Consider the following 126,773-nt stretch of genomic DNA (forward strand, 5'->3'; position numbering starts at 1 on the left):
ACACACAGAGAGAGAGAGAGAGAGAGAGAGAGAGAGAGAGAGAGAGAGAGAGAGAGAGAGAGAGAGAGAGCGCTAATAGTTTCTTTTTCTTGTTTTTCTGTTAGCTCTGTGCCTGTTTTTAAACCTGATGTTTTTAGGAGGGTGAAACACACCCATCCTGAAAGGCATGAACAAGGCTTTGAATTCTTTTTTCTGCCATCTGACAGCCAAACCGGTTTCACTTTATTTCTTTATTTCTGGATCGTTTCATCCACCGGATACAACCTTTGTCCCCAAACACCGCATTCACTTTACACAAACTTGTTGACCTCACACCCAAGTCAGCTTTTCTTGAACCTTCATCTGGACAAATAAACATTCCTTGTGATCTGCGGATATCCCGAGCGGCGTCAGGAAGGGCCCGAAAGGACCCTGCTGGCTCAGCTAGCCCACCAGCATGCGACTGATTTGGTTTCCTCTTTCTCCTCTGATTTTAAGAAGTGAGGCAAAAAAGCAATTCCTGTTAATTTCTTAGACAATGCAAGGGCTCTAGACTCCATTTCAGGAAGCCGATTTTCTGGGGGTAACAAAAAAAAGTGGGCCTTGACACCAGAAAGGAGGTTAGGGATCCCACCGTGGAGGTGGGCTCCTGGGAGGAGGAACCGCTGTGGCTGGGATGGCAGACCGAGAGGTAAACGCCAGGGCTCAGCGCCGCGGCGTGGACGCACTTGGGAGCTCAGCCTGGGGGAGTGTGACACCACGTGCTACAGAGGCGGGGACAGCACCCTCCCTCCCCTTCTTATCTCTAAAGGGTGCAGGACGGGATCCTAGAGTTTCCCAGAGAAAGGCGAGAGAGAGGGGGAGAGACGGGGCGAGAGAGAGAGAGAGAGAGAGAGAGAGAGAGAGAGAGAGAGAGAGAGAGAGAGAGAGAGAGAGAGAGAGAGAGAGAGAGAGAGAGAGAGAGAGAGAGACTGAACCTCAGAGGCCGACATAGACAGTAGAGGTGAGACGCTAGCAATTTCTCCCTAACTTTCTAAGCCCCTGGGCAGTGCAGAGAGGGTCCATTTAGACGTGAGAACTTTGGGATCCTGAAGGCGTGTTTCTCTGCAGCTCTTCGAGGAGGCTACAGTCCCGACCTTTCCACGTCTGCGGCGGGAAAATAAAACCCTAAGACAGGAAGAGGAATTGGGGTTGCACAGTCAGAGAGAATTTAGTTCCCCGAAGTGTGGCGCGGTTGGGGCTTTATATCCGGGACAAGCGAGTGTCACCACACTGTAAGCAAATCCTGGGGCCTCTGCAAACCTGGCTCCAGGCAGCTGGCCCCACGCCCGGCTCGGAGTTCGAGACTCTGGCCACTCTAGGCTCTGGGACCGGCAGGCTGCCGACCGGGTGGCCTTTATCTCTGTCCGTCTTTGTTCCTTTTATCTCAGGCTCCGCAGGAGGCCCGGAGGGGCCACGCTGCCTATCGCCTTCTGGCTGTGCTACCTATTCAATGCCCCGAAGGTCTGAGACTGCAGAGGCGCGGGGCCACCAAGGGTCTCGCTAATTGGGCCAGGCAGTGACGCGGGACCGGCGGGCCCCACCCCCACCCCAGGGGCACCGACACCCTCGCGGGTCCCTGCATCTACTTGCCCCGGAGTTGCACGATGGCTCCGGGCCGGGCAGTGGCCGGGCTGCTGCTGCTGGCGGCCACTGGCCTGGGACTCCCCGCGGAGGGACCCGAGCTCTCCTTCAGCGAGGATGTGCTGAGCGTGTTCGGCGCCAACCAGAGCCTTTCGGCCGCGCAGCTGGGGCGCCTGCTGGAACGGTTGGGGTCTGCACCCCACCAGGGAGCGCCGGAGCTGGGGCAGCTGCACTTCAACCAGGTAATGGGAGGCCCTGTAGTTCGCAGATTTTCATAGATTTCCTTCCCCAGAGCGGCCGTTTCTAGGAGGGAGAAGCGTCAGAGAAAGGATTTCGTGAAGTTTTTCAAGTTTGAGGCGGTAACTGTTAAGTGGCACTTGATTCTCACTGGTTGGCTTACCAGGGATAAGGAACCAGAGTTAGAGAGCTGGCAACCAGAATTTAAATAAGCTAAGTCACCCGGGGCTTTGTTAGTCTATAGAAAAATTGATAGAAGTCGGTGAGGGAGGAAAGTCACCCAAGATTGAGTTTTAGATAGGAATTTAAATCTTGCTGAAAGAGCCGTTTACTTAATTTACACATACAGCAGAAAGAACCTGTCACGTGCGGTTCTTATCTTCTGGGTGAGTGACCACTCCCACTTAAAAAAAAAAAAGACACCACGCTCTTGTGTGTATTGTATAAGGCGGTTTCAGCTGAAACAGCACACAGTACAGATGGGGAAACTGAGGACACCCGAGGCTCAGATCACAGAGTCGTTAGTGATTCAGTTGGTGGCAGCCTAGGATTGGAGTTAATTTCTAGTTATGTCATGTCAAGTGTTTGATTCTAACATTCATTCAAAAGTATGAAACATACGTTTCTCAGTACGTGTGTGTCTAGTCATTTACCAGTGCCTTGGATTTAAGGGCAGGCTTGAACTTTATAGAGTAAATAAAACTCACACTTGTCCCCGGGCTGGGGCTACGGCTTGGTGAGTTCTGTCTCTTAGTACTTCAAACCATTGGAGTGGGTAGTTAAGTCAATGTTTCCCTCCACCCGTTCCTGCTTACCGACTCATGTTAAACAGCAGATGGAGCAGCTCCTTATGTCTGTTTCTCATTTCGAGGCAATGGTGGTTTTCTAGTAAGGTTTCCGTGGCTAAGATGTTTTGGGAAATTCTACATTCTACAAACTCTGCTTCTGGAAACATGGCATTTTCAATGAGTTTGATCTTTGATTACAGTTAAGGAAACTTTACTCAGATAAATTCCTTGACTTTCATCAGCACTATAGTGAGGTTCCCTCTCGCCCTCCCTCCCTTCATTACTGGGGGGTTAGAGTTAGACTTACCCTCTCCTGTAAGTGCAGGTAAGTGCTCTACCACTAAGCCCCAGCCCCAGCCCCAGGCCCATGGTTTTGTTTCTCTTAGTAATGTCTTTCAGCAGCTAAAATGTACACAATTCAAGATGTGGAGTTTGTCTGATTCCGTGCCATAAGGTCTTTCTTTGACCCAGAAGGATTTTTGTGATGCCCCTATGCAGAGTTTTAAAACGTAAACTGTCTTGAGTTCCGTTTCTTGCATGTTTTTATATTTGACTTAATGTTTGAGAAATTATATGTTGTAAAGAGACTGAAATGTCCGTATATTTTACTGACATACTTTGAAATAAAACAAATACCATTGTAGGTCTTTTCTGGGCTAATCATGCTGTTTGTCTTCTTTAAAAAAAAAAAAGCTGAGCTGACTAGTTTCCAGGTAGGTGTGGTCATTTGCTTGGAATGAAGCTCTGGGACTGACTTGAGGCTCTATCTGTAACTCACATATTGTGTTGACTTAAATGATAGTCTTATCTGACTGAGTCTGGAGGTGAGTTTTAAAGGGGCCAAAGACCCCAAGCTCCCTTGCAAAGATAGTAGGTAGTATGCCTAATCTATTTAGGAAAGTTGGTTAAATTTACTAGTAATACAATGTTTATTTTGTAAGCAGGTAGGATGTCTCAATTGGTAAATTGTATCTTCATATCTTTATTCTCGGTCTCAAGTTTGCATGTATACGTTCATTATTCTCATGGAAAAGAGACAGGAGGAAGCCCATAATTACCTTGGAAACACGGAGAAGCCAAGAAAAACTCCACACTAATAAGGCTTAGCAAACATCTCTTTGCAGTTCTGTGAAGTCTTAATGAAAACAGCAATCATTGGTAAAATGATAATAAATCCAGAAGAATCTGTTAATTTCTTGTTAATTGATCGAAAGCCTTGCCAAGGCACTCTCATGGGCTCCAGCATAAAATCATCAGATTTGAATTGAAATATAGGACCCATAATGTGTTCATAGTTGAAACAATGCAACTTTAGTTCTCAGTTGGGCACAGAGTAGAACCATGTAAAGTCTGTTTGGAGAAGTTTAATTATCTGACTTTGAAAAAGTCTAAGAAAGTAGAAAAGTTTCCATGGGCCAGAAACTTCTTAATCTTCTACAAGATCTGTCAACAGAATTGTACTTTTGGATGAGAGCTTTGGTAGTGGTTGAATCAGGCTATAAGAGACTACTGAGCAAGGCAGGTTTGCTTGATAAATATAGAAGTATTTTTTTCTTTCTTTTATTTATCTTATTTTTTGAGACAGGTTTCTCTGTGTAGCCTTGGCTGTCCTGGAACTCACTATGTAGACCAGGCTGGGCCTTGAACTCAGAGATCCTTGTGACTGTGCCTCCCACGTGTTGGGGTTGAAGGCACATACTATCACCGCCCAGCTAATTTTTTAAAAATTTAAATATTTGGTATTCATAGGTACCACTACCTTGCCTCTCTGAGAAGCAGAAGTGACTTGTAGTCACAGTGGAGACAATTCAGTTCACAACTATAGGAGAACAACTCAAGCTATGTAATAAGAGGGCCTTGGTAGCCAAATGGCTTGTGGGTGCCCTTGATTGACATGGAGACTGATTTGTCCTGGAAATAATCATAACACAAAAGAAAGTGGTCAGGATATCTGGGAACGATGGGTCTACGGGACTGTCGTGCTGCCTTCTGCTTGTTCCCCTGTGGCTCTCATTTCCCTCCGTTACCTTTTCCTTCATTTCCTCTTCTCAGGAACCTCACTGTCACATTCTCTCATGTGGACACTGGTTAAACAGCTTGACAAAAGGGAAACCCTCATTTGTCAGAATGCTATGCTGAGCTCCAGGAACACCTCCGTTCACATTCCCAGGGTTCTGGAATGGGTGGGACGTGACACTGGCTTTTGTTCCGCGCTGTCCCTCATCCACCTTACACTTGGGCTTCATCCCCTCCAGCTATTTTTCTGTGTATCTAGCAGGCGCCTCCTGCAGCAGATGTTTTCCTTTCACATTCCTATTATCATCGGGTTGCCTACACTCTATTTTTAGACAATTTGAATTTATAATCAACCTTCCTAAAGCAACAGGGTATGCTTTTTTTTTGAATAACCCTCCATCAACTCTTTTTTTTTTTCACTAATGAAGTCCAAGTCTCGAGCCTGGCATTAGCAGCTCTGCGTTCCTTGTGCCAACCTTCCTCTTCAGACCTGGCACCCACTGAACTGAACTATTCACACTTTATGAATTTCTGTATGCCTTTGCTCAATATCTTCCCTGGAGCCTTCCTACCTCCAGCTAGAAAGACCAGCTTTCCCTTGAGTTATCAAAGCAAACATGTTAGAAAAGCCCAGTTCATCTTGTCCTAAATAAAAATCATGTCGTCCATGAATGATCTATTTTCTGAATCATTGTGAAATTATTATTATTATTCAGTAGATACCTCTACTGACTTCTATAAATGGAAGTGCTCATTTTAAGTACAGAGCTTAATACATCACTTTTCTAAGCAGTTCAACCCCTTTGGGATAAACTGTAAACACTATTATTATTACTATTACTATTACTATTATTATTATCATCATCATCATTATTACTTTTCTTATCTTGCTGGTGGCAGAACCCAGGGACTCTAGGGAGCTAGGTTCTGTTCAGCTCTTCATAGTCCCTAAACCTTAGGGCTTTAAGATGGCTGAACAGCCTTTTGTGCTGTGTCTTTAAAGTTATCTTTTGGCACCATATATAGCCACTCACTCATGTTGAGCTGTCTGTTTAGGCATCACATTCAGAGAAGCTTTTTTAGATCTGGCCAAGAGTTTAGGAAGAATTCCTTCTCCCATGTGCCTCTATATTAGTTAATACAAGTGCTACTATCTAGTGGTCTTGTTCCGGTTCATTTTAGCTGCCAGGTAAAAAATTAAAAATTAGAAAAAAATCTTGAGCACAGAGGATAGCAGCAGGAAAAACCTCTCACATAGCAGACAGAATCAATCAGTAAAGAAAAATGTTTATGGCAGGCATGGTGTTTAATCCCAGTATTTGGGAGGCAGATTGTTGTGAGTTTGAGGCCAGCCTGGTCTACAAAGTGAGTCCAGGAGAGTCGAGGCTACACAGAGAAACCCTGTCTCGAAAAACCAAAAACCAAAAACCAAAACCAACCAAACAAAAACCCAAAAAACTCAAACTTTTATTAGGGGTGAGGAACACTCCACAATAAGGCACACAGAGAAATACACTCTGTAAAGTAGGGTGGGATGGGGTGGGGTGGGGGGAGGGGACCTGGGAGCCACAGTCTGGCTTTGCTTTTAGAATGGGCATTTTAAGGTCCTTGAGGGTGATTTCACCCCTAATTTAGAGGTTGTCACTCTGAACAAAGACAGAGAAGTCGATAAGCCCACACGGCTTTGGGGTAAAACAATCCCGAACTTGTGACACTGGTCCACAGGCAGGGAGCCCTAAGCAATCAGACCTTTAGCCCTTTGTCTCACCTCAGGAGTATGAGGAAGAAACTATACTTCTTTGCCGTATTTACTATCTACTTGTGACTTCTCTTTTCTGTCTGTCTGCCTATCAGGGAGCTATCCTACTCCTAGTCCTTTCCAATCATAGTAAAATATGTATATAATTTTATTTGTATTATTGTGGTTTTCTCATATGGCCATATCTCGTACCAACTGTCCTCTCTGGTGAGGACTTAAGAAGCAGATGGCAAAGACCCACTCATCTCTTCAGGGGCTGCGAGAGTATCTGGTTCACACCATCTATGCATTAGACATATTTGTTTGAAATTTTGGATGCAGAGTCTCACTTCTGTTGGGCCTCAGATATTTGTGGCTCCTGCCTCACCTTCTTAAGTGTTGGGACTAGAGAGGTGCTTCTCCGTGTCCAGATTTCATTAGAATCTTTTGAATCAATGAGTGAAGGTTGTTAAAATGGGTATAAATCTGGACTTTCTTTTTTCCCCCCAAGACATGGTTTCTCTTATAGTCCTGGCTGTCCAGGACTCACTTTGTAGACCAGGCTGGCCTCGAACTCGTAGAGATCTGCTTGCACCACCATGTCTAACTACAAAGCTGGATTTTCATAGTTAGAGTTCACGGAAGTAGGCAGAACACATGTGATTGTAGTGCACGCTCAAGTGATATGTCTGATTAGAGAATACAAAGAGAAGTGAAGCAAAAGCAAACCCGCATTTCCAAAAGGTAGTGTGAGTGTGTGGCATGTTTGGTGTAGGTGAAGGTGGGGGTAGAGGTGGCAGCTGCAGGGGATTTTACAAGGTGTCATGGCCGTTTCAGTCTGGAGAGAGTGGAAGGCAATATATAGGGTTATTTAATTTACTTGCAGTGTTGGATATCAAACATGACAGATAAATGTGCTATCACTGAGCCTTGTCCCTATTTTTTTTTACTACAGTCTTTTGCCTGGAATGAGCATTTAATTATGAAGTCTTTTCCTTCAGTATCCGCTGGTCTTATGGAGCCAGAGGTCTCTAGAGGAAGAAAGATAATTCCTGGCTCATGTTAATGGATGACCAGGGCAGCAGTGTCTAGAAAAAAAAAAAAAAAAAAAAAAAAAAAAGAAAAAAGAAAAAAGAAAAAGAAAGAAAGAAAGAAAAGAAAAAGATGTGGTATGTATGTGTACTCATCACTGCATTATTGCTATGTGCGTTGTTTATTGTCACCTATCCCATATTTTTCCTGGGCTGAAGGCAATGATAGACATAGTATTGGGGGGCATTCTAGGATGCATGAACTATGGATTCCTTCTTTTCTTCTTTGGCCTTTTTGTGTTGAGATATGATCGGAGTAAGCCTGGTAGGGATGCCTTCCAACCTGCTGGTCCTCGGTTCTCATGAGACCCTGGGAGATGATGCAGAAAGCCAATGCTTGGTTTCTTGTTAAGCCTCCTAGATAAGGGCACCGTGTGGATTGACTACATCACTTTCACAATAGTTGACTGTGCACAAACTGTATCTGCAGGCTTTGGTAAAAACGAGGGACCCGCATGATTCACTCATTTGACTGTGATAACAAGAGCTTCGCTTGCCTTGGCAGCAGGGGCGAGTGGGATGCACTTAAGAAGGAAAACGCTTTTCATTCTTCCCGTATCTAACTCCCAAGTGTATGTATGTCTTTGTCCACTACCCCATGAGGCATGCGGACCCTTTTGTATAAAATGTACATAATCATAGTAGAGATTTCTACTATTTCACTATGCTATACAACCCTTTTAACTATTTTATTAGTAGTATCACATTTCGTTGTCATGACAGTCGTATGATAAAGGCACCATTATTTATTTGGCACAGAGAGGGTAAGTGCCTGGTGTAACGCCATAAGTGGTGGGATCCCTGACAGCCTTAAACACTTCTGCCGTACTGCATATGGTTTTATTATCATCTAAGAAAACATTTTACCGAGGTGGGTAAGCCATTATCTCATATTTTGAACTATGGGCAGCAGTTACTAACCATAAGTTACTTATCTGGCCCCATTGCTTAGTCACATGAAGGGAACAGTCATGCGGTCACAAGGAACTCAGTCCTTATTTTCAGAGAGAGAGAGAGAGAGAGAGAGAGAGAGAGAGAGAGAGAGAGAGAGAGAGTGTGTGTGTGTGTGTGTGTGTGTGTGTGTGTGATATTTCTTAGTTTTTCTTCTTCCCTCTTTCTTGGCCTGGAACTTGCCAAGGAGGCTAGAAAGTCTAAAGGATTTGTCTGTCTTTGTCCATCATTTCTAGCATTATAAACATGCCACCATGTCTGTTGGCTTCTTCATCTTACTTCCTCCTCCTCCTCCTTCTTCCTCTTCCTCCTCCTCCTTCCCCCTCCTCTTCCTCTTCCTCCTTTTTCTTCACATAGTTCTGGAATTGAACTTCAGTCCTTATGTTTTCCACAGCTATGTCCTCAAGTTCTTAGAGTCCTTGTCAAGTAATTAGAGAATAAGATAGAAAGATGTGAAAAGTCAGTGTGTGAGAGACAAAGCCATAGTTCTTGGTCTGTAGACGTGGATCAGCTGGTAAAGGCACTTGCCGTCAGACTAGTGGCCTGAGTCTAATCCTCTGGACTCACATGCTGGAAGGAGAGGACTGACTCCTGCAAATCGTCCTGTGAATTCCACAGGCATGTCATGGCTTCCACATGCATGCCCGTTGTGTTAAATGAAAGAAAAACTGCAGATTATCCCAGGCATGCATGGGGCTAGTGAAAAGGAGGATAAGACATGTTTGCTAATAAATAATGGGAATGTTTATCAGAGCGGGTGCAGTGGTGTACTCCTGCAATCCCAGCACTTGGGAGGCAGAGGCAGGCAGATCGTTGTGAGTTCAAGGACAGCCTGGTCTACAAAATGAGTCCAGGATAGCTAAGTCTACGCAGAGAAACCCTGTCTTGAAAAACAAAACAACAAAAAGGGAAAGTTGGGTTGAGAGTAGACAGCTGAAACTTGTTTGCGCGCGCACACACACACACACACACACACACACACACACACAACAAATAAATGATGTAATTAGAAAAGCTAGCTACAGTGCTTAAATAATCACCAGAGCAAGCATACAAGTCATACCACAAGGTCGCACACACCAGGCTGGTGTCAAAGTCCAGAGATCTGCCTGCCTCTGCCTCCCAAGTGCTGAGTTTAAAGGCATGTGCCACTATGCCCAGCTCATTAATTCTATTATATATATATATATATATATATATTTCTGCCCTCAGAGATAACACTGAGCAGCAGTTGTTTTATTCTATCACTAGATTTGAATATGAGAGAAACAGGCTATGTTGTCGGGCAGCTTACAGTGAACTTTAGAACAGTTCCATTTCCGGCAAATGCAAATGGAAATCTTCCTTTTTTTAAAATGCTTTTTTAATAATTTTATTTTATTATGTTTCTTTTTAACATATACATTTATATTATTACACATGGATAAAATAAATTACATAGAGCAGGAAGAACCACGAGACACTCAGGAATTATATAAATGTTACATTCATAGTGATTTGGCTATTTGTATTTGGCAAACTTGAAGTAACCATTTTTCCTTTCTTGTTGGGTCTAATTTTCTGAATGAAGATCAATATTTATCATATCTCATCTCCATTAACTTAAACATTTATCTTGATCTAAAAACATCTTAATCCCTAACCTACTAAGCTTAATTGAAAGACTAAACTATCTGGTCTTCAGACCCATCAGAGATTTGAGAAGGGATAAAACTTAAATACCTGAGTGAACACGGAGTGCAAGTTAGCAGCTTCCAAAATGAAAAAAATGACTGAGACAATTTACTGCCTGAAAAGTCACCCAACATTCTCTGTAACGTTGGAGCATCATCTTCAGCCTTCTGGCCCAATATCTGACAGACATATTTGCGAGGCAGGAACTATTGAGGACTTGCTTACCCTGTCTTTGGCCGTCAACTCTGCCTGCATCTAAATTTGCCCATCTTTAGGCAGAATTCTGTCTGTGGCAGAAATGAGGACATTTTGCCCAGTGGCTTGTTTGCCACATTTAAAGCCATCTCCATAAGGATGGTTCTTTGATGCTCATCATCTTCTTTGAGGTAGGCTGGGTATTGCCAGGAGTTAACTTGTGTTGTTGTGAAAGAATCTTTAGACTAATAAAAACATTTTTAAGTGCCATGTCCCATAGGTCTCTGAGGTTGGACTCAGGGACATTTCCCTCTTCCTTTATCTAGGTAAGGAGACAGGAGCTGAAAAGAAGGAAAGAGGGATATAGAAATATAGAGGGAGGCTAGAACAAAAGGTAGATTATTAAATCTACTCCTCATCTCAAGGCCTTAATTCTCACTCACAAATAAGGTTACTTTTTTTATTCAATTTTGTATTGAATTTTGTATATTGATACAAATCATGGTCATGACAAATACTAGTCTAATTTTACCACATGAGTATATATATATATATTCTAGGTCTAATAATTAGATATGACTCTATAGATGTATAAGGAAATCTTCCTTTATACCGTCCTTGGCTGCATCTTGCTGGGGCAAGTGGTTGTGCGTAGGCATTGGGGAATGAGTTGCAGCAAGGAGGGAAAGCAGTCAACAGAGCACATCCATGGAATCACGCGTGGGCATGAGAAAAGTCTGAGCTCTCGTTATGAGGACAAGGAGAGTGAAGTCCCTCCTTTGCCAGGTGTGTTCTCTCTTGGGATATCACAAATAGGTATCGCAGGTGGAAGGTTTGTAGCAGCTAGACTCTTTACACTTCATGCTGTATGTAGTCTTGTTTCCTGGCTCTTCTCATCATAAGGGACAGTGACGAGCAGGGGTTTAATTTTTCCCCGTCCTGAAACCCATTGCTTTTCCACCACGGCTACAGTTTTAGTGTGTTTCCTTTACCTTTAATCCACCTTGGACTTCTAGATCACTAATTACCTTTAGTAGTAATAGGAGTTGGTGAAAAGTAAAGAGAACGTAGAAAGGAATGGAAAACAAGGCCTGAAGTTGAGAAGAATGAGTGAATGTCGTACGCACAAAGGAAATTGGCTCCAGTGAAGGTAACTCAGTGTGGTTGGTGCTGGAGTTTGTGATTTAGTTGCATGCAAGGCAGTATTCCTCGAGGGATGCACATGTTACCGAGTGTGAAAAGTTCATCTCTGGGTCATTTACTTATTTAAAAAAAAAAATTGGAAACCCTAGACAATCTTAGGAGCTATGCCATATTCAGAGACTTTTCCCATTCCAACTCACCTAATGGCAGACTCCTGTTTGTAACTGATGCTAGTTGATTTATTCTCAGGCTATTTATCAGTTGTCTGTTTCTGTAGCCAATGAGCCTTGAGGTTTACCAAGAAATGAAACCATCACCAAGTTACGTTTGTGATGATGGGACTGGAGAGTGTGGAAACTTTCAGAATGGACCCTTGTTTAATTTGGCTTCTGTCTCTTTCCAAAGATCCTCTGTTGTTTTTCTTGGCCTGAAGTTTAAGGGGAATAAAACATCAATGGCACTAACCTGAAAAGTAGCATTATTATTATTATTATTATTATTATTAATTTTTTTTTCCGAGACAGGGTTTCTCTGTGTAGCCTTGGCTGGCCTCAAATCACAGAGATCTGCCTACCTCTGCCTCCAGAGTGCTGGGGTTAAAGGAGTGTGCCACCACACCTGGCTTGCATTATGCCTTTTTAATTTAAATATTTAATGCCTTTGCTTCGAGGTTTCTTTGTTTGTTTTTAAATATATACATAGGTAGAGAACAAAGAAAAACAAAATGCATAAAATGAATGAGCTCAGACAAAGGCCCAGGGGAAATTTTAGTTCCATGGGCCTAGTTCTGTGTAAGCCATGCTTGTCATTACTCTGCTGAGGCCTCGGATCTCTAACCATTTTAAACAGTGCCACATAATGGTTAACAGTGTGGCATCTAGAGTCAGAACCCCTCCACCCCAGACTGAAATTTAAATTCTGCCACTTAGTAACCTATTACTGTCAGGCAAATAACTTACTTCTTTAATCCTCGTTTTCTCCTTTGTCAACCCGAAAGAGTGAGCCCCTGCTCACTGGGTGGTTTGAACTGTGACAAGGACAGTGCATTTGCTACATTTCAGATACTTGAGCATTTAGTGAATGGCACGAGCTAATAGTAAGACAAATTTCCATTTTTTGTGTCACTTCATACAATCAATAGCAGCAAAAGAGGCAATGCTTAGAAAATGCTCAGTACGAGCCTGCCTCAAATCATGTGCTTTACGCATAGCTACTGCCCTCATAATACCATTAGATTATATAGTTTTATTACCTATAGCACAATTGTTATTCACTGGGGACCTGAGCCCCTAAAGGTCAATCAGTTTATAGAGAAAATTATGGCTGTGAAAAGACAGCAAGGATTAGTGAAATAGAGTTCACAAAGACTTATGCCACTTGGTGACTTTGGTGACACTGCCTTTCCTTTTGAGACAGGCTCTGAAACTCTGCCCCTATTTCTTTTCATCGAACACTAGTACCAAGTTTCTGAAGATGTCGACCTTAGGAGTAGAATCTAATGAAAGAAATAGAGTCCTTGAATACGCGTTGGGATTATCCCTTACCGTCCAGAGGACTTCTCAGACTGTATTTAGGAATAGTTCCTGCTTTATTATTTTCCTCAACTTTACCCCATGACTAAAATGTGAGTGGCTTGGGGTCCACATTGTCCTTCCGGCAATTGGTTAGGCTGCTGTTTTTAAGCTTAGATCTATTTCTAAATCTATGTTAACCTTGATATGGATTTTGCAAGCCAAAGAACCCAAGACCCTCTTAGTTCAGTTGAACCTTATTAGGTGGAAGGAAGACATGAGAATGGCCATTTTGGTCTCACTGGGAAGAGGAAAGAAAAAAAAAAAAGACATGGCTCTTCCAGGCTGTGGAAAGAGAACATTAGCTCAGGTTTCAGGCTGGACAGCAAAGTCAGTAGTTTGATTCTGAGATGGGAAACAGATCATATGCCACATTACTTAACCATGTGCTGTGTGGCATACAGACCCTCTGTTGAGGATTACATGGTGTCAGTGGTACTATATAACTGGGTTTGAGACATGATGGAATATGTTTTCTTCAAGAGCTGCGCTCCCAGGACTCAGTATATGGCATTTCACCTGCATCTCTTAGTATGAGAAGCAGTCACCGGCTCTGTTCTTGGTCATGGGACGGAGTGCCATCGAAGTAAACGTGGGCAGTGTCTTCACCGCACCAGGAAGCATTGAATTCCTATTATTCTATTAGGAACAATGGCTAATATTTGTGGAGCGCATCTTGTGTGCCAGGCATTGTGCTTGGTGCTTCCTTCTGTACCATCCCACTAGTTCTCACAGGCCTCTGGGGAGATACGACTTCCAACTTGGAATCTCAGGTTCTTTCACCTTGCTGATCTGAAGCAGATGCTGGGTTGCTTTGGCAGCTCTGCCTGAGTCCCCTGAGGTTTTGCTGCCTCCCGTGTGTGTGTGTGGGTAACTGGACCAGGAATTGCACGAGTGCCTCCTCCATTTCCTCACCTCCCAGCTGCTCCTCCTCACACACTATGGTCGGATGTCTCCCGCCACTTCCTTGATATTATTTTCTAGAAGGTCATCTGGGCCTTGATGTTGTTAAACACAATGGATGTGTCTCCTGGCTTACCTTTCTGTAGATTTTTATGATGCCCATTATAACCTTATTGAAATCCACCCTTTCCTTGCTTCAGCCATTACATTGCTGTTAGGTTCTTTTCCGTGTTTTATGACCTTTCCCTCCATCTTTCAATATCGTGGTCCTCAGAGTTCCTCAGGCCCGTTTTCTTTTGAGTCTACACATTTTCTCAGTCACTTTGACCTCCATGCAGGTACATATTTTCTATGTGCATTACCTTGGTATAGCTTTTCCTCTTGTGATTCAGCCTTGGACATGAAGGACAACTCTGCCCCATTCTCAAACTCCACACCTCTCCACTCGCCCCATGTTGAATTTCCCGACTCCATTTATCCATCAGAAATGTGAGAATCCTGTCTTCTCCCCATCAGTGTTAGGCATCACAGGTACTTCACTGAGGCAAGAACCTGGATGTTGCTCTTCTTCTGTCTCTCACCTCTTCTCTCCTTCCTTCACCATTCTTCCTCTCACAGTAACCTAAATGTCTTTTATTTGATTGCTCTAAACTTCAGTGTCCTCTTTTGTGTAATGGAGAAGGAAAACTGTAGCCACTTTATGGGATTGCAGCGGATATGAAGTCAGATATGTAGTTAGGCATGTTGTCTTGTGAGGGGCATGCTGCAAGTCACTCCTGGGATCGATGCCCTCGCGCCCACCACTTTCTCATTGTCCTTTCTGTGCTTTGCACATTGGGCAAAAGTTTTCTTTTAATAATGAACAAACCTAAAAGAATGTTTGTTTCAAATGGCTTCCCAGTTACAGTTGAGGCCATTTGAGAACTCCTTGCTTGGCATGGATGGCCCTGCAGCATCTGCACTCACAATCCTGTATCCTGACGTTAACTTTTGAAGTAATAATGTTACTTCTAGCACAACTCCCTAAGTTAGCCCAGTCAACCTAAATGGCTTATTTAATGAAAAATAAACCAATATAATTCCTTGTTTTTCCATGCAAATAAAATTTAAAAGTAACATGAAAGGAATGTATGTTAAAATGTCAACAATATGTTGTCTGAGCAGAAAGAAATAATGAGACACTGTTATATTTAATTTCTGAAGTTGCCAAGATTCTTTTCTCTTCATTTAGATGTAGATATTTTCCTCCATACTTCAAAGCTTTGTTTTTTTGAAAGACTTGAAAACGCTGGGGTCAGTGTTTGTTCATTTGAGAATTACTGAGCTGGTCCTGGGAAATTTATGTAGCATGAACAGAAAACTTAGATATTTAAAAATGATTTCCTCAGAGGTCGTGATAAAGGACTCTTAATCCACATTTTTCAGAATTCTATTCAGATGTATGTGCTGGGTTTTTGTTTGTTTGTTTCTTTTGTTTTGCTTTTTGAGACAGGGTTTCTTCTCTAGCCTTGGCTGGCCTGGACTCCCATTGTAGACCAGGCTGGCTTTGAACTCACAGAGATCAGCCTGCCTCTTGAGTGCTGGGATTATAGCTTTGCTAGTTTTTAATCTCCTTTCTTGCACCTCTTTATGTCCAAAGCCTTGGTCATGGCTGAAGAAGACATAATATTCAAGAAGTCCATCCTCTCTAGATACCTATGATCTGATTTAAAAACATATGTATTTTTGTGAATAGATAATATTATAAGAAAGTTATAAGTGCTAAACAAATAAATAGCAAGAGTAGGGGGTTCTTGAGAGGAAGGGATGAACTTGACAATGCCGAGCTCTGAAGGTGGCTTCAAATGGGACTTTGCAGAACAGAAAGCAGTTGCATAGTTTGAGATGAGAGTATCATAATTATGAGTCATAGGGGTATAAGGTCACAGTGAAGGTAAACTTTAAGGTTTATTAGAGTGTGGTTAGACTATAGAGTCTGTGGATGTTTGAAGCGGTATCCCTCAAAATGGGAAAAGGATTATCAGAGATAGGTAATTGAGGTTTTAAAAGTATTTAAACTTTTGGGAAATACATAGTTTTGAGAGTTTGCTTTTGCTACTGTATGTGTGTATGTGCTGGTGATGCTGCCAATAGAAAGTATTGAGGGGTTATAGGGCAAATAGGATAAAAGCTACAGAAGATTACATTAGGGGTTCTTAAGTCCTCTGCTATGCAGTTGTGGTGGTTTGAATAAGCGTGGCCCTCGTAGACACATATATTTGAATGGATAATCACCAGGAAGTAGCACTATTTGAAAGGATTAGAAGGATGAAGAGGTATGGTCTTGTTGGAGTAGGTATGGTCTTGTTGGAGGAAGTGTGTCACTAGGAGTGGGCTTTGAGGTTTCAAAAGCCCATCCCAGTCCATCTCTCTCTGCCTGTGAATCAGGATGTAGCTCCTGCACCGTACCTGCCATACCTGCTACCATGTTCCCCACCATGATGATAATAGACTAAATCTCCCTGAAGCTGGAAGTAAGTCTCCAATAAAATGCTTTCTTTTATAAGAGTTGCCTTGGTCATGATGTTACTTTGAATCAATAGAACATTGACTAAGATGGTGGCATATAAGCTTTTGTGTGACCTCCCCTGTGCTGGGCAATTTTATATCAATTTGATAGAAACTAGAGTCATGTAAGAGGAGGGAGCCCCAGGTGAGAAAATGCCTCCATAAGACCAGGCTGTAGGCAAGCCTGTAGAGCATTTTCTTAATTACTGATTGATGCGGGAGAGCCCAGCCTTTTTTGGGTGGTTGGTGGTCCTGCATTCTATAAGAAAGGAGGTTGACTGAGTTGATGGAGTTTGAGGCCAGTCTGGTCTACAGAGCTAATTCCAGGACAGCCAGGGCTACACAGAGAAACCCTGTCTCAGAGAAAAGGAAAGGAAAGGAAAAGAAAGGAAAGGAAAGGAAAGAAGGAAGGAAGGAAGGAAGGAAGGAAGGAAGGAAGGAAGGAAGGAAGGAGGTTGAGCAAGCCATGGGATGCAAGCCAGCAAGCAACACTCCTCCATGGTCTTTGCATCAGCTTCTGCCTTCAGATTTCTGTCCTGTTTGAATTCCTACCCTAACTTCCTTCAGTGATGGACTATGGATGCATAAGCCAAACACACCCTTTCTTCTCCAACTTGCTTTTTGCTTTAGCAATAGTAACCTAAATCAAAACAAATTGGCACCAGGAGAGAGGGGTACTGCTGTAACAGACCTGACCATCTTTGTTGCATTGGGGAGGATTGTGGAAAGACTTTGGAACTTTGGACTAGAAAAGCCATTGAGTGTTGTGAGCTCAGTGGGATGTTCTACAGGATCCTTGAAGACAAGAATGTTGAAAGCAGTGAAGACGATGAAGTTTAGAAACGAAGCAAAGACTTAACTGGGCCTCTTGTGTGAAGAATCTGTGGTGTCTGGTCAGCTAAAGATGAAGAATCAGCTGTGGTTAACAAGAGACCAGAACCACTAAAGTAAAACCTTTGTTTTGATGGGACAGTGGATGCTGGTCAGCTGGGGCTGAGAAATCAGCTGTGATTAAGAAGAGCCTAGCATCATTGAAGGGAAATCTTCTGGAAGTGTTTTTCTCGGAGTCATCGCATGCAAGCTGTGTTCAGAGGAGGCCAAGGTTATGCCTCCTGCTGGCATCCAAATATGGCCATGTGTAAGAGTCTCCCAGGTGGTACTGGTTTTGAAGGCATGAAGGGGTCATGGAGAGCAGCTGAGGCTTAGTACTGTGAGAGGCCAGGAGAGGCCATTGCTGAAGATGCAGCCTCAGTAGCAGTTGAAAGGGTAAGATTGAAGGGGTCGTGGAAAAATGTTGATGCTTTGCAACATGAAGAGAGCCTAGCAGAAGCGATTGATGAAAGTGCAAGCCCAGTTATAGTAGAAGACCCTGGCATTTCAGAGATGCCAGTACTGCGGGATGACCAGCAGTGAATTGGAGCACACTGAAGCTTAGAAGACAGGCTGTGTGCTGCAAATGCAGAGCTGGAGAAATGACCCAAGCCCCTTGAGGAGCCCAGAAGATCGTGAGTGAATCCCAAATATCAGACACTGAATTATTTGCACTCTTGGAATGTGGTTTTGCTTTGTTCAGATTGTGACTGTGCCTGGTTCTCCCCTCTTGAAGTAAGAACGTATTTAACTTATTTTGGGTTTTACAGACTTTAAATTTTTAAAAGAGTTTGGGTTTTTAAACGAGACTTTATTTTCGTTGTTGTTTTGTTTTGAGACAGGGTTTCTCTGTGTAGCCTTGGCTGTCCTGGACTCACTTTGCCACTGCCTCCTGAGTGCTGGGATTAAAGGCATGTGTGACTATAATGGGCTGTTTTGTTGTTGTTGTTTGTTTGTTTGTTTGTTTTTGTTTTTAAACAGAGACTAGACTTTTAAGTGTTTGAATTGGTAAAGATTGTGGAACTTTTAAGTTTGAAATATGTTTTGTATTTGTGATATTTATTGATCTGAGATCTGGGGGAATGAACAAAAACAAACAAACAAACAAACAAAAAAAAGGAAAGATTATATCTTAAAAAAGTGTTGTATGCCAAGTTGACAAGGGGGGTCAGTGATGCTGGCCAATTCTTTGTCAACTTGACACAGGGCTAGAGTCATCTGAAAGGAGGGAACCTCAACTGAGGAGATGCTTCCATAAGATCGGGCTGCAGGCAAGCCTGTAGAGCATTTTCTTAATTAGTGATTGATGGGTTGGGCCCAACCAATTGCAGGTGGTGCCATCCCTGGGCTGGTGGTCCTGGGTTCTGTAAGGAAGCAGGCTGAGCAAGTCATGAGGAGCAAGCCAGTAAGCAGCACCCTCCATGGCCTCTGCCTCCAGGTTCTTAACCTGTTTGAGTTTCTGTCCTATCCTCCTTCAGTGATGGACTATGAAAGCAGAAGCAGAAGCCGAATACACCCTTTCTTTCCCAACTTTCTCTTTGACTTGGTATTTCATCATAGAAACACAAGTACCTTGTTTGAAATTATGAAAGCTAAATGGACAGAAAGGAAAAAAAATCACTCATAATTTTAGCACCTAGGTAGAAACACCATCCACATATGGCGGCCTTTGTCTTTAAATTATACTTTACACACTTTGTAGTAGTGATGCTATTATCTGCACGCTGCTTCATAAGGATTTTTTTTCTAACAGTGTATAATTAAGCAAGGCATTGTTTCTCTTCTAAATAATATATTTTGGAGGAGAATTTTTCAACTGCTCTTCAGGAAGAATTGTAAGAATGTATGTATGTGTGTGATCATACATGCATGTATGTATGTGTGCATGTTTATAAGTGTCAGTGTGTCCATGTGCGATTTGTATTTATGTGAGTGTGTGTGAGTGTACTCTTGAGTGTGTGTATGTGTTATTGTTCAGAACACATGTGCACCATTCAGGCTTAAGTAAGAAGCATAAGAAAACGTGAGATGAAAATGGAAACATGAATATTAGACAAACAGCTGTCATCTGTGGCTCAGCCTCCTCCACCCAGAGCTTATTCTTCTAGGGTGTTCTTTGCCCAAACCTTCTCTTTCTGGTGATAAGAATGTGTGCAGAAATCAAGCCAAAAAAGATGGCATCAACTTTGAAGAGGCACTTAAGGTGGCCAGCTTGGAAAAGGTTGTTGATAGAGAGCCAGGAGCTAGAGTTATAGTGAAGGGGAGGGACACCAGCGTTTCTGCTAACCGAGTTAGTTCATTCCACCATTAAGCAGACAAGTCTGGTGATGGCATGTTTCCTCAGCCAGTCCTGCTTTGAATGTTGCTGTTGTGAATGCCCTACCTGTAAGCAACCAGCTCATGACACCCACCAGCGACCCTTAGAGACAAACCGGTGAACTGTTCCCTTGTTTTATGGATTAGAAAAGATCTCCCAATGGTTACATTCACACCAGGACTTCTGATGTATGTGTTTAAATGGTTGGGGTCTAAGCCAGGTGCTCCATAGGAATCTACTCTCACGTAGACTTTATTTTCTGCACTCGTCTTGCTCTAGTCACTGTTGTGAGCTTATGTTGCTTTTACATTTGGTTTCCTCATTCATTTCCTTTTTCATTTTATTCGTCACCTGCTTACCAGGAACTGTTGTGTGCCAGGCACAATAGTAGTTGTATTAGTGTTAGTAAAGAGTAAGGTAACATGAGCTCAGGAGATCTGAGCAGTTTTTTTTTTCCCATTCAAAAATCATTTTAGGTCTTCACTTTTTCCTTCTCTGGTATGATTTATGGCCCACCTTTGTTCTGGATTCACACTCATGTAGTTACACCATGGCAGTTCAGGTGCCCTGACAAGCTGGCTCTGCTGTAGGAGTTGAAAAAAAAAATCCTGTGTCTAAACAGCTGTGGAGAGTCTGTGGATCCAGGTGGTACATATTCAGTTGTTGAAAGCATGCAACCATGACAGGCCCTGCCCAGCTGTGTTAGTAGTGTGAGCCTATACTGTGACAGGGGGTTAGTTTCTGTTGTTTGAATGTAGCCTTTGTAATTTCAGTTCTTCCAGTTGAAAGATGGTGGTGATGGTGGTGGAGACATGGTAGAATTGCACTTAAGTGATCTCTTTCTCCCCTCACCTCTCACTAGGAACTAAGTAGTTTAAAGAATAATTTAACTTTATGACCTCAAAAACCAGTAGGCCCAATAAAATTGATATGATTGCAAGATCTGGGTGATTTTTATTTTTATTATTTGAAACATTTTTTGTGTTTAATGAAGACATAACAGTCGATGGCTTAGTAAAAGTAAGACATGAGAATACATGGACTTGAATTTTATCTTCATTTTGTATAAACTAATATTGAACAACTTACCTTCCCAAGATGTGAGTTCTTCATTCATATTTTTTTCCTGTTACTAGTAATTAATAAGCTATACCTTTTGCTTCTCAGCATGCCTATGATAATTATTGCTTAGAAAATGTATTTATCAGGAAGTCGTGATTGACGTTTTCTTTGAATGAAAGCCGTTATCTCACAATACCTTGTGCATACCTTTATTATGTTTACCCACCGTACAGGTTCCCTATGCTGAGTGACAAGTCAGCGGGCAAAGCCGTATGTCATTACCAGCTTCGGCCATCTGTCTGAAGAAAGTGTAAATAACCTGTTTGGTTAATGAATACAGTGAATGAGGACAAGGAAGAAGTTGAAAGGGCTCAGAGAGGACAGAAAGTGGTAGGCAGGCTTTCATGCAGGTGGTTCATGGTAGCATCCGGCCTAGACCAGGAGACTGTCCTTTACGTGGTGTGTGGGAAGGATGGCTTCTCAGTCTTGGGTCACAGCTGTACACGTGGCAGATTCTAGAAGGAAGCTAGCTGCATTTCTTTTTTTTTCTTTGCTGGAAACCAATGGCCGTAGCAGTCAGTGGAGGAGCACAGAAAGGTACACTAGTCACTAAAAAGAGACTGAGAGTTCTCTCCACCTTGGACTCGAAGCCCTTGTCTCTCCGAGGATTTGTAATGGAATTTTCCGTTTGGGTAGCTGAGTTACTTTATAATCCTGGAAAGTGAACTGGCCTTGGTACTTCTTTCTAAATTTGATCACAAAGTTGGCAGGCGTTAAGTCGCTCTCCCTTCCTCTACCAGCACAAAGAGAATGCAGCCTGTGGAGCAGACTCACCCACACAGAGAGGGCGCAGCCTGTGTATCGGAATCCTGGTGAGGGACGACATAACCCGAGGCAGTCTCTAGGGGCAACTTTGAGTGGGATGATGTTTTGCTTCTGGTTTGGTATGAAGAGGCTGGCTGCAGAAGCACAAGTCTTATTGTCCTATCTACTGGGTGGTGCTTGGCAAGAGAGCCAAGTACAGATGAGCTGGCCAAAGGAAGAGCTGGGCAGGCTTTGAAGAATAAGGGACTTGTCCTTTTGTCCTCACCGCTAGTAGCTGGCACTGTGACTTATGCCTGTAATCCCAGCACTTAGGCTGCTGCAGGAGGAGGATTACCAAGGAGGACTTCATAGTGAGCTTGAGCCAAGGCTAGTCTGAGCTACAGTGAGTGCTTTTGAGAATTTATCTCAAAAAACAAAACACACGTAAACGAGTGACTTTCATGTATCAATCAGAACTCTTTATTTGACAAGTTAAAAAAAAAATAAAAAAGTAACTTCCCTTTAGCTAAGAAGAGAATGCGTTCATCCAGACAGGTAGAGTCAAGGGGAATAGGAACCTCAGACATAGCCACACCCACAATCATGATGGGTTAGGTTAACAATCTTCCTCTCTGCCCTTTTAGCCTTTGTTTTACATGGTGGCCAAAGTGGCTGGCAGAGTCCTCGGAGTCACGCTGCTGCTAGCAGAGAAGGACTTCTTCGGTAGGAGCTCTGGGTGTACGCATCTAGGTGACATGTCATTCGGAAGGGCGCTGCTATAACAGCAAGGTTGTCTGTACTGGCCAAAGGAGAATGCAGCCCAGGCAGGCAAAGGCACCCACTACATTTACTCAAGCTTATTACCTCTTATGGTTTGGGCCTCCTTTGCGTTGTTTCTTTCATCCTCTGTCTCTCTTCCTGGCTTTGGGGGTGCTGGCAGTAGTACCAGACATTAACCCTAAAGCTTCTGAGGAGAGACCACCGCTGTAGAGCTTGTACTCTCACCTGTTATATTTTGATTTTGAGACATTCTCACCCTTTTTTTTTTTTAGCCCAGGCTAGATTCCAACTCTCTCATGATTCTGGTGCCTCGGCTCCTGGGGGCTGGAATGACACATAACTATCACCATTCTTGGGCCTCTTTCCTGCTTTTCTACCAATGCTCTCTGTGTTCCCAAGACATTTGCTCCTTTCTATATGTGCTCCTGCTGACCATCTCCCCTCCATCCCCTCCCCACTATCACTGCCCTACAGAAGACGGCCACAGCCTTATCTCTGGTCTCTGTGCTTCTCAAAGAAAGCTCACCACTCATCTCCATCTGGGCTCCTGCAGGCGTCATGAATTCAGATGCCTGCAATGGCCCTGGCCACCCCACCAGGACCAGTACCCTCTCTCCATTTTCCTGGAGCTCTAGCCTCAGCCATTTCTTATGATTTCCTTTGCGTACAGCTTCTCCCTCACATATCTCTCTTAGGAATTTATCTTTTTTTTTTTAACTCTGATTTTATGTTTCATGGTGTATGTGGGTCCCACGCCCCACCCCCACCGCCATTGCTGACATCTCTCGATGGAAGGTGGTACTATGGTTTATTATTTCTGTTATATTCCCTCCTTGGTTGTCATCTTCCACCTTCCACTTCCCTCATCACTATTCTTGTCAGACTTTTGTGTTGCGATAAATATTTGTCTAATGAAACGAACAGTCAACGCAATGTGTACTATAATGATGTGGCTGTCATACTTGAGCACTGTTAAAGAGAACCACGGTTATGACAGTGTAAGCAAGAACTTCTCTCTACCACTTTAAAAGCTGTCAAATCGTGCTTTTCTTTAACAGTGATCAAGCGTGACAGCCATGCCGTTGCGCTACACATTGCAGTCATGTGATTCAGTCAGAATTTCCCATAGAAATGGAGTCACTACCTCAAAAGATGGCCAGATCTTTATTAATCTGTACCTTTTGATATCCTTTGAGAGAGACACGGAGCACAGCTGGAGGGAGTGAAGGAGAGTCAGTGAGAGAGAGAGAGAGAGAGAGAGAGAGAGAGAGAGAGAGAGAGGGAGGGAGGGAAGAGGGTAGGCAAGGGGACTATTAGCAATTTGCAAGCTAAAGCTCTTACTGTTGTAACTGAGTGTAAAGACAGGAGAGGCGGAGGAGAGTTGACGGTGTAAATTCCAGAGTGGTGCCCACACAAAAGAAGATGGCGCCCAGGCGGTGAGGTGGGAAAATGAGTGAATTCCTACTTTAGCTGCCCTTTATTCTAGTCAAGCCTTCCATAAATTGGCTGATTCTCTCCCATCTTTACCGAGGCCATTGACTCAAATACTCGTCTCACCTGAAAACATCCTCCTAATATGCCCACTGTAATCTGGCCACTCAGTGGCCAGTGAAATCTGTTCAGAATGACCCGTTGTAGGGGCAAGCACAGAACTGGCGTTCCTCTAAACAGCTTGGAGCAGCCAACAAGCTAGAGTGAAAGTTTACCAAGAGGAAACACAAGTACAAGAATATTATGATTAAATGACAAATCCCCTCCTCCTGAAGGCAGGTCAGTGTGACAGGTACTAAGAGTTGGAGATTGGGAGTTTGATTCAAAAGTAACGAGCCATTAAAAGTGGGAGGATTAACTCTGCAAGGTTGAGGCCTGACCTCAGGTTAAAATTTAGCCAAGAAGAGCTTCTCTGTGAGTATCAGAAGTCTATGGCTTCAAGTCTTGCCACCCTCCTTGGGATTCATTATAATAAGACTAATTATTATAGTAATAATTTATTATGCAGATTTCAGTTGTGTAAAATGCAAAGGGAGCTGGGTGCATGCCTTTAATCCCAGCACTCAAGAAGCAGAGGCTGTGAGTTCGTGGCCAGCCTGGTTTACAGAGCGAGTTTCAGGACAACCAGAGCTACACAGAGAAACCTTGTCTTGAAAAAAAAAAAACCCAAAACCAACCAACCAACCAACCAAACGAACAAAAAAACAAAAACAAAAAATGTGGGAGAACCTGTCATCCCTCTCTCTCATCATTTTCTTATACCTGTCCCCAGCATCTCATAAGGACTTCTGGAAATGAAGCAGAGAAATTGAGAGGAAGGAATAGTGGGCACAGAAGCAGAAATGCATGAAACTCTTCACCGAAACAATGTTGAGTATAATTTGAGGGCTTGTGTGTAGTGTGATCTCAGCCCCCTTTACCATCGTAATTAGCTTTCTTTGGTATCTTGTGTACAGAGGCGCTCCAAATCAATTTACTGCGAGGGGAGATGAACAAATAGCAACCCACCGATATCAGAGAGTCTGCAGGCTAGAGTTAGTCCTCAGGAGCACAGAAGCTAGAAGGCCACTGCAAAGACTGGGTGGGACTCTAGAGAACAGGGAAGAAAGAAAGAAAAAGAATAGCTGTTAGTGCGTCAATAGGACAGTGTCGGGGAAGTTCAGTGCCTCTTCTTAGGTTGATATCACTCGGTGCTGTCATCCTTGAATTGCTTTCCCATGACCTCCTGTGACCCAGTCATTCCCAGAAGGTACTATTCATTGTTTGGAGGTAAGGGATGTGCTCTAGAGGGGTCAGACTTCCTCAGCAGAGTCACTGGTCCGACAGGTTTTGTACCATTCCTGCGTAGGCACTGGGCTCTCATCCCCTAGGCCCCTGCAGTGGAGATGCTGCCCATTAGACATTGCCTTCTTTAGTTTTGGGTTTCATGTAGTAAATCAAGACCTAAACAGACAAAAATAGGCTGCGGTCCAAAATTCTGTGAATTCTACATCTTAGTGGATAAGCGACTTTAAGCCCACCAGCCTTGTTTCAAATGTTTTGACACAGTCTGTTTCTCATCCTCTTAAAAAAAAAAAGGGCAACCGCAGCCTTGGATTTTGCCACAGGGCAGCTGTGTCTGTCAAGTACTGTGATTTCTGACCACTTGCCCAGAAAAGTCTCTATAAAAACTGACTGATCATCACTTTTATTTTTCCAGACAGGATTTCTCTGTGTAGCCCTGGGTGTTCTGGACTCGCTTTGTAGACCAGGCTGACCTCAAACTCACAAAGATCTGCCTGCCTCTGCCTCCCGAGTGCTGGGATTACAGGCGTGTGCCACCAGTGCCCGGCTGATCATGACAGTTCTAAGTCCTCTCTTGGTGTTAGTTCTAGTCTCATTTAACTACACTGATTATTTTCCCTGATTGCCCACAGGAGAATTTTTTAATAATGCACAATGGACAATTAGGACATCTTTAAAGGCCATGGCATTTAAACTACCACTTCATTAAGAAGTACTAACTATGCCCTAATAAGTTGGCTTCCGGAGTCACAATTTGGATCTAAAAAGAGTTCCTTAATAGTTATCGCATTTTTGAATGTCTTGAATTCTGAGACGTCTTTACACATAATTTGCAGGTTGGTTTCCTTTCTCCTCATGTTTTCAGTCGGAGGAGCCTGAAGCCCATGTGTGTTAAGACGTACTTGCTGGGAACCATACTGCTTTGTGTTTGTGCTAGCACACCTATTAATTCCTGGAGTCATGACCGACCCATTGCTTCTGGGCATCCCCCTGGACCTGGATGAGCTGTACTTTCTTACCTCCTTGCTTGGCTATCCAGCTATTTTCTTCATCTATTAGTCTAGTGCCCTGTGGTGACAGGTATAGGCATGCCTATCAGTAGGACGGAGTTGGGTGTTTGGTGGACAGTACACTGCTGTCATTATCCCACACCCAAAGAGAGAATAGGTTGAATAATGAATAGCTTATACATACTTATTTATTATATTCTTATACACTATATGCGTACATAGCATACAACACACTTATATGATATATGCATATAATAACAATGAAAAGAGAGGCCGTGACTTTGAAAGAGATCAAGGAAGAGTATGTGGGCATGTTTAGAGGGAGGAAAGGGAGGGTAGAAATATCATATTAAAATCTCAAAAATTAGAAAAAGGAAAAAAATCAAAACATGCATTTTCTGTAAAGTAATTGCTTAGTTTTTTCCCCAATTGCATGCAGTTTGTATATTTTATGTCTTTATTTTTTTCCTTGACAGTAGCATTGGTTTCCTGAATCAATATTTAGACTTTTTAATTTCATTGCTTCTATTGTGAGCGGTATTAAAGTGCTTTATGGTGAAATACATTAACTTAAAATATTATTTTTATTTCTGAATATCTGCCTTGCTTGTCTGTATGTGCACCATGTTCGTGCAGTTCCCACTTTCGCCAGCAGAGGGCATCAAATGTCCTAGAGCTGGAGTTATAGGTGGCTGGGAGTAACCCCATTCAGGTGCTGGGGAACAAACCAGGTCCTCTGCAGAAGCAGAGAGCTCTTAACTGTGGAGCCATCTCTCCAGCCCCAACACTGAGCTTTACATTCTGAACTCAACACCATCTATGGTGTATTTTTCAGATCAGGCTGCCATGGCGACGTGAGGCACCTTAACCAGTAGAAATTAATTTCTTCTTGGTTCTAGAGACTGAAAGTCCAAGATCAAAGTGCTTGGGCACGACTTTCTGTTGGAGATGGCTGCTCTGCGGATGGGATTCTTCTGACTGTGTCCTCTCTAGTGTCCCTTCTCGTGGGACATTTATCCTCTTGGGCCAGGGTCCTTCTCGCATGACCTCTCCCAACTAATTATTTACTGGAGACAATTTCCATATATCACTACTCTATGGATTAGGGATTTGACATGAATTGTGAGGGATACAGCTCAGTTTATGGTACAAAGTGAAGATTTCAGTGGGTTGGAGTAGTGGCTGAAATGGACAAAAAAACCCCCAAACATTTCTCAGTTGAATTTTATTAAAGACAGGCTTCTGTTTGAGCAAATAAGTATTTCTCACACTTTCTAATTTTATGGCATTAATTTATAATGTTTAATCTATTTTACTATCTTTTCAGTAATGCAGGTATTTAGAATGTAGTTTACAGTGAAAAATGCACTTGAGAGTAAATGGTCCTTTAAAAATTATTTTTGCAGAGATTTCTTTTTCCAATGTTGATTTTTTGCCTCATTAAAAAGTTAATGAATTTTTAAACAACCTAGCCCTATCTGCAAAACTCTACATAATATAGAAAAGCTAATTATCAGCACTTAGAATAATGTATATTTTAGTAAACAACAGTTTGTGCTAAGATATATTTTAAAACAATTTTTACATATTAGAACTATCATGGCTACATCTATGGATACATTTTTAACTATGAAATCGTAAGGAACCAAGTATCCATCAACAAGGAATACTAGAAAGCTACTCTGACAGCCTCCATAAAACATCTATTTATAGACAACTGAAAGGATAAATTGATACAATAAAAAAATAATCTTAAGGCCCCATGTTCAAATGCTACCAGTGTGCTTTTGCTTGTTCCATGTTTTGTAGTATTAGGGTACCCAGACTTTGTGTATGTCAGGCAAGCCCCTACCTCCACCCTTGAGTTATAGCCACAGTCTAGCTCTTATTACTACTTTTGAAGTCTTTTTCAACTTCTAAACCAATCTTTAATACTAGTTTCATTTGTTTTCATCAAGTGGGCTGATGTAAATAACCCTTTTGCTATTCTGTTTCTTTCTTTCTGGTTTTAAAGAGGAATGGGCTGGTTCACTGTCGCGGAGGTCCATTCATTTCTGCAGCGAGCTCTGATGCAGAAAGAGCGCTGCTTACCTGCATACTGTGTATGTCTCCTTAGACTGTATCTAAGATTAAGGCTTAGAGTGTTTACCCACGTGTGCGGACTGCGTTAATACCGGCGTGCCTGTGTCTGTTCTCTTTCAGTGTTTGTCAGCAGAAGACATCTTTTCACTTCATGGTTTCTCAAACGCTACCCAGATAACCAGCTCGAATTTCTCGGCCATCTGCCCGGCGATCTTACAGCAGCTGAACTTCCATCCCTGCGAGGATCGGCCAAAGCTCAGCTCCAAACCGAGTCTTTCTGAAGGTACGGGGGAAGTTGACTTTCACTCTACCGGAAAGTCTCACTCTACTGCACGTGTACACACGCACGCACGCATGCACACACACACACACACACACACTTTTTTTGTTTATGGCTTTTAATTAAGTTGTGAGGAAGCTCCTAGTAAAATAAGATTCAGCAAGTATTTAGATTAGAATAATGGGAGCGCATACAAGCTTTTTTAGCAATGCTCTTTGGCTTGTGGGATCAAGACTTCCCTTAGTACACTTTGAAACTCTAAAACCCCGGTTTTTTTTTTTTCTTTTTACTTCTTTAGTTTTAATTAGTTGGATTAATCGAACATTGTGCTCTGTAACATATGGACTTTTTCATACAAATACATATTATGCGTTGACCACATTTATCCCCAAACCTTCCTACCTTCCTCCCCTCCTTCACCTCTTCCCTCTACCAAGTCTTCTTCGTCCCCCGAGAGCAGTGGTTCTCCACCTCCCTAACGCTGCGACCATTTAATACAGTTCCTCATGCTGTGGTGACCACCAAGCATAAAATTATTTCACTGCTGCGTCATAACTGCACTTTCCCTGCTGTTGGGAATCATGATGTCACTATCTGACCTGTGACCTTCAAGTGAGTCTCTACCCACCGGTTGAGAACCGCAGCCTCATACATCAACTATTTGGCGTAATTGAGAAGTCAGTTTCCGTCACCTTTTGCCTATCCTGCCATTTAAAAGCCTGTCAGTTTGTCTGCGGTTAGGATGGAAGGCATAGGAGAACTAACGCGCCTGCAGGTGTCCTCTTAAAGCGTGGAGTCACTAACCCCTTAACATTTGTAGATGAAAGAAGATGCCAGGGCTACAAATGTTTGCTAGATTATGTTTACATTTCTATATGTCCTTTGCCTTCTGATACTCTATACTTTACATATGGAAATAAATGCAACAAAGCTTTTTAATATACTAACATTTTTAGGTAATACAGACTTCAAAGCACAGGGTCATACTTTTCCAGCCATTTTGGGAATATGCTTTGACCTCTTTTTACCTCAGTTTCCTCACCCAATCTAGCTCCCTCTTCACAGTCTTAATACAAGGGTTCAAGAACAACACTCACAGAGTAAGTGGAACAACATTGGCTTCAGCACTGCATAAGGCCCATGGCTTCAGGAATTGACTCCAGTAAAGGAAAGCTACTGACATCACAAAGCCTTTCTAAATCTGCATGTGGAAAATCCTAGCACTTCAGAGCCTGGAGCAGAAGGACCACCATGAGTTGGAGGCCAGTCTGGAATACAGAGGAAGACTCTGCCAGAGAGAGATGGAGGGGAGGAGGGGGAGGGGCAAGAGAGTGAGAGGGAGAGGGAGAGACAGCGAGAGTTAGAGAGGGGGACAAGTGAGCCGAGAGTGAGAGACTTAAAGAGCAAGAGAGAGACAGAGGGAGAGTGTGTGAGAGAGGGAGGATGGGAGGGGGGCACATGAGAGGGAATGTGAGAGATCGAGAATGAGAGAGAGAAAGAGAGGGAGCTTGAGAGTGAGAGTGAGAGAGTAAGAGAGCAAGAGAGAGAGGATGCATGAGATTATAAGAGTTTGAGAGAGAGAGAGAGAGAGAGAGAGAGAGAGAGAGAGAGGGAGAGAGAGAGACACAGAGAGAGACACAGAGAGAGAGGGGGGTGGGGGAGAGTTTTTTCTAACTCAAGCTGTTCAGGTTACTCTGTGTGAGGTGGAGCCAGGAGATGAGAACAGGAAAGTAGGAAGCAGGAAGTGAGAGATAATGCTAGGGTCAACACTGCAAAGCCATATAGTAGAAAAGTCAACAGTTCTCAGTTACAAGATCAGAAAGGCACCAAGTATTTGGACAGGTAACCCACTAATGAGAATAGAGTGCTCATCTTTGCTAATCTGTTTAGCCTGGCAATGCATTGTCACTTGATGTGATTCTTGATAGTTTTATCTTAGTGCAGTTGTGTGGTCTTGGGCATATGCAGCATCTCTCTGACTGAGTCACTTCATCTGTAAGGTGGGTGTAATCAAAGCTCCCTTACTGTAAAATTGTGGGTGGTACCAAAATCAACCAGTGACTCGGCACAGCTTAAGAGGATTACGTAAGCCTTTGATCTTTACGTGTGTACATGTGTGCACACGTGTGTCTGGGTGTATGTGTGGAGAATATATAGATGTATGCATTGGGGTGCCCTTGTGTGTGCATGTGGGAGTCAGAAGACAATGCCAGCTGTCCTAATCTATCATTCTCCACATTAGTCTTTTGAGACGGGTTCTCACTGAACCTGGAGTTAGGTTGATGGCCATCAAACCCCAGAAATCCTCAAAACACGGGTGCTACAGATACGTGTGGACACACACGCTTTTGATATGGGTGCTGGACTTGAACTCAGATCTTCATGGCTGTGAAGCAAGGGTTCATATCTACAGATCTGTCCCCAGCTCCTTATACAGGTGCCCATAGGGTCACTGTACTCCCTGGCCCTTATGTAATCTTACTTTCTCACCAGGAAATTAAAAATAAAAAAATGTATTAAATTCTGAATGTAACTTTTCACTGCCAGTGAGCTGAATATAAGGTCATCCTAGAGACAAAAAAAAAAAAAAAAAAAAAAAAAAAAAAAAAATCAAAATAAGCCTAATTCAAAGGAATTATGACAATGACACAAAAAGTTCTGAATACTTTTGATATTTTACTGGGAAGATGAAATAGTCTCGGAGATCTTACATTTTGTTATTTTTTCAAGGTGCCTTTCATTTGTCTTATAAAATCACACTGATATATGCAGTAAACCAATGATAAATTTACTTCTTTGGTGTAGAAATTAATCATGTCTTAGCAGTAATTTAAAGCTTCAAAATTGTCTCATTTTCGGATGAGTTCTTATAGTACTATTTAATCCAAATAAGATGTAAGGATCATAGGTTCTTACCTGCAGCAGCCTTGACTGTCCAACATAATACAATTACAAGCACTGATGGAGCTGCAAACATTGATGCTGCTTGGTGCGTTTGTCAAGGGCTGTAGGAATAGATTCTTTCCCTCTGATGACTTAAGGAATAAGAAGGCAGGAAAAGCAAGATCTCAACGCTTGGCTATGTTCTATTGGAAGCAACACACACACGCGCGCACACACACACACACACACACACACACACACACACACACACACACAGCATACAAAGAGACAGAAGCAACCAGTGGGGAGGGGACTAGAATCTGTCTGGCAAAGCCTAAACTTTTGCATCTGTGGCTAGAGTGAGTTCAGGTTGTCCCTGGAATTGGTAGGATTGAGTTATCTCAGAGCACTGGACAGTTTAGTAAAAACGGGAGAGGGGGCGGGCACTAATTGGTTCCTGCCATAGGACAACCCCCCCCCCCCCCATCCCGAGGTTTAAAGTCCCAGTGAACAGTTTCTTCTGGTATGTGGGTGGGTGGAGTCCACCACCTCTTTGTCTTTGAGAGGATGAAGAATCATGAAGTCGGCCATCTTTAATATTCAAGTGAAAAGCACACCATTCTATCTAGAGCCTCTTTTCTCTGCTTGTTTATCCGTCTGTCTGTCCACTAGGGATCTGTCTGACTTCCTACCCCATCAAAGCTGTTCCCGTAGCTGCAGTGCCTAAGGGGGACAGAGAGCTCAGGCCCTAAGCCTATTCTGTTCACTGCCTAACAGTGAATTAAGAGAAAGAAGACGTCTGCTTACTCAGTTTTTTGGAAATAATAATAAACAACATATATTGAAGGCATGGTATATTTCAGGAACGATGCTATATGTGCTTGTATGTGTGTATGTGAACCACGAACATGCCTGGTACCCTTGGAAGTCAGAAAAGGACATTGGATGCCCTGACACTGAGCTGCAGATAGTTGTGAGCCATGATGTGGGTGCTGTGGACCAAACTGGGCTCCTCCACAAGAGCAGCAAGTGCTTTTCATTGCAACCTATTTCTCCAGCTTCCTCTTATTCCTCCATGATTTATGTTTAAAAATTAATTAATTTTTCTCTCTCTCATTTCTTTTTTCTTTTTTTCCAAGACAGGGTTTCTCTGTGTAGCCTTGACTGTCCTGGACTTGCTTTCGTAGACCAGGCTGGCTTCGAACTCACAGAGATCCACCTGCCTCTGCCTCCCAAGTGCTGGGATCACAGATGTACGCCACTGCACCCAGAAATTAATTTTTAAATGTATGTGTATGAATCTGTTTGGGTGTGAGCCACATGCATGCAGTATCCGCAGAAGCCAGAGGATGCACTGGATCGTAATTGAACTCTGCTTCTTTCCAAGTGCAGGAACTACTTTTAGTCTATGAGCCACGTCTCCAGCTCACAAATTCAGAGTTTTACTTGTGTGATTTGAGCTTATGGGAACGCTATATGCTAAGGCTTCCTCAGCTGTGTGAAGAAGGTAGCAGTAGGTACTTTGCAAGGCTTTGTGGGTCCAGTGGGACAGAAGACACTGGCTTAGCCCAGTGGAACAGAAGACACTGGCTTAGTCCAATGCCTGCAATATGGCAGACGCTTGCTGTGCACTGGGTATTCCTTGTGTACTGCTCTGATAGGCCAGAGAGAAAAGAGACCCAACATTGACTTAAATGCATTTTGTGGTGGTTGTTTTAAAAGTGGCAAATCAGGGACAGCTCTCTCATCTTCCAAACAGTGCTCTGTGGCACATGTGACTTGGTTCCAGGGGTCGGGGTACATCTCAGCCCACAGTGCTACAGTGGGTTATCCTGTGCATGCTTCACTCCCATTTCCGATCAGTTCTAAAACCAAGCGTCTACAGTCAAGACGATGGGCAGCACATATAGTTAGCTGTGGAGCTTAGGATAGCATTTGCTGGTTGCTCCCCAAGCAACATTTCTTGGGTACCCATCAGGCACAGGGGTGAAAGATGAATCACCTCTATCTGTTGCCAGCATCATCCAGTCGTCGTCTGAGCCTGGCAAGGTGAGTTGTGCAATGCAGGCAGCTGTTCTCCCCACTCCCACGTGTTCACTATCTGTGTTCGCGCAGCACTGGCTGACTCCAGATTCTGGGAGGCCCCAGCTGTGGGGAGCTAAGGAGTCTTTTTTTTTTTTTTTTAAATTAGAAGAGTTTCCTTTAAAGGCCATCTCAGGGATCTTCAGACAAATGACTATGAGAAACCCAGGTTTGGCATGATGATTATTTTTGAAGCCACACCATCTCAACTCACTTTGACCCCTGCCCACTACTTACACTTTTCTATTGAACCTCACAGTGCTTCCTTCTATCCCATTATAAAAGGCCATACATTAAAATCAGCCTGGAGCGAGGTAGCTGGAGCCTGTACAGGGCAGATTATTTGGCTTTCAGATATTCACCAATTCCCTGCACAATGTATATTCTTTGATCTTATGATGGTAGCACAGGTCAACTAAAGTCACTTTCCTACCTCATTTCTGTTAGAGACATAATTTCATATAGTCCAGCCTAGCCTGGAACTTGCAATGTAGATGAAGATGACCTTGAAATAGTGATCCTCCTAATTCCAACTTCCAAGAGCTGAGATTACAGGCATGTCCCACCGTGCTTAATTTATGAATTCCTGGGGACTGGATTTAGGGTCTCCTGTATGATCAACAAGTGTACCAACTGATCCATATCCCAGCCCCTACAAACGTGACTTCTATTAATGTTCAATCAACAGTATGTATGGTCTCAATGCTCTGTATAGCTTTCATTGAGATATTTTAGTTTTGAACAAAGTGTTTGTTGAAGCCTTTAAAGAAAAAAAATATTTAAAGGTTAACGTGCAGTAATGCAGTTAATATGCATTTGACTCTTTGGTTTTAACTAATTTTTACTCTTTTTCCCTTTTACCAATAGTCTGGGGCTACGGATTCCTGGCAGTGACAATTATTAATTTGGCATCTCTTCTGGGATTGATTTTGACCCCGTTGATAAAGAAGTCTTATTTCCCCAAGATTTTGACTTATTTTGTGGGGTTGGCCATTGGGACTCTGTTCTCAAATGCCATTTTCCAGCTCATTCCAGAGGTAAGGGGGAGGGCTGTGCGTTTCTGTGAATAATTGCTTCTTTTACGCATGCTAGCAATTTCTGCATTTTAGCCTTCACAATTCCCACAGCATCCTATGATGGGTTTATAAGGCTTTGGATAAGAGAAAGCAGAACCACAGCAAGTGTCAAAGATGCTCTCAAGCTTCAAAGAATGTTGCACTCAGAACAAAATGACTGTTCCAGGACATGCTTAGACAGCATTAGGACACGTCTGAGAGCGCAATACTACAACCTGCATTTTGTTTGGCACATTTAATTTTTCTGCAGTTTTATTTTTTAAATTATTTTTATAGAATATCTAAAGTCTAAATTTGTTGAATTCTCTTATGCATTTACTATAGCCCCACAAGATGAGAGATTAACATTGTGTGTAGTTGACAGACCCCCCCCCCCTTTTTCATTTGACTGAGAAGAGAAAATCAGTCATGGGTCATCAAATACTTAATTTTTTCTTTTGATGAAAATATATTATTGATGATGACTGAAGTCATTATTTATCACCTATTGTTCACTTAATCAATATGTAATGTATACATTTTAGTTCATATCTCTGCCATGGCCATTTAAGAAAAAGAAATAGTGAAAGAAAAATAAGAAGGAAAGAAAGAGAATGAGCCATAAAGGCCAAGGAGAAAAATCCATAATATACAGGGGCCGCCTCTCCTTGTATCTTCTGCACATGGAAGATGAGAGAGATTAGCCCCAAATAAAATAAAGGTGGTACTCAGACTGTGCGACTGTGCCCTTCTTTGAAGTTTCACAAAATAACAAAAGGTTCTTCTAGTTTTTAATTTGTATATAAATAAGATACACATCCTTTTTCTTTCATTTCTTCTTCTTCTCCTCCTCCTCCTCCTTCTTTTTCTTCTTTGAGATATGGTTTCTTTGTCTAATAGCTCTGGCTGTCCTGGAACTCACTCTATACAACAGGCTGGCCTCAAACTCACAGAGATCCATCTGCCTCTTCTTCTCAAGTGCTGGGATTAAAGCTGTGTACCACCACCATGTGGTAAGGCACACATTCTTAAGAGTTATAGTTTTAAAAACCTCTCAACCCCTAACCTACTAAGTTTAATTGAAAGACTATATCTGGTCTTCAAACCCATCAGAGATTTGAGAAGGGATAAAACTTAAATATCTGAGTGTACCCAGAGTGCAGGTTAGCAGCTTCCAAAATGAAAAAAAAAATACTAAGACAGTTTATTACCTCAACAGTCACCCAACACCCCCTATAATGTTGGAGCATCATTTTCAGCCTTCTGGCCCGATATAGATGACAGACATATTTGTGAGGCAGGAACTATTGAGGACTTGCTTACTCTGTCTTGGCAGAGTTTGACCGTTGACTCTGCCTGCATCTAAACTTGCCCATTTTTAGGCAGAATTCTATCTGTGGCAGAAATGAGGACATTTTGCCCAGTGCCTTGTTTGCCACATTTGAAGCCAACTCCATAAGGAGGTTCTTTGATGCTCATCTTCTTTTATGAGGCAGGCTGGGTGCTGCCAGGAGTTAACTTGTCTTGTCAAAGAATCTTTAGAATAATAAAAACATCTTTAAATGCCATATTCTGCATGTTTCTGAGGTTTTTGAAGACCTATTTAACTATTTTACCTCTTATATCTATAGAATCATATCTATCTATTAGATGTTTTAAGCTAATAGAGATGAGATGATAGGTGTTAATCTCCATTCAGAAATTTAGACCCAACAAGACAGGAAAGATGTTTTCTTCAAGGTTGCCAAATACAAACAGCCAAATCACTATGAATGTAACATTAATATAATTCCTGATTGTATTGTGGTTCTTCCCGCTGTTTGTGGTTTATTTTACTCATGTGTAATAATATAAATGTATATGTTAAAAAAGAAAAGCTTAATAAATAATTTTAAAAAAGAGTTATAGTTTTTGTGAGTGACATTTAAGGCACTAAGTTGAGGAGTAGATTCACTAGTCTACCTTTTGTTCTATCCTCCCTACATATTTCTACATTTCCTCTTCTTTCTTTTCAATCCCTATCTCCGAACCTAAGAATGGAAGATAAAAGAGAGACATCCCTGAGTCCAACCTTGTTTTCTCTCTAAATAAGACCAATAATAATTTATAACCGATTGAAAATGACCCTCTATAGCCCAAGAAAGCAACCCAAACCCAAAGATGTTTTTAGGTCTAGATAGATGTTTTAAGTTGATAACAGTGAGACATGATAGATATTGATTTACACTCAGAATTTTAAATTCACCAAGATAGGAAGGATGTTTTCTTCAAGGTCGCCAAATACAAATAGCCGAAACACGAGGAATATAACATTTATATAATTCCTGAGTGTCTCATGGTTCTTCTTGCTGTAGGTAGTTTATTGTATAAATATGTAATAATATAAAGGTATATGTAAAAAATATTTAATAAGAAAGAAAAAGAAGATCATCACATGTTTAAAAAAAAGTTATAGTTTTTATTGGTTTTTGTCTAAAAAGGACCTAAGAGAAATGCTTGCCTAAAACTCTCAAATGTAAAGAAGAAAGTTGAAGGTATAATAAGATTAAGTGACTTGAGGAGTGTCACTGGCAAGTTGCCAATGAGAAACTGCAAGGCGCATTTGCATGTCTAGTCCAATGCAGTCTTCTCTTCATGTGCATTTAGCACCTTGTGTGCTTTGTGGGTTACTGAAGGCAAATACTGCTGTGGATGCCCTAGAGAGGAGCCTGTAAGATCTAGTAGTTTTACTTCATGGGGCAACTGTTAGTAGGTTTTAACGCACTGTGTGTGGTCTGGTTACTCATGTTTCAGAGTATTTATTTTGAGGGTGGCCTTACAACTTTGGGGAAAATTGCATAGTAAGAAATTATGGTATTGTTTGCCAGAAGTCAATTAAACTGCTTGGTTTTATCTGAATTGTCCTGTCCCCTCTCTTTAGGCATTTGGATTTGATCCCAAAATTGACAATTATGTTGAGAAGGCAGTTGCTGTGTTTGGTGGATTTTACATGCTTTTCTTTGTTGAAAGAACACTTAAGATGCTACTGAAAACATATGGCCAGGTAAATAGACTTGACTGAAGACATTTGATATCCCTTGCTTTCCCAGACTCCCTAACAAAGGTAAGAATTGTGATTTATATGAACAGTCTGACTGTTGTACTAGCAAATATGAAGAGAATAAAAGTCAGCATATTGACCAACTGTAAGAAAAATACCTGATTCATAAAATTTGGAACTATTAACCCCAGTTTAATACAAAATAATAGATGTGGATAATTTGTATCCCCTTTATATTCCTCAAATAAGAATATATATGTCCCCCCACACAAGCAGAAAACCACATGATTTAGTACATAAGAATCTGTTTAAAGAAGAAATGTTAGTACTTTAAAGAGGTTACATTACAGATAGCTTTGTAACTATTTAGAAGTTAATCATTGTAACTTTTTATAAGTTAAAGTTTTCTTTCATATATGAAAAACAATGGACCATTTTCTTATCTGCATGACTCATCTTCTTTCTTCTTATAACCTACTTGCTTTATTCACATGTAGAATGACCATACCCACTTTGGAAATGATGACTTTGGTCCTAGAGAAAAAGCCCATCAACCCAAAACGTTACCGCTACCTGCAATCAATGGTGTAACGTGCTATGCCAACCCCGCAGTCACCGAGCCTAATGGACACATCCACTTTGACACTGTCAGTGTGGTGTCCCTCCAGGTATGTTATGCTGACTACGTTTTTCTCTCACTCTTGTGGGTACTTTCACTATAAAGGCAGCAGGAATGCAGTCAAGTCAGGATTTTGTACACTCATGTGTGTTAGACATGTCTACCTTCATGTGATAAGCTGCACTCTTTCTGCCCTTCTTCTGGATGCTTAAAAACACGAGATGAAGGATCCTTGGACTCTCGATCTTGGGATTCGTTGTTCTCTAAGGTTGTTTAACTGGACAGGAGCCTCCCAGTTAGATTTACACACTTTCTCTAGTAAAACGAGTGCAGGACGATTCTACTGCTGCAATTCTTTCAAGATCCCAAATCAAAGGCTCCTCTGAGTGGTTTTGAAATTGCAAGATTTGAAGGTTTCGAAAGTCACATTCATTAATTAACTGACTTTATATTTATGTTTGTACTGTATGAAGAATATTAATGGGTACTATTTATTTATTTATTTATTTAGTGTTTGGAGACAGGATTTCTCTGTGTAGTCTTGGCCATCCTGGATTCACTTTGTAGACCAGGCTGGCTTTGAATTCATAGAGATCCAATCTGCCTCTGCTTTCCAGTGCTGGGATTAAAGATGTGGGCTAACATGCCTTTTGTTTTGTTTTGTTTTTTAAGTACCATTTTTAAAGCAAGTATTACACACTAGGTATTATGCTAGGCAATTATTGATTTTAAGCTCATCTTTTTTTTTTAATAGCAACTACTGAAAGTAGAGGTTACTCTCTATGTATTATGAGTATTTTCATTTCAAGTGGTAAGAATCAAACCCAAATCAGTGGCCAAAGGATTAATTATTGAAAAGAAAACTGGTATCTTGTATGGGAATGCCAAGCTGCAGGGACAAAAAGAAGTCTGGAGCCATCAGAAACACTTGTGACCTGTTTCCTGCTCTACGAGCATCTCAGCATCATTTGTTCCTTTCATCTGGACCATCTCCATCCATAAATGGAGACACAGCCACTGACAGCTCCTGAGAGTTTTATTTTATAACCTTAGCATTTAGGAATGAGACTGACCTCTTATTTTTAAAATGTATTATTTTTATTTTATGTACACTGCACTGGTGTTTTGTCTGTATTAGGGTATCAGACCCCTGAAACTGGAGTTACAGACAGTTGTGAGCTACCATGTAGGGGTTGGGAATTGAACCCAGGTCCTCTGGAAGAGAAGCCACAGCTCTTAACTGCTGAACCATCTCTCTGGCCCCTTCTAACCTCTTATTCTTAGCCTCCAAATTCTTTCTAAGTACCCTTTGGTCTACTTACAGTTAGGCAGCCACTTTAGACTAAACTAAGTGTTAAGATGGTCAGGCTCCTTGATGGATGCTGAACACTAGTGCTAAACTAACAGGAAGTTATTGTAGTGTGACAAATGACAGTTTGTTTTTTGTTTTGCTTTGTTTTGTTTTGTTTTGTTTTGGTTGGTTTTTCGAGACAGGGTTTCTCTATGTATCCCTGGCTGTCCTGGACTTACTTAGTAGACCAGGCTGGCCTTGAACTCACAGAGATCCACCTGCCTCTGCCTCTGCCTTTGTCTCCCATAGTGCTGGCCTTACAGTTATGTGCCACCGCACCTGGTGACAAATGATACTTTTAACTAAGTTTTTTTTTAAAAGAATATGGAAATGTCTAAGTCGATAATTTTATATCGTACTCACAATTGACATTTTATTGAGTGCTTCAGGTCTGTGCCTTTAACAATAGACTAATTATCTTACCATCCCCATAAACTAGAGGACAAACACTGTTTTAATTAGGATGTGAGGACTCAGAGCTGCTAACCAACTTGATATAGAATACAGATGGAGTAGAGCAGTGATTAAAAAGGAGTGCTGGAAGGACAGTGGCACTGGTGTGCACTGTAATTATCGTCTGGCAGATGGCGAGGATAAATCTCCAGTGTGACTCATCTACTAAATGCGGAGCCACAAGCTACAAAGTCAAGCATATTAGAAAAGTGAGCAGTTGAGATGAGAAGGAAAAAACAACCAAGAAAAATAAAAGGCAGAAAGGAAATATTTGAAAGAGGTTGTTAGGAAGAAAGCAAAAACAAACCAACAAAGACACTTGAGTTTCTTTCTGGAAACATGCTTGGTCATATTCCCCCACTGGATGAAGGGAAATTCTCAAGTCTGTTTAACGTAGCTTGGTGTTAATATTAAATTAATTGGAAATTATCTCAGGTAGTGCAACGAATGATGATTTTTAATTAAGATTTACCAGAGATCACTCTAATGTCCAAGTAGATGATTTCTTGTAGTAGTTATAGTGAACATATTTAACATGCCCTGGGTATGAACAGTAGATGATTTACTTTATTTGAGCCTCCTAAAGCAGAGGTAAACACAGTTATGGTTAATTATGGGATGTAGAGATGCTGACTAAGCCAGGGACACACAGCTTGAGAGGGAAGGCTTGGCTTGGCTTGGCTAGCACAGGGGCTGTTTGGTATTGCATTCTTACATGTTTTCCTGGCCTTCCTTCTTTACAATGCTAGCAGCAAGATGACAAGGTTACCTCTGCATTCAATACTATTGATTTTCGTAGGAGAGGAGAGATGCGTTAGCTCAGGAATATCGTGTTCTGAGGATAAAGTCATGTGGGCACAGCTGAGGGAACGTAGACAATGATGGTGAAAACCCTCCTTCCACACTTTGTCTAAATCCTAGCTGCTTTGTGCATGCGTCGGCAAGTAATGGGTCCTTGTGAAATCGTGGATGAACTTTGCTAATGACTCCAGAAGAACCAGTCAACCAAAGCTGCCAACTTAAACACTGATGAATGACTCATTTAAGCCAGACATGGAGACATGGGCCTATAATGTCAACTTTTAAGAGGCTTAGGCAGAAAAATTGCAAGGTCAAGGCCAGTCTAGGCTCCAGTGAGTGAGTTCAAGGTCACTTTGGCTAACGTTGTGAAATCGTGTCTCAAAACAAAAAGTGAAGAGAAAGGCCAGGGCATGTAATTAGTCTGCTTAGCCTGGGCCAGGCTGAGTTTAATCCTCAGCACTACAAAACCCAAGAAACAGAACAAAAAACCCTTCAGATATTGGCCGGCGAAGGTGATGCTCTGCCATGGAATTTGAATTCTTCTCCTCAGGATGATTTATTCTGTGACACCTAGAGTGAGCAAGAGCAGGACTGGCAGGGCTGGCTGCCTTCCATGGAGAGAGAGTGCTACCCAAAGGTTTCCTTTGGCAATTTCTGGTTCTGTTACTCAGAAGCATGGGCAATAAGAAGTTTTGGATTTAAAACTACTTAAAGGAGCATGGTGGCGGTAGTGGTGATGGTGGTAGCAGTACACACCTTTAATCCCTACACCTGGGAAGTAGAGGCAGGCAGATCTCTTGAGTTCCAGGGCAGCCAGGGCTACACAGAGAAACCCTCTGGCAAAACAAACAAATTAAAGAGCTAGTGACCACAGTAACAGAGAGCAAGTTGTGGGAGTTGATTCTCTTCTTTGACAATGTAGGTTCTGGGAATTGAACTCAGGTATTTAGGCTGATGGCAAGCATCCTTACCTGCTGAGCCATCTTGCTTTCTCCCCAAACAATCCTTTTTTTTTCTTTTTTCTTTTTAAAATAAATCAGATTGCTGAAAAGCTTGGGTTAATTAAGATATTAAGATTCCTGCTTAAGGATCAGCGCCACCCCCCAAGACCTTTCTAGTAACTCTGATTACCATAACAAAGGTGGGTCCCACATAGTTAAAACATATCAATCAAAAGACTGTACTGGACTTGTGCAGGTTTTCCTTCATTTTTTTCCAGTAAACTCTTACTGAATACTTGCTCCGTGCTCTATGCACGGGGTTGGGGCGGGGGCGGGGGAGGGGTTTAGATGCAAACACATTCTCCTACAAAGAGTGAAAGCAGAGGCTGTGAGAAAGCAGTACATATTTTCATGAAGATAACACCTGGTGATTGACAGTGACATGTGGGAGGTTCTTTCAACAGATCAAGAAAGAGTCTCTCAGCAGACGGGTAGGGACTGAGAAGAGCCAGCCATGAAGGTATCTAAGAAGAGTGTTTGTTCTGCTAATGAGCAGAACAGCCAACCATAGATTGCAAAACAGAACTGGAACATTGACGGTATGAGATTGTTAAGCGTTGATACAGGATACTCGGGACAGGATTCCTCCAGTTTTGGAATAGAAATGACGGGAATTTCAGCCAACCTGAACAATGAATGCACGGGCAGGTGAGAGCGAGGCTAGGATTCTAGAACATACTTCCAGGAATGACACCTCTGCTGAAGAAGGAAGAGAAGATACAGACCTGGATGAAACAACCAGGTCCTGACATGAGCCACTCAAGTCTTGTTGGCATTGATTTGTTTTTTTTTTTTTTTTTTTTGGTTTTGGGGTAGGGTGGGGATTTTTTTCTGTGAACATTTTGTTGAAGGGATAGTCATGGAAGAACAAAGGTTTAAACAAACGGGCCAGCATACTATGATTTCCAATGTCCCTTAGATAAATAGAAATGTAAACAAGATTTTAAAGCAGAGGGGAAGCTAGAGTGGTCTTAATGGAAATGTTTTCTGATATTGAAGATGATAAAATAATTTATTCTAGATGACCTCATTAAAATGGTAGAACACAGTGTTTAAAACTCATGGTTTATTTGAATTCAAGTATCCGGTTCAAGAATTGAACTGACAGTGTTAGATGCTAATGTTCCACAGAGTTAAAGTTGTTTTAAAATTGAAAATACTAAGAAACTATTGAAATCATGAGTTTAAGTACTTGATATGATATCAATAGGATACAAATTATATAGTAATCTAGATTTTAAAAGCATAATTCTTGATTCTTTTTGAAGTAGAAGAGGAACGAAAGAAATATTATAGAGTAACTAAAATGTATGGCTAAAGAATGTTGTATTTTTTAAATTTATCCAAACACCTTATCACAGAATAATCAAACAGGCAAGACTTCAAATTTAGTAGCCTATGGTATTTTGTCTGTATTCCATTGTATACCTATAGCTTTGGACAATTTAAAAATTGTTATCATCAAAATACATTTGTCACAAAAAGATGTTAGAAGGTAGTTCACAATTTCATTTATAACTTTTAGATATCTAGACAAACACTGAGATTTCTTCTTTTTTTTTTTTTACCATTTTTTAATTAATTTGTTCATATTACATCTTGATTGTTAGCCCTTCCCCTGTTTCCTCCCATTCTTCGCTCCCTCCCACTTCCCCCCTTCTCCCCTCCCCTATGTCTGTGATTGAGGAAGACCTCCTCCCCCATATATGCTCTAAGATTATCGAGTCTCCTCTTGGTAACTTGCTATCCTTCCTCTGAATGCCGCCAGGCGTCCCCATCCAGGGGACGTGGTCAGAAAAGGGGCACCAGAGTTCGTGTGAGAGTCAGATCTCACTCTCCACTCAACGGTGGAGAATATCATGTTCGTTGGCTAGTCTTGGTAGGGGTTCGAAGTTTACTGCCTATTTCTCCTTGGCTGGTGCCTTAGTTTGAGGAGGACCCCAGGACCCAGATCTGCCTGTCATAAAGTTCTTCTTGTAGGTTTCCAGGACCCTGTGGGTCCTACTATTTCCCCATTCTTCCATGCTACTCTCGCCTAAAGTCTCAATAGGATGTCCTCTCCTCTGACCCACTTTCTTGGTAAGTAAAGTTTTTCATGGGACATATCCCTTGGACTAGTGTTTTGATATAAGTGAGTATATACTGTTTGTCTCTTTTTGCTTCTGGGTGAACTCACTCATTATGATAATTTCTAGGTCAATCCATTTATCCACAAATTTCAGGAATTCCTTGTTTTTAATAGCTGAGTAGTACTCCATAGTGTAAATGTACCACAGTTTCTTAGTCCATTCTTCTACTGAGGGACACTTAGGCTGTTTCCATGTTCTGGCTATTATGTATAAAGCAGCTATGAACTTGGTTGAGCATATGTCCCTGTTGTCTGTAAGGGCATTTTCTGGGTATATTCCAAGGAGTGGGATAGCTGGGTCTTGAGGAAGCCCTATTCCCATTTTTCTGAGAAAACGCCAGATAGCTTTCCAAAGTGGTTGTACTACTTTGCATTCCCACCAGCAATGAAGGAGTGTTCCTCTCTCCCCACATCCTCGCCAACATGTGGTGTCATTTGAGTTTTTGATCTTAGCCATTCTGATGGGCATAAGGTGGAATCTCAACACTGAGATTTCTAAGCACCTAGTAAATGTGAAACACAGCAAGCCATGTGATATGTGGAACATATTCTGTTACTCAGTTGTCACTGGCTAATGTGTCACATACTCCCCTTGAGGTTGATTTGTTCTTTTCTCTGATAGGGAGGGGTCCTGTTAACCTCTCTTTGTAGAACTTTTCTTTTTCTAAGACACACCACTTGGGAAGGACTGCTGCTAATAGATCTTGATCCTCAGGAATGTTAGGTTCTCTGCGGCATGTGTTAGCCTTTCTAGGCCACTAGAGGGACCATCTACGTAGCTCATCCCTTGTGCAGTCTGCAACTAGTTTCCTACCTATTTTATAATTAACGAAAATATTGCTCTGCCATTTTCAGAAGTTGGTTACTGTGCATACTGTGTTTAAAACTGAGGCTCAATGATGTGGGATTTATCCACAAAGTAGATGATGTCAGGGAGAGATCTACATCAACAGTGATATAGAGTTAAACTCTACAAATAAATGTTTTTGAAATACTTGGAACTCTGGGAGTCTTACAGATTTAGACACATTAACCCAATCAATATTTTTCAAGTGCCTAATGTGTTTTGGGTGCTTTTTAAAGTATTGGAAATGTGTCAGAGGGACACACTTTCTACGAAAGTATTACAAATGTTACTTAAAATGAGAATTTAAATCTCAAAAACTCTTTTATCATCTTTCTATCTATCTATCATCTTTCTATTTATCTATTATCTATCTATCTATCTATCTATCTATCTATCTATCTATCTATCTATCTATCTATCTATCTAATCTATCTCTTTCTCACACTCTCTGATTGATTTGGAACTGGAAGCTCTATATGATAATATGTGGGGTTTGTTTTTAGTTTTTTTTGTTTTTGTTTTTTTGGCGGGGTGGTAGTGGGGAGTGGATCAACTTTTTTTCCTTTTGGCTTGGTGGGTGAGAAAGCTGGAGTATATTCCTGGATGTCTGACTTGGAGAAGGATTCTGGGCCACTATACTGAGCATGGTGCTCAATTTCCACCTTGTGTGCTTTGCCCGTGCCTAAGGCAAAGGAAAATCTGCACTCACTGTTCATGTTGATGAGGGCCACCTGGATGCTTTGTCTTGAAGTGAAGGGTCTGGTATCCTAATGTGCCCCATATGCACATAATATCCATCCTGTCAGCTTTAGTCTCACTCCACCCCATGTAGTCTGCCACATCTCAAGTATTTACTAGGTTTAAAACATAACTAGTTTTTGAGGCTGGTGTTCTCTGGGTAGTCCAGAATTCATGATCTTCCTGATTTTACATTCCAAGTGCTGGGATTACAGAAATAAGCAACCCCTTCTGCCCCTATCTACTGTTTTAAGTTATATAATTTGAGTGTCATATCATTTACAAAACAGAAGTCAGCTAATGTTTTTATAGATGTTTATGCAAGGAATTGGCTAATATGGAAGCACAATGTACTATTTAGTTAAGAAGAGAAATCAGAAGAGCCAAATTGAAGGGTTTTGCCTTAAAATTTGTTAAAATTAAGATAGTTACATCAATTCCTCCTTTTCCTTTTCTCCCTTCACCTTCCCATGTCCCGCTTTTACTCATCCTCAAATTGATGACGACTTTTTCTTTCATTATTATTGTACACACACACACACACACGCACACACAGACACACACACACACACATATTGACACATACATACATATATAAATATCACCTACTGAGTTAGTTTAGTGTTATTTGTATGGATATGTTTTCAGGGCTGACCATGTCATACTGGATAAGAAAACAGTTGTGCTTCATAATCATCACTGTTTACTTTTTGCAACAGCACTGAGCCGTGCAGGGCCAAGTACTGTCTGTAAGAGGTAGCTCAGGTGCCTTGGTGGTAAAGCCAGGCTGAGCTATCCTTCTAGGGTGTTAGAAACCAGCTCTGCATTCCCCACGAGCCCCACTACTTCCAACGTGAAGCATTGCTCTCATCAGTTCTGATCACAGAAGAACTTTGGGAACAAAGCTGTCAGTGAACAGAGATTGCCTGATGAGTGAGTCCCTGTTAATTTTGACTCTACCAATCAGGTGGCTGGCCGACTAATTCATTACAATTTATTCCTTTTGGTTATAGGCTAGGCTGTAGAATATCTTGGCAATATTTGTAAAAACTGTCTTTGAAGTTAAATTTTTACACATGATTCCAAAGTTTTAATTTAATTTGATTTAATTTCATTGTTAGGAACTAAAAAATGCCAATCTAAAAAAAAATGCTTTCATGTAATTGACAAGTCACATTACTACCCATAAATTGTGGAGGGTTTTCTTAAGGACCTACCTGCACGTGTGCTTGCTGCTGCAGCCTTGTTTGTTAGTGTAAGTTCTGAAATCAGTATGAATGCATTTATCTACACATGTTCTATACAAAATTGCTTTCACTAATCAAGCAAGACTTATCCCTATTTAGAAGAATTAGTGAGGTTTTACTCAATTAGGCTTGATGTCAAGTTAATTTTTCCCCCATTAGTATAATGAAGAACTGCTATGTTGCTCTTGTTATGCATGTGGATTGATAAAAAGATGAAAATTAATGCCAAATATTTTTTTACTTGGAAAACAAGGAGAGAAGTGAGGGATTTAAGTAAATTGTTCTGGGTGTAAGAAGAGTTGTTTAATTTGTATCATGTAGGAAGCCCAGTTGTGCAAGTCAGCACAAGCCACAGAATGCTTAGACATGCATCCCCTGATGGTGAGTCTTCGACATCAGCTTTTGTTTGATTTTTCAATATTATGTTATAAGAGCCATCTATCTCATAATTACTAGTCTTGCTCCCGTAGGTTTCTTTCTTTCTTCTTTGCTTCTGCTATTTGTGCTTTCAGAACTATTTACGTTGTGCTCTGTTCTTTCCATGCCCCCTCCTGCAGCGTGGGAACGCTGAACCAGCACCTGGTGAGTCCGCACTGCTTAGTGGGCTGCATGATGCAAAGTGTGCCTAAGCGAGAGGAGCTTTGGAGGGGCTTCGAGGCTCAGTGAATGGCATCCTTGTCTCTTGACAAAGCTCTTGGGAGTCAGCATTTGTTCAATGCTTCAAGTAATCCATGGTCTGTTTTTCTATATACTTAAAATAAGGATCCCAAGCTATAACATCCACAGAGCTAAAATACTCTGAAGATATGATATGCTCTTGTCAAGATGATTTTGGGTCTGACATCATTATGTTACATGGTAGAGTCCACACACACACACACACACACACACACACACACACACACACACACACACAGCACACATAACTATATAACACCTACAGATATTCATCTGTCTATAATGATGTCTATTTAGTTTATGTCTGAGGCAAACATCCAGATTTTAAAAAATCTCATTTTTATAATGATTACTACTTTTCAGATAATGAATAAAACATAACTCAAGTCATTTGAAGAGCAGCTTAAATGCTCAATCATAGCAAATGGACCACCTTCAGGTTAGAATCAGATCATTGATTGCTGCTAACTTTGATCTTATTATGTGTCTGTCTCTTTGGATAGAGAATTTGTTTTGCTGAGAATCTCCAAGCAATTAAATTAATGGCTCCTCATTTATGTTAACCAAGTTGCGATTTTCTCTGGCCTTTAGCTGTGCCCACCATGCATATCAGTCGTCCAATTTATTAAGAAGCATTGTAAGTTCTGGGTTCTAATCAGTAGAGAGTTCAGTGTGTGCAAGCCCAGTTCTTGTTGAAGTGGTTGAGATCTGATTGCTATTTAATTCTGTCAGCCAGTATTAGAACATTAAAAAGAAAGATTGTGTTTTTTCAATCAACTCTCTTACTTGGTAATATCAAAGAGCTTAATGAACATGACGTCATTAACCCTTCATAGCAGCTCGGTAGAGGTGGGTAGAAGGTGGAAACATTTACTACTGAAGAAAGTGCACCAATAAAGATAACCTTTGAAGGTTCCTTAAGCACTCTGGGCGTGTGATTTGATACTTTCTAGTTTGTCCTCCTTTACTGCTAGATTATAAAATGTCTTTGAAAAAAAATTGAAGTAAGAGATCAAACATCATTCATAGTTTTCAAAGCAAAACTCAAATCTGGAATCGTGTTGTAGTTGGAAAGTAAAATCACAAATTGCTCACTGGTTAGATACCGTGTATTTCTGTGTAGTTTATGTCTTAGTTTCAGCCCAGATGCCACAATCTTGGACTCATGTGTGAAAACAATAATAACAACCTTCCATCCAGTTTCCAGACTATATATGCTATGCTGTAGAAACAGTTTATGCTCATAAATGGCCTCTTGCTTCGTGCATTACGTCACTGAAGCTACATGAAAGTGTAGGAACTGGCCTCTAGTCCATTGTTGTGTCATGCAGGCACCATCATGTGATCACCTCCATGTGGCAGATTCTGTTTTACATTCCAAATACAACATTGTGAGGAGATAACCAGTCAGATGATCTTTGTGCTCGCCATGAGATACACAGCCCAGCATCCTAGGACTGAAAATGCTGGGCATGGAAGGAAAATGTTGAAAGGTGGCGTCCAAGTGACCACACTGACTTGGGTAGTCAGAGGGGGTCTTTTTGAAGAGGGCACACTTAAGCTTAACTCTCCACTGTGAGAAGAGCTGTCCCTTTGAAGACTGTAGAGAAGACTTTTGACTAAGCTAACACCCAGTGACACATCTCTAGGTAGGAGAGGACTGAACGGGTCTCAGGACACACAGAAGGGCCCAAGTAGCTGAACAGTGTGGACCCTGCTGCACAATGACAGCAGAGAAAATTCCAGATGGAAACCCTCCAAAGTCAGCATTAGTGAGTTCTAACATAGGACTGAGGGTCTAAGCAAGATGTCGGTTCTCAAGTTACATTTTATTAGTGTGCTGAAATCAGATTCAGCCAAGAAGAAAGCTGTAGTTTTCCACTTATGCTTGCAGTCGGTACACAACAGAACATATGAGCAGACTCCAAAGTCCACTGATGTTCTTTCCCAGAGAGGCAGGGGCTACTTTAAGTATCTCTAAAGTGTCAGCAGGCCTCAGAACACCTCGGATCAGGTCAAAAAATTCTACTTAAGGACAGACATGTGTAAGTCACTGACATTGCCCAGGATGGAGGCCGAGAAATAACAACAGCCAATAAATAGACCAGTACTGTTACAGTAAATCCCTGGGCCCAGAAATCCTCAAGACTTTTGACACAAATTATGTCAAGAAAAACTGAAGTATACCCAACATAATACAAATGATTAACTGTTTGGCTCTGCAAAACAGCATCAGCATCAGCAGCATCAGCAACAAAGCAGAGAGCTGTCCCTTGGCTTTTGGCCTTTCATTTTTATAGGCTTCTGAGTCAGGCAGTCTTAGTTTTCTGTTTTTAAAACTGTGTTTTCTGTTCTTGTTTTTTTTTTTTTTTTAAAGTTTTGGCTTTTCTGTTTTTAAATTGTATGACCCTAGGCAAGTCCTTGCTTTTAATATTAAAAACAATTTTATTTTGTAGTTAGAAATCTAGCATCATTTATTTCAGGTGATTCAAAAAGTACTTTCCAAATAATAAACACTTGACCGATTACCCATCTTTTCTTCTACTACTTTAATGATCCTGCTCCCCTCTAAATAATCTTTTAAAAAGTGTGCCTTACAAAGAAAAGCAGGATGGCTGTCAGGGAAAGTCTATCCCATCCTAGGGAGTCCTCTGGGACATGTTGTCTGGAATCTAATTTCAGTATCTGTGCTTTCCCACTTGGTGTCAACTGGACAGTCTTTCTGTTTGTTAACATATTGACTGCTAAATACTGGATTTTAGATAAAAAAAAATCCCTGCCTTGATTTGGACCCAGGGGTCCCACTCAAACTATGGCACCAGCCAAGGACAATACAGGCTGTAACCTTCAAACCCCTACCCAGATCTAGCCAATAGACAGGACATTCTCCACAGTTGAGTGGAGAGTGGGGTATGACTTTCACACGTACTCTGGTGCCTCATATTTGACCATGTCCCCTGGAGGGGGAGACCTGGTGGCACTCAGAGGAAGGATAGCAGGCTACCAAGAAGAGACTTGATACCCTATGAGCATATAAAGGGGGAGGAAGTCCCCCTCAGTCACAGTCATAGGGGAGGGGAGTAAGGGGAAAATGGGAGGGAGGGAAGAATGGGAGGATATAAGGGATGGGATAACTATTGAGATGTAACAGGAATAAATTAATAAAAAAAAATCCCTGCCTTTCCAGAGCATTTAATCTGGTTCCATACCTTTTGAAGACAAGGAAACAGGCAAACAAGGTGACAAAGTGTCTTCGTTCTTTTTGAGTCTTGTATTATAAGGAGAAGCCGAACAAGGGCATTTTCCTGTATGTTCATTCTGTGTTGTATTCCTTGGAAGGATTTCGAGTTGGTTCATGAGGTAGCAACTTGTGAGTGTGTTCTGAGAGAAAATTTACGTTCACTGTGAGCATGCTCATATTTATTCAGCCAATGACTATTCATGCCAGATAACCTGCTGGACAAACCTGCCGTTATAGACTTTAATTTGGCTTGACCTGGCTCATCTTGTTGAAGGAGAATGCCAGCAAGGTGAACCTCAGGTCATAAGGCTCGACATTCCCTAGAGATCACAGACTTAGCTTGCTTGGTATAGGCGTTCAGATCTTGTCTCATGGCCTTTCTAGAAGTCTGTCATGTTACTTGACTTCCCTGTCCCTCAGTGTCCTCATTTGTAAAATGAGAATACTATGTGCCTAAGGTTGCTTTGAGGAGGTAATGACCTGTATAACAGTCCTAGGACTGGAATAAGTGCCGTGCTATGTGGGCTGTTATTACCAGTGTTATGTGCCCTGAGCTCTGGGAGTAGAATCTGCATCTTAAATTCCTCACAAATGCCCAAATCACTATGAATATATCATTAATATAACTCATGATTGTCTCGTGGTTCTTCCTGCTGTATATAGTTTGCCTTATTCATGTGTAGTAATATAAATGTATATGCTAAAAAGAATCATAATAAAATAATGTCAAGAAAAAAGGCATTATTTAAGCCTTAAATAAACTTTATATAAGCTCCCCCAAAATATTCCTCAATAGGAACTCTTTTCTTATGGTACCCGTCAATCTTTAAATGGCACGGTGCACCCTCCTTGAATGTGGCTCCAGTGCCTTACAAGTTCCATTTACACAACAGACATTTCCTGTTTTCTTCAGTATTGAAATGCAGACTCATTTCTGGTTGCTTCTCACAGAGAAGGACTTTTTAATTCTGCCTCTGTCTTGTTCGCCTCTCTGCTGGCAGCCCGCCTCTTTCCTGACATCCCACTGCTGTTCTCATTGCTTGTTCTGTCACGGTGGCTGCAGTTGCTGCTGGCTCTCAGTCCCCTTCTCACCCATCAGTCTCTGTTTCTTACCACTTTGCCCAAGCCCCATCCATGCCCTGAGGGACGACTCTCCTCTGCCAACAGAAAGACCTGCCTTTTTTTTTTTTAAAGGCCATCCGGCCAATCAATCAATCAATCATTTATATTGCTGGGTGGGATCCTTTATATTTTAGTTCTTGACATAATACATGTTAAATGCTGTGCATATAACAGGCAGTAGTGGCCGGACCAGGTCCCTTCCTCGTGGCACCTTATGAAACCTTCCTGCTGAGCAGTGAAGCTGTTTCTGTATTTTGCATATGCTACTTTTCAAGATACTAGCAGCTGATTTCTATGCTATCAGTGTATCTAGTCTCTGCCATCTCTTGAAAGTCCCTTTATGAGTATTCAGTGACAATGGGGTTTGCATAGGCTGAAGACTACTTTATACAGGTGTATAGGAAATGATACCCTGCTTCCTGAGTGTACCAGAGCGCCAGTACCATTGACATCTGTAGCAACAGGAGGCAGCCTTTCAGAGAGCTGGAAATAGTCTATTAGGATGACTGTAAATATTTAATTGGTATGTAGTTTAAATTCTATTGGCAAGTAGTAGCAGATTTCTTGAAAACCTTTAAAGTTTCTCTTAAATTAGTTTTTTTTTTTTCAAAACAATAAAAGTGCTATGGTCCCAAGTGGACCAGGAATGACCATATTTCTACTCGATTATTTACAGTAAGATCTCAAAACAACTCCATTCACATTCTACAGAGGGACTGGAGAGAAAGAAAACAATCTTAAGTTTCTGGAAATGGTTATTTTCTCATTAAGGGTGATTTTCATTAGCAAAGAGAGTTGGAGAAGTAGCTTTGAGATTTTCCTGAAGCCAAATGCTTGTCAACTTAATGCACTTGAATTCTAGTTGGCTATATGTGTTAATAACAGAATTAATTTCTCCTTTCTCACAGGAAGCTTTACTTTGGTGACAGTGAGCCAAGGAAGGCCCCTTAGCTATGAAATACAAACATTGAAATTACTAAAAACAATCATAACAAAGCTTATATTTTCAGTATGACTTTAACACTTTATAGTCCTTTTATGTCTATTTAACATGGTTTTATTTTTTCATTTAAAAAATATATATAACGGTGCAGTGACTGCTATGCTGGGAATGAAATTAGTCTATGCTTTCCAGAAAGAGGATAATGAAAATAAATAATAAACAAAAGAGGGAAAATTCACAGCTCTGGGAAGGACTTGGTGATCTTCAAGGGAGGCACAGGAACAGGAGGCTAAACTAAGAGAGTTAATAGTTAATGTCAGCGATTCTCAACCCGTGGGGTGCAACCACTTTGGCAAACCTTTATCTCCAAAAATATTTATAATATGATTTCTAGCTAGTAAAATTACAGTTATGAAGTAGCAACAAAAAATAATTTTATGGTTGAGGAATTACCACAACACGAGGAACTGTATTAAAGGGGTGCAGCATTAGGAAGGTAGAGAACCCTTGGTGTACATCCTAAGGACCCCAGAAGTAAGAAGGTACAGGAAGTGGATGGCTCCGGTCTTAAGAGTCCATTGTAAGTGAACAGTGATCGTTAGTTAGGGACATAGCTAAGCTATCTTGCTTCTAGAGGAGGAGCCAAAGGAAACATTCTCATCTTGTCTCACCTTTCCCTCTAGTTGCTGTATAAACTGTCTGGAGTCAAGTGGAAGCTAGAGATGTGGCTATAGGTGTCGTTACGTACGGGGCTGGGGTAGAAAAGACAGAAAGGGTATCTGGATGAGTGAATGTCTGAAACCTCTAAGTTTCTACGTTCTTTTCTTCTGTGAGCTTATATATTCTTATTCTTCATGTGCTTGAAATATACATGTCCCCGACCCAGAATGAACAGGATGCCTTCAACTTCCACAGTATTGTAAGGATCATTGCAGCTTTCAACTGATCTGTTGATGATCACCAGTGTGCTTCATAGGAGATGAGGGGAGGGGAGAACAGAGAAGAAGCAAACGAGGAGCATTAATTCTAACTGGCCATCATTCTCCTAGCTGGGTATGACAATTACAGCTTCCCTTTTCCAGTGAACAGTCTATGTTTACCACGCCGTCTGTCCTCACCTTACCTGGCAGGGCCCATTTCCAGTTTTGGCATCTCAAACCTTCCTTCTGTTCAAGAACTGAGCCCTTGGCCATCTTGGTTTTATTGGGCTGTTTTCCCTTGAACAGGACTGCTGAGGAGGGAATATGAAGAGCAGTCTTTCCAAATTCCCTGCATTCTAAGAGTGACCTCTGTCGCACTCTGTATCAGGACATCAATTCTCCCTGGAACTAGTATGGCGACTCTGTGTACCTGCTGGCTTAGGTCCATTAAGAACCTCATATCGCTGGGGCCTTACTCTTCTGACAAAGAGCAGAAAATGACATTTCCTGAGGGAAGCACAGCACCCTTAGCATTAAGTCCATCAAAACTACCAAGCTCAATGGGGTCAGATAATAAGAATTCTTCAAATTTTAATTTAAGACATGCTGCTCTCACCTACAGCCAGAATGGAAGGTGTGTATCTTAGAACCAGGGCTGTTTCCTGTGACTCTTTTACACTGGGAATTTTTTTTTATGTGACCCTAGGAATACAGGTATATAAAATAAGGATGAAAACAAATTACTGATAATAACTCATAAAAAATGTATGTTCAGACATCCTTGGGACAGGTATAATTTCACCACTCACTAAAGACAAAAGCAAGTCTGCCTGTGAATGTGATGGATGTGCTTGTTCATTTTTACAGCAAGCATCCAGTTTTGGTTGCGTGTTTGATACTGCAATGCATAGATCATCTTCAGCATTTTTCAAAGTTGATTAATAATTTGAATTTATGATTACAAATGCCAACTATACTCCTTAGTAGAAATGCATAGTAAAAAATGTCAGGAACAAGATTAAAGGTATTTCAGATTTTTTTGTTTTATGTTAGTTTTTGCTAGTCCTAAAGCAAAATTCACTAAATGGTTTATTCTGGAAAATGTAATTATCAATTCAAATAGCAATTTACAAATCAAACACTTGAATATAAAAAAAAAACCCAAAATATACTGAGGAATGATGGTAGAAAAATATTAAAAGTCTTTGTTTTCCATAATTAAACTATTAATGTTTCTATGGAAGCAGAAAATATTGTGTGTACAGTGTAATCTTGGCTTGTAGTCTTGAACTTAGGCAGAGATGCTTCCACAAATGTGCACTGGCATTGCATGATTGACAGCATGCATGGTGCCAGGTACGTGTGGGTTCAGAACCTCAGGAGAACACTGCCAAAACACATCTGTTTTATTTCTCACTTGATTTTGAATTCATTCTGAGCCATTAGATTATAGAAATCATTCGCTATTACCAATTTTTTGTGACCCCCATGTTCAGTTGTATGAACCCCCACCTGGGGTCTTAACTTAGAAGACCTAGAATCGGTAACATGTCTACAGCCATTCCTGAAGCCATGAATTCTCTGTGTAGAGGTGTGTGTGTGTGTGTGTGTGTGTGTGTGTGTGTGTGTGTGTGTGTGTATGTTTGTGTCTGTTGGCATTAGGCATATGCCCATAGTCTCTAGACAACATACTAATTTTGCTGGTCCCAAGGTACCTACAGTTCATCTGGATGCTTCTATGGGGACTAAGGGCCCCTGTCTATACATTCTATGAATGAATTGATTGTGCTCCTTCTTTGTTTTTGCTGAAAAATAGTGTGGATGACATTTTTACAGAAGACTTTGGTGTACTATATAAATCTCTAAAAGATGCTTCTTGTACAAGTATTGGAGGCCAAGAAGGCATGTATCAACAGTCTTTGTGAGCGAGTACACCCTAAGAATGAGAGGGTCTAGGGCCATTGTCCTGGTCATACACAGCCAGCGGGGCCTTGTTGATCTTGGGCAGGAGAGCTCAGTGCCATTTTGGCTTTTTATAGGTTGGATATTTCTCAAGCTCTGGAAATCCAGATCACTTCTATAGAGGGTGAGGATGCTGAACCCACAAATAACCTCTCTTCTTACTATTTTGGCATTTCGTATGTGAACTCATGAAGCAAATATCAGGATGACTATTGAAAGCCACAAAGAGACATTTGTGATCGGATTTTGTTCACTTTATTAGGAGGCTATTTTCTGTGAGATTTAGGTGAAGAGAATTATCCTGGGTTCACTAAGAGCCCCGACCTTATCATTTGTTTGCAGACATCTTTTCCAGTTTTATCTTTTAAAAGATATACCTTGGTTAATGTAGCACTATATCTCAGGCACTCTCCTTAGTAGGATATAGAAAAACAGACATCCCATCCAAAGTCCTGCTTTCTTGGAGGATTGTCCTTTATCTCTGTCTCGGGTCAGCTGTGAATAAACTTGCATGACTGGCTGATGATGACACACTTGCAGTTCTACCACAGTGAGCTGGCTGTTGGCTACTCTTTCTGAAGCTTTATTGTTTGAGAGAAAAGAGCTCATTAGCATGAGATGTCAGGATAACGAATCACTTGTGATTATAACTCATGTGCATTTTCATGTGGATCTCTTCTTAGGTATACACTTAAAATAATGGGGTGATGTGAACATCAAATTTTACACTTTATCAGGTCATAGCCAGTTACACACGATCCTGCATCCACTGGATTTTCTATGGCCAGAGATGAGTTTGTATAAGCATCTTTGGCATCTAATGCTGATGAAGACATTGTTTTATTCTAAAATCCTAGGAGTCTGTGCAGTGATGACTAGATCAGAGGTTTCCAGAAGGTCTTGTATTGCATCTCTGAATGCCACAGTCTCTTTAGATTTTGTTGGTTCTGCCAGGCCATTTGCACCAAGAGGCAGGACTGGTGAGACATTTTGTGTTCTTGTTTTTCCTTGGAAATGTAATCTACCTGATCTATAACCCTTCTCCCATTTTTTCTAAACTTTGATTCCTACAAAAAACCCAAATTAATATCAGATCCTTTTTGGAGGATCTGATTCCTATGGTACTTCCAGCTGCAATGATTTCAAGAAGAAAATAGTGGCCCACCAAGTTAGTTAACATCAAAGATAGGTGCTGGAGCCTGAGAGGCAAGCTGTCTTAAGAGAAACTGTGGTCTTCATTTGAGGGAGACAGACAGCCTGAGGGGGGCTGACTTCATAAAGGAGACTGGAAGAGTAAACACTCAAAGCCTCTTTTTTTTTGAGGTTTCCAGCCTCAAGCAGAAACACACCAAAACCAAGCAACGTTTCAGAAGTCATATTCATATACATGAATATATTATCACATATAATATTAACATGTATAATATATTCACATATATAATATATGAATATATAGAGATAACAATGGGGAAGGGGAGATAGGGGGAGGAGATGAGTTGAGAGTAATTTTGGAGTTATTTATTATAATGCTTGTAGTGTTAATTCTGAATCCAACAAAAGGGAGATTCTTTTATTTATATTTACAACTTCCCTTAGCACAGGTTCTGCTGGATGAGTTATTAAGTAGTCTGACCCCAATAACTCCTGTGTGATTTTTTGAGCAACTTGCTTCTATTCTCAGATGGTCATTTTCTGTATCCCTTAAAATAAAAATACTGGAATGTGTCCTGTTTCACTCTTGAGGATGTTGTAATAATGGAGGGAAGATGCAGAAGCTAGCAGCCGATCTGCTTTATAAACTGTGAAGTACTGTATGTGTGTGAGATAATATTGTTTTTTACTCTCCTTCCTGGAGCACCTCTCTGGTTCAATTTATGAGCTCAGACTGCTACCATAGTTGGAGTTGCGGGGGCTGGAGTCTGGTGCCCGGCAGCCCTAATGAGCTGACTTGGTCACCTGTCTTCAAGAGGCTAATTAAACAGGCAAGTGGTACTGACATGCAAAGAAAGGAGATGTAGTTGACATGGCCACATTGGGAAGGAGAACAAATAAAGAAGTCCAATGACTTTCTAAGATTTAGATTTGAATAGAAGGCAAGCATAATGGATCGTTAAGGGATTCTGGTGAAGATGTGGACCCTACTTCATCATTGTCTTGGCTCTAGTCAAGGTGGTCTGAGAAGTTTTCCAAACCAAGCAAACTCTCCTAGGAAACAGATTCCTCCTTCTATGTGTGTGATGGCTTGGTGCTTTCCTCACCTCCTTCTCCCACCATGAAACACTTCAGAGAATTCCAATTTTATAGAGATCACTGTGATAGCCTGATCGTTAGAAGGAAGGGCACAAGTGTCTTTCCTTAGAATATTTTTGCCCTTGCTAAGGCAGTTGGAAGATCCCAGACTTTCTACAGTGGGTTTTTTCTTTCTCTCTAAACAACCTCCTGATGGGGGTGTCACTTTGTCCAAACCCATGCAATCTTATTAATGTTTTCTTTTCTTTTTAAATGTAATTAATTTATTCAGATTACAACTCAATTGTTATCCCATCACTTGTATCCTCCCCTTCCTCCCTCCCTCCTGCTTTCACCCTATTCCCCTCCCCTAGGTCTAAGACTGAGGGGGATCTCCTCCCCCACTATATGGTCATATGCTATCAAGTCTCATCTTGGTAGCCTGTTTATTCTTTCTTTGAGTGCCACCAGGCCTCCCTACCAAGGGGAGGTGGTCAAATATGGGGCACCAGAGTCCATGTCGAAGTCAGTCCCTGCTCTCCACATAACTGTGGAGAATGTCCTGTCCATTGAGTAGATCAGAGTAGGGGTTCGATGTTTACTACTTGTATTGTCCTTGGTTAGTGCAATAGTTTGAGCAGACCTGATGTTTTCTTTTCTTATTTTATTTAAGTCCTCTGTTTGTAGGTTTAACTTTTCTTCCTTATTTTCTTTAGTAAGCTTGGACAGTAGGCCCCCCTGAATACATTCAAGGATCATACGTAACAAATCCTTTGTCTTTGAAACTCTTCAGCAGTGTTAGTTTTTCTTCCTTGTAATGTTATTCCTTCTTTCTGCATTTTATGTGACGTAATGAAGCTCTTTTTGTGGTGCACTTACGGGTTTATAAATAGCATCTCATTCAGTCCTATCACAGTGGAAGTAATTTTGTTTTCATTTATAAGTTAGGGGTCTAAAAGCGATGAGAATCCTTTCCCAAGGGCAGACATCTCAGACTTGAGGGCAGGGTCCTCCAAGTCAAGGCCTATAACTTTTTACCAGTAAATGCATTCTCCTACAGTGTCATCCCCCTCTCTCCCCTCTGCCCCCTCTTCCCCGCCTTTATGATTTTGAGACAGGTCTCTCTATGTCACTCTGACTTTCCTGGAACTCTTGGTATAGACTAGGCTGGCTTCACAGAGATCTGCCTCCCTCTGTGTCCTGAATGCTGGCATTCAAGGCCTGTACAACCACACCTGGCTCAAACTGCCTTTCTTAAACCATCCTCTGTTTAAAGCTGAAGTCTTTCAACTTCATTTTATTGTTATTACTTACTTTATAGTTATATTAATTCTCATTCATAGATACATTTTGTTTTTTACCTTTATTTACATAGTTTTCATTTCTTGCCATCTAGACCCTTTTGCTATCAATGTATTTTTCTGTAGGTTGCTACTTTCCCTTTTGGCTTTTCTACCAGGACTCCCTCTGAAAATTATATTTGCAGTGTGGGAATAAAGAATTTAACCTTTCCCTCAAATGGCTCTTTGTCTTTCCCTGCTCGCCAATAAAGTGTAGACACAATAAGTCATAAAAACATGCTTGTGAATCTTGGCTCATGTGGCCTCCCTCAGCGCACAATGAGGTTGACTGTGTGTTATCTAGGACCATAAAACAAATGACAAGGCTTGCTCTTGTGGGATAGTCACTCCTTCCTTCACACAAAGCCAGTGTGGCAGGTGGTCCACTGCATGAACTCTTCTAGTCAGGGGCAGAACCTTTCAAGTCCTCTCGGATCTACCATTGGTCTTTCTCTCACATGCCCACTGCTAACCATGGCTCTGCTGTTTACTCTTTCACCACATTTAAATATATTATGACCATAAAGATATCTATAATAGCTAGAAAATATTTTATAAAATGTTTTTCTTTACAAACAATACCCACAGTGTTTCCTCCCAAAGAGCACCATGACGAGAATTTTGCATTTAATCTTTCAAATGTATTTGTTCTTAGACTATTAAGGACTTTACAGAAAAGTATCCACTAGCCATGCAGTTTTATTACTTTTGTTCTGACAGTGCATTTTGGACTTTACTTGTGAAAAAGCCCGAATACTGTAAGTGTTTTGTGGAGGGACGAGCTGTATTTATGTGATCAGTGTTCTCCTGGAGGGCAACCGCCACCTCCTGTCCTCTGTGCTTCTCCCTCCTCCTTCCTGTTGCCCTCTCTTTCCCCCCTTTATCTTCACCTTCTCTCTTTCTCCTCCTTCCTGTTCCTCCTCCAGTCTTCTTCCTCCTTGTCCTCCCTTCCTGTTCATTTTCCTTTCCACTTGGGTTCTTCCTCCCACCTTGTGCTTCCCTTTCCTCTCCTGGCCCCTCCATGCCTCTTCTTCCTGTTTAACTTTCTGTGTGATACTGAGGCTCTTCCACTAGGAAACCGCTCCATATCGCCATCTCCCGCTTTCAGCACCATCTCCCGCTATTGCCATCTCCCTCTATCGGCATCCCCCACTATCAGCATTTCCGGCTACTAGAACTTCTTCCTCCTGCTTCTGCTTCCTCCCCATCAGCTTATGTCCCGTGTCCACTAAGTCTCTCATCTGCCTTCATAACTTCAGGGAGTGATACTCTTCCCACCCCCGTTCTGTGTATCCCACATTTTGTCTGATTCCATTTGCTTTAACCAGTCAGACAAGAGGCACTAAGCAGAGAGGTCAAGCACACCAGGAGAACACAGCCCACTGGATTAACTAAGCAGGGCTCATGCTCATAGAGGCTCACAGTGACAAGCACAGGGACAAGCCTGTGTAGGTCTGTGCTAGGTCCTCTGCGTGTAGGTTATAGTTGTGTAGCTTGGTATGTCTGTGGGACACCCAGCAGTGGGAGGTGTTGTGTCTCTGTCTCTATTGCCTGCTCTTGAGACTCTTTTTTTTTCTCTCTCTCTCCTATTGGCTAGCCTTGTCCAATCCTGGTATGAGGCCTTTTGCCTTGTATTATTGTATCTTGTTTTGTCATGTTTGGAGACCTGCTTCTTTTTGAAGGGACAAGGGGAAGGGGTGGGTTTGGGGAAGAGGAGAGATGGGGGTGCTTGGGAGGAGTAGAGGGAGGGGAAACTGTGGCCAGGGTGTATTGTATGAGAGAAGAATCTATGCTCAATTAATAAAATAAAAGATTTTTTGGGGAAAAAGTCTTGCTGAAGCTCACAGGGTCAATCTGGTCAGCCTCCCCTAACATTCCCCCCAAACTCCCCCTCCCCCTGCCAGAAACAGTTGTGGATCTTGGGCTCACAGTCTTTTTTACTAGGCCTCAGCCAGGACAAGGCTGAGGCTTGAAATGTCATCATTAAGAGTAATGTGGCACTCAGGAAGGACAGCAGGTTACCAAGAAGAGACTTGATACCCTATGAGCATATACAGGGGGAGGAAGTCCCCCTCAGTCAGAGTCATAGGGGAGGGGAGTAAGGGGAAAATGGGAGAGAGGGAGGAATGGAAGGATACAAGGGATGGGATAACAATTAAGATGTAATATGAATATATTAAGAGTAAAATCAAACACAGAACCAGGCAAACGATAGCAACAGGGTAGCGGCTGCAACATTAGGCAAAAGTTTAAAAAGAAGGCCGAAGAGAGGAAAATTTACTAGCATATTTAGCTTATTCACTGTTCTCTGCTCAGTGATTTATTCCAGGTGAATTATGAAAGAACTGCAATTGTTTGCCTCCTTGGTGACTTTGGTTTGCTCCAAAGCTATTAAAAATGCATAGCTCCTAACTTTCTCAACAGTATAATTTGAGACCTAAGCGCACAGAGCTCAAAGGAGGCAATAATAAACAAAGCCAGTGTGGTCTGTTCTTGGAGGTAAGAGGATTGCGCCTGATGTGGCAATAATTTCTTCTGTAGAAGCAAAGGTAAATTGTATGTACACCTTGCACATAGGCTTTCAAGGTTAGATCTTGCAGATGTTTCCCTAAATCATCACAAGCAAATTATAAACATGTGAATAGTTAAGTAAGCCAAGTGGGGAAGGGAAGAGTTACTGTAATTCAAATCTGTCTCATTAGGTGTAACTGGGCAGTGTGTTATACTACATCGAAGTCATTGTCTCTGAGGCTGGCCCCATGGGTACCTTTTTTTTACCCTGCAGCAGCCGCTGCTTCCTGACTCAGCACTTTCACCAAAGATCATTATTATTCATTATGCTACGCACTTAAGAGAAAGGTGTAAAATAAAAGGACCTAGTCTAGAGAGAAGATGGCAGTTGCTTTGTGCAGATGACCCAGGATTTTTATTTTTATTTATTTATTTACTTATTTTTTCAATGTGGGAAAACAATCAGTTTGTTGGGGTTACTTACCAAAGTATGGATGAGGGGTAAGGGGCTACTTATGGCTGTTACTACTGATGCAAAGGCAGCTGCATTATCTAAAAGCCCACTCCTACACAGGTGAGAACTCAAAAATAGCTGCAACCCTGGCACTCCCTGCCCAACTTGCAGGCAACTCTACGGGCTACAGATTCTTAGTTTTCATCTACTGTAGGAGGAAGCTTCTCTGATGATGTGCGAGAGAGGCACCCATCTATGGGTATAGCAGAATGTTGTTAGGAGTAATTTTATTGCTGTACACCTCTAGTCTAAAATAGTGTTTGGTCTTGCCCTAGGCTCATGGTGTTTCTACTCTCAGGTTCTTGGCCACCTGAGAATTAAAGGCATGGGTTCCTTCTCATGGGGTGGGCCTTAAGACTCAAGAATTTCTAAGGAGAAACTTACTGAAACTCAGTGAGCAAACAACTCAGAATTGCCAACAAGTACTTGAAAGTCATAATACGCAGGGTTTTTAAAGTAAAGGATATTAGAGGCTTATTCTATCGCTGCTTCTAATGTTCAGAAGAGTTTTGGGGGATGAGGAGGATTCAGGAAGATTTCTCAATGTGACTTGCTTTCAGGGCCCTCCACAAAGGAGACCCCTCCACCTCATTAGCTAGCAATCATTGGCCACTGCTGCCAAAGGCACCCACTTGCTTTGTTTTTAAGCACTGGGTAAATTTACTGACTTTTCTGTGCTTTACTTTCTTCTGATCTACAGTACTTTTCATAGGTTTTTTTACTTAGAATTCTTTGAGGTAAATTAAATATTCTAAGTGCTTAAAACAGGCCCTGGGACCTGCTCAAGACTTTGTGGCCACTACTTCACAGTAACCACAGTGTGAGAATTAAGACAGTAACTATAAATGGCTCTCGCCTTGTAGAGCAGTGCTTCTCAACCTGTGGGTCACAACCCCTTTAAGAGGTCAAATAACCCCTTCACAGGGGTCACCTTAAACCTTTGGAAAGACAGATATTTACATTACAATTCATAACACTAACAAAATTACAATTACAAAGTAGAAACAAAATAAGTTCATGGTTGGGGGTCGCTACAATATGAGGAACTGTATTAAAGGGTTTAGCATTAGGAAGGTTGAGAAGCACTGTTGTAGAGCAATGGAAGGCTTTATTTGCTCTAGGTGACTTTTGACATGTTTAAACAACAACAACAAAAAACCATTTCCATAAAGACTCAGATTTTCACCTTGTGGACAGCTAAAATATGTATTCTAAGACCCATACTCAGTTATGTGAGTAGGATGCCACTGTGTCGTGAGTAATGCACCAGCATTGGAGTGAATGTTAACATTCTCAGTCACTCTGAAAGAAGCCCCTCTCGGTTGTGTACATAATTGCACAGCTTAAAAAAAAAAAAAACTCAGCTGAAAATTTATATTTCGTTTCTCCTATGCAGATGCTCCTCTCAAAGTTAAAGACTTTACTTTCCCATAACAGTTTGCATAGTATTTGAGAAACGGTGTTGCAGATACTCTGATTGGGTACATGATAGATTTGGGGAGAAGAATTAGGATGTAAACTGCTTTCCTACTTATAGTAAAGTTTACATTGTACTGCCTCCTGCAGCTTCTGCTAAGTGCTTTAGTAGGCATTTATCACTGGGGTCTTTAAAAATTGTTGATGTTATAGAACTTCAGTTTATCATAAAGAATCTACTCCTTGTGAGAATATAGACGATTTCCTATTTTTATTGCTATTTTAAGATAAGTGTTAGTGCAAAGGCAAGCCTGCGCCCATCACACTTGATAGAATTTCTAAGACTAGCAGAGATCGAGAGCCCCCAGGGTGGTACCCAGAGCAGAGTGAGCTTGACTAGTTGTTGAGGAATGGATGGATCATTGTACATTCACTTCGCTTCACAGCAGAAGAAACTGACAGAATAATTTGCTGATGGTCACACAGTGACATGGGAAATAGAATGAATGTGTCGTGATGTCATTGTGCTTTAATTATTGATGTCATATTTAAATTATAATATGAAGATGACTTTCAATTTGGTTTTTGAATAACTTTAAGACATGTGAATATGTCAAGTTTCTAGGTTAATATCTGTTACATCATAGGAAGGCAGTCGTAAGAATTTATTCATACAAGTCAAAGGATTGATCTAACAGGTGACTAATTTAAAATGTCTGTAAGTGGGCTTATTCAAGGTATGTCAAGTAATCCATTTCTTTTGTCCCTGCTGAAAGAGTTTTCCTCCACTCTGTGATGTATTATTAGGGTTTCTCATATGCCACCAATGACTGTTAGTCGGAACAATTTGTCTCCCCGGGACATAACCCATCTCTTACTTCTTGGGATTTTCTCGAATGGTCAAGCAATATCAGCTATCATGCTGTTTAACTTTTTTTTTCTGCTGTTTTCACAGGATGGAAAAACAGAGTCAAGTTCATGCACCTGTTTGAAGGGGCCCAAACTGTCAGAAATAGGCACAATTGCCTGGATGATCACGCTCTGTGATGCCCTGCACAATTTCATCGATGGCTTGGCGATCGGAGCTTCCTGCACCTTGTCTCTACTTCAGGGACTCAGTACTTCCATAGCGATCCTATGTGAGGAGTTTCCTCATGAGTTAGGTGAGAGCCTCGGGTTACACGGCAAGAGGAGATTGGATTGTGGACTTGGAAAATCCTGCTCATGTACTGAGATGAGTGCCCCATTGTTGGAAGCTGCTGCTGTTGTTGTTAAATCTCATTCTTAACAGAAGAAAGCACAACTCACATGATGTTCTCTTCCTCTAGGGGACTTTGTGATCTTGCTCAATGCCGGGATGAGCACTCGACAAGCCTTGCTATTCAACTTCCTTTCTGCCTGTTCCTGCTACGTTGGGCTAGCTTTCGGCATTTTGGTGGGCAACAATTTTGCTCCGAATATTATATTTGCACTGGCTGGAGGCATGTTCCTCTACATTTCTCTGGCAGATATGGTAAGACATTCAAGTATTTTACTTTGTGCTAACTTGACTTTTACAATTGAGCATCTGGGTTATGAGTTGAAGGGCAGCCTTTGTTTTCTTACTGTCTTCAAGGCTCTGGCGGGCAACCAGAACTTTCCCACCCTAGCACAGCACACTTTGTAAGTAATATGCACCAACGGTAACTTGGAGTGGCTGACTTTGGTTCTTGGTGTCTGATCTTATGAACAGTGATGGAGTAAACACTTTTTACTAGAATGAAGCTATTTCTCAAGGCTTCCTTTTCCTGTGTGATGAATTAAACATGGCTTCTATTATAGTAGGTTCTTATAGGCCTGGCTCTTCTCTTGCATAAGGATGTCACATTTGAAAGAATAAATAACTTGGTATAGTAGATAACTTATTTTTTATTCAAAGTGTTTCACAATGAAAGCTTTTGAAGTGAGCTAAAGCTATTATACTAAATGAAGTAAAAATTATAATTTCAGAATATTTACTTGTATCAGTATACATTTATGTCTGTAGATGTATGCCTCTGTGTGTGTGTGTGTGTGTGTGTGTGTGTGTGTGTGTGTGTGAGAGAGAGAGAGAGAGAGAGAGAGAGAAAGAGAGAGAGAGAGAGAGAGTGCGCGTGTGCGTTTGTGTAGAAAAATACCTTGTGTGTTTTCAAGTACATCATGAATAGTTTCCTAGATAATGATGTGTTAAATGTATGAAAATCAAAGAGAGTATTTGGTTTCCATTTGGAAGTTAATATTTTGCATAAAATTCAATAATCTAATATCTCTCCTCTATATTACAAGCTGCAAATCCTAACAGTCTGGCTCAGTTCATTGTTCAGTGGAGACCCTTGAAAAAGTGAGGTTTTAGCTGCTAGAGCCCTCACAGCACTTACATTTTTTCTTTGCAGAATTATGTCACACACTGTTTTTAGTCCAGACTGTGAAAGAAAGATGTGGGTGCTTCTTCCCAAGACTTCCAAAGACTCTCTTAAAGTCAGTCCCTTCACAGAACCAACACAAGTGATGTTCTAGGTGACATAGTAGTTTCCTCATTTTAGAGCTATCGTCCATTTTATCCCAGTAAGGCCTTCACACCAGTCCTATGGCTCGCCTGTGGATGCTGGAGATCCCTAGCATGGCTGATGCAGGGCACCACAGCATATGTAACAGACCATACCAAAATGTGTTTCTAAAACTTGGCTGACACGTGACCTATGTAGCCTTTACAATGGATGCTTTTGCTGAGAAACAGCAAATGTATTTATTTATTTACTTATTAAAACATCTAGGATTTTACTTGTTTTCACTATAATGAAAGTATTATAATAATGTACAATTTATTAAAAACCCTGTTGTTATGTAAGGTTGGCACAAGTGGAACAGAACAAACTGAAGAAGTAAATAAAGTTATTTCAAAAAAACTGATTCAGTCAGATACACAAACTTTTGATAAACCTTTCCCCCTCCAGCTAGTCCTGAAAATTATAAGATGAGTGAAATAGCTGCTTTCATGAGGTTTTTCTCTCCAGAGGAGAAAAATCGAAATTTAAGCAAACAAAAATGTCGCACATCTAGCAGGACGGATCCATTGTGCACGACCACGGTGTGGTGGCGCGAGGCAGGGCGATTAGCACCTCCAGATCATCATCAGCTGTGTAGTGAGTTGTAGGCCGGCCTCGGCTAAACAAGAAGCAACAAAATAAAGCAAGCCATACAGGAGATTGAATATTTACAAATAATTTAAAATACTGTGAAATAAGAGGAGAAGTTGTATATATAATGAGAGATGAAGAGGAGTCTAAGAGGAGACTAGTATAATACGGAAAGAAGTAGAGGAAGTAAGTAATCAGGAATGTGTGCCCGAGGGTGAAAGCTGAGTTCCTTAAAATCTGTAGTGTAGACAGTGGCCTATGAGAAGAGAGTGGAGGGGAGACCACATCAACCTGGGTACATCCCATCTGGCTGTGCAGCTCACGAGACCATTTCAATTCTTTCACTCTGAGTGCCCAGAAGCCCTAGAGTTCCTCATGACCAGACCTGGACCCAAAACGTTGGTAGTCCAAAGTAAGATGCTCATCTTTCTGCTTCACCACAAGATGGCGACAGCTATTTAATAATGTGCCTTCTAGTTTCCAGAGATGAACGATATGCTGAGAGAAAAAGTAACTGGAAGGAAAAAGGACTTCACCTTCTTCATGATCCAGAATGCGGGGATGCTAACCGGATTCACTGCCATCCTGCTCATCACCTTGTATGCAGGGGATATCGAATTGCAGTAGCAGGAAGTGGGATGCGATGTTATGAAGGAAGGCATTAATAAACAACGACACAAAAACATCTCCAAAGGGATTTTTTTTTTTTAAAAAAACGTGTATCCTATTTAGTTAAAAGAAAAATTTATTTCCAGCTAGAGGCTAAGGAGTCTAGTGACTGGTTTTAGACATGTAAAATAAGTGGACTCTGTTGTTTAAAATTTCTTTAAAAGGTTTTTGGTTTCAGTCTGAAATGGACGGTGTATGAGGCCTTTGGTATATGCCTAGTTTTCAATGTTTATGCATATTAGAAAATTATTGTGAAGCAAAACACACACACTCACAGACATACAGACCCAGAGAAAAACACCAGGCTTTAAAACTTGGTTGGGAAAAAAAAATCAAGTATTTTCAGAGTGGTTTTCTTTCAATTAATGTGTTCGACTGCTTTTAAAGGCAGGTGCATCAAATGTGGAAGAAAATCAAAACAGCGCCAGTGCCTATATGAATGATGCCGGTGCCTAATGAACCCCAGAAAGAAAGATTGTTCACAGTGCTTGCTCAGTTTTATGTCTCAATTAGTGACTCGTAGGGTTGTTTTGAAAGCTATTGCAAAGTAACATGAATTAGGAAACAGCGGAAAGGCTTGCTAAGCCCTATGAAGCTTGAGTGTAAACCTGACCAGACTCTGCAAAAGGCCAGAAGCGCCTTGCAGTGGCTAGTGTTGGGGTTCCACCCCTCAGGAATACTGGGGGAGTGTGCAAGACTGCTCCGGGCTTAGCTCTGAGACGATGGTGAACGCGATGTTGGGTGGGGAGAAAGAAATTGAATGTAATCTTGAGCAATTTACTTTTTAAAGATGAGCATAATTATTTAGCAGGGAAATTTTCAATAAATGCAAAATAACAGCTGGGCTGTGCTGTGTCAGAGACGGGAGACTATGGAAACATGTGTTCATTAGGGGTGATTGACAGTCAGTTGGAAACATCGTCTTTTATGTTCAGCCTGCTTTTTCCCCCTACATGGTATACCTTTGGAAAAACTCACCAAGCTGTGGTTATTTTTTTCTACCTTTTGTAAAAGACAGATCTTGTTGAGTTTTTGAGCAGGTAGTAGACAATTAGTCTGAACTGAACACCCTAATCTCGATTCAGACTCCCAAGTAACTTGAAAAAAGGGGACTTGCCAGTGATGAAAATGTTAATAGAAACCAACAGTTATCTCAGGAATTATGTTCTCCTATAAGGCAAAAGATGTTCATACAAGAGCAATGCAAATTTGTCAAACTTTCACATATATATTTATGTGTATTTCACTTATGACTGACAACTGAAAAATATTATTTGACCAAACAGTAAACAACTTTGAAGCCATGTACTGTGTCTGTTATTTTTCCTCTTACGATGTCTCTATTTTGAGTGACAATCATGTACTTGGTGTAGTTGAGGGTAGAGACAAATAGGAAATTAATGCTGTATTGTTTATTTCAAAAAATATCTAGCAAATAAATCCTACAAAGATTTATTTTTCATTTCAATAAACAATCTATATTATTACATTTTTTTGCATCTGTGCTGAATAATCTTTGCTTTTTAAAAGTACAGGTTTGTGTGTGTTTCTTTTAAAGAAATGATTTATGAAACAATAGTTTAAAAGATAATTTAGTGATCTTCATTGTGTTGTCGTTCCTGCTCGGATGGAAAGGTATCCTGGGACTGGGGAGCCCAGAGACCACACAGCTCTGAGAGCAAGCCCCCGCAGCAGGTGCACTGCAGCCCTGGGGGAGGATATCCCTGGCTGCACCGGGAGTGATACAGCATAACACTTCCCCAGTGCACCACTGTGCTTCAGAGTTGCAGCTCTCAAGAGAGAATATTCCCCGCTGAGCTGAGAAGCTCAGGAGCCCCAGCCCTGCTCCACTTCTTAGCTTCTCCCTGTCTTCCTTGCTTCTTGGCTTCTTCTGATGAGAGAGTGGAATTAGACAGCAAATCCCATTAAAGGGACAAATCCAGGGTTTGGAGGGATGAATTCAGGAGTGGCTGCCTCTGCTCCTAGGAGAAGACAGTGGAGAACTGAACAGTAGTCAGGGCTCATATAGGATTTCTTAGGGGTCAGAGCTTGCCAAGGTAGAGATTTCCAGGGTGAGGATTGGTGAGATTTCAAGTCTTGAGCTTGAGGTAGCTCAGGGATTGGTGGGTTTTCCCTGCTTAGCTATTGATGGATTTTTCTGTGGAGAGGAGTCTGGCCTGGGAATGCCAGTTACTGCCTTTAGAAAATGGGCCTTTAGGGAAGTTGGGGGTGGAAGGCTGGGCCTGGGTGCTAGAGCTCCTCAGGAGGGGGCCTGATCTGGCCACTTTCCTGCCTTGAGGGTTTACAAAGTTTACAAAGGGAGCCTGCCGGAGTCAAGGTGAATAGCCAACACCTTGTACATGTGGAATGTCTGTTAACTTTTTGGCATGCTTTCTGTCATTTGGCTTTTTAATCATTTTCCTTTATTTTGTAGAACAAAGGGCGCTGGGCAATGCTGATTTGAAAGCAAAGACAATTGCTCATTGGAGGTAGAAGGAAAGCCATGATGGCGTCTAAATTACCCTGCTTAACTTTTTTTCAAGTAAGCATAATCCTGTCAATTAACCTATCTTCTATGGAGGCATTCATTATACGGCATGAATATTCTATCGTCTTATTTTTCTTTTTGAAGAAGAAAGGATTTATTTCATATTATAGGTTACAAACCATCACTGAGGGAAGTCAGGACTAAAGCAGGAACTAAAGCAAAAACCTTGGCAGGGGTTGGGGTTGGGGGGGGTGTGGAGTGGGGGAGGCACTGCTTCCTGGCTTTTTCTTTGGCTTGTTTGGCTCACTTTAGTAACAGCTCTTTTGCTGGATTTGCAACTTACTCAACAAGAAGGACTCCTGGCCTGGTAACCTAGCAAACTATTCGGTGATGGACATTAGAGAACCTACAATCACTATTTTGCTAAACCAGCATAAACATTAGATTTTAGAGATGCTACCAGGATAAATAAAAAGTTTACTGCATAATATGTTGGGATATATTCTCATTGTTAAACTTTAAGGAATGGATACTAACAGCTGGCATGTATAGGGTACTGTAGCAGACCCCGTTACCATGGTAACTGCAGTGTCACAAAGCATCTTCGGAAATGGAGGATCACAAAGCAGATCAGCCCTGTCCTACAGAGAGGCTGGTGTATGGCCAGCTGATAAAGTCATGGTTTTAGGGTGTGGCTTCCCATTGTAATGGCTGGAAATTCAAGTTCCTATGCCAAAGGACAGAGATGCCCAAGTCCAGTTATGAGTAAAGAATAGACAGGTTTAAGCAGTCTTAAGTAGTCCCTATGAAGTATCTTTTATTTCATTTTTCCTCATTGAAGACACCTAACACTAATGATAATTTATCTCTAGGGCCACCTCCTTCTAATACTTACCTAAATCCTTTTAATGAAAGTGGTTTCTTTCCCTTACCCATGCAGTTAAGGATGTGCGACTGTACCACAGCTCGGTGCCAGTGGGGATAATTGATGTTTGCTTAGCTTCGGTTTGCTCTTCTGCCCTGGCTTGCTGCAGCAGCAGTGGAATGTGCCAACTTGTGAGCTCAGTGTTAGAAGTCTCCGGAGGCTATGGATGGTCGTAATTTCTAGATGGTCAGTGAGACCCTAGACCCTATTGAGTATTTCTGATATACCATATTTAAATGCCTGTCTCTCTGTGCTTTGCTCAGTATTATTTGTCTTTAGGTCTCTCTTTGATTTTATCTAGAGGCTACCATGAGTTCCGGACAATTTCTGTGTTTTACTTAAGGTCTGTGGCGGTGCAAGAGGTTCTCAAATGGATCCTTTTGGCTGCGTTACCACAGATCATTCTTAATGGATACTTTGTCTTCCTTACCCTGTACTTGGTTGGTTTTTCTTTCAGAGTCTTTCTGTGCTACGGAAGCACCGAGCATTTTCTCATGCTCATTTGGCTTCCTAGTTGAAGACTCTGACTTCTGTGTGGTTCCAGAACTAGAGCCTCTGCTCATACTCTGTAAAGTCAGCGAGAGAAACTGGATAAGCTGGAAACTCCAAATGTCATGCCGTTAGTTAGGACACGTGGGCCCTTTCACCACAGTTTATTATTTTCCGATAGCATTCTGTAGGCATTGGGAATTACACGGCGTCGTGAAGATGCATCTTAGATGTTGTAAGAGAATTGGTAGCATCGTGGCACTGAGGATTTGATGCATAAGAACTAAGAGGTTTTTCTCTCAGTTTTGTAGACGAGGTGTGAGCCGAAACATGGGGCTGGCCCTGTAGTCTCAGACTCCTTCCATTTGCCCGCTGTTCTGTAGCTAGACTGTGGCCCCCACTTCCAAGATGCTTTATATCCTACGATGGTTCCTAGAGAGCTGGCTTTGAACTCTAAAACTCCACACATCAGGAAGGAGGACTGGAGATAAAGGCAGAAAGTTCACGCTCACCTCTTTCCTTACCCTTTTTAAAGCAATACATTTTAGAAGTAAGATACAACAGTATCCATTTAGTATATATTACCAGAACGAGTCGCAGGAATATATCAGGCTGGAAAAGAAACGAGGTAATGCTGCATTCAGCTGGATGCACTACTATGGAAAAAAAAAAAGATTTTTGTCATTAAGAAAACAAAACAAAACAAAAATGAGCCTGAGTAATGGTGGCGCATGACTTTAATACCAGCACTTGGGAGACAGAGGCAGGCAGATCTCTGTGAGTTTGAGGCCAGTCTGGTCTACAAAATGAGATCAGTGACAGCCAAGGCTACACACAGAGAAACGCTGTATCTGGGAAGAGAGAGAGAGAGAGAGAGGGAGGGAGGGAGGGAGGGAGAGAGAGAGAGAGAGAGAGAGAGAGAGAGAGAGAGAGAGAGAGAGAGAGAGAGAAAACAAACAACAAAAAGAAAGCAAAATATGGCAGTGTGTAATTGAGCATCTTTTGCTCTAAACAGGTTTGCATGCATTTGCTTCTGAGTGTGTTTATGGGCCAGGAGCTGATGTCCACTGTCTTTCCCAATCCTCTCCAACCCCACTGTTTTGGAAACAGAGTCCCTCGCTAAGCAACTCAGCTAGACTGTCTGGCCAGCAAGCCTCAGAGATCCTTCTGTCTTCACCTCTCCAGAGCTGAGATTACTGGTGTGGGCCTCCATGACTGGGGTTTGCTGTGGTCTCCAGGGACCCAGGCTCCGGCAGGCACTCAAGCTTACCTAGTGAGAAATTCACCTGTCTGCATGCAGCCCATGACCAGGATTATAGCTATTTTATTCTTTTTATTAGCATGTATTAATTATGCAGAATAATGGGTTTCGTTGTGCCATTGTACATGCATACACAGTGTAGTTTGCATTTGGAATTATGGATGTTCCCTGCTATGCCAGGCATGTTTTATGTGGGTATCAGGGATCAAACCATCAAACCTCAGGTCCCTGTGTTTGTGTGGCAACACTGTACCAACCAAAGCATCTCACCAACCTCTGGGCTTTCTCTTACTTTTCAACTAAGTTTATTTTCAAACAGCAGGTAAATATGTAAATATTTATTTCAAACACATTTCTAGCTCTTAAACACATTCTTTCAGACATTTAGGTCCTCTGCTGTAAAATTCTGGAGGTAACGCCTTACTTCAGACCCTGTTGGGGTAACCTTGTGGGTGGGGTAACCTTGGGGTACATTGTGTGAAGGCTGTCTGTATATTCAATTGTTGATTGCTAAACCACAGAGCACTAAGTACTTGCCTAATCCTGGGATTTTTAAAAAATAATGAATCATAAATTTTATTTCAAAATATAAACGTCATTAAATATGCATACATGTTAAAACACTTTTACAATTTCATTAATTTTTTTCTTTTGCATAGGACATTACAATATAGAATCTATGCCTTACAAAATACATAACAAAGTTTTACCCGGGCAAGCCGAGGCCATATTGGGAAGTATACAACTGTAATATTTCACTGTAGTGATCCAGGAAAGATGGAACGTGGCCTTTGGAAGCGTGTCAGGAGCTAGTTTAAAAAAAAATCCCTGTGGAAAAGGAAATTGGGAACCGGATGGAAATGGCCTTGGCCTCTTGGATTTTGCCTTGGGCTTTTGGCAAAGGATCCCACTGAAGTTCCACGCATGGCTTTGGATGGGAAGCAGCCACCTGGGTCTATACAGCAAAACCACAGCAGGCATTTCCAGTCACTAAGGAGGGACAGGTGCTCTGACCCCACAATGCTCAGCAGCTCAGCAGGGAGCCTTGCGTTACTGTCTGCGGGGTCTCCACACTGGGCACCCAGGATCTCTCCAGTGTCCAATGTGGGAACAGAGAGATCCTTCCACCCACACAGTAGGGTAGACGTGTAACTCAGGTATGATGCTGGGACAGATGACCAGGCACTGCCTGAGTCACGAGAGAAGTAGCCCTAGCTACTCCTGGGTTCAGTTCACAGGCTGACATTGCTAATGAGCACAGGTAGTGGGTACTCTAGGCAAAGAACTGGGAGAAAAACCGGCTCTCACAAGCAGGGGCACTGTCCACGTAAGACAAATCTGAGCAATAGCTTGGCCTCATTTATCAGCTCCTGGTTGTGGCTTTGTTTACAAGGCTACCTATTTTGACTTCTGACACGTGTTAACCCACTGCCTCCACCACCTCCCCCTCCCCCTCCTTTTTTTTTTTTTTTTTTTTTTACAAAAGTTTATTTGGTCGGAGACAGTGCTAGAAGATTTATGTGTAGCCGTATTGTGATCAGTAAGAAATGCTTTGTGGGTCTCCCACATTGTTTGGCTGTCCAAAGTTTCCGTCTGTCTGTCAGTTCTGGTGGCCGTATCTTTCAAAGCTAAAATCCAGATGTTGACTCACTGTTTTGAAAATCAGGATGGCACTAGGAAAGAGCCAAGTCCTATAACTAATTTTCCTGATTGGGAGGATTTGGAGGTTTGTCCTGGACACATTCCAGAGAATTTTGTACCGGAATATGAATGCACAATCCAGCATACTACTGATATAGGCCTGAGCACTGTTGAGGGAGAGGCCCTTCTGCGGTCCAGTTGACCTCTAGAAAAAGGAGCTGAACTGGCCTGGAGGCCCCAGTCCACCCGGGAAGGACCTATAAAGTTAATGGAGTCTCTGCAATTGTTATTTTTATGGCCCACCACAGACCTTACATTTGGTAACCATGCATCCTTCCTCACTTGCTGATTGGCTTGAATAAAGAACTGACAACCAATCACTGAGCAGGGAGGGAGGGGGGGTGGTCGGAGAAGAAAGCAGATGCGGGAGATGTATTCGTAGACCAAGGAAGGATCAGTCATACTGGGGCCAAGAGAGAGCGAGAGCGAGGGCGAGGGCGAGGGCGAGGGCGAGGGCGAGGGAGAGAGAGAGAGAGAGAGAGAGAGAGAGAGAGAGAGAGAGAGAGAGAGAGAGAGAGAGAGAGAGAGAGAATATCAGACTTCTTAGATAATTCTAAGATGCCTGATGTAAGATATGAATTTAGGGCACATTTCCGACACCATGTGTTTGCCGAGCACTACAGTTTCTTAGCAACCATCACCTGGTTGTCAAGGTTTTAATTGATTTTTTTTTTTTATAGATACTTGACTTTTTAAAGACCTTCCTTCGCTATGCTGAAGCACGGTACTATCTAGGTTAGTGTTGGAATAATTACATTCTTCTGTTTAAAATTCTTTTAAAATTAATCGTTCAAAGTTTGCTTCTACTAAAAACAGGATAAGTTATTCCTCAATATCACTGCAGATAATGAGAAAAAGGATTGTGGGTTTGTTCTGCGACCGATTGAATGAACACATTTGCTCAACAAAACATATTTAGTGGCTGTTGAAGCTAGACGTCAGGGATGCAAAGATGGGTCTGAGGTCATTTTGTTCTCAAGGGCATCATGTCATGTAAAACACATACACACACACACACACACACACACACACACACAGAGAGAGAGAGAGAGAGAGAGAGAGAGAGAGAGAGAGAGAGAGAGAGAGAGAGACTGACTCAACTCATAGATACCACAGCGGAGAACTGTGACACACATAGAGTAGAGGTTGGACACAGGTGGGAGAAGTCTCTTTGGGATGGTGTGGGGTCAGTTAGAACTGTTTCACAGAGTGAGCGGCATCTGACTATCAGGCCTTGGTATTGGAACAGATTCTGTCCTTTCTCCGACAGCTGGAATACAATGTGATACCCCTTAACTTTTGACATGAGTGCTATTGAGTCCAGATCCGCTAGTCTTGATGGTCCCTGTCAGAGGTCTAGGGGAAGGGGATAGGGCGGAAGAAAGCGGGAAGGTGGGCACGGGAAGATACAAGAGAAGGGATAAGATCGGGATGTAATATGAATAAGTTGTAATAAAAAAGCTAGTGATATTGAGAAAACTATAATGTATGTGTACACTGGGGGCGACGTTTTCCAGACAATGTGATTATCACCAGCATCTCTTCATAGAGAGTGGAAATGCAAACAAGTAAGACGTTCCTATTTGGAAGGCCAAGGCTATTCACAACAGTCTCAACTTTTGCTACATATGTGTTAAATTCGGTGGGAAAGACACAGGTATGTAAGGCACTTTTTACTGTTAGAAGATATTTCTGTAGGATTATGATTATTTTAAGTTGGTGATTTTTAAATGTTACCATTTTCTGTTCTCCTCCCCCCCTTGCCCTCCCCCGATGAGCGTTTTAAAGGTGTATTACTTTTCTATTGCTGTGATAACACACCATGACCATGACAACTTATGACAGAAAGTGCTTAAATGACCTGACAGTTCCAGAGGAGCAGAATCCATGAGTGAAGGCATGGTGGCTGGAACACTTAGGAGCTTGCATTTTAAACCATGAGCAGGCGGTAGAGCGCACGCGGGGAATCTCACAGGTCTTTGACACTTCAAACCAATTCCCGGTGACGTCCTTCTTCCAACAAGGCTACACCTCCTAATTCTTCCCGAACAGTCTCACCAACCGGGGACCAAATATTCAACCATATGAGCCTATAGCGGCCTTTCTCCTTCAAATTACCATAGATGATAAACACCAGTTGGGATTTTGGTTTCAGTCATTATTTAAGAATTGTTGTTGTTGTTAAATATTATTTAAGATTTTTTAATTTTCCAATTGGCTTATGTTCTAAATGTTAATAGATATGACTGGGGACAAGGATAAATCTTATAGTTTAAGGGAAAGGTGACACGTTTCACATCTTATCAACCTTCCCCCCCCCCCCCTTCGCTCATTACATGTGTTAGTTGCACTTGGAAGATTTTACTTCCAAATCTCTGCAATACACTGTAAGTGGTGAATGCGAGGTAAGTGTGTGGGGTGGCTGTGACCCTGGGACACCACAGCATATCCTGGGGGGTTGAGCACTTTAGAGAGCATAAGGATGATGGGCCCTGCTCTTCCTTCAGACACATTTAATTTGATTTGGGGAGTAGGTGTGGATTTTGAAGAAGAGAATAATTCTCTCTCCCTCTATAAGTCATGTGACCATGGTTTTCAGATGGAATTCCTAAGTGACTTATCCTGCTTCTATCTGTGTTGTTGGACACAGATTTAAGGAATCCAGCACAGGGGACACCGCACTGGGCTCTTATTTGTTCACTGAAGGAATGATGGTGAGTTGAGGCTCAGGGCAAGGCATTTTGAAGACGGTGTTTGTCTGCAGGTGAACTAAGACTAGAAAGTCTCTTTCCCAAACGTTCTCTTCACAGCTGAACTTAATGTCTTATGGTGCACCTGCACAGAACGTGTGGGGGTAAAAAATGCTTTCTGAAGAGGACTCAGCGGGGGCAAAGAAACTAGATCATCCTTCAACCTGGTTTTAAAATACAGAACTGGCAGTTCCTATTTCAAGATCAGGTATAAAAATAGGTAATGTAGAGCAGAGAAAACGTCATTGAATATAACATTTGTATTTTTTAGTGTTGGCCTAATGTCAGTCAGTCAATAGGTATTAGTCAAGAAGTTCTTCTACTGTTTTAAATTATGTTATATGACTTTATGTATCACTTATTATAACTGCTATGTACTAAGCACTACTTCCACTAACAATAGTTTCCTTTTGAAACGTTTTCTATATATGCATAATTACCAAAAAGTCTCTGAGAAAACTATAGAATATTTTCTTACTAAAATTTTTGCTTATTTTTAGTTACTTAAACCTTAGAAATCTTACATCACTAGAATATTTTTTTAAAATTTTTTTCTGTTTAATAAAAAGGCCATTTTTTAGTTTACAGTAAAAACAACTGCAAATAATTATAAAAACCAACAAATAAGTTTTACATAGATAATGTCTAGTCAAAAAGTATTTGGCAACACTGAAGAAGATATTATCTATTCTATCTTGGTTCAACTAAATCAATATCTATCAAAGCTATCTCTAACAACTTAAAACATTTATCTAGACCTAAAAGCATCTTAACTCCTAAACAACTAAGCTTAAATGTAAAACTAAACAATTTGGTCTTCAACCCCATCAGAGATTTGAGACGGAATAAAATTAATTACCTGAGTACACAGGACGTGCAGGTTAGCAGCTTCCAAAATGAAAAAAATGAGAGAGACAGTTTGCTCCCTGAACAATCACTCAAAACTCTCTATAATGTTGGAGCATCATCTTCAACCTTTTGGCCCAATATATCTGACAGACATAATTGTGAGGAAGGAAGTATTGAGGACTTGCTTACCCTGTCTTGGCAGAGTTTAGCTGTCAACCATTTTATTTCATTATGAATATTTGCTTCCAGTCAATTAATTTCTAGCCCAGGTCCAGTTAATTGAGGGCTTTATGAGTAGTTTGTATTGTCTAGACCTAGTGTATGCTGTGAACATAGTCTGAGGTAAAATGGGAAACAACACCCTTTCGAGGATAGCTTAGACACTCTAATCCAGTAGTTTAATGTGTTTCCTAAAGAGAGAGAGAGAGAGAGAGAGAGAGAGAGAGAGAGAGAGAGAGAGAGAGAGAGAAAGAGACAGAGAGAGAGAGAGACAGAGAGAAAGAGACAGAGAGAGAGAGAGAGAGAGAGAGAGAGAGAGAGAGAGAGAGAGAGACAGAGAGAGACAGAGACAGAGACAGAGAGACAGAGAGACAGAGAGAACAGATCACCTGGAACAAAACCGAAGAGTCCACCTAGTGTTGCATTATGGGTTTCACAGCTCAAGTCACCTGTACTCAAAGCTAAACCTTTGTCACTTCTGTAAGAAATGTTCACTGACCAAAATGTGATCACTGCTGCTGGTAAGCTGGAAGCCACGTGCAAGATGTGGCAAGAGTTTGCCATTGGGCCACTGAGAATAGCATCATCAAGTCCAAGGTATATCGACCCTTGCTCACTAAGATTCCTTTTTGATCCTTGGAGTTGTTTCCTTTTTCTGGATATGATATCAATTATTAAGATTTCTTTGCTAGTACTTGGTCTATGATTTTTCCATCTTGGCCCGCTGTGTGGGATGACAGTGCCACATGCCTTCCTCCCAGCAAGTGGGTGCTTGTCCAGGCTCTCTGGTGCCAGGGCTCACCACAGTCTTTACTCTGCTGATAATTAAGTCCTCTGCTACAGAAAGGAAACACATTAAATCACTGGATTAGAGAGCATCTAAGATGTCCTCAGAGTTGCAGGCAGACTTTGCTCTGCTTGGCATCCGATGCTGTTTTGATGGCCTCACTGTAGCCCTGGATTTGCTTACTCTTATGTTTAGAGGGATACAGTTGAAGTGCCCCCATGACATTTTCATTTAAAGCTCTGATGCTTAGCAAGATTATTGGGATTTCTGCTTGGATTCAGATGTGCTTATTAAATAATGTGCCACCTCTAGTTTGCCCAACTGAGAGATCTGTTTTAATTTTAGTTTTCCTTTGGTATTTCCAATTTCTTTGTCGATATGGTGTTTTTCCCCCCAGATATATATGAGTAATCTCAAAATGCTATAGCTTTTCCTTTCTTATATGAGATATGATTTAATGAAACCACAATAAAATTCTAATATTTTCATAAATATTATGTTCATCAAAACATCTCTAAATAATTTATATAATTTCACAGTCATTGTAACTTTATAAAACATGCGGAACAAATAATATCACCATTATAATTTAGGTAAGGAAAGTAAGCTCTAGAGAAGTGGTGATGGGTTAGAAGTAGATCTTAGGAAACCTTTTTTACATGATTACGTTGCTTTCATTTATTAGTTACTATGGAGGGGGGGCTGGTGTGCCACTGAGTGCACATGGTGCTCAGAGGAAACCTTCCTAGGAGTCATTTCTCACCTTTCATTGTGAGCTCCACTTGTCAGATTCAGGTAGCCAATCTTGCATGGCATATGCCTTTATCTGCTCAGCTGGCTAGACTAATTTTATCAAGTAAAGTATAGTTGGCCACTAACCTGCTCTTGGATCTTGAAAATCTCCGAGACTTCAACGCACAGCACTATGTGTCTCTCCATACCATACCAGGGTTGTAAGAACATGTGCTAGCATCTTCTCCTTCCTCACTTCAGCTCACTAGTGAACTCCAGGACAGTGGTTCCCCTTACAGAGCACACTGCAGCCTGGGAGAAAGAAAGAGGCCCCATCAAAATCTAAAGAATGGAAACGGAGACCTGGGCTGCCGTGGAAGCTAGACCTAATGATAATGTTGTATGATCAGGTTGGTAAACAGGAATATCCCAGGCAGTAACAGCAATCAACATTCCCCAGAGTGCAGGTCCATCCCCACATCCCCACTGGCTGGATATTACATGGGAAACTCTGTCTGGACATCAAAGGATTATTTCTATATATAGTATTCTTTTTTCCTTTCCTCACATCTCTTCTTGTGTCTTTCTCTCTGTCTCTCCATACATATTTATCAAATACTTTGTTTTACTGACTGACTTATTTATCTCTTATCCAATATCCTGTTTGCTGAGGGACATTTCAGACATGTGTGGTATTAAAATCTGCAAGCTATTTCTAATTTTTGACGCTGAGCTAACTTCTGGCTTCAGTGAGAGTAGCCAGGAGGCTCCTTCAACAAGCAGGAGCTGACTAGCCAGGGCCCAGTACTGCCACTGATCTGTATGTAACTTGTAAACCTAAGCTTCCTTAAGGCACTTTTTTTTTTCAGTCTTGAAAACAGGCCAGTGTGTTTTCATTTCCTGCACCTCTACCTAATAAGGCATTCTGATTCTGTTGGTGTGTGATGTTCGCAAGTGTGTGTGGTTGTGAGCACCCAAGACACACTCAACAAGTACTTCTAGCAGTTGCCCTCCTGTAAATCTCACTCCAGAAGAAGAATAAAGATAAGCTCACTCCAGCAGTAGGCTGGGGGAAATGGGCAAGCTAAACATGGTAACAGTTAGAAGCTATTCTAACTAAGAACAAAGAATGCTGTATTCAAACAGTCACATTGCTGCCTTGGCGTACAGAGTCCCAGCAGCATGCCAGACTCCTGCAGTAAAACAACCTGTGTAAGTCTTTAAAACATTTCGTTAGACTTATTTATCTTATTTTCTGTGTATGAGTGTTTTGCTTGCATGTATGTGTACCCTGTGAGTGCCTGGTCCTTACTGAGGTCAGAGACAGTGTTGTATCCCCTGGAACTGCAGTTATGGATTGTAAACCCCTAAGAGAGTGCTGGGAACAGAACCCGGGTTCTCTGCAAGGACAAGTGCTCTTATCCTCTGAGCCATCCTGTGTCTTTCGACTCAACTGCTCCATGTACCATCAGACTGTGTAGTGCTTTTCCACTTGCCCACTTGAAATTTTCTTGTCAGGCTCACCTGGGACTACGGTGGCTGCTATGGCACATCTATTGTTTATCCCAGTTCTTGCTCACAATGTAGAAGGTGTTATCATTTGAGGAATCTGGAGCCACCAGTCCCTTAGTTCTTTCCTCTTTTTTGAGAGTAGTCAAGTTCAAGTCAAGTTCACCTCAGCTAGAGGTTAAGACCATTTCTTTCTTGTCAACTAGTTCAGTGTATTGAGGTGGATACGGAGCTGAATATTTATAGTGTTCATTCTGATAGATTTTAAAGATAAGAGGAATCAAATTCACTCATAGAAGTACTCCACAGTTTTAGTGTTTCCTCATCTTTGCTTTTGTGACTGTGTGTATAGATAGGTATCTGCAGGTGTGTGTGTGTGTGTGTGTATGCATGTATGTCTAAATGCATGTGGAGGCATATTTTGGTCTTTTGCTGAATCTGAGCTCACTGAAGACTGGCTGGTCTGCAAGCCACAGGGATCCTTCTGGTCCTACCTCCCCAGTGGTGGGATTCCAGCAGTACACTGTTGTGCCCAGATTTTCTCCATGGGCCTCCCTTTTTGTGCAACAGACATTACTCTCTGAGCCACCTCCCCAGTTCTCACATCCCTATGGCTTTACAAAACTATTCTGATTTTCAGTGATGGCTGAGATAGAAAACTATCCTTCTGGAATATTCTGTCATCGTCTAGCTTTCGGAGCCAGCAGAATGTAAGCACATTGCTCCAGGGCTGAAAGACTTGGGCTTAAATCCCAGGTCACTGTGAACCAGCTCTGTGAGCTAAGCAACCGGGCCAAAACACACCTGAAAAATGCAGGAAGGAATGGGGCTTACCTCAGGGACCACTGACTTGAAGCGGTTGACATCTTCATGGTTTGTAAAGCTGAGCATGGTTTGTAATGAGTGTTTGTGTTGGCCCTGTTAACACCTACCAAGCACCGGAAGAGCAGCTATGGCTACCATCACAATTGCCCATCTTTTTCTACATACGCATCTTCATTATCATCCATCTCTCAATATCTATTTTCAGGGCAGGGGACAGAACCCAGGGCTTCACTTAATTAAGCAAGTGCTTTGCCTTTAAGTTTTATCCTTTGACACTTATAATGGCAGTAACACTGTTGATTGTGTTCTCATTGTCCTAACTTACTCAATTTAGAGGATAATTTTAATAAAACTACTTATAGAAATTCCAGTTCCCAGAGCTCCTGTTATAAAATTGATATATTATCTTGTTGATTTTTCATTGCACATACCTAGTAAAGTACAGACTGTTTTCTTGCTCATTTGAGCTTTGGTGCCAGACTGGACCTGAAGGCAGAAGAGCTGTGGGTGTGGGAATGTGTCAGGGTGTGTCTCAATGAGCTTTGGGAAGACAGAAGGAGGAACAATTGTGTTAGACCTGTGAGTGCACAGTCATCAAGGCAGCCACAGGCACAACAGCAGAACAACCTGGGCCTTATTCCTGCGTTGTTTTCTGCACTCTGAACCATCTAAGGTGGTTTAGGTTTTTGTTTTCCATTTATACTTACATGGTCTTAAAAAAAAAATAACAAAAACCAAAACTCTTCTTCCCCTTGCTATGTGGACACATGTATAATAACAGTTTTAAGTGCAAAATCATTTGTATGAATGAGAGTTAATTTCTTTCTGAAAAAAGGAAAGATAGCCAATACCAACTTAGATTCATTTGAGTTGGTTGAGAGCCACGTTTCAATAATTGGAGTTATGGATGACCTTTTAAAATACGGGCCAGTTTTATTTGAGAGCAGGTGGGCCGGGGTCTGCGGTAAAGTCTCCAGTTGGCAGCCTCTGGTCAAAGATATTTAAGAGGACTCTGGAGAGGATGCCTGAGGCTCTGTCAGGAAGTGGCTCTTACCGGTTCTTAGTTTTTCCAAGGTAAGACTAATTATCAACAGGAAAATTTATTTAGAACCCAACTTGAAAGGAGAGGCCATAAAAATACTAGGCTAGTGAGCACTTGGCAGCCAGTTCTGACTCAATTTCCCCAAGATTTTCACTCAAAAAACCAAACCAAACCAAACCAAAAAACATCAAGGTTTGAAAAAATACTGATAAATAGAATCCAGGAATATCTTTGTTTAATTTTTCATTCTAAGATATTAGGTGATAGCTTAAGTTATTAAACATTTTTCATATTTGCTTTATGTTACTTTTATTTATTTATTATTTTTTATTTTTTGCTTTATGTTACTTTTAATTAATGTGTGTATATATGTGGGCACATGACCTGGAGTTCAGGGCACTTGCTGAGGCCAGAGGAAGGTGTTGGACACCCCCTTGCAGTTGAAATTATTGATGGTTGTGAGCCAATCAGCATGGGTTCTGGGAACTGAACTTGGGTCCTCTGCAAGAGCAACACGCTCTTAACCACTGAGCCATCTATATAGGCCTCTAATTTCTCATATTTTTAATGAGAATATGTTATAATTATTAATTTTTAATAATTATAAAGAGGATCTGGCAAAATTTCCAGAAACAGTAGGCGGTAAATGTTTTAGGCTTTCGGGGCCAACTTGCAAAACTGAGGATATGATGTCCATGCTTTGAGAAGACAAATTCCCAGAATTAAAAATATAGTAATAATTATAATTACCATGAGTCTAAGCAGGTTGGCTAATGAGAAGAGTTGAGTTCTATTTTTGAAAAATAGCATTTTGCTTAATTGGCATCCAAGTTAATGTTCCCCATCAGAAATTGATTAGAAACGTACATCTGTATAGACACTTCTTAACTTGTGAGCTGCACAAACACAGCGGGTGGGGCTTTGATTCATGGGCCTGTCAAGTGACAAAGTTATGAAAGACAAAGCTGCTATCAAGCTGAAAGAAGTTTAGCCTGAAACTCTCTGTGCTACTGGGTGATAATTTTTGGCTCAAAACAGTTCCCAAATATAGTGAGCCACATGCTGGATAGATGTAGAGCCGAACGTGACTGTAGCCAAGCAACTGGAATCTGGTTGTGGGTCCTCAGCCAATTGCAGCAGCAAGGCTTGAGCCAGTCACAAGCTGTATCCAGGGAAGGCAATGGCTCCTCATTCCGTGCTTACTGTATCAAGCATGCTGACTGTAGCCAGGTAGGCTGTGTGTCTCCTCCTTTTTATTTTATTTTTTAAAGTTTATTTTTTGAGACGGGACCTCTCTGTGTAGTCCTGGCTTTCCGAAATCTGCCTCCTGAGTGCTGGGAATTAAAGGTATGTGTCACTACCACCTTTTTTATTTTTAACTTTTTAAAAACTGTTGAGATTATAATATAATACAGCATCTCCCACCCCAAGGCCTCTGACACACCCCTCGCATGTACCCTACCCCTCATTCAAACTCATGGCCTCCTTTCTCATTAATTGTTATTGCATGTTTATATGTACATGGATATGCATATATGTACAGACCTACTCAGTCTATACGATGCTACTTGTATGCATGTTTTCAGGGCTGACCGTTCTGCACTGACAACCAATTGGCTCGTTCTTCCTTTGCGTTGCTAGAGCTATCTTTATAGAGCTATGGCCAGTGTGGGGCACTCTGAGGCATCTTTGGTCTGCAGTGCTAGCCTGTTTCTAGAACCTTCTATTTGATTTGAAATGTAATTCATTTGTTTAGGGCAGAGTCTTCCAGTGTGTGTCTGGAATTCACTATGTAGCCCGGGTTGGCCCTGACTTCACAGTGTTGTTTCTCACAGTAGCGCGTGCTCTCCTCGTGGTGAGAGCACCATTGTGAACCCTTATGGGGAGTAAGAAGGTAAGGTGGAGACACCCTCAAATTAAGCAGTGGCAGTCTGCATAAATATGCTCCTAAATTAATTAGCATCATTTCTCATGAATTTCTCCACATTTGATTAATGTATTGAGCTCAGTAAAGTTGCTTAGCCCAAATTAAGGATCTCTGGCAAATTATATATAATAGGTCATCATTTGGAGCCCTGTTCTGGAATAAGCTTCATCAGAAAAGCAGTGATTAGGAGGCTATTTGTTTATTTATTTATTATTGAAGATGGATTTTTTAAAAAAGACAATAAATTCTGGTCATGGTTTTCCTCTCTCAATTTCTTCCAGATTCTCTCCACTTCCTCACCCACCTAAATCCACACAACTTCTCTCCCTCCCTCCCTCCCTCCCTCTCTCTCTCTCTCTCTCTCATTAGGATACAAACAGGAATCTAAGATGAAATAATATTAAATTAGATAAAATAAAAACAACCAAAGAGAAGACTCAAGAAAACAAAACAAAACACAACAAAAAGCTCAAGAAAGACATATAGACACAGAGACATAGGCCTTAGGGTATTTTGTTTTACAATGACAACACTGGGGCATCTTATCACTGCTATTATTTTGATAATGTTTTTCTGTTTGCAGGTGGAATTACAATTCCCAGTCTGGATAAAGTTTTTAGTAAAAGAGAAAATAAAAAAAATCCTCAGCAGGAGTCTTTTTTCAGAAAGGAATTTGTCAAAACGTGTCTAGAAAGTTAAAAACGGTGTATACATTCTTTGTTTGACCTAGTAATTTCACTTCTAGGAATTTAAACCCAGCGAGGATTATATCAAGAGTATTTGAAAGCAAGGCTATTCATTGTTCATCATAGTGAAAATTTGTGCACATTGTAACTGCTTGATAGTGGTGTTATCAGCAATAGAAATTACTATAAACAAAGCGGGGACTGTTATGGGTCCATTCTGAGTTTTTATGGATATTTGTGGACAAGTGAAACTGTTCACAATATACTCACGAAACTGTTTAAGAAATTAAGCATTAAACATTCTGCTATTAAACATACTGCCATTCTCTTATGGCATAAAAATACATGCAATGATTCATATGGAAAACAAGATGAAAAACTGCATACTAAAATATGAGCAGTACTTATTTGGGGGTTGGGAATGGGGACCACCATTTTTAGCACTGTGATAATAAGTAATATTTCATGAACTCTTAGCAAGGTAGTCTGGGAATACTTTACATACATAATCTCCCATAATCCTTACTCTAATACTGTCAAGCCTCCCCTTCCCCAATAGAGATGACTGGCTGTGGTTTGGAGGCCCATTTTCACAGAAAGTATGAACATCTGTCTGATTCCAGAATTTGTAGGGCTGTCTTCTATCCTGGATAAGTTCTCTTACTTTCTTCTTGTAATTTATTATTATTTTTTTTGCTCTAGCTCCTAAATATTTATGCAGTTTTTAGTTGAAAATGAGGACCCTGGTAGACATACACTAACTCCAAAGTGGCCTGCAGCTTTAATCGTCCTGCGCTCCTGACACTCTCCCGCGCTTCCATGAAGACGAGGGAGCTTAGAAACCATTGCTGCTGTCAAGAAGCGGCTCACCTTTTGCCTTAGTACTACGACCTCACTCCCTAAACTTGCCTTCTCCAGCGTGGAGAACGGTCATGTGCACCTTTAAGGCAAATTCCTTGGTTTGGAGAGACAGTCTGACTCTAATAGCTGTTTAGAACCGAGGCATGAAGGGAGGGAATGCGCACTGGTTGTTGGTCAAGGGGAAGGGTTAGTTCCAGAGGATTCTGACTAATTCAAATGAAAATCCCGAGTGCTTACTTGGATAAGAGCATGCCGCCTACGAATAATCACCTGGATTTAAAACCCATGCTACCTTTATTTTTTTCCTGGAGTGCTAAGGCTATGGATGCTATAACACGATGGCTATTAAAGGAGGACATTTTCTGTTCCTTGAATGAGATGAAATTGTCCTCTGCTGCTCAATGGCTCTTTAGGATAATGAGGTCTGTCCCAAAGGTCTGCGATCTTCGGTTTATGTGATTACTGGGTTATAGTGCAGAGCCAGCATCGATTGCCCCGCTCCCCCACCCCCCACCCCGGACCCTCCTACCCCGCCCATGGTTCATCACCGCCCCGCCCCCCACCCTCCTACCCCGCCCATGGTTCATCACCGCCCGGCCCCAGCTCTTTGGAAACAGAACCTAGGATTTAAGGGGAATCATAGTTTCCTTCCTCCCTTCTTCTCCTCCCTCTCTCCCTTTCTCCCTCCTTCCCTTTCTTCCTACATTCCTTCTTCATACTTCTTTCTTTCTTTTCTTCTCTCCTTTCCTCCTTCCTTCCTGCCCTTCCTCATTTTTAATTTTCTTTTGTTGTTGTTGTTGTTTCTTTCTTTGGATGTATGTTCTCAGTCTGGAGACCATGGTGACTCACAATTTGCTGTGTTGAACTGATGGTGATCCTCCTGCCTCAGCCTCTTAACTACTATTAGGCATGTGCTAACACAACCACCTGCATGGTTGTATTGAGAGCTATTAAAAATAGCCTGTCGTGAAATAGTCTCAAACCACAGACACATGGGTAGGGACACATACAGCTATTACAAGAAGAACAGGAAATATCCCAAACAATAGAGAGTTCAAAGTGGTTAGTTATAAAGTGGATGTGACAATCCTGGCCACTCTGGCTGCTGATGCATGAGGAGCAACAGTTCAAGGCCTACCTGGGCTACATAACAAGCTCATGCTATTCCAAGGCAGTGTGATGAGACCCTGTCTCAAAATAACATTAATAAACAGAGTGAGGATGTAGGTCATTGTTTGTATGCATGTCTAGAATGTGTTTAGTTCTCAGTATGAAAAAAAAAGTCATTATAAGGAGGTATCCAAGTTTTGATTGAAAATGTAAAGGTTAAAAAAAATTTTTTTTATTGTTTAATGTTGTAGTAGGGCTAATCATATTATACAGCAAAAAAAAAAAAAGGATAAAATTCAACTATAGTAACTGGGGACAGAGTAGAAATAGATACTATATAAATAATAGTAGCTGTCTCTTATTTTTAGTTGCCATCCATGCATCCATTCACGTAGCAAATAGTCATTGCATTCCTCAGGTACTGAAGTTAAAGCTGGGCAGACCCACTCTGCTTTGACAGAACCTAGTTTTCCTGAGGTTGCTAGAGGTCTTGTAATGTCATGTGCACCTGGTTGTCCTACGTAAGTCACAAGGATGTACTCTCCTACCCATCTTCTACAGACATCAGATTATGGTGACCTTGAAAATGAAAGGGTCATAAGACGTAAAGAGTCATTTTCCTGGCAATGCAAAATTCAGACTGTCTCATACTTTGGAAACACTCCCATGTCACCAATTCTGACCAATGGGGATTATTATTTGGACAATTACTAACTTTTATGTTTTTAAACTTTTTATATTTTATTTTATTTTTTATATTCTGGGATTGAACCCAGGGTCTTACACTTACTGATGAGCTGTAGACCTTTCCATATTATTATTACTCTTGTTATATTTTTGGGTTGGCTAGAAAGTTGCCTCAGCCTCCTCAGGGCTGAAATTACAGGCATATGACACGAAACCCAGATTCTTTTCATATTATTTCTTAATTTTTCTAGAGTTGGAACCAAATGCTGACAAGGCAGAACCAGCTCTTTTCTGAAATTTGTCTGAGATCATAGAAGGACACTTACTGCTTGATTTTTCTTTGTTTCAGCAAAGAAATTTTCCAATTCATTGTATGTGCTTTATATAAAATAGCATTAAACAAAAGAGTAATTTCAAAGGCAATACTTTTAACAAGAATTGAGAACATGGTGTTGCCATCCCTACTGATAAGAGCATTTTTGTTATCAACCCTTCAAAATCCCAAGCTGGAAGTAGCAATTTCCCTCAGCAATTTGTTCTTGATCCTCATCTGGCTGAGTGTCAAAGTGATCCTGGCTGCTTGTCTTTGGGTTCTTTTAAGTTAATTTCGACATTAGACATAATTAGTCTCTGATTTTGCAGCCTTTATTCTTTCAGGGAAGGCAAACTTTTAAATTTTTTATCCTCTTAGGATAGCTGGTTGTGTCTGAGACTGAAACTGACTTTGTGCACAGACAGGCTCCAACAGACACGGAGAGCCCTTAAAATGCCCTAACCCAAACCCTTACACGCCAGATGGGATGCTGAATAAAGTATGATGATTGTGGAAAAATCAAATGTTTATGGTGACCAAGGAGGATAAGGGGTATTCAAACAATATCTGTTCAGAAAGATGCTTTTCTGTCTCAATTCCCCATCCCAAGTGACAAAATTATTTATTTATTTTTGTAGGTAGGGGAAAAGGAGAGGTCTGGGCGCTCCCCTCTTCACCTGCTGGTTTTGAACTTTAATGCAAAATAATCCTAGTGCCCATATGACATAGGCTGGAATGCCATCACCTTTATTTTATTATCTTAGGTTTACTCCTGGCTTCAGAAGCAATGCAAACTACAATTATCTTGGGGGACGCAATGGCCAAAGGCTCGCCAAGATTCATATGCTCATATTACAGTCCCTGAAAGGAAGCCTCTCTTGTACCTCCCCGGCAGAACTCTTGCAGACCCTTATGCCTCACAGGCCAGTGTAGCAAAGGGTCCCAGGGAGATTTTGAACTCTGAGCTCTCCATGGGGCTTTGAGTCTACCGTGTACAAGCCAGTGGCTTCTTTTAGCACTGCAAGGAAGACACAGTCTAGATAACCAACACAGCAGAAGAATGAGTGGTGTGGCATGCTGCGTTCTTCCCAGAGATATTTTTTGTCATGTTAATGTTATAAATTCTGGTGAAAGTATTTTTTTTTTCCTCTTAGGCTTGTTAAAAATTTTCTTACATCCAGTGCTCTGATATTTCTTCACTTTCATAATACGTTCATAAAACTCATTATCCCTAGATACAGTCAGATGTGTTTAAAACGATTCAGTATAGAATTTGGCGTGCTGTAATGACACTGCCTGGAGGCAGCTGTGTTTTTAGAATGACGGCCTAAAAGTTCCAGACTTACAAGTGAAGCAGGGAAAGAAAAGTTTATAGGCTTTTGAAAGAGAAAAGAACCGTGAGCGAATGTCTCCATTTCTTCGAGCCGTGACACCCGCAGCATTTACATCTTCATTTCTTTAGGAGTGCCTTTCCTGGGAGGTGGAAAGGACCAGAAAAGCAGAAAGATGGTATCGCCAGTGGGAGCAATGACATCCCTCCCCTCCTTTATCAACCTTAAGGCACGTCAAAGTCTCAAGCAAGTGGAGGTAAGATGTGTGAGCCATGAGAAAGCGAAGAAGTCTTTTTTAGTGGTGGCGGGAGGATGGTTGTCTGAGAAATGCAGATCACTTAGCTTTTTATTAATGCCAAGGATATATTCTTTTTCTCATTTGAAACACCGACCAGAAACTGATAGGTGTTCAGAACATGCAGTAAGACAGTAAAACTCATGACATGTGACAAATCGGAGATAATACAAACTATAGGTGTTTCTAGGATTTTTATAAAGTGACCTGAACAGAGCTATGAAGCCATTTCTTGTCTAATTTGAGTATTATCTCCCTTCCTACTAACAAATTATGTATAGTACCATATGATTATATTATATTAATCATATTGTGTATGCCATAGGCTTTTGCACTGGAATTACTTTTGCTTTGAGTTTTTTTTTTTTTAAAGTCTGTCTTTGTTATAAAAGAGAAACTCTAAAGTTCAACATCAAGGATAATTTCCTCTGAGTTGTTCTCAGTGCAATTAATAAACTGAGAAAACATACCAGCCTGGATTGGATCACACAGATTTTTATGCCACGGAGGATGGAAGTTGGCAAGAGTGAGGACTTTAAAAATTATAGCTCCTTTTTCTTATAAGGTTTAAGACCAAAGACTGGTATATCTGCAACTAGCCCTGTGAAGAGCCATCTTGAGTAGCCAAGGTAGTTATCACAACTCAGCACGCTTTAGGGAGATGACGAGGAGAGATGCAGGTGTTACAGATGCATCTCTCTGTGTAGAGTACTTGTTTACTGTACCAGAATGTCTTCAGTCTCCTTCCCCCTTTCCGTCTTGGTATCTCCTAAACTCTTTTCTACTTTTGATATTTTATGAGTATGGGTGTTACGCCTGCATGTATGTCTATGCACCACCTACGTGCAGTGTCCGTGGAGGCCAGAAGAGAGAGTCAGCTCCCTTGGCGCTGGAGTTACAGATGGTTGTGTGGTGTCCTGCTGGGTACCAAATTCTGCTCCCCTTGAAGAGAAACCAGTGCTCCTAACTGCTGAGTCATCTTTCCAGCTCCTAAGGTCTATTTCTAGTTCAGATGCCTCTAAGCTTAAGTAAGTTGACAGGATTTCTCTGTTCAAAATCTTCCCCTAGTTTTTCTATATTTCACTGAAATAAAATTCAAAGATTATGACATGGAAACCGAGGAAAGAACTCAGCAGGTAAGAGGGCTTGCAGTGCAAGCACGGGACCTGTGTTTACATGCCTGGAACCCAAGGGGAAAGCTGAGTATGCCTATGTGGCACCTGTAACCCTGGATGGGAAGACAGGAAGATAGATAGATGGCTGGGGCTTGTTGGCCTCCAGCCTAGCTGCATTCCAGGTTCAGAGAGGGACCTAGTCTCATCACCACTACATGTCTATACACAACACACACACACACACACACACACACACACACACACACAGAGAGAGAGAGAGAGAGAGAGAGAGAGAGAGAGAGAGAGAGAGAGAGAGAACAAAATATATATATATATAAAATTTAAATGGGCCAGGCTACATCTTCTTCTACTAGAATTTTACCTATGTACCTCTCTCCCCCTTGGCAATCTATTTCCAGTTACTCCTGGCCTCAGCATTTATGCCTTTGGGTTTTGGCACTTGATATTTCCTTTGACACAAGCTGTGTCTCACCAGGTATTTGTAAGGTGTGGCTCCTTATGTGTTCAGGTTTTCAATCACACACAGCCTTCTTTATGAGATCTGTCCGTAGAAGTTATTTAAACTGCAAGCTACTGTGGCTTTCTATTTTTCTATTGTTCTTCTTACCATTTGACATTGTAGAATTCTCGCCGACCTGTTTTTCTTCCCTCTACACTGGCCTGAGCATTGAATTCTTTACCTCCAATAGACCACTGCCTATGTTTTAGTTAGCAATACAATAGCTACTTAATAAATTTTTGAATATGAAATGCATGGAAAAATGGATGGTCTCAAACTTGGACAATGTTTCAGAGTGTAGGAAATGAAATAGCATTAGGTTTCTGTCTTTTAACATAAAAACCAGCTTGAATAAAAAGTAAATGGTACTGTTTTATGATTAAATTAGATAGTTATTATAATTGGTAAGGTGATATAGGAAATTAAATAAAATCAATCAAGCCAAAGTTTATACTTGTCTTTGTTACTTTCGAATTATTTTTCAAAGTAGATTTTTGTTTCCTCTCACTTTGGTGTTTTTAATCCTTCCCCCTTACTTCACTTTGGCCTCGAAATGGATTATCTCTCTAAGTCATCTGTCTATATGAAGATGGGCTCTGTCATATTTATAAATAATCTTTTGAATGTCAACAGAAGCAGGCTGAAGAAAAGTTAGTGTAAGTTAGTATTTTTAGTGACTCCCGAGCTCTCACAAGTGCTTTTGAACTGCAGGGTGCCCAAGAACCCTGGGAGCTACCACACAGCGTCTCCTGCTTTATTACAGGCTCACCCTGTGGAGCTGCTGCAGACCTGACCCCTGATGCTTGTTTAACAATGCCTCCGGGATTCTGCAGCAGGAGCTCAGAGGCCCTTGCTTTGAGACTCGCTGCTCTGATCTTTCAAAAGATGTTCAGTGTCTTTCCTAGAAACCCAGCAGAGGTTCATAGGAAGGAGACAAAGATCAGATTTCATTCCTGCGGATGCCAATTACCTCACTCCCAATTGTGGCTTGGCTGAAAATTGTCCACCCTCCCCAGGGTCCCATTCTGTGCAGAGACTTACCAGAGAAAAGGAGAGGAGAAAAAATAATTTCAACTAAGCCCTGCTTGGTCAATATTAACCCGTCACTCTTACCGTAAAACAGATCTAAGGACAGTCCACATAACTGTGCGTAGTTAGAGTCAACCCAGGGGCACGTTTGCTGACCTGCCATCATCCAGCCTACAGATGTCCTCAGTTTTTATCTTAAGATTTTTGTTTCCTCTTTTCTTTCTTTATCCTAAGAGAATCAGGTGATTAAAGGGGTCAGAATATGGCGCTATGTTACCATGGAGACTGGAAGTTACTGAGCTCCAGTGCCGGCTGCTTCCTCTCTCTAACCAGCTGTATGTAGTTCTAGCAGAGTAAAGGATTTCTGTTAAGTGGCAATATGAACCTCAAGAATTGTTTCCTTTAGCATGTGAGGAAGGAGAACCACTATTGCCGTGATCCTGAGACACAGTGCCAAATACAAGCTGAGGTTTGCATGCTTAAATTTCCTGTCACTATTATAGTTCATCTCTGGTCTCTCTCTCTCTCTCTCTCTCTCTCTCTCTCTCTCTCTCTCTCTCTCTCTCTCTCTCTGTGTGTGTGTGTGTGTGTGTGTGTGTGTGTATGTGTCTGTCTTTCCTTTTAAGCATCTTGCAACCATGAGAAATGGGGCATGGTGTGCTTTCAGTGCAGTTAGTTGCTGCTGTTTGAGAAGCACTTACAGTGTATTATAAAATGGCACAGTGGTTAAGAGCACTGCCTGCTCTTCCAAAGGACCCGAGTTCAATTCCCAGCGCCCGCATGGCAGTTCACAGCTATCTGTAACTCCAAGATCTGATGCCCTCACACCAATGAACATAAATTAAAATTAAAATAAAATATTTAAAAAAATTCTACTGACCCCTCTGAATACGATACTATGCCCAGGCTGACTGTGTTTCACCCATACCACATTATTTGTCTCTCCCATTCATATTATGGAGTCAATTCTATTATTTCTACTTTATAGGTAGACGTATTATTTAATCTATTACTGTGTTGAAACCGCAGACCAAGGCAACTTGTAGAAGGAAGGGTTCATGGGAGCTATGGATCTAAAGGGTTAGAGTCCCCAGTGGCAGAGTGGAAATAGGAGGGGTGGGGTGGGTGATGAGCCAAGGGGGGGGGAGCTAGAGCAGCAGCTGAGAGCTCACATTGCAAACCATAAACAAGAAGGTTAGAGAACAAAATTGAAATGGCATAAGTCTCTAAACCCACCCCCATCATTTAAGTGATCAGCATACCGTGTGGTATGCAAAAGAGAGCTTAGCTAACTAACCGTGGGGGCCTCCTATGCTCCTTATGTGCTGAAGACAGCCTGTAAATGTGAAATTGTTAATGCCTCAGCAGACTGCTGTCCTAGTCACTGTTCTATTGCTGTCAAGAGGCACTATGCCAGCTCTGATAAGAGAAAGCATTTAATTGGGGGGGGAGGCTTGTTTACAGTTTCAGAGGTTTAGGTAATTTTTATCATGACGGGGATCCTGGCAGCACACAGGCAGACATGGTGCTGGAGAAATAGTTGAGAGTTCTACATCTGGATCTCCAGGTAGCAGGCAAAGAAAGAGCCACTGGGACTGGCTTGGGCTTTTGAAACCTCAAAGTCCTCCCAGCCCCCCATGACTCACTTTCTCTAACAAGGCCACACCTCCTAATCCCTCTCAAGTAGTGCCACTCCCTAATGACCAAGCATTCAAATCTATGAGCCCACAGAGGCCATTCTTATTCAAACCACCATAACTGCTTAGCCCCTGGTGGAGGTCAGCATAACAGACAGATGCTTTAACTCTCCTGCGTCAAGTGCATAATTCTAGAAGTCATTCTGTATGCTTCTTGGAGGTATCAGTAGAATCCATGTTCATTCTAGACGGATCTGTCACTGACTTTGGTAATTCACCTTACACCACCAGGGCTTGTGCTTCCATATATGGTCCTCTACACACACACACACACACACACACACACACACACACACACACACACACACACACGGACCTCTGGCTTTTTAGGGTGAGACCATACTTGGGTTTCTGCTCTAGACTCTGCTTATAGGAATATCTAAACTAGGAAGCAGAGTGCCCCATGAAAAGTCAGAAGTCAAAAGTCAAAAGTTATGGTAGTAACACTGTAATCACAAAGCACTGACTGAGCCTACGTAGTCAAAACATCCTCATGTGTATATGAATCCTGGCTCTTTTATCTGACTATCTTACATTACTGTCACTCAGTCAGATAACCGGAAAGTCAATCATCTAAATGGGAAAAATAATATTACCTCATAGGACTGGTGGTTATGGGATGCTTAGGAAGCTGCTGTACCACTCATGGTGAGGGCTTTGAGTCTTGCCCCAGGCTTGGGCTTCCTCTATGACACCATGATGGGCAGTGTTAAGCAGGGGAGGGGAACGGATGGGAGACAGTCATGAAGGTACATGCATGGGCAAAGAGGACTCAAAGCACACACTTTCTCTTTGGAGGGAATAAGATCAACTAGGTGTTGGTTAGAGGCTTATGTTCATGCCAATATAATTATAAGGAATTCTCTTGACAGGATCTTCTTTTCTTTATTTCTCTTGGAGGAGAAAATTACAAATCTCTTGGTATAAGTCGAGAAATGTGGTACTCCCCAAAACAGTCATAAGCATCTGTGTAAATCATCCTTCCATTTATTAACATGCTTCTACTATATTAAATGTATGTGTCTTTCTTATAAAGAGATGACACAATGAACAGGAACTGAATGTTGGTGAGCGTGGGATGGATCTAGCGTTGCCTTGGAAACAGTGGGAACTACAAGTTAGTAAAGAGAAACTGCTTATTCAGAAAGTCTCGAAATTGCCCCTTAAGGCCATTTGACAGCATAAGTGAACTTCTTTACCATACCTAGAGGCCTGTGCCTACTCCCAACTCTAAATTCTTAGTAAGAAGACAGAAAAAATATCTTGAGTATTTAGCTTTGTGACCGTAAAGATAACATAAGTCATCAAAGTGAAGACTTCATAAACATTTTCCGCTAAAGGCTTTTGGTATGAAGAAAAATTTGCATACATAATCTTGGATGTATAGGAATATAAAGCAAGCAAATAGGTCAAACATTAATCATAAATAAATTAAAGACATATAAATCAAGAATAAATAAAAAAAATTAAATTTAAAACTGTTTTGCTATAATATGCTTTTACCATTTATTGAAAACAAAAGCAAATTTGCATACTAATAGGATGTATATGCTTGTTTATTTTTATGTAAGGAATTAAATCTTGGCTGAATATTTTGCACTGAATATGTAAAGCATCTTTAACATTTTTCATAGTTTACTGCTATTTACGTTTTATACTTTGTCAATGCTCACAATACTGCTTTGAATAAATATATACTACCAGGTAGGGGTGTGTTTGAGGCCACGGTAGCAGTTGTTGGAAATTTTGGTCTAATTTCAACTTCAAATTCATTTAAGCATATATATTTGGTGAAACCTAAATCTGAACTCAAGTAGCAAGTTTTAAAAGCAAACATTTAATGCAACAGAATCTGAAGATACACTGATTTGGTACTTATATACTGAGAGTGGTGTCAGGAAAATATCAAAGTGTGTTTTTTACAATTAAACCATTACACTTCTACAATAACAAACATTTTTGTATGTCTAATAACACACCGTGATTCACGGAATATAATAGCTTTCAACATGAGCTGAGGTGTTTCAGGCATTTGGTGCTATTTGCTGGTGTGATGGCATGTATGATGCCGTGTCCCTGTTGGGTGCTCAGAGCCATGGCTGCAGCCAAGTCATACGATGGCACATGGGAAGCTGCGGGAAACTTTGGATTAGTTACACACTCGGTTTTGAATTGGTTCTTGGATGTAGATTCAGAAGCTTTAGATTTCTCATGACCCTCACCTGCAGTTACCTTGACTCCATAAGGTGCTGTACCAACCTGTAGTTCAAGAAGCTGTGGTGTGAGCTGCATTTCTTCCTCCCACTCTCACAAACTGCCAGACACACACTGAGAGTGGCAACACTACTAATTTACACATTAGTTCTTCCCACCCTTACGGGTGCGCATGCTCTTTGACCCATATCGTGTTATAAGACAAACAGGCTTAGCTGTATACTCTCCTGGTGTCACAGAGGGAAAAAATGGCACACAGGAACATTATCCCCAATGTGTAATTAGTAATTAATCAAAATGAGACCTGATTCTCAAAGTCCTGCTTATGAAACTTTCTCTTTTCTAAGGAACGACCCAGAGACCTTCAGGGAGGAGTAAGGAATTGGGGGCCAGTTGCTGTGGACCCTGAAACAAGTCCAGGTGGTGATGCTTGTTGGCAGCTGGGGTGCTGAGGCAAGTACACCTGTCCACATCTCTATCCTGCTGTAAGTTTCTGTTCTCATCCAATCATAAATCCTTCTTCATTAGGATATTTCTACAACACACACACACACACACACACGTGCATGCGCGCAGACATGCACACACATCCTTGTGCATGCACGCACATGCAAGTATAACGCACGCATGTGTCACTTTTTCCTCTGAATTTTTACATCACTTAGTTCTCAGAGAAACTCACACAACACTTGACCACTCTCTGTAGTCTTCCGTGGATGAGAACCTTCACTGGAGGGTTAGAAGTTCTCTGAAGGCAAGTAATAAACTTAGGCTGGGAACACTTCTGTTCCGTTTCCAGCCATGCTGCCCAAATGAAATGTTTCTGTACATCTACTGTGACACCAGGGTTCATATTTCCTCCTGTGCTGGGGCAGTAGTCTTGGTTGTCACTGCTTGCTTTGTGCATGTGGGTAGAAATGTAAGTTTAAAGTTTATGTTAGCGTCTCCCTTTCATGACCTCCTTAATCTAAGGTCCAGGAAGCAGTTACACAGATTACTAGCAGTGCCAGAGCTTGTATCCACTGCTACCTGCTCACTCATTTCCGTGCTAATGCAAATTCAGAAACAGCTATGCCTGTTAGGGTTGTAAGCTGTTTTGCTGACTCCAGCACATTGACTGCGCTGTTGCTGTGAGCATGAGATATGGGTTGTAAGGCTTAACGGAGTTAAAATGTAAAACAGCCCTTGATACATGGGAAACCTTTCTTAGAATGGCGTTTCCCGCCCTCTGCCCTGTTTCAGTCTTCCTCTGTGCTTAGGGTAGATTATTTTAACCAATACATTCATGGATGAATTATGCTATGGGTATGTACATTAAAACACTGCTGCCTAATTTGGCAGGCTTTGGGAGGCTAACAAATTAGAGAAACTGACCTCTACCCGACGTCAGCCTTGATACTTGGTGGAGGTACTGCCTTTTTGTTTTAATAAACGCTTCCAAGTTCACTCTGGGTGACTCCATTTCATAAGCCCAGGAATGAGAAGAAAAGCTTTGGATTCTCTTTGTGGGCCAGATAGTCACATTCAAATGTATCTATTACCTGAGTGGGACAGAGGTGTAACCCATGGGTCAAGAAAAAATAACCTGTATCCCACCATCACAGTAATGTGTGTGCGACAGGGTATCCAAGCCACCGTGGTACCTGGAGGAAGAAAGCAGAGTGTAGAAGGGCCAACCTATGAGTGTCCCTTTATGGTAGAGAGCAGTTCATCCTGGGCACAACAGTTACTGACACTGTGGCCTCCAACTTCTTTTCAGCTAAAATCAAAGGGCTGACAAAAATTGTTACAGCAAAATCAGCTGTCCTAAAGGATTGGCATAATGACGGAAGAGAGTGAGCTTTTAAATTATATGCTTTCTAGTGTATGAACTAATGGGTTACATTGTGACATTTTCATACATATGATTGAATTTTGCTCCCATTTGCTCTTTACTACTGTCCCGTGTATACTCTGACCCCTTCCAAGCGGGGACTTTCAAATACTCTGTCTTTTCAGATTTGGGTACACAGTACATCTTACTTTGATATTGTTTCGTTGATTTGGTATTTACAAACTCATGCATGCAACTCTCCTTCCTGTCAGGAAGACTATGCAGGGTAAGTGGTTTTGAGGAGCATTCCTGATGTTTTATAATGGAAACAGAAGGAGGAGAGTATGCCAGCCAGCCTTCCATCACCATCCTAAAATGCCTGGGACATTCAGCAAGAGGAAGGGCTTAATTTAGCCAAGAGTTTTAGAAGTCTTAGTCTATATGGTTTGGCCCTGTTGTTTTGTGCCCATAGTGAGGCAGGATACTATATAAGAGGGCATTGTGGAGGGAAAGTGCCCACCTCACAGCAGGCACAAAGAGAAACAGAGAGAGGCTGGGACAAATATCCCCTTTGAAGATACTCCCAAATGATCTTTATCCTACTGGGTCTCATGTCCTAAGTTCCACCATAGGTTAGTGACTAAGCCTGTACCACATGGATACTTTGGGGACATTCCAGACCCAATTCACAGCAGAACAATAGTGCTGTTGAAAGGTTGTGAGAAACTGAGTATAATAGTTAATGCTCTCAGAGGAACGGTGTCCATAGAAGGCATTTATGAACATTATAGAAGAGGTTTTATTCAACTGGCTTACGCAGAAAGGGGCTAAGTAGGCCTCCGATAGCCATTTTGCACACAAGAGAGATGGAGAATCCTGTACTTACTCAGCCCAAGTAGCTAGGTGTTTATGTCCCTATGCAGCTGGTGGCCTGCAAATGCTTTCAACAGCCACTGGTATGGAGAGCTATGCATAGAAAGGGTAATGGAGTCAAAATATGATAGAGGTGGAACATGGAAGAAGCTAGTAGCATACATTCACTCAGAAGAAACAGGGGCAAGCATGTCTGTTAGCATAAGTTTATTGTGTTGATTTCTGTTTCCCTCATATCTGGTTGCAAGTTTTGTTCTGAGAATCTCCTGTCTCAATGTTGGATAAACTCTGCTCCTCAGTCATCCCCTTGTATGTCAATAAAGCAGCTTACAGCCAGTTGTAGAGCTGGGGAGAGAATAGGGCTGGACTTCCTGCTAGGTAGGGGAAAAGGAGTTAGAAGAGGAAGTATGGGATTCAGCCACGGCATTCAGACACAGGAAGAAGTCCTGGAGCACTAAAGCTATAAAGTGCAAGCATCAGGATATATGCTGGGAGGAAGCCAAATTAGTTTAGAGACTTAAGAATAGAGTAATAACTGCTCAGTTCTTACGCTGTGAAGGTTATTATTAAACAAACATAAGTGTCAATTATTTGTGTGATAGATGGATTAAGGGAGAAACTAAGAGAAGCAAACACCTATATAACTATAACTTTAACACCTTTCCTTTGACTTCTTTGCATATGGACCACTAACTCATTGTACAGTATGGAACATTCTATCTAATCACTGTTCTACATGCAAATCCTCTCTGGAAGTGTCTCCCTAGACACACAGATGCACCTCACCAATCCCAGACATCCCTTAACCCAGTCAAGTTGACAGCCAACACCACTCATTACAGAGTGCCAGCTCAGGGCTTGGTTCTGAGCGGGAGTTTTGTGAACCATCCTTTGGGGAGCAACCTGTCTGCTTTCCATGACGTCACTGGCTCTAGGTTAGTTTAGTGCCGCTCCCCCCTGCCCCCTGCTTTCCACAACGCTATTTCACTAGGTTGCATAATTTGACGGACTTCTTTGTCTATGGTATAGTGTGTTGCTTTAATTTTTACATCTGTCAGGAACATGAGCTCCTTACAAAAGCAGCTGTAGGTAGTTTTTGCCTTTTCATGATTTCTATTTTTTTTTCAATAATGTTTGCTGCTACCCTTGGCAGAAGGCCATGTGTATAATTTCCTTCTATTAGGAAGCTGTAGTGTGGCAGAGAACTCATTGTACCATCAGTGGGTTTTAAAAAACATGAACACAAATAAATATTATAATAAAATATTATTTGGAGAAAAATAACAAAATATTTTAAAATTTAATGATGATACATTTATTCTTGAAAAAGTACAAAGAATGGATGTGTAGTGCTATCACCACAAAAAACAAATGAGTTAATGAGTTAGATTTAACTAGTTATATTTAACTATATATCATGTATATGTTCTTCAAAACATCATAATGTACCTGATAACTACGTACTATGTAAGAAGTTGTTTTTTAAAAAAAAAATGTTAGCATTGTGCTTTGTCTTTTCAACTTTTTAAAAAGATTGATTTGTTTTTATTTCATGTGTGTAAGTGTTTCGAATACATATATGTCTGTGTAGCATGGGCAAGCCTGGTACCTAAGGAGTCCAGAAAAGTGCATCAGATGCCCTGGAACTGCTGTAACAGATGGTAGAAGCCCTGATGCGGGTGCTGGGAATTGAACCTAGGTCCCCTGGAAGGGCAGCCAGTGCTCTTAACCACTGAGCAACCTCTCTCTTCAACTCTGTTAACACATTCTTAATTGTGACTTGGGAATAAGGGAATTGTATATACTATTTTTTTCACATATGTAACATTGCAATGAGATACCCATTGCCAGCCTCCCTCCGTTTTTAAGTAGAGAAGGACATGAGACATTCGTCTCATCTTTACAAGGTCAAATAGCATTACTGAAAGGCTTTGAACTCAATTTTAATTTTAAGCCCCATGAGTTTAATCATTATGGCAGGTTATTTCCCCTTGGGATTTATTATACCTTAATATTGCCTCACTTGCTCTTAACTATTACTTGAAAGTATAAAGTAGGAAATTTGGCTGTTTGATCCTAGTGACATTACTGAATTGAGTTCTTGAGTTTCTATCTCTGTACTGAGTGAGGATGCTGGGGAAAAATAAAGCCTGCCTATGGCAGCTTATCCTCAGACACTTTGTCACACCTTAGTGTGACAGGCCCCGGTGCCTGTACCTTCCCTGGAAGTCAGGCTCACATTTCATTGCTGGAACCAGATTTACCTTTAAGACTGAACTTGTGCACTGCCCCCTTTAAAAGTCTTTTCTACATCTCGAAAGAAAATTTATCTCCTGTCCCATATTTAGGTTTTGCCAATATTTTATGCATGTAATCAAGTGAAAACCACACAGGTCAAAGGATAGAATGATAATTGAATGGGTTTGGAATCATTCTCTAAAAAAAAAAATCCCAACTCCATTTTATAGACCTTGAAAAAAGTTGAAGATAATGATCTTCCTGATATATATATATATATATAACATCTACACTTTGCATACTAATTGGAATCCATGTTTATGTTTGCTCACTAAATTTTTCTTTATGCATGATCTACTTTTGTTTCTTAAAGGAAATTTAGACGCTCCATAATAGCTGCTCTTTGGCATTATCCGGAAGCCATTTGGTTTCCCTCACCCAGTTCTTTGGGCTGATGGTTTCCATGAAGTCGTCTTTCTGAAAGGAGAACTGGGTATCCGCCTCTTAAAGCAATCATCCGCATGGCGGGGAGTCTCCACAGCAGCTCATGCTGCCTGTAGAACTACAATTACGTGGTCCGCTCAAGTTATGCTGTTTTAAGTAGTCAGACTATAAATTTGGACTATTTAAAATAATGTTAATATGTACTGTCTTGTGGTTAAAATGGACAGCAAAAGCATTAGAGATAGTCTTAGAGACCCTCTGCTCCCTCCAGATGTCTGCTTTTTTAAGGTGTCTTTTAGATTTCAGATGCAAGACCACTTTACCATCAGTTTACCACTACCGGCATGCTGACAGAACCACGGGAGTGAACTATGATAACCCAACATGTTGTGCACTGCATGCTGACAAGCATCGAAGAGGAAGGAAGAATAAAGTAGATCAAGACAGCTTTGAGAGAAACCTCCAGCAGAGCAAATGAGGATGGCACAGCCTATCACTTTTCTGGGTAAGTGTGTACAGCTTCAAGTGATTTATTGAGGATTATACAGCCACATCTAAGGTTGGTGCAAGCAAGTCCTTTTTCTTAACACTTCAAAAAGAAAAAGGGGATTTCATAGGTTCTGTAAGTGGAAAGTAATAGTAAATAATGTAATTTGAATTTAATCTACACTTATACTGAAACTTGAAAACAGGATTCTACCCCACAACAACCCCGGGTTCTTGTTTGGCTGGGTAACGGCTCTCCAGTTTTGGAGGATGTGTTTATTGATTCACTGTTTGTTTTCCTGCCTTCCTTCCTGTAACCTCTCCACCTTTTAGGTTCTTCTTTCTTCTGGTGGTGAGGATGCTGGGTAGAGAAAGCCAGAAATCTGTCAGTGAGCTTCCTGATTGTCTGGAATCCCTGCTCAAAACAGGAATGGAAGTAGCACCCCTCCGCAGTCTGGGTTGGTTAGGTTGGGGTTACCAGCTTGCTCTCTCCTTCCTCTCCAGAGCAATTCACCCCCATCTGCGCTCACCCACCCCTCCTCACTAAGAGTGAAAAGGCTTGCTTAGAATGTGAAAGTGCGATTTTAAACAATCATTACATTAAAAACTATGCCAGTTGCATCAGCTGCTTATCTGGTTTCTGCTACAGAATACCTGACTCTGTCAACTTAAGGAAGGAAGGAAGGAAGGATTGATGTCCTCTTGCAGTTGGATAGCACAGTCCATCATGACTAGGAAGCTGTGGTAGCAGGGGTTGCAGGCAGCTGGTCACACAGTAGCTACAGCTAAGGAGGTGAAACCTACTAATGCTGGTGCTCAACTCTTGCTCTGCTTTAACTGGGTCCAGGGTCTCAGTCCATGGAATGGTGCTGCCCCCTGTAGGTGGATCTTTTATTTCATAAAAATTTTACAGGACAAAATAATATTTTTTCAACCATAGTTTTGAGCCAGATTAGGCTTATGACCTAATCTTAAATTTAGTAATTACAAATAACATCTCTCATTTTTTTCTGCCTATCAGTCTTTTAATGGCACTGCCATTTTCACCCTCATTTATACTTAGATTTTAGCTGTTGTCTTTGTTTCTATATTAAAAACAGATTAATCCTCATACTACATGAACAAATTAATGGACCAAAGAGAGAATTCCAAATAGGCAAGGAAGCCCTCAGACAGGAGGACTGTGGCAGGTGCTATGTGTTGGCTCATGAACTACAGTTTCCAAGTAGAGTTTGCGCAGCCTTCACCTTCCAAGATAGGAAAACCAAACACTGGAGAGTCATGGAGCTGGAGTTGGATACATGACAGTCATAACTAGTGAGACAGGGAAAACAGAAGTCTGCTAAGGACTTCTAAGAAGACTTTGCTTGTCTAACAGAGATAGTTGCTCTGCCTCCCTCCCTCTGTCCCTCCCTCCCTCTGTCCCTCCCTCCCTCCCTCCCTCCCTCCCTCTGTCATTATTTCTTGCTCCTTACTACAAGATGGGGAGAACAATCACCATCTCACTCTCACTTGGAAAAAGCAATGGGGGACAAAGGCCTTTGTTACGTGATTTTTCCCCATTTTATTTTTATTTTATGTGTAAGGGTCTTTTGTTTGCCTGTATATCTGTGCACCACATTCATAAAGTGGCCAAGGAGGCCAGAAGAAGTCATTAGATCTCCTGGGATTGTAGTTACAGGTGTTTGGGGACTGCCATGAAGTTCTGGAAACCATGTAGAAGCTGGGAATTGAACCTGGACCCTCTGGAAAAGAAATCAGTGCTCTTTACTGCAAAGCCATATTTCCAGCTCTACTTTGAACTCTTGAGTCAATGTTGCAAATTACCCTCAAGTCTTTTACAATATGTGAAAAGTAAATAGGCTAATTTGTGTAAACCACAGGATAACTAGATTTTTTGTTACAAGATAAGTAATTCCTAATTGACTCGGATAGGAAATTGGGATTTTGTAGCAGAAAAATACATTTGCATAAATTCTACTGGGAATAGCATGAAAAGCATGATGTCTTTAGTAAATAGCAATGATGGGAATAAATTACCAAACTGGACCATCAAGGCTTTCCAAGAGGTATCAGTAAGGGGATAAATATATGGACATAAACACAAAACTAAGAGCTCTGTAAAACACAGATGGTAGCACTAATAGCTAAAAAAGAGACATTTCTACTGGAAAGACTACACTACTGGGAAAATTAAGGAAAGATCCTCAGATAGTCATATAAATTTGGGAAAGTGTAAAACAGTGTAATGTGGTGTATAAACAGACTAGCTGAGCAGAGACTCACATATGTACATACTATGGTGAGACAATAAAAGATCCAAGACTAAGAAAAAGTTGAAACAGCTTGCAGAGACTAAATATGAATTTCCCGACTTTAGCATGAATTGTATTGCTACTAGCATATATAGCTTTTGTTCTATATTTTATCTTTTTGATGGTGGAGATTGAGCCCACAGCCTCACATACCCTAAGTACATATTTGATGACACCATCACATATAAGCACATATCACACGTCACTGAGTTGTACCCCATTTATTAATGGTTGATCTTAGGGCTTGAGTTGTTGGAGTCCTGTTCAGGAAGTTATCTCCTGTGCCAGTGAGCTCAAAGCTCTTCTACACTTTTTCTTCTAACATATTTAGTGTGTCTGGTTTTATGTTGATGTCTTTAATCCATTTGGACTTCAGTTTTGTGCAGCGTGATAGATATGGATCTATTTTCATTTTTCTACATGTAGCTATCCAGTTAGACCAGCACCATTTGTTGAAGATGCTATCAATTTTCCATTGTATGGATTTGGCTTAATGTCAAAAATCAAATGTCCATAGGTATGTGGGTTTATTTCTGGGTCTTCAATTTGATTACATTGCTCAACCAGACTATATCTATGCCAGTACCATGTTGTTTTTATTACTGTTGCTCTATAGTATAGCTTGACATCTGGAATGGAGATTCCTCCGGAAGATCTTTTATTGTATAGGATCATTTTAGTTATTCTGGGTTTTCTGTTTGAAGTTGAGAATTGATCTCTTAAGATCGGTAGAGAATTGTGTGGGTATTTTGATGGGAATTGCATTGAATCTGTAGATTGCTTTAGGTAAGATGGCCATTTTTACTATGTCGATTCTCTTGATCCATAATCATGGGAGATCTTTCTATCTTCTGAAATGTTCAAATTCTTTCTTCAGAGATTTGAAGTTTTTTTTTTTCATATAAATCTTTCACTTTCTTGATTGGAGTTACACCAAGATACTTTATATTATTTATGGCTATTGTGACGTGTGTAGTTTCCCTAACTTCTTTCTCAGCCTGTTTGTCACTTGTATTCAGGAGGGCTACTGATTTTTTAAAATTGATTTCATATCCAGCCACTTTGCTGAAGGTGTTTATCAGTGTAGGAGTTTCTTGATAAAATTTTTTGGGTCATTTATGGAAACTATCATATCATCTGCAAATAGTGATAGTTTAACTTCTTTTTTGATTTGTATCTCCTTGATATTCTTTAGTTGCCTTATTGCTCTATCTAGGACTTCAAATGCTATATTGAGAAGATATGGAGAGAGTGGGCAGCCTAGCTTGTCCCTGATTTCAGTGGAATTGATGTACATTTCTCTTCTGGTTGGATTTTTCAATGAGAGTTGGCTCATTAAGAGAATCAAACAAGTGTATGTCTTGGAAATGTAGAAACGTAGGCACAAGGTGGGGATTGTCAAGTCATAGTTGTTTCTGGGCTCTGACTATGTTGAATTAATTATCTGAACCAAAGTAATGTTAAATGTCCTAGAGTCAGAGGCAGGTGGCCTAAGGCTTCCCTCACAATTTAGGGTCTATTATAGCAGTGCGTTTGCTTAGCAACATCATAACACAATTTGGAGACTTAAGGGACATTTTTGGGCTTCTTTCTGAGACAGCCTACTCTTTCATATTATTTTATATGACAAGTGTCTGCCTTGGTTAAAAACAATACTCAATGACACAATAAGAAATAGCAATGGCTTTAGAAACAGGAACTGGATGAACTTGTTCAGAAGTGAATTTATCACACTGGAACTATCAGACATGACACAAGGATGATGAAAATATGCCCAGATTTATAGAACATTTCATTCTAATATTTTACCTACAAATTGACTAATTAATTATGATGACAAACAGAAGCTTTATTTCAATGAGTCCATTATTATACAACTGACTTCACTAAACCTTATTTATTCTTTATTGTTTTGAGTCATTAACTTTTAAGATAATGATACCAGGCATGGTTATATATTCTGGTTACCCCAGAGTCTCACAAGTTTAAAGCCAGACTGGGTTATCTGAGATCCTGTCCCAAAAAACCAAAACCAAAACCCAAAAAAACCAACAAAACAAAACCAAAAACCCAAAAAATAAAGAATAAAAACATTAAAAAGAATAAAAAAATTGGTGGAGTTTTCCAAGAACTTTGTTCTATTCTGCTTAATGTTTTTTTTAATTGGGTTTCAAATTACTGAATATGATCTAGTTTTGAACCAGACAGCAAGAACTAAACTCATTTCCCATGTCTGTAACTAAAACTATATTTTTACAAAAAATAATGAGAACATATAATAGAGAATATCATGGAAATAATTTCTAATTTCCAACAACAACGAACATCTACCTACATAATGCAGCTCAGTGCTGAAGTAAAGTCATACAGAGGGCACAAGCTCAAGAAACAAAAGCCACTGTAAAGTGTATTTCCTGATGTTGGTCACTATTTTGGTCCTTCACCAAAGTGGCAGAGCTGCTTGTGTCTGAGAATGTTCACATGGTGTAATTTCCTGCTTTGCAGCACTTTGCTAAACAGGTAATGGCAACAGGAGAGGATGTTGACATTGACAGAATAGTCACCTCATGACCAATGACTTCAGTTTCCTGTTCATCTGCAGATGGATTCCAGCATAAAATACTCATGCCTCCAGATAAACGCCAGTAGTGTTTGGAGTATGGAAATTGGTGAAAAATTAGCACTGTGAGTTTACAAAAGGTGTGTGTGTGTGTCTGTATGGAAGTGTGCACAAGCATGTACCTGTGTATAAACACAGGAGGCAGGGCCCACTCTGATTGGGGAGCTCACTGCGTCTGCTAGGCTGGTTGACCAGTTGTCTCTGAGGATGCCCTGTCTGTGCTCCAAGCACTGGGGTTACGATCTCATGCCACCAAGTCCAACTTTTAAGTAGGTCCTGGGGATTGAAATTTAGATCCTCATGCGTGTACAGCCAGAACTTTACTGTGTGAGCCATTTCCCCAGCCCCACAAAGTATTTCAAACTTTACCAGGTCAAACAAGTCACATATATTTGGAGGTAAAAATTGATATTATACTTAGCTGTAAAGTTAACATTGTGTGTTCAACAATAAGCTATATATGAAGCCTATGGAGATGGTATGGAAGGAGAGAGGGGAGAGAAAGACTGGAAGACAGGGCAAAGCATTACTGGGTCAAGCCTAGACAGAATCATAAAGAGAAAAGCAAAGAGGCCTTTTGTAAGGGCAGTATTCAGCACTGCTCATCGTGGAGTTTGTGTTTGTATTGCTAAGGAGTTGGTTTGTATTGCTAAAGATGGGCCAAGGAGACATCTTGGTGTGAGTGAGAGGGTCAAGATGCCATGGCGAGTATCTGTAAGCCCAGTGCTCCTGTTTTATTCACGTTTCTATTGCTGTGAAGAGACACCATGAGCAAGGAGACCTACAGAAGAAACAGTTTACTGGTACCTTACAGTTTCAGAGGGCTAGCCCATAATCTTCATAGTAGGGAGCATGGAAGCAGGCAGTCATAGCACTGGAGAGTAGCTGAGAGCTTACACTCTGATAGACAAACAAGAAGAAGAAGAGAGGGGGCTAACTGGGAATGATGTGGACTCCTGAAATGTCAGAGCCTATCTCCAGTGACACCTCTCCTACAACATGGACACACCTTCTAATCCATTCAAATGGCTCCACTAACTGGGGACCCAGTATTCAAATAAATGAGGCTGTGCAGGGGCGTCATCATTTTCTTTCAAACTACCACATTCAATTCTCTGGCCCCCATAAGTTCATATATTTGAATATTTGGTCCCAGTTGGTGAAATTATTCAGGAAAGAGTTAGGAGGTATTATTATCAGCATTATTGGAGGAGGTGTGTCACTGGAGGCAGGCTTTGGCAAAGGTCTATTGACAATTCTCGGTTAGCTCTCACTGTGCCTTGTGGTTGTGTCCAAAATGTCAGCTCTCAGTTATTGCACTAGTGCCATACCTGCCTACCCTGCCTCCCATGTTGGAAACTCATCATTCAGGAGCTTTAAGCCCCAATTAACTCTTCTATAAATTGTCTTAGTCTAGTATCTTTTCAAAGCAATAGAAAACCAACTAAGACAGCTACTAAGGTGAGATGGGAGGTGCATGCATATAAGGAGCTAAGAACATTAGGGAGAGTGTCCAGAAAGTGCTCTGTCGATTTTGCTATGTGAAGACAGTGCGATGGCAACTGTCCTTGAACAGAATGTGGCTTTTCTCCAACAGTGAGTCCACTAGGATTTGAAATTTTAGATTTCTTAGGTCCTAATGTTGTGAAAATGGTGTTTGGTCCAAACCTTTTTGCTATATCAGCTCGTTCTAATGAACACTGACACTTCATTTGAGTCAAAAATGATGTGAGTTTTATACCTCTCCTTCTTTCTCTGTCTTTACAGATATGTGCTGCTTATTTCACATTTGAATGAGAAAAATATAGAGAACTTGTTTTGTGCCAGGCATTTTGCTTTAGTTAACTTGCTTTTCACAGTGAAGGGGTCCTTTTTACAGTTCTTACAGTTTACTGGTGGAGACTGGAAAACACACAAGCGCCTACAATGTGATGTGTAGTTGTAGAATGATTGGAGGTCCACAGACTTGACTCAGTTTTGAAAATCAAACAACTTGTAGAAAGTAATGTCTGTAGTTGAGACCTGGAGCTCATGTACAATTAGTCTGGAGAAGGCCAGTAGGTATGGAGTGTGGGATGTAGAAGTGTTCTCCAGGCCGGTAGACTGTAAGCTCACTGTGGCTTTGCATGGAACTGTCTATTCTAGTTCACAACTATAGTGCTGCGTTGAGGAATGGAATGAGAGTGATTAGATTGTTAGGAACTACTCCATAATTCATGGCAAGGAATATGCATTTCAGGCAAAGCCTTGGAAGCCAGTGGAGTGTTTAATCAGGGATATATGATCTGATGTATGCTCTCAGACCACCACGGGAGAAGTTTGAATAGTGGAAACTGGAAAGGAAAAAAAATTAGAGCCAAGGGAGAAGTTGGGAAGATTTAGCTCCAACTGTAGAAGCAGCTGCCCATGTTGGACTATTTGGATATTTGCAGGAATTGGAGTTTGTGACCGATTAGACATAGAGAGCTCAGGCCCACGCATCATTAAATTAGTGGTGGATGGTGGTAGTCAAAGAGAGACTATGCTGTCAAAGGCTTTAAAAGTGAAATTGCCTCTATGCTGTTCTTGTATTAGCTTCTGCCTTGTGGACTGTCATTAATCTTACTCCACGGTCCACAGTTTGGCTTACATGTTAAGACATCTTGCCATTATCCAAATGTCTTTGATTTCTCTTCTGATGTATTTTGTTTTCACTCTCGTGTGTTGGAACTCAGTCATTTAACTATGACATAACCATGGTCACATCAGAATCAGGGAAGATATGATTACCTCCAGTGCCCTCTCAAGATTGGGGCCAATTACCATCCATTTCCTTATGGAACTCTTGAGACAATAAACAGGGCTCATGCACAGCAATCCTGATATGCCCACTCTTGACCCTCCCAATGGGATGCCATGCCCTCTTGCTGCAGGAGCAGTTGTAATGTGCCTGCTGTGGGTGAAAAGGCATGAAAAGGCTGTTTGATCTGAAGGTGGAGTGTCTACAGGGGGGATTCCCATGGTGAACATCTTCCTCTTTATGGCATAGAGTGGCTCATCCTGATGAACGGGGTCTTCTATGTGAATACAGGAATTTACCCCACATAGCAGATGGACTAGATAATATATTGCTATCTGTGAATGTAGCAAATAGAGGACACAAACAAAGGAAGCTTGTGGCAAGAGTTGCATTTCCCCAGCACTGGGTGATAAGACAAGCAGCTGAGACTTGGCTGTCTGCCAAGAAAGGGCTTGCTCACATCTGGAGGGAATTACAGTGAGAGAAAGACGTGCATATGATATCCTCTACACTATGAATTGGCAAGAAGAGTGGAAGAAAGGAAGAGATGGAGATGTTGGCTTCCTCTTCTTATGCTTGGAGGGTATGTAAGGGAAAGAGAGGACAAATCAGATTTGTGATAAGCAACTTCTGCAATCTCCAAACTAGGAGCCCATGGGAAGAATAAGGCAGTGAGGAAAGTGAGGTGAAAGTGATTTAAAAAAACTACTCAAGCCTGACCTTTGATACAAAGAACAGGTGAAGTCCATGGTTCAGGATGCAAAAAGGAGCCTTAGTAATGGCCAGGTGTAGGAAACTATGGCATGGTGAGCAGTTTGCATCAAGTCCCTTGAAGTGGGAAAGAACCACTGTCAGCCTGATTTTTGAGGTTATGGGACATGGGGCAGATAAGATCAGTTTGAGTGTAGTGGAAACATAGACAACGAGTAATACAACTTCCTATTTTGACTTGTGATAGGTCCTACCATAAAATATACTGGGGATGGATGTACTCTGCATGCCAGGCTTGAAGAATTTGGCCTGAAAGGCAATCATCCTGAGTGGGTAAAAATGGGTGTCTATGAAGTACCTCACTCCCTATAGAGTAGTAAATGCCCAACAATATAGGACGCTTGGAGGATAGACAGAAGTCGCAGAAGCCATCAAAAACTAGAAAAGGTAGAACATTCGTTCAGCCCAAAGCAATTTCAACAGCTCAGTATGGCTGAAAAAAATTTGGATGGCTCAAGGAGAATGAATGTGGGTCAGTGCTAAGTAAAGCAATGGTCCTCATCCATCCCACTGCATTCAATACTGCTTATTTGGCAGACAATTAAAATAATTAATGAGATATTTCCATGCTGTATTGGACCTTGTGGTGCCTTCTTTAGTATTTTCCTAGCACCTGGATTCCAAGGCCAATTTCCATTCTCCAGGAATTACATTTCAAAGTATTTGCCCAAGGTTACCTTTGTAGCCTCAGTGTTTTCTATGGGCTGTGGCCTAGGACCTTTTTTTTTTTTTTTTTTTTTTTTACCTCCCACCCTATGTGAAAGACTTCATTGTATAGATAATATAATTCTGGCCCCAGAGTGCCCCACAGATTTAGAAAAGCACCCAAAAGACATACAAGCCCACTCAATGGAATCAGTCCACACAGGTACAAGGCCATGTGCAGCTTTGAAATTAATGGGAATTTTATGGATGGGTATGGCACAGATAACTTCCAACAGGGCAAGAAAATTATGCAGCTTTTTGTGCAGGTAAGTGTAAGAACATTAGTTATGATGTTTAAATGCTAATATCTACTCTGTGTGGATGAAAAAAGCTGTACCCTGAATGAATATCCAAATGCTAAGGGTGTGTTTGTTACCTCCATGTGAGTTGTTGTCCAGGGAGGACCCAAAATATGATAAGCTATTGCTACTACTATGAATTGCATGCCGTAATTGGTTGGTAAGACTCTTGTTGAAGGCATCATATGCTTTGGTTATGGTTCATGGAGAAATCAAGCTGGGACTAAGCTGGAAACTTCTTCCTTACTAACTAACTTTTAATGTACCAGAAAATGCTACACTAGTTGCTGGGGGTAGAATATTATTACCAGTTTTCTAACTTGGTTTTGGACCTCACCATTGCCAGGCAAGGATTGCTCACTGGTGGAATAGTGGCATGACTCTTAGGAATGCAACCAATTGTTTTCCTGTTAGATTTAAAGCTCACTACATGGGAAGGCACCCAGATTTCATACTGTAAACAAGTATGAAAATGTATGGTTGGGAAGTTCATAGTTCCTGATGTAGAAGCTATCTTATTATTTGTATATGGTGTGCCTGTCAAACTGAGTTCTAACGTTTATGTTCATTTCTATAGTTTATATTTTTTTTATTTTATTTATATTTATCATATATTTTAAAATATATTTTATTAATTTATTCATATTCCATCTCAGTTGTTATCCCATCCTTTGTATCCTCCCATTCTTCCCTCCCTCCCATTTTCCCCTTACTCCCCTCCACTATGACTGTGACTGAGAGGGACCTCCTCCCCCTGTATATGCTCATAGGGTATCAAGTCTCTTCTTGGTAACCTGCTTTCTTTCCTCTGAGAGCCACCAGGCCTCCCCATCCAGAGGACGTGGTCAAATATGGGGCACCAGAGTTCGTGTGAAAGTCAGACCCCTCTCTCCACTCAACCTGGAGAATGTCCTGACCATTGGCTAGATCTGGGTAGGGGTTCGAAGTTTACTGCACGTATTGTCCTTGGCTGGTGCCATAGTTTGAGCAGGACCCTTGGGCCCAGATCTGCCCTTCATAATATTCTTCTTGTAGGTTTCTAGGACCCGGTGGATCCTTCTATTTCCCCATTCTCCCATGCTTCTCTCACCTAGTTTATATTCTTATAGTTTAGTTTTTATTGTTTAGTTGCAAATCTTGGGTCAAGAAAGCTTGTTTTCCAATGGATGACAGCAGTGGTGGAGGTTAACAACTGGTCAAAATGCTGAGAATGACTGTTTCTGTCTCACAAAGTTTGAATCCTCAATCTTTAATTTGAGAAATAACCACATCTATCTATTTTATTTCTAAGGCTTAGTAAGTATGAAAAAAAGGAGTACAGGAGAAAGGGGTAGAATGTTGTGAAACTCATCCCTTGGGGATTATGGTGGTTGAATGATAAATATCTGCCACATTCTGGGGCATTTAAACACTTGGCTTCCCATTGGTGATGCTGCTTGGTGAGGTTTAGCTGGTGCAGCCTTGCAGGAGGATGTGTGTCACTGGGAGTGGCTAGAGCCTTGTCCTAGTTCACTTTCTCTGCTTCATACCTGCCTTTGAATATGTGAGCTCTCAGCATCTTGCTCCAGCTGTGATGCCTGTTGCTTGTAGCCATGCCTCCTTTCTGTGATGGGATGCTATCCCTCTGGAACAAATTCTTCCTCAACCTGTTTTTGGTGATGGTGTTATATTACAGCAGCAGAAAAATAACTAATAAGGGCATCATATGGACATTGCCATCTTAAAATCAGAGCAGCTTTGATTTCCTGCTTGAAGAACTCACGAGGTTGGGCTCATCAACACAAGCTGATGCATAAGACCGCTCAAAAGCAGCTCATAGGCAGCATGCACAGAAGGCAGCGCACAAGGTGCCAGAGGAGGAATGTAAGGCCCCTTCCTATTTAAGGATGTATAATTGGATAACAATTTCTAGAGAGGGGACTTTGATGGTGGAGCTGTCACATAAGTTTCCCTAGCTTCTGCAAGTGATGCCAGTTAATCTCATAGGTTGACCAAACTAGACTTAGGTAGATTTATTGCTCTGTTCTTGGTGTCTGGGGTGGATAGATATTTGTTGACCACTCCCCAAGTAAAGTCATGAAACATCTACCAAAAAAAATTCTGCCAATCATGACAGTTTCATGGGGACCAGCAAGATGTCTCAGCAGGTAAAGGCACTTGCCAGCAAGCCTGACAATCTGAGTTTGATTCTTGGGACCCACATGGTGAAAGGATAGCAGCAACTCCTGCAAGTTGTCCTATGACCTTTACGCTCATTCTGTGGCATTTCCCTCCTCAGAATACACATAAACAAACTAACTAACTATATAAAGGAAAAACTTGTAAGAAAAAGTACTACTTTGGGGGGGGTTTCCTCACTTACTATGGGCCTTTAAATGCCCTCTCAACATAAAAACAATTATTGTGAATCTCTCTCTCTCTCTCTCTCTCTCTCTCTCTCTCTCTCTCTCTCTCTTTCAAATTTGCTTTTAGTTTACATCTCTCAGATATTTTAGACTGTCTTTACGCTAGTCTTTTCATTATTATGCATCAGTTTCATGGAAGTTTGCACTATTTGTGGGTGGATTATGGGAGATTAGTTTTAGCCACATTGATCCAGAGAGCATATTTACGGTTTTACTATAATCGCCATTAGTATATAAAGACTGAAAATTAAGGCAAAATTATGATACAACCAAGAGCTCCCTTTTTTACTAGTTTTCTATTGCTATTAAACAAATTAACATGATATTAGTGGCTTGAAATAACAACCATTTATTATTTTATAGTTACATAAGCCTGGAGTCTAGGGGGTCTTAACTGCTAAAAATCATAGTGTTGGCAGAGCTGTTATTTTCTCAAAGGCTCTAGAGAGAAAAAAAATGTTTCCTTGATTTTCCAGCTGATAGAAGGCACTCAGATTCTTCTATCATAGCTTATCCCTCATTCAGAATTATCAATAGTACATGGACTCCTTCCCACTTACATAACTCAGACATACATATTCCTCTCTCCCTCTTCCATTTTCAAGCACCATCTGAATACACTGGACCATCTGGTCAATCCAATATAATCTTTTTTTTAAAGCTCAGATAATTAGATTCTACCTATAACTTTAACTTTTCTTTTCCACATTGCAATAAACACACACACACACACATGCACACACAGATGCATGTGCGCACACAGAGACACACAGACACACACATACACATATTGTTTGTTGTTGTTGTTTTTTTGTTTTGTTTTTTTGAGGACTAGGACATAGACATCTTTGGTTGGCCATTTTCTGCCTACTGTATAATAATAGAAGCCATGTGATCATTAATTTAATTGTTAGGGTTTTGCTTTTGCTTTTCTAATTTAACTTTGTTATCATCATCTATAACTTTTATATTGCAAATGATAATGGTTATTTCCCTTTTCTGATGTACTTCTCCATAATGCTCATTTACCTGGTTTCTAAACTTCAAACTCCGGTACATTTCCCTCTGCCTTACCATTTTTTCTCAATATCTAGTAGTGTATGCTCCTGTTTTCCTTTAGCAGTTGATGTTAAGGTGCCCAGTGGCTCACACTTTGATCTGTCCTTGGCATCCTCTCTGCTCACATTCTTGATTACTTTATATACTTTCAGGAATCCAAAGGCCATTCATGTGTGATGACTTTCTAATTTTATTTATTTATACTTTTGGACAAGGTTTCCATCTGTAGCCCAGGCAGGTCTGAAACTCACTCTGATAGGCCAGGTTGGCCGTGAACTTGGAACAAATGCTTTGCTCAGCCTGCAGAGCACTGAGATTAGTGGCATGAGTCATCGTACCTGGCTAGGTCACTAGTTTTGATCTCTATGTCTAGATCATTCAAACTTCAGAGTTTTATATTCATTCAACTATCTCTTCCACATTTGCGTCTAGATACTCAACCAATATTTAAAGTCAACATCCTCATAGCTGAACTCTGCTCTCCCCATGGGAATTGGTTCCATTTGTGGGTTTCTCCGCCTCAGTTGACAGCAACTGCATCATTCCATGTTAAAGACAAAACCCTTTGACTTGGCTTTTTTCTTTACATTTCATACTTGTCCTGTCAGGAGATTCCACGCCTTTAACATATGTACATAATTTATCATATCTCGATACTGCTGCTGGCCTATGAACTACAACAGGACTTCATCATACTGATGAGATTACTGTTGCAAGAGATACTTCATTCAAAAGTATGGACTGAAAATTTTGAGGGATGGTTATTCTCCATAGAGGCAATCTCAATTCTTTAAAAAGTATTTAGCTTTATTTTATGTGCATTGGTGGTTTTCCTGCATGTATGTCTGTGTGCCAGTGTCAGATCTTGGAGTTACAGTCTTGAACTGCCATGTGGGTGCTGGGAATTTAAGCTCAGGTTCTCTGTAAGAGCAGCCAGTGCCCTTAACTGCTGAGCCGTCTCTTCAGGCTGCAGTCTAAGTTCTTCTAATGAAATACTTTAAGCATTTTTTTGATTTCCGGATACACACTGTAGGTACAAACTTTCTTCAGTTCCAGTTTCTGAGATGTTTCATTTTGAAAGAAGAAAATAGCCTTTCCATCTGGCGCAGCCATCAGGTGAGCCAATTATGCGTGTATACAAATACATCCCTGAGCTATGGAGGAAGAAGCAAGCTGAGATGATGCGCTTTCCTCTCAGGGTCTGCTGCTGGCAATTCTGCTACCTCTCTGCACATCACAAGGGCTCCCAGCCCCACATGGCCAGACAAGGCATGCATGCTGGGATACGAAGTGAATCAAGGTTATGTTATATATAGGATGCACGTCTAATGTAGCTGCAACAAACGTACAGATCCTAATGGTGCAACTTATGGCAAGCTTGGATCACTACAGTGTTAACAAGCACAGAGACATCTGCAGATCTCAAGAGCTGCGGCCTTGAAAGGGCCACAGATTCCACCACACTATTGGTCATTGTCACTCTGAAGACTGGAGAAGGCACAATTTTTGCCATTTCCACACTTCCTGCTAATACACATAGCACTGGTAAAATTTACACTCAACAAACAATTTAGTATAGTCAAAAAGAAATAAGAAAATCACCAAGCAAAAAATTACAGCATTTTTTCATGTTTTCTATAACTGGCTAAGTCCCGTAATGTCCTGGACAATGTTTCTGGACAAAGTGCTGAGATGCGTGGATTTCAGTTATATCTGCTTCTACCTTTACCAACCATACTAACGACCTTCATTGGCTGTGCTAAGAACCAATAGAGCAACCACCAAGCTACAAAATTTGTATGTGTTGCTGTGCACATGGCTAAAATTATTGGACAATTTCCAAGCAGTAAGAGTCTCAACTAAAATGAGAAGCACCAAAGCAAATTTTAATTACAGACAAGACTGCCTCTGATTTCACTATCAATTTGATCTTCTCTGAAGGTAAAAATTGAACTTGGCAATCCAAGAATAGCTTATTTCAAATAAACTGGGGTCTTAAGGTCTTTCTTTCTTTCTTTGTTTCTTTCTTTGTTTCTTTCTTTCTTTCTTCTTTTCTTGCTAAAAATGTTTGTGTTTCTAGTTACTGGTTTTGATGAAATTCTCCCTCCCTGTTTACCCTCTTGGGGATGTTTGTTTGAAATAAATATTCTAGAAGCTTTTTTCTTCACTATTCATCAAATATCATTCCAAAAGCTTTTTTTCCCATGGTATTTTTTGTAGACATATTTAAAAATAATTGCTACAGCAGCTTGCACACTGGAACTTCCCATACCAACCCTAATTGTCTCTTAGAATATTGATGAGGATACAGTTTGTCCCCAGTGATGATACTAAACTCTTCTCTTGTCTCTTCTCCAAAGAGATCCATTAAATGAAGAAAAGAAGATGTTTTTAACTTTCAGAAACAAATGCCACTTAGATAACTTTCTGGAACGAGAATAACACCAGTTAATTAGTAAAAGGGAAGCAAAGAAGCTCCTAATATTTAGGAAGATGAGTTGGAGCAAACGATTAAAGAGGGGGAGACAAATGTCTCTTCTAACAGTAAAAATGATTATTTCAGTTTTTTTAGATATGCCATGCATTAAGTAGTACAATGCAGATCTCTCTGCTCCTGTGTCTGTGCATGGGCAGCAGCTGTCCTGTTTACTCAGCATGGGCCACAAACTCCCTTTGCCTGGGACTTGATTCTTCATCACAAAAGTATCACTGAGGGTCTGCTTGGAGTCAGGGCTGAAGCAATTGTTCAGCTACATTAGCATCAGCTGACAGTAGGGGATGACTTCCTAGGTGCTCAGAGTAAAAGGCAGTGTTTGTAGAAGGGGTTTTCTGTGGCCCTTGTTAATCCATCCTTTAGCAGAGGAAAGGTGCAGGTCATAACTAGACCCAGGCGCACTCTACTCAGAGATGATGCTGGGTGGATGTGAGCGGAGGCAGCGCAACATAGGGAGCAGGTGTGGCATCTTCACCTTTACTGCCTGGCTTTAGCTCCACCTGTTAGGAATTGTGCATCGTGGGACAGACTGGGTAACCTTCTTGTTTGGGACTGCTATCCTCCAGCAATCTTAGGTATTGTCATGGGCTTGAGGGCTGTAAGTAACAAACGTATTAACCTAGAATACAACCTTTGAAACAGACAACTTTAACCCCAGAGTTAGGAAGAATAAAGGGTGGGAGAATTCTGAGCAACACGCAGAGTATGATGCAAAGGAGGGCTTATAGTGAGAACAAGATGCTTGAGAGTTTACCAGAGCATGTCACCCTGGAGAGGTAAACCTTAAGCTAAAAGCAGACAGCAAAGTTAGTTTTTCAGAAGCTTATACAGCAGTCATGTGTCTTTTTCGTGAGCTTGATCTAAGGTCCAGTGATGAGATTCTCTGGGAGCCAAAACAGGGGATTTCTGTTTTTTTTTTTTTTTTTTTTTTTTTTTGTAAATCTAGCCAATGGACAGGGCATTCTCCACAGTTGTGTGGAGAGTGGGGACTGACTCTGGCATGAACTCTGGTGCCCCATATTTGATCTCTTCCCCTTGGTGGGGAGACCTGGTGGCACTCAGAGAAAGAATAAGCAAGCTACCAAGATGAGACTTGATAGCCTATGATCATATAGTGGGGAAGGAGGTGCCTCTTGGTCATAGACCTAGGGGAGGGGAATAAGGTGAAAGCAGGAGGGAGGGAGGAACGGGAGGATACAAGTGATGGGATAACAATTGAGATGTAATCTGAATAAATTAATAAAAAAAGAGTATTTTCACTGAAACTCAGAATCAGGTAAAGCATATACCCTGTGTTTGGAGTTTCAAAAAAGCAGACATTATATTTAATATGTGCACATTAATAATGTGTACCAGAGGATCTTGCATATGTTATAAAATGTAATATTATCGATGGCCATAAAATCAATACACATAAAATACACTGCCTGTGTGGGTTTAGAGTTTCTCCTTTGCAAATGACGACTTCATGCCCTTGTCTTGATTGGCATGCATTTTCCTAGGTGCTCAGTGCCTCTCCTACTCTCACTCCAGTGCCTTGAAAGAAGGAACTGAACGAAAACAAACTATATACAGCTCAGTTTGGTTCAACTTGAACCAAAGGCAAATACTTGTTACATACTAAGAATGGTCTCAGGTGCCAAGGCTAAGAATATAGACCGGAGAAAGCAAGTACAGACACAAATGCAACCATTACAAGATTATAACTATAAAGAACACTGAGACTCCTTAGCGCGCCCTGTGAAGTCCCAGGAGAGAATGGTGAGCTGGTCTGGGGGTGGCTGTAGTGGAAGTAAGTGAGCGTTGTTAGGCTCTTGGTAGATGCCGGAGATGAAACACACAGGATTGTTCTTAGTGTGGGGACATCAGATTTAAAAAAAAAAAGGGGGGGTGGGTAAATGAGGATAGAACCAAAATAATTTATTGAGAACCACAAGGATTGAACTTGTTTTGAAAAGAAATGAAATAATGACTGGGCATGCAGGATCGAGAGAGTTTTTAGTCAGATGATAATTAGTAAGTTTGTTCATAGATGGAAACAGAGAAGGAAAAATTGCCTGCAAAAATAGGAGAAAGAGGGGACAACTATAGAACATTGTAAATAGAGAAAACCTAGAATATTGGATTGCCAAGGTGTGCTAAGTATTTTTGGTCAAGTTGACATAAACTAGAGTCAACCAGGAAAAGAGAACCTCAATCAAGTCAATTTTCCCTTCCATTAGACTAGTCTGTGGGGCATTTTCTTGATTAATGGTTGACGTGAGAGGGCTCAGCCCACTGTAGGCAGTTCGCTCCTGAGCAGGTGGTCCTGGCTTATATAAGAGAGGTAGTTGAGCCAGCCCCATGGAAAGCAAGTCAACAAACAGCGTCCCTCTGTGATCTCTTCTTTGGTTTCTTCCTCAGCTCCTCCCAGGGAAGGACTGCAACTGGTAAGTGGAAATAAGCCCTTTCCTGCCCGGGTTGGTTTTGTTCAGCATTTTATAACAGCAAACTAGGATGGAACTTGGTAAGGGATGTGTGTGTGTGTGTGTGTGTGTGTGTGTGTGTGTGTGTGTGTGTGTGTGTGTGTGTGTGCACGTGCCTCGCGACCATGTTGATTTTGGAAAGATTGTGAAAAGATTTTGGAGATGTGGGCCAATAAAACCTATTGAGTCCCCAGAGCTTAATAAACTGTTGTGGACGTTTGAAAAAAAAAGTACAGATGATGGAGGCCTGGCTCATGGTGTTTCCGAGGGGCACAAAGACGCTCTCTGGACATTTATATGATATCTTGCATTAAGAATTTATGGAAGTGAAACCTTTGCTTGACTGGGACAACTGATGCTGGCTGTCTGGAACTGAAGAATCATCTGTGATTCATGGGATATCAGCATCAGTCAGGGGAAATCTTCTGGGAAGTATTTCCTTAGAACCAGCACAGAGACACTGTGATCTCCAGGGGCTCGAGGCTGCATCTCAAGCTGACAGCCAAGCTTGGTAGTGTGTAGTGAAATATACAGTACTTCTGGTATGGGAGCTACAGAACTGTTTCCTGGAGAGCGGCTGAGGCTTTACACTGTGAGAAGCCTTGAGAAGCCTTGATGCCGGTGAAACCTGAGCCCAGTGAAGGCTTGTTCAGAGAGTGATTATGGACCACTGGGCTCACGTGGGCATGGTGATGGACAATGAAACCAAGAGGAGGGGAGCTTGAGCTTAAAACTTTCCAGCAGAGCATCCCCCAGTGTGGGTCATAGAATCTTGCAAGGGGTTGTATAGGGCATAGTATACTGGGGAACTGGGGGGTCCTGGTCAAATCTCATTCTGTTATAGAGGTGAGTTGCTAAGGAGGGGAAGGGTGAAGAGCTCAGGAGGAAGGGAGGTCAGGGACAGGGAGTCCTGTGTGGTGAGAATTGTTGACCTTTCTCTACCAATCTTGACTATGCATTAAAAATGACCTTTTGAGCTTAGAGAAAATACCAAAGTCCAGGCTCCATTTGAAATAAATTAACTTGAATTCCTAAGACTCGAACACACGCAGTAATACTTTTCTAGAATCTCATTATGAATTTCAATTTGCCACCGAAGTTGAGATGTAGGGAGAGCTGTGCATAGTAAATAATGATGGAGAAAGAGAAAATAAGCTAGAAGGGAAAACTTGTGAAGAACCGAGTAGAGGAGAGGACATGTGAGAAGCCCACTGTATACATTTGCAAAATAGTAGTAGTGCATATATACAAAAATGTGTCCTTTAGTCTACAAGTATGGGTTGAGACATGTAAGGCTTGCAGGCATGCAGATATAAGCAGTGTCTGTAAGCAAAGCTTGAGTTTATTAAGAAAAGGTTTTTTGTCTCCTTTATTAATTTATTCTTGTTACATCTCAATGGTTATCCCATCCCTTGTATCCTCCCATTCTTCCCTCCCTCCCATTTTCCCCTTATTCCCCTCCCCTATGACTGTTCCTGAGGGGGATTACCTCCCCCTGTATATGCTTATAGGGTATCAAGTCTCTTCTTGGTAACCTGCTGTCCTTCCTCTGAGTGCCACCAGGTCTCCCCCTCCAGGGGACATGGTCAAAGGTGAGGCACCAGAGTATGTGAGAAAGTAATATCCCACTCTCCACTCTACTGTGGAGAGTGTTCTGTCCATTGTCTAGATCTGGGTAGGGGTTTAAGGTTTACTGCCTGTATTGTCCTTGGCTGGTGCCTTAGTTCGAGCGGGACCCCTGGGCCCAAATCTGCCTATCATAATGTTCTACTTGTAGGCTTCTAGGACCCTCTGGATCCTTCTACTTAATGCAAGTTAAAACACATGAATAAAAAGAGGGAAAGGAGCATGTAGGAGAAGGAAAGAAACACATGCCTGGGAACAGGTGCTGCGCCTCTAGAAAGCCACTTAGAACCATTCCAGCTTGAAGTGAAGGAGGAGCCCAGCTCTTTGTTTTTTTTGTCTCATTTCTGTTTGTTTGGTACGTTCCTGGGATAATAGATAATAGTGCTGAGTTGTAGTGAAGGCTGCACTATGATAAACAGACTAAAACCGACATTCAAAACCAAGGTTTTCTGTAAGATATTGAATGAAAAAAAATGTATAGTGCAAATCAAGATGATTTATTATATTGCAATTTCAAAACACAAAACATATACACAATCTCAAAAGGAAAGTTGTGAAAGCTCTCACTGGGGTGTAATTTGAATGCTATCATGACCTTGCAATGGCCTTTGCCTGGATTTTGCAGTTCTCGGCAGGATGGTGTTTCTGCCAGCTCTTGTGCAGGTGCATTCTTTAACCACTCGTTGAAAGTGTGGATGAGAACCCTGTCTCTGCTTGCTTCATGACTGTGCAGTGCTGTTATATGCACATGCTAAGGACACTAATCTATACAGCATGTATGTATCTTTACAAAGTGTCAAAGAAGAACAATTTCTTTTATCATATGTACATAGAGCTGTGATTGGCTGACGTAATTCCTTTGGAAAGACCCAAGAATATTGAACTCCTAGCTTAGTATGTCTACCTGGGGAAGTCGGGTCGTAGTCATGACTGTATATTCCTGTGTGCCTGTGAAGTGAAATGTAGGAGGAGTTAGCTCTATGAGCAGCAAGGAGGGTAGAGCTTCGTACCGGCAATTTAAGTAATGTTTCAGTCACACTGAGTGGAAATGGACGTATTGAATGTGGTGTGTGTGTGTGTGTGTGTGTGTGTGTGTGTGTGTGTGTGTGCGTGCGTGCGTGCGCGCGCATGTACGTGTGTATACCTGTGTAGCAGGTATGTGTAGAGGTCAGGGTTCAACATTGGAAATCTTCCTTGTTCACTCTCAGATTTTTTTTTTTTTTTGTTAATTTAATTAATTGTGTGGTAGGACACATGCATGTCATGGCAAACATCTGTAAGTCAGAAAAACTTTGAGACAATGATTCTCTATTTCCACTATGTGAGTCTGGGGGGATCAAACTTAAACCCTCAGGTTTGGTGGTAAATACCTTTAGCCACTTAGCAAACTTCTTAGCTTTATCTCATACTCTTCTTTTCCTTTCTTTCTTACTTTTCTTCTTCTTTATTTTATTCCCCAATGTCTTTTTCTTCCTTAAGTTTATTCACTTTACATCCCAGATGCAGCCCCCTCCCTCCTCTACTTCTGGTCCCACCTCTCACCCTCGTCCCCCTTTCTTCCCTCCTCTTCCTTTAATGAAGAGGGAAGCGCCCCCTCCCCCCACCATGTCAACCCATCCTAGCACATCAAGTTGCATCAGGGCTGTGCACAGCCTCTTCCACTCTTTAGCAAAGAGGAGTCACAAAAGGCTGAAGGGAACCCTCTCTCGTAGTTATACTCTTGTAACTCTACTTTATATAATTATATTCAAGTGAAGAAAAAGACAGAAAGAAATACCATAAGGATTTTGCTTTTTGACACAAGGTCTTAAATAGCCCAGGGTGGCCTTGATTTCACGCTGTAGCATTGAGGTTGATCTTGAACTTCTGATCCTCCTTCACCAACCTCCCAAGGGCTCAGAGAATAGGTATGTTCTACAGTGCCCATTGTATGCTGTGCTGGAGACAGCGTCATTGCTTCAGGTGTGCAAGGTGAGCACTCTTATTGAGCTACATTACAAGCCATAATACAGGATCTTTTAACTCAGCTTTAACTTGATACAGATTGGCAGAAATGCATCCTTCAAGCCACTTACTGTCATAGAGTCACTACGTATTTTTTGTGTATACTTGGGATTATGTTCTTTCAAAGGAAACTTTGAAATATTAATGTTATCTCGAAGTAAAAACAAAGGGGTTGATTTCACATACATATATGTGGTAAATATATACTATATATGTACATAATACACATACATGTGTTTATATACACACATACACATGCATATGCAATAGGATGACTTAGTTGAGTTTAAGCTTATGAGAAAATTAGGCATGTGAGGGAGTTTGTAAACATTTCCCCTCAATAATAGTCCTTTGATTGTGTCGAATGAATGAGGGCTTTTATTTGAAAAGAGGAGACGGTAGACTGCTGTAAGTATAAATGGTTTAAAAAAGAAAGAGGAGACAATAATATTGGAGGGATAATGCGGTGGCTTCAGATTTCATCAATTGTGCTAAGCTGGATCTGTGCCTCCCAGAATTCCCTTGCTATATGATTGAGAGTTAGGGTGGGCTTAAGAAGTCTGAGAGCTGTAGAAGTGGCTGTGTTGCAGTGTCTGTTACAATGTGATGTAAGGGTAAGGCTAGGGCACATGGCGCATGTGTTCTGTGGCTCACCTGACAGCTTGGCTTGGAGCAACAGCACAGCCGCTGGTTCTTTTGCCTCGCACTCTGTCAGTTTCTCAAGTCCTGTGCATCTCACTGTGAAGGGTACCAACTCCCACAGAGCACCAAAGCGACACACAGAACACAGTGCTGATCTCTGACCCAGTTTATCCCTGTGTCCTCTAATGGGTGTCAGTAGGGTAAGCCAAATAAACCTCTTGCTCCCTAAGTTGGATTCAGTGTTTTACTACAATAACAGAAAAGCAAACTAGAACAACTCCTTTGAAAAGGATCTTAAGAGAAATTGTGGGGATTGTGTTTGAGCAGGTACAGTATATGCACCTTTTGTTTGTATGAAATAACTTAAATCTAGTAGCTATCAGTTTTCTGGGGGAAAAAAGCCCAAACCCTAATTATAAAAAGTGGTTGTACTATAATATTGAATTCACTTTTATTTAAAAGTTGGGAAATTTTGGGGTGGAAGACTAGGATTTTGAAAACTTGGATAGAAATCTGTAGGCTGATTCTGTTGCTGCCCGTTTTAGCAGCCAGTGTCTCCCTGCCTACAGATGCCACTTTCCTCCTTCCTGAAGGATCTGGTACAGCCTTTCCTGAGAAGGCTGCCTCATAGGACACACTACCCTCCTTATGACCTACTTTGAGCAGCTCTCACTGTTTCTAGAACTAAAATCAGACTGATGTCCCAAAAGACACAGAGGGTGAGGCACAGTGTGTGAGCTAGGGTTAAAAAGTGTGAAAATTTTACTTCTTGATAATGACATAACCCTGGGGACCATACCAGACAAGACTTTGGGATGATGCCCGATGCATTCGTTAACATCAACTTGAAGTCTTCTGTTGACTGCAGTAGTGGAGGGTAGCTCTACTAAGTTTTGTATATTTTTTTTGTAGCTCATTGTAGAATGTGAACCCAGCATGTCTTTTGTAAAATAAAACTAAAAATATTAGAATTTCTGTGAGACACTGAAAAGTATGCAGAGGCATAGGAGAAATGGGATGCTGGAAAGGATGATCTCATGAGGGGCGCTTCCCAACCTCCCCATTATGTCAACAGTCCAGAGGACATTTATTTCACCATGGTATAAGCCATGAACCTGTGAAGACACTACTGTATCCCAGGACTCTTTGGTAGGTGCAGAATGACACTGCTAACTGGTACTATCAAAGTAAGTCCTCTAACTGTGGGGGATGACAGAGCTCTTGGAGTTTTGGCAGAGATAATGTGGTTATGCTTACTATATAAAAAAGAATGCAAAAGAGTTCCCAGAACAGTTTGACTTGGAGATATATTTGGCTTTTTTGCTAATTGTTCACAGACTGTTTAGAAAGAGAAGATGGTCTCTTCCAAATTCTCATCCAGACCTTTGGACCTTAGCTTGCTCCTTCCATTAGCATTTGGGCATCTTGTTTAGGAATTACACACACCTGTGCAAAGGGCTTAGCAACGTATCCTGAATTTACCAGCTGTTTCAGCCACACAATTCTGACTTGAACAGAAATCTGTGGTGGATCGACGTGTGATGGAAGCTGCAGGCTATAACTTCTGCTGTTAGGGTAAAATTGCAAAGGAGATCAGAAACCAAATGATGGCATGTGGTAACTTGAGAGAAAGAAAGAGAGAGAGAGGGAGAGGGAGAGAGGGAGGGAGGGAGGGAGGGAGGGAGGGAGAGAGAGAGAGAGAGAGAGAGAGAGAGAGAGAGAGAGGGGCAGAGGCAGAGAGACACAGAGAGAGAATCATAGTTACTTTAATAAAACTGCTTTTATCTATAAAAGAGTCCAGAAGATAAGGAACATACCCAAGACACTATCTGACTAAAAAGTATTAGTGAAGAAAGGCTGTGGAGGGGAAAGCAAGATTGTCTCTGTTTCATAAATGGTTATGTCTAAAAAAACCATGTCAAGAGGAAGTATGACTGAGTACTTGGATGTAATACAGGAAATGCTAAATATTTTTGCTAGAAGTGCTAAGTT

General features: G+C 41.2%; 1 protein-coding gene and 2 long non-coding RNA genes across 5 annotated transcripts in view; all 3 read left to right on the forward strand.

Moving 5' to 3' along the window:
* The first annotated feature begins 781 nt into the window (after window positions 1-781).
* Window positions 782-67,412, forward strand: SLC39A8 (solute carrier family 39 member 8). 2 transcript variants are annotated; one of them, XM_084757038.1, is made up of 10 exons: window positions 782-982; window positions 1,090-1,253; window positions 1,410-1,844; window positions 28,277-28,439; window positions 34,269-34,438; window positions 37,377-37,499; window positions 37,994-38,164; window positions 64,513-64,720; window positions 64,886-65,070; window positions 67,190-67,412. In XM_084757038.1, the coding sequence occupies exons 3-10, from the start codon at window positions 1,626-1,628 to the stop codon at window positions 67,337-67,339; spliced, it is 1,389 nt and encodes a 462-aa protein (XP_084613164.1). In that variant the 5' UTR covers window positions 782-982; window positions 1,090-1,253; window positions 1,410-1,625; the 3' UTR covers window positions 67,340-67,412. The 2 variants fall into 2 exon arrangements, with proteins under 2 accessions (XP_084613164.1, XP_084613163.1); XM_084757037.1 differs by lacking the exon at window positions 1,090-1,253.
* A 16,547-nt stretch (window positions 67,413-83,959) lies between these two features.
* Window positions 83,960-97,299, forward strand: LOC311582793. Its single transcript, XR_014774240.1, has 3 exons — window positions 83,960-84,188; window positions 90,005-90,129; window positions 97,091-97,299. It is a non-coding gene; the product is annotated as an uncharacterized lncRNA (long non-coding RNA).
* Window positions 97,300-120,403: 23,104 nt separating this feature from the next.
* The window catches only part of LOC311582791, a 171,694-nt gene continuing 165,324 nt past the window's right edge, over window positions 120,404-126,773 (forward strand). For both annotated transcript variants that reach the window (XR_014774237.1, XR_014774238.1), the window contains exon 1: window positions 120,404-120,473. This is a non-coding gene — a long non-coding RNA (uncharacterized lncRNA). The remainder of the gene's footprint in view (window positions 120,474-126,773) is intronic.

Source organism: Acomys minous (genome assembly GCF_964271855.1).
Source record: "Acomys minous genome assembly, chromosome: 14".
Lineage (NCBI taxonomy): Eukaryota > Metazoa > Chordata > Mammalia > Rodentia > Muridae > Acomys > Acomys minous.

Coding starts and splice junctions, on each gene's coding strand:
- SLC39A8 (XM_084757038.1), top strand. CDS start 1,626: ATGGCTCCGGGCCGGGCAGTGGCCGGGCTGCTGCTGCTGGCGGCCACT. Junction 1,845..28,276: donor GGCAGCTGCACTTCAACCAG/GTAATGGGAGGC, acceptor GTTCTCTTTCAG/TGTTTGTCAGCAGAAGACAT. Junction 64,721..64,885: donor GGAGTTTCCTCATGAGTTAG/GTGAGAGCCTCG, acceptor CTCTTCCTCTAG/GGGACTTTGTGATCTTGCTC.